Source organism: Colias eurytheme, chromosome 14, assembly GCF_061535395.1.
Source record: "Colias eurytheme isolate Ceu_HAF_F1 chromosome 14, ilColEury1 Martin Lab GWU primary, whole genome shotgun sequence".
Taxonomy (NCBI): Eukaryota; Metazoa; Arthropoda; class Insecta; order Lepidoptera; family Pieridae; genus Colias; species Colias eurytheme.
The window spans coordinates 6,548,677-6,661,960 of NC_142993.1; the positions used below are offsets into that span (position 1 = coordinate 6,548,677).

At 33.2% G+C, this 113,284-nt stretch overlaps 12 protein-coding genes and 1 long non-coding RNA gene across 16 annotated transcripts; 8 read left to right on the forward strand and 5 right to left on the reverse strand.

Moving 5' to 3' along the window:
• Positions 1-11,791: 11,791 nt before the first annotated feature.
• LOC149902946 (uncharacterized) lies at positions 11,792-12,960 on the forward strand. The gene is made up of 3 exons (XR_016457492.1): positions 11,792-12,351; positions 12,481-12,542; positions 12,617-12,960. It is a non-coding gene; the product is annotated as an uncharacterized LOC149902946 (long non-coding RNA).
• Positions 12,961-28,017: 15,057 nt separating this feature from the next.
• Positions 28,018-30,530, forward strand: LOC149902947 (uncharacterized). Of its 2 annotated transcripts, none has more exons than XR_016457438.1 (2): positions 28,018-28,224; positions 29,823-29,958. XR_016457438.1 is itself a non-coding variant. In XM_090109160.1 (2 exons), the coding sequence occupies exons 1-2, from the start codon at positions 29,493-29,495 to the stop codon at positions 30,369-30,371; spliced, it is 561 nt and encodes a 186-aa protein (XP_089965286.1). In that variant the 5' UTR covers positions 29,210-29,492; the 3' UTR covers positions 30,372-30,530. The 2 variants fall into 2 exon arrangements, 1 of the variants encoding a protein (XP_089965286.1); XM_090109160.1 differs by lacking the exon at positions 28,018-28,224 and adding an exon at positions 29,210-29,504 and having other exon boundaries at positions 29,823-30,530.
• A 3,675-nt stretch (positions 30,531-34,205) lies between these two features.
• Positions 34,206-35,294, forward strand: LOC149902948 (uncharacterized). Its single transcript, XM_090109159.1, has 2 exons — positions 34,206-34,282; positions 34,628-35,294. Exons 1-2 carry the CDS (start codon positions 34,271-34,273, stop codon positions 35,210-35,212), a joined length of 597 nt encoding a protein of 198 aa, XP_089965285.1. The 5' UTR covers positions 34,206-34,270; the 3' UTR covers positions 35,213-35,294.
• A 3,434-nt stretch (positions 35,295-38,728) lies between these two features.
• LOC149902949 (uncharacterized) lies at positions 38,729-39,599 on the forward strand. Its single transcript, XM_090109158.1, has 2 exons — positions 38,729-38,758; positions 38,906-39,599. Exons 1-2 carry the CDS (start codon positions 38,747-38,749, stop codon positions 39,500-39,502), a joined length of 609 nt encoding a protein of 202 aa, XP_089965284.1. The 5' UTR covers positions 38,729-38,746; the 3' UTR covers positions 39,503-39,599.
• Positions 39,600-42,400: 2,801 nt separating this feature from the next.
• LOC149902950 (uncharacterized) lies at positions 42,401-43,296 on the forward strand. Its single transcript, XM_090109156.1, has 2 exons — positions 42,401-42,431; positions 42,570-43,296. Exons 1-2 carry the CDS (start codon positions 42,420-42,422, stop codon positions 43,218-43,220), a joined length of 663 nt encoding a protein of 220 aa, XP_089965282.1. The 5' UTR covers positions 42,401-42,419; the 3' UTR covers positions 43,221-43,296.
• Positions 43,297-44,787: 1,491 nt separating this feature from the next.
• On the reverse strand, positions 44,788-45,862 carry LOC149902951 (uncharacterized). Its single transcript, XM_090109155.1, has 2 exons — positions 45,706-45,862; positions 44,788-45,623 (listed from the first exon to the last, which is right to left on the reverse strand). The coding sequence occupies exons 1-2, from the start codon at positions 45,715-45,717 to the stop codon at positions 44,913-44,915; spliced, it is 723 nt and encodes a 240-aa protein (XP_089965281.1). The 5' UTR covers positions 45,718-45,862; the 3' UTR covers positions 44,788-44,912.
• A 3,665-nt stretch (positions 45,863-49,527) lies between these two features.
• Positions 49,528-50,520, forward strand: LOC149902952 (uncharacterized). Its single transcript, XM_090109161.1, has 2 exons — positions 49,528-49,563; positions 49,660-50,520. The coding sequence occupies exons 1-2, from the start codon at positions 49,552-49,554 to the stop codon at positions 50,467-50,469; spliced, it is 822 nt and encodes a 273-aa protein (XP_089965287.1). The 5' UTR covers positions 49,528-49,551; the 3' UTR covers positions 50,470-50,520.
• Positions 50,521-52,106: 1,586 nt separating this feature from the next.
• On the reverse strand, positions 52,107-53,226 carry LOC149902953 (uncharacterized). Its single transcript, XM_090109153.1, has 2 exons — positions 53,175-53,226; positions 52,107-52,965 (listed from the first exon to the last, which is right to left on the reverse strand). The coding sequence occupies exons 1-2, from the start codon at positions 53,184-53,186 to the stop codon at positions 52,174-52,176; spliced, it is 804 nt and encodes a 267-aa protein (XP_089965279.1). The 5' UTR covers positions 53,187-53,226; the 3' UTR covers positions 52,107-52,173.
• A 9,669-nt stretch (positions 53,227-62,895) lies between these two features.
• LOC149902954 (uncharacterized) lies at positions 62,896-74,414 on the reverse strand. Its single transcript, XM_090109149.1, has 8 exons — positions 74,147-74,414; positions 69,782-72,578; positions 69,419-69,677; positions 69,052-69,165; positions 68,667-68,776; positions 67,970-68,102; positions 67,137-67,378; positions 62,896-64,081 (listed from the first exon to the last, which is right to left on the reverse strand). Exons 1-8 carry the CDS (start codon positions 74,262-74,264, stop codon positions 64,006-64,008), a joined length of 3,849 nt encoding a protein of 1,282 aa, XP_089965275.1. The 5' UTR covers positions 74,265-74,414; the 3' UTR covers positions 62,896-64,005.
• Positions 74,415-77,627: 3,213 nt separating this feature from the next.
• Positions 77,628-84,683, forward strand: Cdk8 (cyclin-dependent kinase 8). 2 transcript variants are annotated; one of them, XM_090109589.1, is made up of 9 exons: positions 77,628-77,653; positions 77,828-78,129; positions 78,398-78,649; positions 79,265-79,454; positions 80,129-80,342; positions 81,091-81,259; positions 81,654-81,770; positions 82,178-82,250; positions 84,041-84,683. In XM_090109589.1, exons 2-9 carry the CDS (start codon positions 77,884-77,886, stop codon positions 84,166-84,168), a joined length of 1,389 nt encoding a protein of 462 aa, XP_089965715.1. In that variant the 5' UTR covers positions 77,628-77,653; positions 77,828-77,883; the 3' UTR covers positions 84,169-84,683. The 2 variants fall into 2 exon arrangements, with proteins under 2 accessions (XP_089965715.1, XP_089965714.1); XM_090109588.1 differs by having other exon boundaries at positions 77,643-77,657.
• Positions 84,684-85,001: 318 nt separating this feature from the next.
• On the reverse strand, positions 85,002-91,232 carry LOC149902956 (uncharacterized). Its single transcript, XM_090109590.1, has 3 exons — positions 91,073-91,232; positions 86,278-87,291; positions 85,002-85,918 (listed from the first exon to the last, which is right to left on the reverse strand). The coding sequence occupies exons 1-3, from the start codon at positions 91,104-91,106 to the stop codon at positions 85,755-85,757; spliced, it is 1,212 nt and encodes a 403-aa protein (XP_089965716.1). The 5' UTR covers positions 91,107-91,232; the 3' UTR covers positions 85,002-85,754.
• A 4,457-nt stretch (positions 91,233-95,689) lies between these two features.
• LOC149902957 (uncharacterized) lies at positions 95,690-97,221 on the reverse strand. Its single transcript, XM_090109593.1, has 4 exons — positions 97,082-97,221; positions 96,492-96,688; positions 96,151-96,267; positions 95,690-95,894 (listed from the first exon to the last, which is right to left on the reverse strand). Exons 1-4 carry the CDS (start codon positions 97,186-97,188, stop codon positions 95,836-95,838), a joined length of 480 nt encoding a protein of 159 aa, XP_089965719.1. The 5' UTR covers positions 97,189-97,221; the 3' UTR covers positions 95,690-95,835.
• Positions 97,222-97,658: 437 nt separating this feature from the next.
• On the forward strand, positions 97,659-104,575 carry LOC149902958 (trypsin-like). 2 transcript variants are annotated; one of them, XM_090109591.1, is made up of 7 exons: positions 97,659-97,736; positions 99,058-99,159; positions 99,420-99,532; positions 100,434-100,602; positions 100,779-100,901; positions 103,714-103,848; positions 104,333-104,575. In XM_090109591.1, the coding sequence occupies exons 1-7, from the start codon at positions 97,677-97,679 to the stop codon at positions 104,561-104,563; spliced, it is 933 nt and encodes a 310-aa protein (XP_089965717.1). In that variant the 5' UTR covers positions 97,659-97,676; the 3' UTR covers positions 104,564-104,575. The 2 variants fall into 2 exon arrangements, with proteins under 2 accessions (XP_089965717.1, XP_089965718.1); XM_090109592.1 differs by lacking the exon at positions 103,714-103,848.
• The last annotated feature ends 8,709 nt before the right edge of the window (positions 104,576-113,284 follow it).

Consider the following 113,284-nt stretch of genomic DNA (forward strand, 5'->3'; position numbering starts at 1 on the left):
TAATTAGAATATATCTAATCACATAACAAATTCTTAATTTATTTAAATTAACGAAACATTTTAAACACAGTAGGTACTTAACAATTATTTAGTAATGAAAAAGTCTGTATTTACTCTTATTTCTAAATTCTACACTATTTTTTAACTTTATTTGAAACACACTAAAAGCCTTTTAGTTATCAAACAGTCTTATTTTACTCTTCCTTTGAACTCTTTACTATTTTACCTAGCTTCATTTTAATTAATTAGAATAATTAAATCTCAATCAGAATACCTAATCAAATTTCCCAACAGAAGAACTCCAAGTACTTGTTTACTTACATTCAAATATCTCTACCTTGTAAGGAAAGATTACCATGTCTTCTTCATTTATCACAGCATCGGGTAATCGTGAGATCACATCTTCTTTTTCTATAATGGAAATACTTATACCAATAAGTCACTGAGTAACAATCATCGAAAAATAGCAATCAGGCGTTTTATAATTTAAGTTTAATATCATTGGGTTGTATCGACCTCATCGACATATTTATGTCCACTGTCACATCACTAACATTTTCATACTTCATACAAAAACTGTCAGATAATTGCAACTAACCTAAAAATAAAAAAATAGTTGCATTAATAAGACTTTTCATATTTGGTCTGGTAAATGTAACTGCACAGAAAATTCGGAGTAGAAGCATCGTAGAATAAAACAAGCACGTACAAAACGACTTACCGTGGTTGATTAATACACTCCTTGTAAAAAAACCCGCGAAAAACTACAAAAAACAGTATTTTTGATCAAATTACGCACCGCGTGCATTCAGCGCTGGCAATAACAAAATTCTGGAATGACAAAAAGCCCTGTCACTCACACAATTCTTGACCGATGAGCGCCATATATATTTTTTTATTAATATTTTTACTAGCAGAACAATATCACGCCTGTTGTTGTGCAGAACAGCAATCCTAGAGGGCGTTATTTAAGATAGTTGCATTAACCAGATAGTTGCAATTACAAGACTTGACCTTATATATTATGGTGTATTTTGAAATGTAACTTTTAGGTTCTTGAACGAATTAAATGTTTTATGGATTGTGTTAATTTTTTATACAGACCCACGAATGCAACTCTATATAATACTAGATGTGCTCCGCGGTTTTACTGTTGGTCTTAGCGAGAAGATAGATGATAGCCTATATCCTTCCTCGATATATGGGCTAAGCAAACACCGAAAGAGTTTTTCAAATCGGACCAGTAGTTTCCGAGAATAGCGCGTTCAAACAAACAAACAAACTCTTCAGCTTTATAATATTAGTATAGATTTCTTTGGTTTGTCGCCTCCACGGAAACCAACAAAAATATTGTGACAAAACTAGCAAGTTCCCGGGACAAACTTTCCACTCCATGAAAATTTATCACCGGCAGGAAGCGTCTCTTCATTTTCCTTGTTACCATAGGATAAACTATTTTCCCTGTTTTTATTAAGCGACTGTAGGTAAACGCTGTCAATGAGCACCTGAAAATTAGCCTTGAACTAAATATGTTATTAAAATTAAAAGTGATGTGCAGTAGGGCACTTATTAATATATGATTGATACGAATTTCAGTGCTATACTACCATAATACATATGTACCATGTATAACGCGAATGTCAGTAATGTCACTGATCGCATGTATGTTGGTGTTGGACCATGGACTTCTTACATGATATACTTAATATGAAAAATCCTTGAAGGTAAGATAACATTAGATAGGATTAGGGACATTTGTATGTCGTTCACAACACATTACCACACATTCACGCTACTTCTTGTGAGAATAATGTAAAACTAACTTCATAGTTACACTTATGCCGATAAAATTTACATTGAATCTGATAATGCTGAATATATTTAAATTAGAAATCCACTAGTATGTGCTAGTATGAAGAATTATTTCATACTAGCTTTCCACCCGCGGCATCGCCCGCGCAGTCAAAGAAAAACCCGCATAGTTCCCGTTACCGTGGGATTTCCGGGATAAAATCTATCCTATGTCCCGGGGTAAAAAGTAGCCTATGTCCTTTCTCGGGTATCAAAATATCTCAATACCAAATTTCATACAAATTGGTTCAGTAGTTAAGGCGTGATTGAGTAACAGACAGACAGACAGAGTTACTTTCGCATTTATAATATTAGTATGGATTCTTTGAACATTTTTTAAAAGCATATCGCGTGAATTTTTTCATTATAATAATAGCTTAGATACAATAATATAAGCTCACCCACAATAGTCTCGAGAATGGTCCAACGTTTATCCTCGTGTCTACTTAGTTGCATATTAATAACACGTGTGACCTAAAATACACTTTTCGCAGTCCTTATAACTTTAAATTAATATTAATAACTGGTTTTACACCGAACCTATTGCTATATTTCTGTGCAAAAGAGATCCGGCGTTATTATAAAGTCGTTAGTTATGAAACTTAAATAATTTAAGTATATCTATGGGGATATGTTATTATTTAATATTATTTCGTCGGTAACTATTATATTAGACTTGAGGTCCCTTAACACTTAGCGTTAGAATAATAACGTGTAGGCATTTGTTGTTAAATTGTAGTTTTGATAAATATTCTGTATACAAAATATAATTAACAAAAAAGATCTTCAATAAAGATAGAGCTTGCTAACATATAATTCATCAGTATGAACATTCAATTACATCGATACTTAATATCTTCCATATACACCTCTTCTTTACGAAACCTTTACAATAATTAAATCAAACGAGGAAGCGTTTATGATCGTATTTAATGAACGCGAGCATTAAATTTGACAGCCATTTCAAAGCAATAAATACTAGTTTTGGTCCAAACAGTAAACACATAAACATTATATTTTATAGCACCCTACCTGCCGTTACAGGGAAAAAAGCGAACCATTAAATGACACACTATTTTCGGCTAACAAAAATTGGCCTGAGGCCAGATTAGAGGGTGAAAATGAATGTGCTGAAAATATAGTTACTGTTATACGATTATGAGGGATTTTTCTTTAGATGATGGGTAGCATTTGATACAAGGCATTCCGTATAAATAAGAATCAGAATTACATACATACAATTACTTACATCGAAAACTATAAAAAGGTACATTTTGGTGCCAAAAATATATCCATTTCATTACGACTATTCTTACAGAAGACGAACTGAAGTCATGTACAAATCATCGAACCATTTATATGCCACAGAGCATTAGAAAATATGCCAAGTGCAATATGTTTATTTATATTATGTACCTATCTATTTTACTCGTGAAACTTACACCTCTATGTGGCACACTTGGTGTAAAAAAATGTATTGTGACATTTTTTGTACAAGAAATCTTTACATTTCGAGTACAGTCGTTAAAATAACTTTGGGTCATAAAAATTTTCGCGTTCAAGTACATTTCAAGTTTCAACCTTCTAACCCATTCGTGTCCTTATTTGTTAAGGTTTTATTAAATTCAAGGTCATAATTGAGGTTATGGGAGACGGAACAAATAATATAATTTATAGCCTAAATTAATACGCAAATTCCTACACTTCCTTTTGTACAAACATTTTTTGTTCACTAATAGAACACAGGTTGACGTTTTTAAATTTAACTCTACACAGACAAATTCCATTCACCGACAGAATAAAACGTAGGTTCTTCGATATGAAATAGTTATACTGATAGTTTTAATTATTTAAGTACTAACTGATATCTAATTATTTAACTCCATGTATAACCGTACATTATTGCTACTCAATTAACTTAGTTAAAAATACTCCATAAAGTTCTAAAATTTTACAAAATTTCGAAACAAATGTAATGTAGGTCAACAGTATGAATATACATATTTGCAAATTCCAATTAAGTGCAACACTGGTAATATAAAGCTAATTTGCATTTTGAAACAATAAAAATATAAAACTCCTCTATTATCCTGGTTTGATCGGCAAATACGATTCTTTGCGCGTCCCCTTGTCTCTCCATACGCATACTCTACTCTTATTTAACAAAATCAAGCTACTGAGATATCCGTAATATTTTTTTTAATTGACATGAACAATCATAATGCTGTGACGTGCATGTCTGCAAATAAACGCGGCATCAAAGTAGCTAACGCTAAAAGGATTGCTTTAAACCTTCGATAAGATAATATATTACATACCTAATACAAGCATAATACTATATAGTTGATATATTATATTAAGCAATACAGTGAGTAATGGATCGTCAAAAGTCAACTGGTTAACATTTCGTCGACCTTAACTAGTAGGTAGTAATGTTGCGACACCGCGCAAAATCATACCAACAAAGTCCATTGTTTGTTAGCTCGTTATTGTAATTAATCAAGTATATAGCTATTATAAAGTGACTAACCCGAAAAAAATTGGATAAATCTTGACATGTTTATCGACACTTACAGAATAAAATTGGTTGATTTAACATTCTGAGAAGAAAATATGGTAGTGATTGCAATTAGACCATTTTGTACTTAAATCTGTTACATATTTGCAATACCTTAATTAGCATTTGATATTTTTAAGTAACATGTTCTATTTATTTACATTAAATCTAATTTTAATTGAATCATCCCCTAAAATAAACGTGAAACCGTCTGAATATTTGGGTGTTGTGAAGAATTAAGAATCCCAGCAAAAATTTCACTCTTTCATCGCCAAGCCTGGATTTAATACCTCAAATTAGTTGCATTCGAATACTTCATCGCAGAACTCAAGTCATATCACAATAAAAATAAAATCCACAAGTGAGTTAAGTGTAGAAACTTCTATTCCTGTATTCTAGTGCTTTCTTCGTTTGGCAGCATTTGTTAAAAAGTAGAAAGTTTGAAACAAACGCCCTTCTTACTATCGGACTTTGAAAGCATCAGCAATCGCGAACAGTAGTTTCTTTCACGCAAAATAGCTGACTTATTTGCAGACATTGGTGTCTATTCTGTATTTAAGAGCAATGGAATATAAAAACCAGTAGATAGAAGATTTTCTCTTATATACTTTTTCTATATGTTAAACATGAAATATATATGGTACTAAAGGTTCGCTATAATGAATAATCGTAATTTTTTTACTGCGCCAAAAAATTAAGTAGGTAGGTACCAATTAGGTATTCAGTTTTCTGATACAAAAGCTAAAAAAACAGGAAATGAATTAATTTTAATTTATCAACTTAGAATAGCAGACAGATTATGTAATTATTATTACCCATAAAAAAACCTTATTTCTGGGAAACTGGTCCATTGACCTCAATGCTTATCTACTTCTTAATGTGAATTTATTTCTTATACAATAAAAAGTAGTATACATATAAACGCACATTTATTTTTATATCATCACATAAAATTTCAAAATATTTCAAAACAAACACAATTATTTTCTTCGCATTAACTTTTAAGTTTAAACACTCACCTTGGCATGGAATGTTACAATAGCTAATTAAATGAGCTATCCAAGAGCTCTAGATTACTTGCCAAATATATGTATTTGTACTAACTTTTTGTAAAATGTTACTGGGTCAAGGCGAAAGTCGCATATATGACTTTAAGAAAAAATAATGCGGCTTATCAAATATAAATGCTTACATACCATAAGAACACTTGTATATGTATAGTAGGTTGGTACTGAGATTAATACAATTTAAACAATGTACGAAATGCTTTACTGGCAAAAATGCCTCATAATCGTATAAACAGCAAAACAGATAAAACAAAATTATTAACCATTATATTATTCATAAAGTTATATAACAAAAGGTGAATGACCATTACGCATCAAATTATTAGATTCAAGATGAGCTTCACCTTGAACTAGTGACCGCATCCTGCGTTGTGTGGTTGTATGACGGCATCGCATACAAAATGCATAGATTCATCTGCTTCGAACGTTGATCAATAAACTTGGATGCGCTACTTTTAATTTAAATTATTTTATTGTGTAGAATTAAAGTACCTAGGTTAAATTTGGTTTAGTATAGTCTATATACATACTTATTGAATTACTTAGTCATAGTTGATACCTCTGAGGTTAGAGTAAAACTTGGCTGGCGCTGAATTTACAGAATATTAAGATGATTTATTATTACGGAAAATATGATACAGGGAATATGATAGCCAATAGGTACTTTATACGCCTACCCATTGGCATTAAACTTTTATAGGTGAAACTCGGGTTTACGTATTTACAAAATAATATTATCTAGATCCTATTATCCTATCATGTGTTTATTGGTAAAATAATGACTAAAAACCGCCTTTACATCCTTGTGTGCTCACAAACTTTTGTTGAAGTGAAAACTTCTTTAGCGGCTTTGAGCACTTTTTCTGTAATGGGTATAAAATCTTAAACTCGCGTCAGGACACGTGACCTGATCGAAAAAGCGTAAGACGGATGGATATCAAACATGCTCAACGTTAATAATCAAGTTTTCACTTCTGCCGGCACTCCCGGAGTGCAACCCGTCTTTTTTTTTAATAAGAATAGGTAAGTGGGATGTACATTTTAATGAAATTTAAACTAGCTATCTGGAAAGGCGACTAATGTCTAGGTATATAGTACGATTGATTATAATATTATAAGGTTAAAAAGTGCCACATCCATTTGAAGTCAGTTCTTTATCGATCGTCTCCAATTGTCTATAGAGATGAATACACGTAGATGAGTATACCTTGATCTTGTTTCATGACCGTTATACTAACGTCTGTTACCATTTTTTCTTGTTAAATAAAATTACATCACTATGTTTATCTATTTAAATAATATAACAGTTATGAAATTGTTTGAACACGCTTTGAATAGACGTATATTTTTGAATTAATATTTAAATTAATTCTGTTTAGTAAGCAACAAATTAGCAGTAAAGATAATAATTACAACAATTAAAATATTAATTTATTTCATAAAGATCGTTATAATATTAACTCAGTTTGTATGTAATATAACTTGAACATACTAATTGCCTTATCAGTATTTTGTCATATCTTAGGATAGTGAGGAAAAGTATTTTTTAGTTTTGGATACATATGTGTAGATGGCTTAGATAGGAACTGGGTGCATTACAATATTGGTTTTTAATTCCCTGCCTATTATTGCTTTTCTTCAGTTGTCGTTAATCGGAAAATAAAACATTTATTTCTATAAAAATGTTCTACGTTTTTATGAATAGTAAATAAGTTAGCAACAGCAAAATAAACACTATGCAACAATGTTGAAATTCCCTATTTTCAAATATTGCTCAAGCTGACGCGTTCGTTGACCTTTCACCACAAAAGTCTAGGCTGACCGGTCTAGATTTAAAAGCAGATAAATATATATACATTACGCACGACCATACCCGCTTGCGTAACATAAGTACCGCTTTACAAAAGTATTGCTGAGATAAGACAACGATCGAATGGATTTCGTATCTAATGATTGTATTTTCTTCGTCTGTCAAGCGTATTGCAATTTTGATTTAGTAGTTAAAAAGTTACTTTTGCCGTACAGTGGTTGATGCCTCTGCGTATAAGCGAGATCTGCGTTTGATTCCTAACGACGACCAATATAAAAAAGACAAGGCTAGGTAAAGAAGGCTCAATGTAAATGTATCTGTCCCATGCCCCATGTCCCATTAATCGAACTTTTCATGTAGGTAGGATAGGTATATAGGATGAGGTAAAAACTTGCTCATAAGCAAAATTACTTTGTGAATTATATAATTGCATTGGGTCAAGTTTCAACGGGAGAGGGACTATATACAGTCCCTTTAAATTGCCGATGTTGTATTATTATAATCTAGTACCTACATTTACATTACTCATATTACATACATTTGTACTATTACAAACTGGACACAGGAGCTTTAACGTACCTAATCAGAGCTCATGTATGAATAGGTATGTATGAAATATGCAGCAAATTAAATAATATCTATAAAATACAAATACATTTAACATAGTCCTTTCACCCTACACATTACAAAACAACAAGTCTTTTTAATCTCTCATAATAATTGACGCTGTATTGCAATGACAGTATGCATTAGCCCTTTAGGCATTAGCAAACTCAAACTCAAAAAATTATCCATACTTATATTATAAATGCGAAAGTAACTCTGTCTGTCTGTCTGTTACTCAATCACGCCTAAACTACTCAACCAATTTGCATGAAATTTGGTAGGGAGATATTTTGATACCCGAGAAAGGACATAGGCTACCTTTTATTGCGAAATATGTACCACGGGCGAAGCCGGGGCGGACCTCTAGTAAAATATGTATAAACAAATACAATAAGAAAATATTTGTTTTATATGCCTACGTGAATTCTCTTAAATTAAGCATGTCATAATATAATAAAAATACCTTTTACCGCGAAGGCTGTCATCGTTTATATTATTATCCCTCACGCCCAATTTACCACCTACAAAATAGCGACTATGCTGTATTTCAGACTAAAAGCCAACTTCCTGCCTTTTAAAATGGGAAGGATCCATTGTGATTGACTAATAGGTATACACGCTTCCTCTCACAGCCACAATATTTTTTATAAAAGTAGAGTTACGAGAGTTAAAGAATATCTTTGTTAATAGTTGAGAATCTATCTTTTTTAAACATTATTTTAATACAACTCCATAAAGTAGGCATCAATTAAATTGACATAAATGTATCGTCGGTAGCAGTGGTGTATGGTACGCACATATTATCAAACACTAAAACGCGTATGTATTTTATAGTATGAAGTCCTTACTATTGAGGTCATATATTATACGGTAACCAACACATGATATTTTCTCGTATCACAGATACATAGATGATCAATATCTGACTGTAAACGTCATGTTACTGTCAAACGACAATTTAAGTCTTACGCAAAATCCGCAGTTGTCAATACATATTAAATATATGAATATCATAAATTAAAATCACGTCAAACAAACCATGAGGATTTCCTCAAATAACTTTTGCTACCTATTGTTTTCATGTGCGGTTTAATTTATATGTAATTTATTGACACATTCGATTTCAAATTGATTTAAGCGAATTCATGTTTTATTCATACGTCAAGTATACAGCATTCACAATTAATTAATACTTATTCATATACTAATTCAATTGCTTGGTAAAATACGACACAATCTAGCGTTATAAAAACACGGATCTGAATTCAATAGCTAGTTGTTATTAGCAAAAATAATTAAATTTACACAATATCTACTCTATCCTAAAATTAGACTTAAATTCGACATTTATAAATTAATATAAAATGAGATTTAAATTCGACATTTTAAGATATTTTCGCTATGAAGCAATCTCTTGGTAAATAATAAAATATACATTCATATAAGAACCGAACAATTTTAATCAACACAAGGATGGTACAGGCGCTGCTAGAATCTCATTTTCTTAATATTGTGTCATGTGTGTCACGTCCCGTTGTGTAATAAACGATATACTGGTTTTATCAATACCATATTAATATTAATACCTACAAACAATATAAACTATATTACTTCTATATTATGATCATGAGAAACATATTAGTAATTTACCCAAAATGTATATTTTGAGGAATAGAGTAAAACTAAAGAATTAATAATAATTTAATAACAATGTATTATGGGAAGGGACTGGCTCTCTTAACACAGGCTTGCCTAGAAAGAGAGCCAGAGCCTCATATTTAATATTGTCGGTACAAACAAATGGTGAAACAAAGATTTTTTTTATTTTATTTTTTTTATTCAATAGTCGAGGCGAGTTCTCTCTAATCTATCAAATACCACAAACACTTTTTTATGATACAGAATATCTATATTTCATTAACTTTTGCTTGAACTTCTATCTAATAAATTCACTCCATATTGAAGTATGTGAACTAAATTCAGTTAATATTTGAATTTAATGTACACTAAGTATGTTTATTACGTGAATACGTGAAATTATTGATACAGTAAGTTAATTAACAACATATTGCGACGGTTATATTAAAGTGATACAACGTTTATATCAAATTATTGTATCAATTGTGTACATTGTTTTGGAAAGATTTTATTGGTATTTTAATGTGTTGTTTGATTTGTTTGAGTTTACAGTAGTGAGTTACATACAGATAAGATGTTAGGCTCTATATTTTTTTAAGTAAAATGTAAATATAGGACAGGAAATTCTTATACGTACAACATTTTATTCATAGATGGTACGAACATACATACGCAGTATACACTAGAATTTCTAATAAGCTCTCTATAATGAAAATGTGTTCAGAGCTTAAATATCAATTTCCTCATAAATAGTTTATTACAATCCTAAAACCTACCTCGAACTGTCCTTGTTGTATAAACGTTTCTTTACAAAATATATACTCATTCCTTTTTATATTACAATTATTCTCCGTTCGAAAAATCATAAGTATCTTGATTCCTTCTTCTTACTTCGACCGGGACAGTCTTTGATGTTTCTTTATCCCTTAAGAAAACAAGCTATTTAAAATTAGTGTAGTAGTAATGTTATCAAAGGCAAATTAATTAATAACGAGACGTGATCGACATTCTGTTGCATTGCTACGTTGATTGATTGTTACATTGATTTTCTGTGGCTCTGTGTCCCACATAACTATCAGTGACTGATTGGTATATAGCAATTTTTCAACCTTTCATTATGTCACTCATGTATAATTTTCATTAGTTTTAAAATGTCAGGACGTCCTACAGATGTTTGTGTATTAATATTTTTCTTCTCTAAAAAGTTAAAGAACTTAAGTACTTCGCGCTTTACTTTAGAGTAAGGACATACTAGTAGGTCCTTACTCTAAAGTAAAGCATAGGTCAAATACATAGGTATTACAAACTTGAGAACAAGACTATGTAGTACAAAATTATACGTAAATAACAATTTTATTTTCTTTCAGTTTTAATATAGCCCAAAATCTTCATCATGTTTTAAGGAAAATGTTTTCACCATCATCAAGTGTTTTCAGCTAATCACTGTTTTTTCCAAAATCCTCTTAATATAAAATTTTCTTCAATAAAACGCACCACGTGTAAAAAAGGTTCTATTCTACGCTTGGAACAATTACGTTTTATACGAATGAAACTGAAAAACAATGTTACATTGCATGTAAAAAATATTTATTGTTAGCCCCGGTTTAAACTTTAATCGCTCTCAGTAAGGTAACTAAATACTGCATCATTAACAAACGGTTAACGAGAGATTAAGTCGTTATGAATAGAAGTTACTCCCGTTTCTGTTTAATAAATATTTTAGTTTTTAAAAAGATACAACATGAACTGGTGCAATTAAATCTTACTAAACTCAGGAAGAACATTTAATACTTTATGAGAAGGTCGGAAGATTTATATTTTAGAACATTTCCGATGTTGGATAAGGCTTCATTATCGTTTAAGATATGGAAGGATTACAGTTAAAATAAAATATGTATAATTAACAGTAATATGTTTATTAAACACGTGCATTGTGTATGGACAATGCATCTCGAAATTCTTTAAAATGAATCTCTACATTACAGTCGACTCTTTGATCGTTTTGTAACTAGAAATGTCTGAAGCACATTTTATTTTCTAAACTTCCAGTAAGATTCTGTGCGGAGATTTTTCATGTAAATAAAATCACTAGAATTTATACGATTAATCGAGTTGGAAAACATGTCTTATTGGATCGTAAAATAAATTATTACAATGTTATCAAGCGGCCCACGGACGACACGATAAACTTATCCAAAGTCACATTACAAATAAATGACGCCTTTTAGAAATAGTCTATATCCATTAAGGTGATGAATTAATTTTTCTAACATTTACGGCCCTTTTTAAACCTTCGTAATTTTTATATTATTAAAGTTGTCGTGATGAAAATTCTTGACAAGAAAGTTCAATAGTAACACAATACGTCTACCGTTTTAGAAACATGATTCCATGATATTTTCTCGATAGAAAAAAAATACAAAGTTCTCATTGTTATTTTTTTTTAATCTCTGGCATCTTCAAAATAACAAACGTAAAGTTACGACTTTTTGGATATTAACTATAAAATATACAACCTATACGTCTACCGATTTAGAATTTTGAAATATGCGATGGTTTTGAAATAAACAAGAAATACTTGAAATTAGCGTGCGACCAGCCAATATAGCGAGAGCCGCCCTGTACCTTCCTACCCCGATCGCTGCACGAGTCATTCCCGCTACGGCCGTCACACGGGGAACTTGTGTCGCTCGCGCAATCGTAACATAGGGTGACAACACGATAAGACAAAATGAGACAAATGGGGATAATAAAGAAAATAAGAAGAAGAAACATAAAGGTTGGAGGAAAAAGAATGCTTACAATTGGAACAAATTAATGAAGTAAGTTGGTTTTATTTTAAATTTGATGATAATTGTATTATAGACGATGTTTGATATGTACCCCTGTTTTAAGTACATAACGAATGTGTAAGATTTTTTCATTTATAGCATATATTATAATCTTTTCAGAAATCCGGAATCCAGAAGGAAAATAAACCCACTGATTGTTCACAATGTGAACCCACTCCTTCGTAAGTACCTTTATTCAGTCAAAAATATATGTTATCAATGCTCTACTGGTTTTATCGCATGATTCCATTTTTAGCAAAAAGCAACAAAGTGCAAAGAAATAAAAAATCATGGTGAACTTAGTGGAAGTATGGTGGACGTAATATGGGAACAGGAGCTCATTGGAGTAGTATTATATTAAAAAAAAATACGAAAAAATTTCAAGAATTACATTTCTTAGTAGGTGGTAGATAAGTATGTTGTATAAAGAATTTGATGTTGATATTTATTTCATTTATACTTACTACACCTGTGCGGGAAATTGCTTAGTACTAAAACAGGTTTATATTCATATTTACATAGTAATGTGAGTTTTCATTTCGAAAAATTTTGTGTAAGTATATTAAATTGAGTTCCTAGGTGATCTGGAAACACAATTGGGCCCGGAAGATGGCGCTGCAGTCACTGGAATCACATTAACCGATTTGGATGAATATTTGTGTGCACATTTCATTGTTGTGCGTGGGATGATTGGTTGATTCGTTTTCACATTAGCTAATATTATGTATTTTTGTTGTTAGAAAGTAAACTTAATTTAATGTTTATAATACATTATTATTGGTATAAATAAGCCAGTGTTCGTCTCACATTGCTGTACCTGCCTACCTACCAGGGCCTAACTTTGTTCTGGCTATTTTATTTTGATTAATTGTAATGAATAATTACAATTATAATAGAGTGCAAAAAATAAATACATGCGTCAATATATTTTGTGTTTTTTTTTAAAACAATTTTTTTATTTAAAAAAATATCATTCCGACCGCGGCTTTGCCCGCGTGGAATTAGGTTATATCGTGAATCCTGTTTTATCCCACAGAAGTGTTCAGTTCGGATAAAAAGTATCCTATGTGTAAATCCAGGCAATTAGCTATATTTTATCAAAATTGGTAATGTAGGTAGTCTTGACGTGATTAAGTAACAACTAACAAAAAAATATACAAATTAACATCCAAAGTTTCGCATCAGTTTTACTGTATTAGTGATATCTTCCACTCTTGACTTTGACTGAGAAGAATTAGGGTTTATGACTTCTTTCAGAAATAGTACCTTTCATTTCTGGGCATGATGTAATATCTACGTCGGCATGAAATTCTATCTAAATCAATTCAGTAGTCCGCGTTATTGAGTACCGTTTCATTTTTTCAGAGTAACAATATTTTTTGTTATTTTAAAGATTATTTATAACCTGTATTATTTTGTAATAAAGTAAACATTACGAAATAATAATAATTATTAATAATGTCGAAGTAGTTGTTAAAAAGAAGATTATTTGTTTATACTTAAGCAAGAAAATAAAACCAATAAATCAACAATTAAATAAATGTATAACAATATTATAACTGTATGACGACTCCATACATGTTTGTCCCGAGTCGGCCAGCGGCAGCGCGGCGAGTTTGCAAGAATGACTTCGCGCACACCCGCGTTCGCGATAGCGAGCTATTAGACTCCGCCCGTCAAGCAGTGGATTTTTTTTTTGTGTATCGTCTTAATGGATTAATTCTGACTCAGAAGAGAACGAAATAATTTGGAAAATCCAAAAGTGCACGCCTCATATTTTTTTTTTAATAAATATTTATTAATTATTATTTTTGTTTATTTAATAACAATTAAACCACATCGAATCAGACCCTGAAAAATGAAAGGGTTCTATTCCTGAGCATACTCAAGCGTAAGAGAAAAAAAAAGACTCGATTAGTAAAGTATTTCGGTCGCTATCGTGTTAACAAGAAAAAGGATCCGCACATACAGACACACGGACGTCCAAGACAGAACTTTTTTAAACTGTTTTTTAACTAGTTTAAATAACAAAAATGACATCAAAAATATCATGAACGTTAAAAATAGTGTTTTTTCTTAATATGTGTGTGTATGTATTATCTTACAAGTGCAATGTATGATACATAAAGACATTTTAAGTTTGAAAAATCAGATGTTTTGCGCGAAGTGACAGTAGTACCCACCTCAACGCTTCGCTTATGAGGCGTGCAATATTACCTATATTTAAGATCTCGAACTTTCCACGATACTTCAAAATGAAAATCCTATTTCGAGAAACTTTGATTAAGAATTCGCTCTCATAATTTTGTTTTAATTACTTACCTCATTCTTTTTGAAAGTATGATTTTTTAGCGGAATCAGTAAAATGTATTTTTAAAGCAGGAAAATTTTAAAAGTTGATTACAATTACAAAAAAAAATGCTTTGTGTTTTTACCTGAAGGTTTTACTAACTGAAAGTTTCCTCCACAATTCGATTGTTATTATTTACTTTTCAATGATTCTTCAACAATTAAAATGAATCAAAATATCGTGTTACTGATCCGCTGAAACACTCCAAAATAATAAACAGGAAATTTAGTAATCTATTGAGGAACAATGATAGAAATTTTACAAAGAAGCCCGAGCTCGGATTGTTTATAAATCCAACGGAATTATCTCACCTTAATAAACAATGGCAATAAACTTTATAATCTTTTGATAATCTATTAAATCGTGAGACAATTAGGGCCGGCGCCCACTGCCGGCACGGCACGGCATGGCACGGCAGAGCATCCCGCGGCGTGCAATGGCATCCCGCGGCATGCCGTGGCATCCTGCTAAAAGCCCCACTAATGCTGCATAAGTTTCAACCTTATTTCAACTAGCTAGCAATCATAATTCCTCGACCCCAAAGCAAGACACGTCATGCCGCCGCATCCTGCGGCGTGCCGCGTCATGCAGCATGCTGCAGCATCCTGCGATACGTCGCGGCATCGTGGCATCGAAATAAAGTAACTTGAATTCTAAACTGATTGAAATAAGATTCAAAATAACTTCATTAGTAATAAAATCCTCTGCCCTGCCATGCCACGCCGTGCCGGCAGTGGGCGCCGGCTCTTATTAAGAGCGGTTATCTAGAAAGATATCGTTGCCGGGGGCAAAGTGAACTGGGAATTATTGTTTAATCTAAATAAAAATTATTTATTGTAATTATACAAGGAAATAATAATTTCAGTTATGTAACCTCAAAAGTGTATATTATGTAAAATTATTAATTACGGTCACGCAAAAAATGGCAAATAATCACACAGGCTCTACGATATTTTAACAGTATAATAATAGTAGAATTTTTCAGAGAGTCATTTATTTAAGTTATATTTTCAACCGCTATTTGGATTAATTTTGTTATAAGATACCTAATATGAGAGATAATATAATATGTATAAACAAATACTGAAAAAAATAAGATGTAAATGAACGCGGAGCAGAAGCTAAAAATATTATAAAAGTACTCAAAATTTGCGTTTATTTTCTATCAATTGAGTATAAAAAAAAGACACAAACTATTTATTTCTATTGTATTTAAATAAAATCGATGTCCCTATTCCGTAAAACAGAGGTTATTACTATGAGGCTATTTAAATGCAAGACGTGGCTTTATTTTTACAAAGAAAATTCTATAGACAATCGTAATAAATAAGTGCGTAGAATCTTAAAGGACTAAGTATAAGGCACGCGCCATTTAATACACGATAAAATTTGTTTTCTCATTTGAATAAAATAATAATATTAAGTAATAAACTTAAGTAATAAATTAGTTGCACATTTAAATCGGCTAAGAATTACCAATAAACTTACATTATATTAAAGTATTTCTTCCTCATTGCACACAATTTTAAATCGACAAAAAAGTGTTATATATAAAATTATTGCTTCCAATCAAGACACATGACTTGCATAATTAAAAGTTTACAACACCACCTAAATAATCTAGTAGGTATCCACATTCAATTTGAAATAAGCTTAATTTCCGCTTATAAGGATATTAATTCAAAGCACGTCCAACGAGATCATAATTTTCTTAATTACGAAATAGCTTAAGATGATAAACTGCAATGTATCATAAGTAACATGGAGAAGAGAAGTGTTTTGCCCACCGTACACTGAATATAGTTCAAGGTGAAAGAATGAGACGCTATTACGGTAACAGCATCATTAAAGATCAACAAAACAGGTACAGTCGAGTGGAGAAGTGATTATGGATACGACTATTTAATTATTAATATACAAATGCGTGTAATACTTTTTAATAATTGTGTATACTTGTTAATTGTTGACTAAAGCTGTGTTTTATGAGTCATATCATAAAAAATTGCTTTAATACTTGTACATAATATTTCGACAGTAATGTTCCGTGTTCAGGAGATATAGCTATTAATTCTTTTAGTATAAGTGTTGATTTAAAAAAAATCATAAAGCTATTACAATTTTTTTATGAATCCAAATTATATAAAAATTATATCGCCTAAAAATATATTCATCAAATACGCTAATAAGAAATAGAAAATGTGTCAACTTTGGAAATTCTCTGTTAAAATCTTTCGGGTATTCTAACTAATTGAATTCGGGCGTGAATGTACAACATTACCGGTCTCTATACGGAATAAAAGCCTACTTTGAATTTAATTTGGATTCTTTTCATGCTGTATTTGCTTACTGATTGATATTAGCAATAAAAGCTACTAGCATAATTTAGATAAATTACTTGGCCTACATTAATGTAGAGTGAACTTTAAAGAAGGTTACTCAAGGTTTTTGTTACATTTGTACTGCTTATCGCAAATCTACGCCCATGAATGGTATCCCATGGATACCGCTGACCTTTGTACTTACTTGAGAAGATTAATCAAAGTTCAATACATAAACAATCACACAATTAGTTACAATGAGTAAATGATACAAGCAAGCAATAAGTATGGGAACATGTTTCAATTTTTTTATCGATGTAGGTATAGAAATTTTTAGAATATAATTTTTATTCTATTACTTTTATCAGGTGAAGAATTTTGTCAGTTTGCTTAAGCTTGAATAAAAAAATATGTTGAATTTATACACGTAGTTGATGTAATTTCAAAATCAAGATTAATACCAAGAAGAATCTGGTAAAATTACGGAGAATTTGACAATAAAAGACTAATTTCACAGATTTATAACATTGAGGGATAAAACGGCCAAATAAATTTTCTTTTCTCTCCACAATTGTAAGAAAGATTTGGGATAAATGAACAAAATCGCATAATCCAACCGTGATAGATCTCTTTAAATGGAGAAAGTTATATTGAAAACTGGTATAACGTTTGTTTCAATGTCTATTGCGAATAAGGAAACAAGAATTTTCAACCCAAATTTTTACCGTCTCAACTTCTCTTCGTAATTTTTTAAAATTAAGATTCGTCTTTCATAAATGGATAAAAAAATAAAAACGTAATTGGTGCCGCACTAAATCGATTTTTTAAAATATTTATTTAAATACCACTAACATTTTAAAAAAACAATAAAATCAATTTAATTTGGCACGCTTGCCCGGTCACCGACAAAAAATAAATAAATTTTCAAAATTATAAAATTGATTTATTATTTATTTATTGTTGTCATATAAAAGTATTTATATTTATAAACTTTAGTACCTAGGTATATATGTTTTAAAAATATGCATTTTATAAATCAAAGATTAATTTGGGCAATTACCAACTGTAATAATATGTTTTTAATTAATATGTGTTCCTGTCCGATCTTCCTAGAGATAAATAAAAATGTTTCTAAAGTAGTCGAGTGAGTGTAGTCAAAAAATGTGAGTTCCTCCTTCACTAAACTCGTGCAGTATTTTTATAACAAATATCCTACCATGTTTCCTTTCTATGAAAATGTCGGGATTATCTTTAGAGCATTGGATTATCAGTATCAGTTCCGACATCTTAGTTTCATAATAATAAATTGAATTGAATAAAGATCATAACAATGAAAACAATAGCATTTATACATTGGTAGGTGGTGTAGGAGTATGTCAAAACAAAATTATTCTGGACACAAACAAAATAGGTGGCCTTACAGTAGAAGCTAAATTGACAGCGAACAAGCGACTTACTTGACGGATGTATTTATTACATTAGGCCTCAGGCCACCTTCTGCGTAAATATTGTGAGCGAGGACGTGCGGAATTATATCATTAATATTCTTTATGAACTGGTCCGAAGTGAATTTTCTCATGCGAAATTCTAATGCAATAAAATGTTTCGGGGTTCTATTATTACGTCAGCAAGCTTTTGACATACTGAATTAGGACTATTTCTAGCAGAATAGGTAGGTACTTGTTTAAGTATACAAATAGTTAATTATAATAAATTTTGTAGAAGCTAAAGAAACTTTATTACACCGTAGGTATATAATTTATAATTTGGACCTATATTGCAGTGACACTGAATTGAAAAATTTACCAGGAAAGCGATTCAAAAAACTTCATTATTTAATCAATAAACCGGAAATTCAAAATTATACCACAGTATTACAATATTATTTCCTACAGTAAGGAATCGCCTTTGATGTCGCGCGATGCCGCCGCCAGCGTAGGTACTTACGCTGCCACACGAAAATACGCTAGGGTTGCAACAAATGGGAAATAAAACAATTGTGATTATTAATATTATGATGAAATCATTTATTCATATGTACATTCAAAATAATTGCGATTATTAAATCTGATGTCATTATTTGTTCATAAATATATAATTACAGATATTGCACTGCTAAATATTTACGTGGACACTATTTTTGGATGTTCTTAATTGTATATTATAACATTTAACTAAGTAATGCATTCGCATTGGGATGTACAATCTGATTAGAAAATAATGAGGACAACATATACATAGCTTTGATTTTAATTCAACAGACACAATTAATACAATTTTTCTGAAATATTGTTTCCATCTGGGATTTCAATGTAGATTTACATCCGTAAACGGAACAGTTTTTGCGCGCCATAATAGAATATGTAAGTACCTATGTATAATAAAATAATTACACAAAAAATACGACTGTGTCGTCCTTTCGCGATAGTTAATGCAAACTCAGCGTGATTGCATTAAGCGGCCCGCGTCGCCCGACCCCCCGCCAGTTCCCCTCCGTTTCTCTGCACAAGTACATTCGTCGCCATACTGTAGGAAATATGGTAATACTGTGATTATACCCTGCCTTGTGGTACTTGGAATCGCAAAATAATTTCAATGAATAAAAAGTCATGTCGACGTCATATTGACCGTAAATGTGCGTGAAGGCCTTTCAAATGTCAACAGAACATTCAAGAAAATAAACGACACTTACCATGCTCTGATTCGACCATACATTAATAACCATGAATTTGATACTATCATTAATATATAATTTTCTTTAAACTTTATCGTATAGGAGCTACCAACGTTGACAAGAGAGAATTTTAGTATAGTTGGTTCTTTGATATACTGTTCCTCTTGCTATTTCGGTTAGAGTCCGGGCTGTCTGGTTGGTCGCAGTGGTTGCGTTTTTTTTATTATCTTATCTGCACAGGATAATTTCCTTAATTTTAAGTCATTTTTTAACGCGTAATTTTTAATATTTTGCCTTTAGATAGATCCATCAGACATAATTTTTTTATTGCAAGACGTTATTATCGTTGTTAAATAGGTGCCAGACGCAATGTTTTATTTCTTTTTTATAAATAATTCAAATTATTTTAGAATGTCTGTAAATTTCATATTATGTTCTTCAAACATAATATAATCTAAAATTAATTATCCAGACGCTAATTCGATTGTTAAGTATTAAATAATGTGTATAAATAAAAAAAGGTAATGAAGCATGAACAACGAACAACGAACAACGAACAACGAACAACGAACAACGAACAACGAACAACGAACAACGAACAACGAACAGCGAACAGCGAACAGCGAACAGCGAACAGCGAACAGCGAACAGCGAACAGCGAACAGCGAACAGCGAACAGCGAACAGCGAACAGCGAACAGCGAACAGCGAACAGCGAACAGCGAACAGCGAACAGCGAACAGCGAACAGCGAACAGCGAACAGCGAACAGCGAACAGCGAACAGCGAACAGCGAACAGCGAACAGCGAACAGCGAACAGCGAACAGCGAACAGCGAACAGCGAACAGCGAACAGCGAACAGCGAACAGCGAACAGCGAACAGCGAACAGCGAACAGCGAACAGCGAACAGCGAACAGCGAACAGCGAACAGCGAACAGCGAACAGCGAACAGCGAACAGCGAACAGCGAACAGCGAACAGCGAACAGCGAACAGCGAACAGCGAACAGCGAACAGCGAACAGCGAACAGCGAACAGCGAACAGCGAACAGCGAACAGCGAACAGCGAACAGCGAACAGCGAACAGCGAACAGCGAACAGCGAACAGCGAACAGCGAACAGCGAACAGCGAACAGCGAACAGCGAACAGCGAACAGCGAACAGCGAACAGCGAACAGCGAACAGCGAACAGCGAACAGCGAACAGCGAACAGCGAACAGCGAACAGCGAACAGCGAACAGCGAACAGCGAACAGCGAACAGCGAACAGCGAACAGCGAACAGCGAACAGCGAACAGCGAACAGCGAACAGCGAACAGCGAACAGCGAACAGCGAACAGCGAACAGCGAACAGCGAACAGCGAACAGCGAACAGCGAACAGCGAACAGCGAACAGCGAACAGCGAACAGCGAACAGCGAACAGCGAACAGCGAACAGCGAACAGCGAACAGCGAACAGCGAACAGCGAACAGCGAACAGCGAACAGCGAACAGCGAACAGCGAACAGCGAACAGCGAACAGCGAACAGCGAACAGCGAACAGCGAACAGCGAACAGCGAACAGCGAACAGCGAACAGCGAACAGCGAACAGCGAACAGCGAACAGCGAACAGCGAACAGCGAACAGCGAACAGCGAACAGCGAACAGCGAACAGCGAACAGCGAACAGCGAACAGCGAACAGCGAACAGCGAACAGCGAACAGCGAACAGCGAACAGCGAACAGCGAACAGCGAACAGCGAACAGCGAACAGCGAACAGCGAACAGCGAACAGCGAACAGCGAACAGCGAACAGCGAACAGCGAACAGCGAACAGCGAACAGCGAACAGCGAACAGCGAACAGCGAACAGCGAACAGCGAACAGCGAACAGCGAACAGCGAACAGCGAACAGCGAACAGCGAACAGCGAACAGCGAACAGCGAACAGCGAACAGCGAACAGCGAACAGCGAACAACGAACAACGAACAACGAACAACGAACAACGAACAACGAACAACGAACATCGAACAACGAACAACGAACAACGAACAACGAACACCGAACAACGAACAACGAACATCGAACATCGAACATCGATTGTTTAGTATTAAATAATGTGTATAAATAAAAAAAGGTAATGAAGCATGAACAACGAACAACGAACAACGAACAACGAACAGCGAACAGCGAACAGCGAACAGCGAACAGCGAACAGCGAACAGCGAACAGCGAACAGCGAACAGCGAACAGCGAACAGCGAACAGCGAACAGCGAACAGCGAACAGCGAACAGCGAACAGCGAACAGCGAACAGCGAACAGCGAACAGCGAACAGCGAACAGCGAACAGCGAACAGCGAACAGCGAACAGCGAACAGCGAACAGCGAACAGCGAACAGCGAACAGCGAACAGCGAACAGCGAACAGCGAACAGCGAACAGCGAACAGCGAACAGCGAACAGCGAACAGCGAACAGCGAACAGCGAACAGCGAACAGCGAACAGCGAACAGCGAACAGCGAACAGCGAACAGCGAACAGCGAACAGCGAACAGCGAACAGCGAACAGCGAACAGCGAACAGCGAACAGCGAACAGCGAACAGCGAACAGCGAACAGCGAACAGCGAACAGCGAACAGCGAACAGCGAACAGCGAACAGCGAACAGCGAACAGCGAACAGCGAACAGCGAACAGCGAACAGCGAACAGCGAACAGCGAACAGCGAACAGCGAACAACGAACAACGAACAACGAACAACGAACATCGAACAACGAACAACGAACAACGAACACCGAACAACGAACAACGAACAACGAACATCGAACATCGAACATCGATTGTTTAGTATTAAATAATGTGTATAAATAAAAAAAGGTAATGAAGCATGAACAACGAACAACGAACAACGAACAACGAACAACGAACAACGAACAACGAACAACGAACAACGAACAACGAACAACGAACAAAGAACAACGAACAACGAACAACGAACAACGAACAACGAACAACGAACAACGAACAACGAACAACGAACAACGAACAACGAACAACGAACAACGAACAACGAACAACGAACAACGAACAACGAACAACGAACAACGAACAACTAACAACGAACAACGAACAACGAACAACGAACAACGAACAACGAACAACGAACAACGAACAACGAACAACGAACAACGAACAACGAACAACGAACAACGAACATCGAACAACGAACAACGAAACGAAAACAATCGATGTTCGATGTTCGATGTTCGTTGTTCGTTGTTCGGTGTTCGTTGTTCGTTGTTCGTTGTTCGTTGTTCGTTGTTCATGCTTCATTACCTTTTTTTATTTATACACATTATTTAATACTAAACAATCGATGTTCGATGTTCGATGTTCGTTGTTCGTTGTTCGGTGTTCGTTGTTCGTTGTTCGTTGTTCGTTGTTCGTTGTTCGTTGTTCGTTGTTCGTTGTTCGTTGTACGTTGTTCGTTGTTCGTTTTTCGTTGTTCGTTGTTCGTTGTTCGTTGTTCGTTGTTCGTTGTTCGTTGTTCGTTGTTCGTTGTTCGTTGTTCGTTGTTCGTTGTTCGTTGTTCGTTGTTCGTTGTTCGTTGTTCGTTGTTCGTTGTTCGTTGTTCGTTGTTCGTTGTTCGTTGTTCGTTGTTCGTTGTTCGTTGTTCGTTGTTCGTTGTTCGTTGTTCGTTGTTCGTTGTTCGTTGTTCGTTGTTCGTTGTTCGATGTTCGATGTTCGTTGTTCGATGTTCGATGTTCGATGTTCGATGTTCGATGTTCGATGTTCGATGTTCGATGTTCGATGTTCGATGTTCGATGTTCGATGTTCGATGTTCGTTGTTCGTTGTTCGTTGTTCGTTGTTCGTTGTTCGTTTTTCGTTGTTCGTTGTTCGTTGTTCGTTGTTCGTTGTTCGTTGTTCGTTGTTCGTTGTTCGTTGTTCGTTGTTCGTTGTTCGTTGTTCGTTGTTCGTTGTTCGTTGTTCGTTGTTCGTTGTTCGTTGTTCGTTGTTCGTTGTTCGTTGTTCGTTGTTCGTTGTTCGTTGTTCGTTGTTCGTTGTTCGTTGTTCGTTGTTCGTTGTTCGTTGTTCGTTGTTCGTTGTTCGTTGTTCGTTGTTCGTTGTTCGTTGTTCGTTGTTCGTTGTTCGTTGTTCATGCTTCATTACCTTTTTTTATTTATACACATTATTTAATACTTAACAATCGAATTAGCGTCTGGCTAATTAATTTTAGATTATATTATGTTTGAAGAACATAATATGAAATTTACAGACATTCTAAAATAATTTGAATTTTTTATAAAAAAGAAATAAAACATTGCGTCTGGCACCTATTTAACAACGATAAAAACGTCTTGCAATAAAAAAATTATGTCTGATGGATCTATCTAAAGGCAAAATATTAAAAATTACGCGTTAAAAAATGACTTAAAATTAAGGAAATTATCCTGTGCAGATAAGATTCGCACTAAAAAAGGCAACCACTGCGACCAGCCAGACAGCCCGGACTCTAACTGAAATAGCAAGAGGAACAGTATATCAAAGAACCAACTATACTAAAATTCTCTCTTGTCAACGTTGGTAGCTCCTATACGGGTGTCAAATACTCGAACCTTATCATAAATGCCGATCTAAAGCTGTATTGGCATGGTATAGACGCAGCTTAATCTGATCATGTTGTTTCGTAACAAACTCACATTAACATTAGTGCAAATAAATAGCCTTCAATGTTTATCAGTATAGATTTTATCAGAGATTTACACGATACAAGCATTTTCCATATCGAATCTATCACAGGCAATACTTGGCAGATATACCTTCTTCATAATTACAAATTAATTATGCTACTACATTACAGGTAGGTACATATTTTAGAATCAGATAAACTTGAAAATCAATTAACTTACCTCTCAATTGACTCTTATTTGTTGAAAGCAGATACTTATCATGATAGCAGCAAGCAGATATCAGAAACCATCACTAATGATTTTTATCTCGATACTATATTCTCAATGATTTAAAATTCCTTGCAACAATGAAATCAATGTAAGCCAAAACCAAAACCTCAAATCAATAATACATTTTACATTCATTGATCAATAAAACTAAGGCCGTAAATATAATCAAAGTATCTCCATCGAAAACAAAACAAATTGTATACTTTTGATGACAAACCGAAATATAGATAGGCTCATTTTATTACGTCTTCCTCTAGTTTGAAGCCCATAAACCGCGTTGTCATAAATTTCCAATAAAATTGAGATATTCAACATAGCGCTTCAGCAGTGATAAATGTGGTTCTACCAAGATTTATCACTCTTCCAATAACTTCTGTGCAATTACTTAATATTTTTAACTACCATTATACAATTCTAACTAACGTTATACAATTGTTATTTCAGCTTTAATCAAATGCATTGTTATAAAAGAATATCCAATGATGAAATCTATACGTAAATAGCTCAGAACAAAGTTCTTCCTTGTAATTAATGATAAATAATTATTTTTATTCACGGTCGTTTGCTTTATTATTTAATTGAAAATGAAATACGTATTGAGGGTCGGAAATCATTTTTAATGTTTGATCATTTCGTGATACGCCTTTCGTTACACGCCTATTGTGGTAATTCAGATAAGACAATTATCTATATAAAACCTTCATAGTGTAAGCGGCTCCTTGTAACAAAAATGTATTTGCAACATTTTATTTTTAGAACTTACTGATATCAAATATGATAAATAGGTCTTTTGTAACATTGTTATAGGTTTTTTTTTAATATTCTTCTATGCTGCATGATCTGAAATATTTATTACATAAAATTGTACCCAAATTCTTTTGTATTTAGATTAATATAGGAATTTCCAAATATATGGTATGAGACTACAAATCAGTATTACGTTAGAAGGTAATAATTACGTTATATGTAATAAATAACATGTTCCTTGATGTAATTACCAAGTTTCAAAACACCTTTTATTTCCTGGCAACAATTCAAAGCCTCTAGTGGTTTTAAGTATTGACCAAACTGTTAATCCTTTTTATAGTCCATAAAAATAGTTTCGGTGTTATATCCAAATAGTTGGCGATAGTCCACATTTCGATGAAGGTAGCAATTAGTGTGGCGATTCTGTGATATGGGATTTGATGCTGGCAACAGTAGAAGGTCAGAGTTAAATTGTAATACGTGCCTGTTTTTTAGTTAACCAACTCCTAGTTAAAAGGGGTTCGTCGAGAATTGAGGCATAATCATATTCAAATCAAAAATATAGAGGAAATGCAAATAATAATATGTGTCATCGTTCTAAAAATCAGATTTTCAGCATATTATATGAACTCGACATAGAATTTTAAGATAATTTTCCTCAACACAAATACGCATGCTTTACCGTATTTCAAATTAAAGAATCGGTACGCCATTTGTGAATTATCATAACAAAGGGAGCTTTATTTTTCTACCCAATTGATTTTCGCGGCAAGAGACAAACTAATTGCTGTCGCAATTCAACCATATCGCTCAAAACTTTCGGCTACCAATTGTTTTATAAGATTATTAAGAAATACCATTTAAAAGTTACATCTGTTACAAAATATTTCGATTTATCTGCACTGATTACTGCAACACGTCAGGATTATTAGAGACAAATGCTGCAACAAGGCCGCCTTTTTACGATATGAATTAAGAGCATTAATCTTAATGCTTATGACACTTATTATTACTAAACCAAGCCATTTAATTCGTTAGACAAAGCTGTTTCTGTGTTCAGGATCCAATGTCCCGAGGCATTTCAGGAGGATATTCGGGCTTAGTCGCCTGACTGGAAGTGACTTGGGAGCTTCTATTGTAGCTTAGAGCTTGATCAAGGGTATTGTATTAATTTTATTTATAGGAACTTGATTTTAGACTTCATGTTGATAAATTCCTGTAGTGGACCAACACTGTTCAGTGGTCATATACCGTTGAATGTTGAGCTAAAAGAAACGAAATTTTAATATTTCTTTAAACTTCGAATACGCGGCTTCATCGACATCGACACATGTTAATTAAGACATTTTAATTTATCGATGGCCTACTTAATTCAATAATGTTAACAAGTGATATTTAATTTGGAGCTAGAATACGCTGTTCATTTCAACCTTACCACGTAATAGTAACTGAGCTGATAAACAATTATAGATACGATGTTAAATACTTTTTGTAACGTAACGATTGTATAAAGGGTGTATGGTGTAAAAAATATACTGAAGAATAGCCGTTCGACAGGGTTTGTCGCTTTCATTTCATGTTTTATTGATGTCGTCGAAGGACTGCGTCGCATTAAATTTTCATAGCTTTATTACGACGCTCTTGTATGTATAGACTTATATTTACCTACAATAACTTACTTCCATATGGAAATCGGCTTAAAGGCTGTACCAAAATGTATATTTAAACCGCGTTAAATTACGGTTCTTAGACTTCGGTAGAGATGAAATTGATTGCCAAGATTTCATGTGACTAAGATAGATATTATTGTGATCTTTTTGTGTTTAGATATTATTATTGTGTATTCTCTCTTTATTATAACAGTGTGCCTATATTTTAAATATCAAACGATACTGCAAATTGGTTTAGTTCTGGACATAATTTATTTTTTAATTTACTTGAATAACTTAATATGCTTCTACAAATTATATCATAATATCAAATATGTGTAGTCTCCGTGGATGTCAAAACGATCAGTTTTTCGAGGTACCAAAATATATTTGGTACAAAGTAATTTTCTCAGTCAAGTAAGAACTTACAAAATATGACGTCTCATAAGCTACTAATCTCCATGTAGGAAAAAGGAAAAACGTATCCTAATATATTTGTCCAATTTTTTTCTTCCTCTCGTTTTGGTATATTATTATGACAAAATGCCCTTATATTATATTGCCCTTTACTTGTTAAATATAATGTAAATTATATTTTAATTTATATAATTTCATTTATTTTTAATTAATTTATTGTTAGAAACACCCGAACTTAGACCTCACAAAAATCAGATAAAAAGTAGTAAAAAATTTTTAGTCACAATAAAACTGCAAATACTTCAGTTAAATATGGCTATTAGTGTCATCCACATTCACAACCGTAAAAATCTGTATCTAACCACATCTAACTTAGTCCATTGAAAAGTTACATTTGGGGTTGCGTTTTTTAGAGGACGCAATTTTATTTTTTTGATGTTTGGGGGGGGAAAAATTAAAAAAAATTTCAATGGATTAACTGATTTATCTAATCAACGATATCTCATATATGTATAAGTAAACCGTAAGATACACAGATGCAAATATTACTGACAGTTCATAAGTTACCTATAACGCGCTTGACAGGTTACCATTCTCTTTTGTCAATATTTTCGATAATGTTTGCATCGGCATGGCTAAATTGATACTTCATATAATATTATCTATTCACCATGAATGAATATGCCTATATTTATTAAAGCGCTGACAGATTTTGATTAAAACCTATTGATAACTAACACAAGGTTATAAACCACCTGAGACGCCTATATAATAGGTATGTATATTGATATATGATAAGAAATTATTAACGCAATGTACTTAAGTACTGAAAATTGCATACAAACGTTTATTTTTCTTGTCAATTCTCGTCCAAGCATCGATTGTTTTTCATTCACCATCTCAGAGGATTGCCTTCAAATGTTCTAACACAAACGCAGTATTACAGGTTAAAACCTAGTTTCTTAGACATCGAGCTATCCTAAAATAGGAACTATTACTTACAAATGTACAATTTAGGTTACGCCTACATACGTTTTGTTAACTGATGCTAATAATATAGGCGTTTCATTGGCAGACCAGTTAGTACAAACAGAACATTTGATTTGGTCACTATTTTGCAATACCGGCTATTGTTTCTTGATTCTTAAAACTGGTTATTTTGTTTTTAATGCTTAACATAGCATGCATTACCCATAAGAATGCGTAATAGCTTGCTAATGTCAAATTCTACCAAAACTATTATATAGGATATTTTAGATTTAGAAGGAAAAAATTAATTGTATAGTATTTGCCCGAGTTCATGTTGAAAAATAAATAATTTCCTTAATCAAGGCATAGTGGGTGCGTTTTAAGTCTGCAAAGCCGTGATAAGCCGCAATAAGTGTGGTGCTTTGCCAGAGCGAAACTTTTTTAAAAATCGATCACATTCTGTATCTTGGTTGACCGATTGTGCACTCAAATGTTTATCCTTAAAACTATTAAACAGTTAACTATATAACATAAAAAGATTACCAGTAGATATATTTTTATTTAAATGTGTTATTTAAATGTATTTTATCTAAGTGTTAATTTATTTGAAAATTTTTGCATTGAATGTTTCCACTATATTAAACATAAAAAAGTCGTGTAATACTTATTTTTAAAATCTTAGTCCAATAAAAAATATTTCAAAAACAAAGATAAATTATCTTTTAAATTAAACTTATACGGTCGAGTGCAGGGAAAATTCCGCTGCATTCGTGATTAATACTGAATGAAGTCGAAAGCATACACCACAAGCAAACCAGTAAATTCAGAATGTTAACAGTCAAGGTCACACCCATAATGCATGCCAATATTGACACCATAACCGCTTTTCTTTTTTGGAAATAAACCGAGCCAAAGGTAATAGTTTAAGGACAATACAGGTTTGCCTGTGATGTATCATTGCCTCGTGAAATAATTTAATGACAGGAACGATTAATTCCATATGCTCGTATAAAAAGCCAGTGGAAAGAATATCATTGTCATTCAGTTCTGAATTTTTGGAAACGAAAACGCATAATGATGATTAAGGTAAATTAAAACTATAAATTATTGATAGTACATAGTTTGTGGCGGTACAAAATAATAAGGACAATATTTGTAGAGCTAAAGACAGTTTTATTTATGCAATAGGTACTTACTTTGTTTTCAGTTGTTAAATTTTAGCACGTTGACTATAATTCGTCTATGTTTTAAACAATTCATCAATCTTCTTATGCAAATTTTTAACGAGACGGCAACTAACTTTAACACGTCTTAAAATATAGTAGCATTAAACGATAAAGTATTGATTGATAGTTGAGTGAGTTAACAGCTACTACAGTTTATATATTGAATTTTCTATTCCAGATTGTAACCATATTGTCCTGCATAGCTGCGGCTACAGCAGGAACTATCAACACATCATATTCATCAGCACCAGCTGTATCATCCGTCTATTCATCCATCAACGATCCAGCAAAATCACCAGCTCCCATTTACGAAACCACGAACGAAGTGAAAGAAAATAATCAAGACGGGTCGCAAAGAAGCACTTACTCCAAATCTATAACATCACCGTACACAGTCCACAACTATGACACGCATGTTACCAGTAATGGAGGTCTATTGCACACGTACCCTACCGTATATTCCTCACCTATCCACTCTCCAATCTACTATAATCCTGGCACATATTCGGTTGCTACTCCCCTTGTAACTAAAACTTACTCAACCCCTATTTACACACACAGCAACGGTATTCCAGTTTTGACAAAAACATCCTCATCAGGGCTGGCAACGTACTCCCACGGCCCATTCGTCCAAGATCAACATTTGAAGACAACAATCACTTACTCTGAGGCTCCCCTAGTATCCCATATGACTTTTAGTGGTCTAGGAACGAACTACGCCTGGTAAACAAAATATTAAGACATTAAATTATTATTATGGTACGCGCGACTGACTTCTTAATTAAGGTTAAATTATATTTCTGCTATGTTAAGCTTGTTTATTTATGCTTGTTGCCTTTGAAATAAAACTCTTATAATTATAATTAGTGTTTCCATTTATGCTATAATTACGAACCTAATATGTTTATTAACACCGCTTTTGGTCAAAGATGAATAGGTCTTTAAATGTAATTTTGCTACCGTAATTATCAAATATGAGTTTTCATGTTAGTAACTATGTTCTAAATTTCACAAAATAATTTCTGAGAAAATTTAATTAGATCAATTCAGAGCAAACTGATCCAAGTTAATAAAATGCGTTGTATATAGAATATTATGTTGGCTTCTTTCAAACAATTTGTATTATTGTTGATACTAACAAAAAACATCTGGTATTGTTGACCGGCAACTGGCTTGTAGACCGTTTACCAACATCTACTCGTGTGTCCTCGCGTCCCAACAAAAAGCAAGAATAATTTACAATAAATAATTGAAGAGTTACCGAGCAATACTGACAGGTAGACTATCAATAATCTTACGCCATCTATAAGTAAAAACGTAACAACATAAGCTTCATGACCAGTTTTGGTTGTAATTTACCCACCACTGAGGACTCTTGCCACACATCCTAGCAGTCGTTCAAATTGAGACTTTATAATTATAGACTTAAAGTAGTGTTTAGTTTGCACATGGTATATAGAGCACATCTTTGCGAATTTCAATTGTCAAACATGTTAGAGTAACAAAGGTCGGTGACATAATGGTTCTACCGGTAGGTTGTACTCTATTTAGGTTTGTTGCACGATTGACCCGTTCGACTGAATTGCTAAACAAATTTAGGTACAATGTGACATACCTACTATTTAGAATTGGAGCCACGCGCCTAATTAATCGAACGGGAATTGGCCACTAATTTCCAATGTTGGCAGTGCATAAAGTACTTATTGGAAGGTGTAGGGTAAACTCACCTAATTATGTGACTCACTTAATTCGGAGATACAACGTTTGGACTCTTTTACAGCGTTATAGGAGTAAAATCCAATACATTAAAATTAACCCTATAGTATGGTAATAAAGCTTCTTTTCGTGTACAAATTTTTGTTAAAATCGTGCGGGTGAGATAGTAACAATCACGGGATTTGTCACTGCGCCCGCCATGTTTGACGTTTCACCGGTAGCGTGCAAATGTGCTGTCATTATTTAATTAATTTTAAATAGAAAAGGTGAGTGTAAGTTCATGATACTTTGACAAATAATTGTTAAAAACATATTCTTGTTGATACCGATACAGGTTTTAGTAATTTTTCATTTGTTTTTGCATAATACCTTATTTCCTGGGTTCAAAAAGTTAACGATTTTCAAGATTGCAACTCAAAACAGTGTCACCGAATTAACCAAGCAAATTTTTATTATTTTCAATTCGTGTATAAATAATTGTTTTTAGTACGTATACGTTAGTCGTTTAAGTCAGAAAATATTTATTTTTACTCAGGTTTAAAAGTAGGATCGCTTTCAAGCATTTTAAAAAAGTCCGTTATTTTTTTTATCACATAATTAAGTGAGTTATTTTATTTTATTTTAGACAGCATGGAGGAAGACAAAAATAAAAATAGAAAATATAATGAAACAACGCTGACATCCGCAATTCAAAATATTCTGCAGTCAAAAATGAGTCTGTACACTGTTCACACAAACAATTATAAAGTCCAATATTAATTTTTTATGGTTCCCCTCTTTTGATAATTTCTCATTGATAAATAAATACATAATTATTACTTTAAATATGTTTATATTTTTTATTAATTGTATTTTTTTTTACTTTTGTGTTAAAAAATAATAAATACTCACTTAATTCGGTTATAACAGAATTAGAGAAGTACTATCACCGAATTATGGTGATTGTCACAGAATTAGACAAGTCATCGCGGTTTGATTAAGCTCATTTTACGCTGAGTTAATTCATATGTGTTAAGATTACACTTGCTCCATTTGATAAATAGAAGATTGATTAATGTTCCTATTAAAAATAAAAATAAAATTTATAAAGTTTAACCTGTTTTTTTTTTCATATTCTGTTTTGTCACAGAATTAGATGAGTTGACCCTACAATTAATGTACTATAGATGATTAAGTTTCACAATAGAGGCTTCAGTTTAATCCTTAAAATGACAAAAGAATTAACATTCATTACAATTAACAGATGTCTGCGCAGGTACACTTCGATTTAATTAACTCCAACACATGCTTGAAATAAGTGAATTTATTGTTCAATTCTATTTTTAAAGCATTGTCGATCATGACTAACATAATCTTTGATAAATAATAAGTCTTATTGTTTCAATTTGAAACATACAAAAATATTGACTCAATAATGTTCACAAATGTATCTAGTTCATTGACTAACATTTTTTTTCATATCGATAAAGTCAATAACAATAACAAAATCAACAAAATAATTGAACTATTAGAACCCTAATATCAACTGATAACACTAATACAATTGTGTTTCAACGATGTAGCTTAATCTAGGATTACAGTTCAATAAAAGCACTATCTAGATCTCTAACGATATCTCTTAAAATCTTAAGCTTAAAATTGTTTTTCCTTACAACCAAATGAAACTTAAACCACGCTATAATATCATATCACCTTAATCAATTTAGTTTAAACAAAGTCACCGCAACATATGCAATGATATTTGCTTACAATGTACCTATTATGTTGCATACAATTCAGGGCACATACCAAATAAATTTATCTCGTATAAGGAAATTCTTGAACTTTCAAAATCTGGGCGTGTTTATGGGATACGTTAGGTAGCTATTGTCATTTATCTCGCAATATTTAATGTAGGTAAGGAACATTCGTATGTAATAAATGTGTATTATGTTATATAAACACTAAAGATAAATAAAGAGATAGGTGCATGGAACAATAATTATGAATAAGTATTATTCTTTATGAAAGGCTAATATTATAGAGCTTTTAAAATTTTATCAAGAAGCTTTATAAAATGCGTCTTTCTCTACGTATATGTACGTTTTAATTTGATATTGAATACTTACTAGGCGCTAACTGCATACAAATTTAAACTTATAACATTCACTAATAACATATTTTATAAGCACTTTTAAATACTCAATATAAATATTATTTATGAATCTATTACACCTTTTGCCAATTGGTTTCTTAAATGCTTGAATCTCACCAATTACAACCCATGTTTACCATTCAGGTAAATGAACACCAATAAAGTAATATCATTTCAATTAATTGACTCACTCTATTCATTGTGTTTTAAAACAAAGAGTTTATTATTCCTTTAATTGCTTTGTCGATTACATCAAAGGAGATTCATCATCCAGTCCACTGATTAAGAAAATTTATTTGAAATGAGTGCAAGGATTCTTGAGGATTTATAATACTTTTATGATTGATGAAATTTTAAAGAACTATAAACGATTTATGGCTCTATAAATTTAATAAAAAATCCGAAATTTAATATATTTTGGTATTATCTGAAAATATTAAACTTTTGAATGTTTAATATTAGATTTTAATCCAGAGTATTTTGTCTCATTACTAGCAGTTTTTTTGAGTTAAAATATAATTCCTATAAACCGTTTACCACTATATAAATCATAAAATAAATAAATTTAAGACATTCTATTCGAATAATTACATTTTATTAAGCACACATGTAACGTCCGCTTATAATTGCGAGAAGGCCAATAAAATTTCATACATAACCATGGTCAGGGTTGATGACGTATGCCTAACGCATGGGGATGTCTAACTTCAATACTATATAAGTGAACCACGCAACTTAGAATGTATCACTTGCAGTAGTGGATTTAATATAACAAAATGGCAGCTAAGGTACGGAGCACATTTTAATAGAAGCTCTAATATGATGTTAATTGTGACCAGTGACTAATAAGAAGCTTTTCTGTTTTTTTTTCTAAATAGTTTTACAATAGATTTTTTTTTGTTGAGCACAATTGAATTTTAATTTAATAAAATTATTTAATATTGTTTTTTATTTTATAAAAATATTAAATAAATAAAATTTCCCACTTGACTTTAAGAAAGTTTTCGTGGTCAATTAATACAAAATCATCGATATCAATTATAAGTTTAAAATAATGGTCTTAAGATTTTAAATAATGGTCGATTACTTAACAAATCATAGGGGAAATTTTTAATTGTGTATTTTTTTTACAGTTCATCGTCCTCCTTTGCGCAGTAGCGACAGCTCGCGCCGGTGGCCTGTACGGCGCCTCATACGCCGCTCCAGTAGCCGCGTACGCGTCGGCTCCTCTCTCGTACGCAGCATCCCCCGTGTACAAGAGCTACGCACCAGCTCTGTCCTACGCCGCCCCATCATTGGCGTACTCCGCGCCCGCGTACTCCACATACGCCGCCCCCGCTGTAGTTAAGACCGTCGCACCCGCAGTTTCCTCCGTGTCTTCTTACTCCTCCCACACCTCCCACGGATCTCCACTCATCGCTAAGTCATATGCCCCAGTCGCTTACTCCGCTGCTCCCGTTGCCGCGTACGCCCCATCCGTAGCGTACTCTTCACCTTTGTCTTACGCTGCCCACGCCGCTCCCGTCGCGACTTACGCTGCCCACGCTGCTCCCGTCGCCACTTACGCTGCCCATGCTGCTCCCGTCGCGACTTACGCTGCCCACGCCGCTCCCGTAGCCTACGCCGCTGGCCCAGTATACAAATCCGTCTCATACTCTGCTGCCCCAGCTGTATCTCACGTGTCATACAGCGGCCTGTCCCACAACTACGGCTGGTGATCAATTGAAACTGCACAAAATTAGTTCTTATAATGATTTTGGATATTTATTTTTTACTATGTAAAATAAATCGTAAAATCTACTTGCCACCGTTTTATTTCCGATTCTTACCAATAACTGTAAAATAGTAAAATAATCTGGTTACTATTTTTCAAAGCTCATAAATAAAATAACTTAAGGATAAATTTACACTATCTCACATAGTGTACTTGACATTTTCCACCGTTATGCAATTCATTTATAAGTATTAAATATTATCACGTAACCTTAAACTACTTTATAAGTTATAAGCAAAATTATACACCCTTTATGTTTTGTATGTATTTTAAGAAATTTCTACAACCAGTTGTAGGAAAAAGCTCTAATCTGAAATTAGGTCAGATCAAAAACCAACATTCGTTTATGATATTTAAATACTATTTCATATCGTAAATTTGACTATTATATTATAAAAATTAATTTACATATTTCCCTATTGAAAAATTGATCCAACTTGAATTGAGAAGATTCCTTACATTTTCATACTCTCATTAATATAAGGTTTATATTACGATGTAATATTATCACCGTTACGCTACTTGAGTAACGTTTTATGAGTGATGAATAAAACATTGATTTTAATGTAATAAGCTTTAAGGTCGTTTTGATGAATCATAGTAATTAAATGTTTATTTCACGATAGTAATCACAGTCTGCTCTGATTACTATCTCCGCTTTATAACATGAAAATAATGAGCGATGAAAATCTCAATGTCGATACGTTGGTAAAAATATATGCTATTCTCTAGAAAAAAGTTTTTAATATAAGTTTAATTATTTTAAAGTAAACATACCTATATGATAAATACTAGATGATAAATACAACTAGTTTTTATTATATGATAAATATCAATAATATTTTGAAAAACGTTGTACCTTCATACTTAGTTATTTCGTTTCTTTCTCCTAGACTAATAATTGCAAGAATACCGCAAAGCTCCTATTCATGACAAAAAGCATAATATTATTGTTACGTAGAAAATAAATATTCAAAGTTTTACGTAACTGCATCCTAATTTCTACATCAATTACGCTTTTAATTATTACTTCATGATTAAACTAAATACATTTATCAATTGAAATTTCGTTTCACAAAATCACACAAAATACATAAAAAGAGCCAGAAGTTTATAATATATTATTATTTCAACTTAAATGAAAAAAAAATCATTTATCTAATAGTTAAATTACCAAGTACCCACACTTTGATAAGATTACATAATAATATCTATGTGCATGTGATTACGATATTATGTGATTTTTACTTAATAATTTAATTTTGAGATTTATAGTAATTTAACAAAGAAATGATGTCAGTTACAATAATTGACAATGCCTCATTTATTTTTAATGTCACAAATGCATACTGTAGTAATTAAACCACCAAAGTAATGTTATATAAAACAATTAACAGCAATTGTGAAAGAAACGCAGTAATAAACATTATTGAGTTTATTTATACCAAATTCATGTCATCGTTTTTTATATGATACATAAAAATGTTATCCTTATCATGATCCTTACTTCCTTACTTAGCTACTAATCTTATATAAAAATGAATCGCAAAATGTGTTGCGCATAACTCGAGAACGGCTGAACCGATTTCGATAATTCTTTTTTTATTATATTCCTGGAAGTACGAGGATGGTTCTTATGTAGAGAAAACGTAAACATGTACCACGGGCGAAGCCGGGGCGGACCGCTAGTAATATTATAAATGCAAAAGTGTTTGTTTATCTTTGTTTCACGTTGCAATATAGCGATTTTGTGGTTTTATTTTGTCTATAGAATTGAATCCAGAGTGTGATAGAGACTACTTTTCACAGCGATAAAACAATAATTCCCATGGGAATACTCCTTGATTTTATTTACAACTAGCGGTCCGCCCCGGCTTCGCCCGTGGTACATATTTACGTTTTCTCTACATAAAAACCATCCTCGTACTTCAAGGAATATAATAAAAAAAGAATTATCGAAATCGGTTCAGCCGTTCTCGAGTTATGCGCTTACCAACACATTTTGCGATTCATTTTTATATATAAGAGAAGATTCCAACTTTATTACATAAACTAATTAATAAGAAAGCCTAACCACCTTGACCGCCTTAGTGTGCTAAGCTTGAGACAACTTATTCCTTGCATGGATCCTGGTGGTGTTATAAAAAATCAAAATCAAGATACTCAAGACCTATCTAGTCAGCAACGTGTGTTTATACCGTTACCAAGAAGAGATTTTTGTTCTAGTACCTATTACGTTTGAATATTATATTTAAAGCAAATAATTGAGATTCCTAGAACTCAGGATGTAACTAATATTATAAATAATTATCTCACAATTGTATTGTTGCAAAAGTATCAAAGTAACTTTTATATAATTTTACTGAAATCAACCCTGTACTGTGTAACCTCGATCCTGACTCATTCCGCGATGAGCAATACTTTATTACCACGTAATAAAGATTTCAAACGAAATTTTACTAACAAATTGCACTAATATATAAGATAATTTTGCTAAAACTAAACCATTTCAGCTAGCCTTGTTAGCTCTTACGACATAGGCTGTATTTTGACTGCAATGTTATTAAACCTGTGACATTATTATTTATGTGTTTTATATTTCAACACATTCTACATGTGTAGAATTCCTAAGGAACGTTATTTGCATCGTTTATGTCTCGTTATCATAAGTACCTTTATCAACCATTAATTTTTCCATTAAATAGGTAAGTATTGGGATAATGTATGCACATTATTTTGTATTGATTTTCTCCTTATTTTTTTTATTATAGAGTGCTTAAAAATATTTCGTAGCCATTTTTTATTATTTTATTTGTAAAGACACTACTGTATATTTAAATTGATTGCACAGATTTCAAAAATATATTAGGTATTTGTTATTTCTCGGCTTATCTTTAAAATTAATAATATAGTAAGCATCACCGGAAGCTTATTTCCTAATGCTAAATTACCATACTAGTTGTGTCATGCTGGTTGTCCTTAGTATTAAGGATCATGTTGCATTATGCATAAAATCTGCTTGTTTTTAATTTTGGCATCATTGCTGCCAAAATTAAAAGTCAGGTAAGAATGGGTGAAAATATTTTTAGAAAAATACGCTTATTGTGATAAAAACGATATACTTTTTAAGAAAAAGATACAAATAGATATTATATTGTATTCGTATAGAGGTACAAACTTACGTTGTGTGGTGAATTATTACTATATCACTGAAAACTAATTAAAACCTAGAGCAAAAACTTCCTTATCTATATTTGGAACTCCATATCTAAATATTCATGTTCACTGTTCCTTTATTACTTAAACTTAACAAAGAAGATTTATCACTATAATGGGCGGAGTACAACCTTGGCATTGAAACTGTATCTCGCGGCGATGTTCGTGAAACACATTGCGGCTACCAGTTTTGTTGGGCCATATATAAGCATCAGCTACCGATCAAAAAAACATTCGAACTTCGAGATCGGAACAATCAAACATGTACTCCAAGGTATTATAATTATGTTGCAATTTTGCAGCCTGTATACTTATCCTGTAAAGATTATTACTTTTTCAATAGATCAATTCAGTTTTCATTTTTATAATATTTTATTAATTTAACGTAAGAGATGTTATGTAACAAATTAATCTTTTTTAGGTCATAATCTTCCTGTGCGCTGCGGGCATCGCCTCCGCCGGCAACCTGCTGCACGCCGCTCCACTCGCCTACAGCGCGCCCGTCTCCTCCGTCTCCTACTCGTCCCACGGTAGCCCGGTTGCCACATACGCCGCTGCCCCCGTCGCAACTTACGCCGCTGGCCCAGTCCTCGCCAAAACCGTGGCTTACTCCAGCCCTGTCGTGACTAAGACTTACGCCGCACCCGCCGTAGCATCTTACGCCGCACCTGCATACTCCGCGTACCACGCTGTCCCAGCCTACTCCACCTACCACACCGCTCCCGTCGCCACCATCACCAAGTCCGTGGCTCCCGCCGTCTCCTACTCCTCCGTGTCGAGCTCCAAGACTGTGTCATCTCCCGTTGTCGCGCACTACGCTCATGCCGCGCCCGCTGTGTACGCCGCCGCCGCTCCCGCCGTAGCTTACCACACCTCTCCTGTAGCGACTTACCACTCCGGCCCCGCTGTAGCACATTACGCCGCGGCTCCCGTGGTCAAGTCCGCCATCACTTACTCCGCCGCCCCCGCCGTCTCTCACGTCTCCTACTCCGGATTGGGCGCCAGCTACGGATGGTAATCAACCAAAGATGCATAGAGAAGTCATGTATATAATATAATATAATAATATTAAATTATTAATGTTGTTTTACAAAAATAAAACAATATAAAAATTACTCTATCTTTCATTTAAATATTTTCATTAACAAACAACAACAGAAAAGAGACCCATTAAATCCCAAATTTCTTGAAAAAAATCATATTTTCTCCTAGGTGCAACTAACTAAAATCTTCGAATATAATGGATAGTTGAGAGTTGTGTGAAATAGCTACCTATTTTAAGAAATCAACAACATCCGAGATTTTATAAAAAAAAAACTTTAATTTCTTATGAAACCAAAACTTTTAAGTAGGTATAATAATATTTTAAGTACAATTCGTTTCAGTAGAAGTCATTACCAACCGACTTGAGAACCTATTATTATGAACTAGCGACCCGCCCCGGCTTCGCACGGGTGCAATGCTGATACTAAATACACTACAGAAAAACTTTTAACGTTGTTTAAAAAAACATAGCGGCCCGGCCGGCCGGTACCGCTGCAAACGGTACGTCCCGCAATTTTTAAATCTGTAATATCTTCGAAAATATTCACTTAAATCATACGGTGTAAAGGGCCATATAGATCTATATTAAATGAACAATGTATTCAAGGTATTTAATTGGTTATGGATTAATGCCGTATTGGTTTAAATCGCTTCGAAAATTAGCCATTATTTGACGTAAAAAGTAAATGACAAAAAAAAGTTATTGTGGGTAATCCATAAGAGATAGACATATGCCATCGCGGACTTTTCTGTAGACCTTTTCAATGTGTACAATACTTAGTACATTATTTTGATAAAACTCGTAGGGTTCAGCCTGCGTTTGCAATGTAAGCGGAAAAAATGTAATTATTTACGACATCACATTAGAAACCTCAAAAATAACAGTACTTCTCCACTATTTAATGGATGTTATTATACATATAAACCTTCCTCTTGAATCACTCTATCTATTAAAAAAAACCGCATCAAAATCCGTTGTGTAGTTTCAAAGATTTAAGCGTACAAAGGGACATAGGGACATAGGGAAATAGGGACAGAGAATGCGACTTTGTTTTATACTATGTAGTGATTACTCACACCTTATAATATTTTTATTTTTTAACATATAATTCAAATATTTAGGCCCTTGCTTATCTGAGAATATATTGAAAAGAATAACATTATTACTCTAGAGACGCCAAGAAAATTAGGAAGAATGTACTGAATAGACGAAACAGGGCTTTTTCACGTCTTTAAATAATATGGACACTGACTAAAATATACCTAGACATGCTTATAAAAATAAGTATAATACCACAGCTACATAAGTTGCCAACCTTTTAACAACGACCTGATTGATCCTAGTTAGATCAATCTGCGATCTCTTAAACTGCCTAATCGACGAATTGTTAATACTTTTCAGTTTAATTACAATCCAAGTTAGTTGGCATTAAGAAAATACATTTATTGTACTAGGCACAGTCATTTTAACCAGTTAGTAATATGCAGTGAAATTAAAGATAATATGAACTCCTTTTTTATGTTTCTATGTGCATCCAGCGGTAGCACCGGTAGTCATTTGTCTAGCGAATAAGATACATGTGAACTCGTGACTCCCTGAAGGTATCTGTTACTATAAAGTTTTAAATGCCATTAGGATAACCTATAAGATATCTAGTATTCGTAAATATTTAACACGACACTGTGATTTAATCGTGTGAATAGGATTATGACAGCATTAGGTTCATGAAACAATGTTTTAAATTATAAGCAGTTCACAAATTTGCGACAGTGTTCGATTTCAGGAGATAGGTTTAATAAATAATCCTAAAGGAAAGATTAGTAAATATGTTGAACTACGTTTCTGTGATCTGTGGTTGTTACGCTGTAAACCTATAGGGCCTACGGCGTCTACAAATCATAGTGAGAAACGGCTTTGTAGATTATACAAGTTGCACAAAAATTATGAAAAATAAAATTGTCTGATATTGAAAATAGCTGAAGGAAGTTGAGGTCTAGTTCAGAATTATAATAATACATAAAGGGAGAAGAGAAGAAATAGAAAGAGAGGGATATTGTTCATCTTAAAATTAATGCAATTACATGATACGGACATCAGTTAAAACCTTGCTACATATTATTATGTAAACAAATATTATGCTGTAATCATTTTAACTTAATCACAAGTCACAACTATTGTAGTTTTTATACTAGGGTTGTAAACTATGACTTGTAATTACATAATATAAGACATAGATTTCATCCTAGTTTTAACTTTATAACTAGATTTAAAACAATCTACAAAAAATTAAAAACCACCTCGCTCTTTTAAAACTTATTGTCTGTATTCGTATCGCTTTAAATATAAAAAAAAACCTTTAAAATGCAAGTTCTTTTTGTTAACAGTTACAAGCGTTAAGAATATTTCTCAATTGTTAATTTCTTCATGACTAACAACTTGCCAATATAATAAATAGTCTCTACATATAAGAACTTTTGTTACTGCATTTTGTGATTTAGTCGAATCGAAAATTATCTGAGAACATGAGAATGATCCTTTCACGAAGATACTATCTTTATTTATATATTATTATTATTTTTATATTTTATAAATAACACATTTTGGCCGTACAGAAGAAAAATTTGAAATTCAGTGTTACTTATCAATTTAAATGTAACAACCTTATTAATTAGTTATGTATTACAAACTTTATTGCTATTAATTAATACGAGCAAATATCATGGCTGAATTATTTAACTTGACTTTTAGGCGGTGATCCGCCTTGACATTGACGACGCTGGCGGCGATGAGCGCGAGCCGTGAATGGTGGTAGTTGTTCAGACTTACACTTATAAAAGCACACGCGATCGCTTCCGAAAGTATTCCATTGACAACAGCGGATCAATTAAACATGTACACCAAGGTGTGTTCCTCATATCTTTATTCATAGATTATAGTTTTATAATATATCTACAAAATAATTTTATGAAACAATTATCGTCGCTTTAATTTTAGTATGATGTGTATTCACCATGAAATTAGAACTTATTATTTCTTTCAGGTCTTAATCTTCCTGTGCGCCGCGGGCATCGCCTCCGCCGGCAACCTGCTGCACGCCGCTCCACTCGCCTACAGCGCGCCCGTCTCGTCCGTCTCCTACACGTCCCACGCTGCCCCGGTCGCCGCGTACGCTGCTGCCCCCGTCGCAGCTTACGCCGCTGGCCCAGTGCTCGCCAAGACAGTGGCTTACTCCAGCCCTGTCGTGACTAAGACTTACGCCGCACCCGCCGTAGCATCTTACGCCGCACCCGCGTACTCCGCGTACCACGCTGTCCCAGCTTACTCCACCTACCACACCGCTCCCGTCGCCACCATCACCAAGTCCGTAGCTCCCGCCGTCTCCTACTCCTCCGTGTCGAGCTCCAAGACTGTGTCATCTCCCGTTGTCGCGCACTACGCTCACGCCGCGCCCGCTGTGTACGCCGCCGCCGCTCCCGCTGTGTACGCCGCCTCTGCTCCCGCCGTGGCCAGCTACGCTGCCGCTCCCGTCGTCGCTAAGACGATCGCTGCCCCTGGTATCGCCACTTACCACTCCGCCCCTGCCGTAGCTTACGCCGCCGCTCCAGTTGTCAAGTCTGCCATCACTTACTCTGCGGCTCCAGCTGTTTCCCACGTCTCCTACTCCGGTGTGGGCGTTAACTACGGATGGTAATCGACCAAAGATATAACGACCTACAATAAATTATTAAAATGATAAATACAAAAATAAATTATTTAAATTAAATATATGTACATATATTTTTTTTGTTTCAAAACTATCGCCGTAATAGACGCTAAGTATAGAGAGCTCATTTCAAATTAAACTTAAATTTGTTTTAAGGAGTTCACTCCGATTTTAATCAGTGAGTTATACTGTAATAGATAATATTTTTATGAAAAACCACTAAATACTTCGTCGGTCTTTATTCAAATAATTCATCACACTGGTCGAGACTCGAGACCATTCCTTCAAAAATACTAGGTATTAATGTGAATGGGTCATTAAATAGTTGCAATGTATTGTATATCCTTATTAATTCAAACCATTTTAGGCACACCATGCGGCATGCCATTCATAAACATTATAGTTATTTTATATGTAACAGATTATAACATGTAGCATCATCATAAGACCATATTCCCACTTCTGGGACACGAGCCTCATCACATGCTATAATCCACCACGCTGGCCAAGTGCAGGTTTGCAGATGACATATGTCGTGGATCTTTTGATTCTTCGACATGTCGGTTTCATTACAATGTTTTCCTTCACCTATCAAGCAGTTGTAATGTTAACAAGAAGGGCAGAGAAATTGAAAATTCAATTTATTTCCTGTAGGCTCATCTGTTCTCGAACCCCCGAGTTTTTCTATTCTTCCCTCAATTTATAACACCATTTAAACTCATTAATTTTGAAAAAAATAATTTTGGTATGATCTGTGAAACTCGGTAATGTGTTGATACTGAAATTATATCATATTTATTTTATAGTAGGTAGGGAAACTTGTTTGTTTGCATACGCCTGCAACTTTATGAAAGCAATTAATGGCTCAGTGGTTTTATTTCGATAAATAATTAATCGAAATTATTAATTATTATCGATGCTTATCGAAAACACTGAATTAACTGGTAGACTTCTGGCGCCTTATCTCACTTTGTAAAAAATATGATAAAGAGCACTTCAATTTTCCTTAACATTTATAAAACTGTTTCTAGTTTCCTTAGTCGCTATACACAATATTATAGATATAAGAGTGTGTGTAAAAGTTAAAACAACAATGGATTCGTCGTCATTTGTAGTCTTTTGTTAAGCCAGATCTGTCGGTGCCAAGAGTTTTATTTTCCGCAATTCTGCTTTATTACAAGTTTGCTTTTTATTTTTAGATTCGCCGGGAAGGCGTCAGTTTTGTATAGTATTGTTTCTATCAAAGTTATATTTCTATGACCTAAGTAGGTACCCCATTGCTATACCTATAGATAAAACCAAAAAGATGTATAATATACATAGTTAAACATAACAAACCTATAGTGATAGTTAAAACCTAAGTTACTACATTAGATACTTGTGCAATAGATATGCATAGTGACATTTACTTCATTAATAGCAATGCAAATCGTTTCATAAAAAAAAAATTATAACTTATAGTAAACAATGCTGTACAAAAGTGACTGATGACTTTTGCATGTGAACTAATCTATACGTATGTTGATATAGGTAAAGGAACAAGAAAAAAGTGTGCTTTAATTTCAACTTCGCTTTATTAATAATTTTTTTCTCATTATTATTACAATTACAGTCAATAGTTCTTTATATTACGTTCTAATGATTAGATAGTTATGTACAGAAATAAAATGCTTTGGTTGTTTACCAGCCGTGGCCACCGTAGGCTCCACCGTAGGAGATAGCCGGAGCTGCGTATGAAGCGTAGGCGGGCGCTGCGGCTGCGTAAGTGGCGTAAGCGGGAGCCGCGGCGTAAGTGGCCACGGGGGCAGCGTGGGTCGCCACGGAAGCGTAAGATACGGATGGGGCGACGCGGGCTACGGGAGCGGCATACGCGGCATAGGCGGGAGCAGCGTATGTCCTAGCTACAACGGGTGCGGCGGCGTAAGTCCTGGTGATGACGGGGGCGGCAGCTGCATAAGTCCTGGCGTACACGGGAGCGGCGGCAGCATAAGTTCTGACCACGGGAGCGGCGTACGCTCTTACGGGAGCGGCTACAGCCACGGGGGACGTGTGGGTCGACACTGATTGGTAAGAAACACTAGCGGGCGCGGCGTAAGTGGACACAGCTGGGGCGGCGTAAGACACGGCTGGCGCGGCGTAAGTTCTGGCGTATGTCGCTACTGGGGCAGCAGCGTAAGTGGCAACTGGAGCGGCAGCGTAAGTGGCCACTGGGGCAGCGGCGTATGTGGCAACGGGAGCAGCGGCATAGGTGGCGACTGGTCCACCGTGGGATGTGGTCGTCTGTGTGGTGTACGATACGGATGTGGCTGGAGCGCTGTAAGCGACGGCGGGGGCTCCGTGCAATAAGTTGCCAGCGGACGCGATGCCCACGGCGCAAAGGAAAGTTATCACCTGAAAACATTAGACAAGAGGTTAGAAATTTGACAAGCCACGGTCAAAAAAAAACATATTCAAGTATTCTGTGTAATAATACCTTAGTATACATGTTAGGGTTGAGTTAATGTTACTTAGTGACTTCAAAAGCACATGCATTCACTTATATACTACTGTGAACAAACTGGTACCCAATCCTAAGATAAGTTTTGTGCAATATGTGGTGCAACTTTTGATATCGAAAAATAATAGTTCGCGACATGCAATAAGGATTACTTTGGTAAGAAAATAGTATCAATTCTCTAATAAAATCCTGTACCTACATACAACTGTAACAATGTCAGGGCAAAGCTACACCCAGTCTCCTATTAATATGTGTACTAGATACTACTTTATCGAAATAACGCTTATAATCGTTGGCTACGACACAATCATTTGAATTACAAATAATATGCGTTCCCTTTTTGTGTCTAAATTGTATTTAGCTTGTTAGAAGTTATTGTTATTGATATCCTGTTTAATATTTCTCAAAGAATATTATAGAGAAGCAATGCAATCACACTGCTTAATTGTGTGTATTATATTAAATGTAATTAAATTTTAAATAATCCTAAATAAAGCATTTAAGCTTAGTAAACCAAATAACGAAATTGACATGTTTATTTGTAAATTTTATGCAAATGAATGTTCAGATAGTTATTGCAATTTGTAACTGTATAATTTAAATCCTCATGAATATGTACCTAAGTTTTTTTTTTCAACAAACAACAGAGACCATCGCAAAAACTACTAAAGTTTAACTCAGTAAAAGTTAAAAGAAAAGAAGGGCGAATAGAAAGCAAACAATCCCTTTGCAAATAACCCCAAATCCCTTTTAAGTATGGCAACACGATTCAAGTGTTAGGGATAGTATTGGGAAATCTATCGTATCTACATAGTATTTATACTATGGTATCAACGTATCTACTAGTGCCTAGGTGTGGCGTCTATAAGTTTGCGTTTCTTACTCTATGACATTAAAATACGGGCATTTAAAAAAGCCCTATATCGAACTCGTCTTCAATAATCAATCAATAGTAGATTAAATCAAATATTTATTGATTAAATAAGTTACATGGTAGAAAACAATATGTATTTGAAAATTTATTTGCATAGAGGAAATAAACGTAATTAGTACTGATAGAGATAGAACAAGTATTATTTTTACATTTTATTAGGTATTTTATATAAAATAATAAAACTATTCATACAATTTATTAAAAAAATGAATATGTAAGTAGACCGCATTTAAGGCAAACGCAACATTTTTTATATTATGTATTTTTTATGTTAGCACTATGATTACAATTTCAACTTTGCATTTAAAATTCTCATTTCATTAATGTAACATTTTATTTATTATTTGACCCCGACAAGTTTTGACGATTACACTGTTACCTATGTCTGAATTATTTCAATTTAAACTTCTTAGAACCTTTTTATTTCATCATATAAAATGGCATAATAAAACCTTAACATGGCATAAAATATAAACTCAGCAAGACGTGAAGTTATGACTCGTAAAATATTAGATTCTCTGCAACTAGGCTTTGTCTTATGAAATATTAACGAACTTGTTAGCCCCTGCTCTCTCAATACCATAAAATGTGTTTTAAACATAGCCATTCTTCTAGCATAAGAATATTTAAAAGAATATAAGGTCTGCTTTGTATCATATTTTTTATTTTTCAAGTAAGTAGGTTAGTATGTATTTTTCAACAAAATGTTAGTATTTTTCAATTATAGCGTTTGGAGTTGATTAATTATTGATAACGATTAATTTTTACATTACAATACATATTTTTCTTAAACGTACGAAATAGTCTAATAATGCTAATTCTATACAAAGTTTTATAACTCTAGAATTTAATCAATGCATTTTTTTAAATGTAAAGGGAGAATTCACATAAAAAAAACTTTATTCGTCAAATTTTTAAACGTGTGTTCCTCAGTTACGTACTGTAAGATCTGATTAACATACATTTACTTCAATGCAGGAAACGTATGTAGGTAATTGTTAAGATTGGTTCATTAATTTAAAAGATAAACGCCAAAATATTATACAAGGCTTATGTAATTATATTACATCGACTTGTAATAGTTACAGTTATAATAAACTTAAAGAATCCAATTCAATAAATTATTGCAAACAGCCCGTAAATTCTAGCAATGACTAATTAAAATAATATGCATCAGATATGCCAGCAAAACTTTAAGAAATGTGTTTTTTTGGTAAATATATCTTTTAAATTCAATAAATATTTATATTGGCATTCTTGCTATAACTCCAATTTTGATAGAAATATTATGTACATACTACAATAATTTTACCCATGTCTTCACATAGGTACGTGTGTCGTTAGGTATCTAACGACACACGTATGCAATAGAATTATCGCATAAAATTTCAGTTTTGTAGCTCATGATGATTTTATAAATAAGCAAAAGTTATTCTAAAAGCATCTTTTATAAAATTTATGTTGGCACATCAAATCAAATTATATTTAAGGTTATGAAGAATACTTTCATGATTCATCTATCGCTTCAGGCGTTACAATTAAAAAATAATTTATGTCTCATTTACTTATCTATAAGTTTCTATAGGTAGTTCTTATTTTGTATCGGTCATTCTGAAAAATATTTACATATTGCACGCCTCATAAGCGAAGCGTTGAGGTGGGTACTACTGTCACTTCGCGCAAAACATCTGATTTTTCAAACTTAAAATGTCTTTATGTATCATACATTGCACTTGTAAGATAATACATACACACACATATTAAGAAAAAACACTATTTTTAACGTTCATGATATTTTTGATGTCATTTTTGTTATTTAAACTAGTTAAAAAACAGTTTAAAAAAGTTCTGTCTTGGACGTCCGTGTGTCTTTATGTGCGGATCCTTTTTCTTGTTAACACGATAGCGACCGAAATACTTTACTAATCGAGTCTTTTTTTTCTCTTACGCTTGAGTATGCTCAGGAATAGAACCCTTTCATTTTTCAGGGTCTGATTCGATGTGGTTTAATTGTTATTAAATAAACAAAAATAATAATTAATAAATATTTATTAAAAAAAAATATGAGGCGTGCACTTTTGGATTTTCCAAATTTTTTTAATTTACTCCTAGCTATTGTGAATAATTTACATACCTAAATATTATATATGGCGCGAAAGGATGCGGGTTCGAGTCCCGCCTCGTGATCGATTTTTTTTCTATTCTTTATAAATTTATATAAATATATATAATTTATTTTATTAATAAATTTCAACTGGTGTTCGTAAGTAGAGTTAATACTCTACTTATAAATTAATATTTATTATTAGTATGAAATTCAATTACGTTACATAATATGACCGTCATGTACCCAGCAAAAAAATAAATATCCTACCTATTTTAAAATTTTCATTATTTATATTGATGACTTGTATGTTGTATAAAAAAATCGTAATTCAACAGTACCAATATTTTTTGTTTAACATACGTATTTAAATTCTAACAAATTTTATTAATATTAAAATCAGCGCTCTATGCGCTATTTAAAATATTATGATAGCTTTAGATATGGAAATACATATTACTTTAATAAACAGGTTGCCCACTTAATCCTCTCCCTGTCTCATAAATAGACACTCATTTTATTTTAAATTCAAGTGATATAATAAGATTAAGACTGTGTAGGTAATAATATCTCGTAATACTTATCCAGATAATTATTGTGATGAAATAAACATAAACAAAATGAAAGTAGAATGACAATAAGACAGTACCTATCGTACCCTCTGAAAAGCTGCTAACCTTGGCAATGAAAGTGGTTTCGCCCGATCACTTGTGAATGTTTTCTGTATAAAAACTGTAGCGCTTTTTACAGAAATTATTCCGTTCCGAATTTTAATACAACAAACATGTACGCTAAGGTGTGTATTAAAATAATAAATTTTTAATTAAATGATTTTATGATAATTGATGGGTGAAAAATACTAAAACATTTTTTTTATTTTTTACATTTGCAGTTTATCGTCGCTCTTTGCGCTTTGGGCGTCGCCCACGGCAGCGGCCTGTTGGCAGCCGCCCCAGTGGCCTACAGCAGCCACGCCTACGCGCCCGCCGTGTCCTCTGTGTCGTCCTACTCCACACAGACCGCTCACGCCGCGCCCATCGCCACCTACGCCGCCGCGCCCGCCATCCACACCGCCTACGCCGCCCCAGCGGTCTCCGTGCACGCCGCCCCAGCCGTCGCCGTGCACGCCGCGCCCGCCGTCGCCGTGAGCCGCACCATCGCGCCCGCCGCCACCTCTTACTCTTCCTACTCCTCCACCACCGCGCACGGCTCTCCCGTGGCCACCTACGCCGCTGCCCCCGCCTACTCCACGTACGCCGCCGCCGCTCCCGCCGTCGCTGTGCACGCCGCGCCCGCCGTCGCCGTGAGCCGCACCATAGCCCCCGCCGTGTCGTCCTACTCTTCCTACTCCAGCCAGACCGCGCACGGCGCTAGGGCTATCGTCGCTCCCGCTCCCGTGGCCGCCTACTCCCGCACCTACGCCGCCGCCCCCGTGGCCGCCTACTCCCGCACCTACGCCGCCCCCGCCTACTCCACCTACTCCGCGGCCGCTCCCGCCTACTCCACCTACTCCGCGGCCGCTCCCGCCTACTCCGCGTACTCCACTTACGCCGCTCCCGCGTACTCTGGCTACGCCGCCGCCCCCGCGTACTCCACCTACGCCGCCGCCGCTCCCGTCCTCAGATCATCTGTGGCGTACTCTGCTGCCCCCGCCGTCTCCCACATCTCCTACAACGCTCACGGCGCCAACTACGCTTGGTAATTTAAGTCATGCTGTTGTTAACTTATTATGTAAATAATTGAAAAATAAAAATCGTTCTAAAATCTAAGTTTGACTTTTCTTTTCTCAAATAAATCAACAAAATGGTCGTAAAATAATATATAACATAGAAATATGTTTAGACTTACTATTAAAACAATTACCTTAGTAACTACCATGGACCCAATAAATAACTACTATTGTTTTAATATTTATTACGAATAATTACCTACTTAAAATAAATACTTATCATTTCTCTGTTTAGTTTTGATAAAGTGATAATGATACGAACTAGGTACCTATTCCGTATGTTTAAGGTACATATTTAAACATTTATTTTTATATTAATAACCATAAGTATGTATTGTCCTACTGGAATAAGAACTTGGGACATGCCTATATTTTATAACTTCGACATGATTTTAATTTCATGACATTATTATATTATAACTACGGTATGTTTTGTTCATAAATATTTTATAATTAAAATCTTCACCAAGATCATACAGAGGAAACATGTAGGTACTTATTTGTATTTGGGGTAAAAAAGAGGGACTTAAAACAAACTAATGATGAGATACTATTTTAATAACTTGAGAGGTATGAATTTGAGAAAGTGACAAATTATTAACCAAACACACGACGAATATTGGTTAAAAAAAATACAGAATAAGCGTACTACAAGCACCTAAAAGTGGATTGTGATTAATCAATTTGAGATGTTTAAATTCTAGATACTTAAATTACTAGGTTAGGGACTGAGAGGGCAACTTAAATATTAACATAAAAGGTTTTAGTTAACGCACTACACACTACTAACTTGAAGCAAAGCTTTTGAAGCTTGTATGTGACAAGTAATTAATGATTATTGGTTATTAATATTGATTTTGAGGTCTATTTGATTTTTATTTTAATACGATTAATAATTATGACAACAGCAGATTAATTAGTATTAATAAAAAAATATTTAGGTATTGTAGTTGACTGAAGCGTCTTATTTTATTTGAATTTTAATTTATTTGATTGAAGTTAATTCTGTAATGCTGTCTGTAGTTTAGTAATTTTTGAAAGTCGCTTTTCTGTTGCTTTCTCATCACGCGCAGTAATTTTATAACTCCAATTAATTATTTTGCCATTTCCTATTCGGGGAATATATACGGGAGGCCCGGCCCGTGTCCCAACTCCCAGCAGTGGGAAAATAATAGACTGATGAATGATGATAATGACTCATGAAATGATCATGTAAATGGGAAATAAACTGTTCCATAATATTTTATAATATTTGTTATGATGTTTGTTATTTGTATATGATAACAAGAGTCAAATATGTATGTGTATTTCGATTGCATTTAGAAAAATAAGGTTTGCATGGTAAACATAACTTAGCTGAAAGTTACATCTGGTTGTATCCTGCATTTTAAATAGGTGATATTATTATAATTTCATCTATCTAGTTTTATATATTTTTGTATGAAATCTTTTAATTTATTAGTTTTCAATAAGTTTTGAATGTTTTTTTTTTTTACTGAAATGTGTAATATATAAAGTACATTAATTACTTTAAAATATTATAATAGATTCGATTCTTAATATTGTCAAGTATGTAAAAAAGGTGATAAGGATAAAAAATAGACTATAAATAATTTTAGGAACACATTTTTAATTTTTCATCTATGTACACAACAAGTTGATATAATTTGATTCAGTTTACCAAGCGTAGTTGGCGCCGTGAGCGTTGTAGGAGATGTGGGAGACGGCGGGGGCAGCAGAGTACGCCACAGATGATCTGAGGACGGGAGCGGCGGCGGCGTAGGTGGAGTACGCGGGGGCGGCGGCGTAGCCAGAGTACGCGGGAGCGGCGTAAGTGGAGTACGCGGAGTAGGCGGGAGCGGCCGCGGAGTAGGTGGAGTAGGCGGGGGCGGCGTAGGTGCGGGAGTAGGCGGCTACGGGAGCGGCGGCGTAGGTGCGGGAGTAGGCAGCCACGGGAGCGGCGTATGAGGCGGGAGCGACGATAGCCCTAGCGCCGTGCGCGGTCTGGCTGGAGTAGGAAGAGTAGGATGACACGGCGGGGGCGATGGTGCGGCTCACGGCGACGGCGGGCGCGGCGTGCACAGCGACGGCGGGAGCGGCGGCGGCGTACGTGGAGTAGGCGGGGGCAGCGGCGTAGGTGGCCACGGGAGAGCCGTGCGCGGTGGTGGAGGAGTAGGAAGAGTAAGAGGTGGCGGCGGGCGCGATGGTGCGGCTCACGGCGACGGCGGGCGCGGCGTGCACGGCGACGGCTGGGGCGGCGTGCACGGAGACCGCTGGGGCGGCGTAGGCGGTGTGGATGGCGGGCGCGGCGGCGTAGGTGGCGATGGGCGCGGCGTGAGCGGTCTGTGTGGAGTAGGACGACACAGAGGACACGGCGGGCGCGTAGGCGTGGCTGCTGTAGGCCACTGGGGCGGCTGCCAACAGGCCGCTGCCGTGGGCGACGCCCAAAGCGCAAAGAGCGACGATCAACTGCAAATAAATCATTCTATTTTTATTAACCTTTTATTTTTACACCATAAACAATAAGACGATTTAGAATATCACTTCTCGATGTATCACGAAATCAGATCATCCCACAGGCTAAAAACAATGGTCTGACTTATTTAATTGACTTTCTCGTATTACACATGACTAAATTAAACTAATTAATATCACTTAATAATCCAATGTTCACACACCTTGGCGTACATGTTTCTGTTGTTAAAGTTGGCAACTGAATAATTTCTGCTGGAAGTGCCCTGGTTTTTATACTAAACGTTCGTCCAAAGCGCTCAGTCTACTTTCATTGTCAAGGTAGGCTGCTATTCGGTAGGTGGCACGCAAGGAGTGACTCAGAGATAGACTTTCAATTTTAATCATGTTCCGTTTGTTTTGTTTGTCGGCACTATACCAGGAGCAAGCCTTGAGGTTACATGTGCAAACCTTTAATAGAAAATATTTATCATAATAAGAGCGATTTACTTAAGTATTGATAGAGCTTGAATACTAACAGTAGGTAACACCTACACAACTTTGAAATTGAAATAAAAGCAAGAAAGTGCAAAGCTTTTCAAATTATTTTTTGCAAATTTTTAAAATTTAAAATTTTTTTTTTTGCAATTTGAAAAATGATCAAACAAGTTCGTTAAGAATAAAATAACAATTATACAACTAAAATAAAATATGTGGAGAACGCAATAAAAGCGTACACGCACGGAATATTTACAGTAGTTTGATGTATCATACACATTATTTCATTCCATTTTTGCAACATTCTTCGTTGATGGTCTACTCCTGCTATGGTCGTAGTTAAGATAACAAACGAAGTAATTATATCCAATCCAATCAATCAAACTTACATTAAAAAATGTATTAATACAACTCTACTATGCTTATACCTAAGTTAAACGAAAGAGCTTTTCATAAATACATATTTTCTAAATTAAATTTAAACATTAAGTACCAACCTACCTACTTTAAAATAACGGCAATCGCTTATACTAATAATATAATTAATCAATGAATAATAATTACGTTTATTGTGAGAACTTTTTATCTATTTTTCGTGTAAAGTGTAAGTTTTAATTTCCTATCAAAAATGTTTGTTATTTGTAACAGAGTTGTTTGCTGTTGAAACAAATTTGCATTTATGCAAGTATAAAATTAGGAATTCAGTGTAATACAATATTTCATTTTGTAAGTGAAGTTCTTGGGTATATTTTAATTTCGCTTACCTAACAACCTTAACAGTAACAAGCCTTTCATTTTGTAATTATATATGATAAATATAAATTTGCACCTACATAGGTCAAGCATATCAAGGACATTTTGGTGTTTTTATGTTCAAATTAGTCATATCTCAGGTGTTAACTGTACATACGCGAATATGGTATACATATTTATATTAAAAATTATTCTTAACTAAATTATTATAATACATGCGTACCTTTATTACTTTAATGATATACCTTTACGAAATACCGAATAAACTCAAACTCGAACATTTATTCATTCAATTAGACTTCTTTTAGAAGCACTTTCGAATCGTCATTACATATTTTTAACATTTATCACCGATTCGGAAAGCAGTATCTATGGAGAAGAACCGGCAAGAAACTCCATAGTTGCTCTTTTAAAATAATGTCAAATAGTTTAATAATTATTCAATGTTACAAAAATAATACGAGTAATAACTATAAACATATTTGTTCGAATTACACATAATTTTACGTTTACTACATTGCTGTTGTTTATCATCAAAATCGCAATTATAGGCTCTATAATAGCTTGAGCTAAGGAAATCGTACTGGGTCAACCTACATTAAGTGTTCCATAACTACAAATTTTAACAGCATATTATCATTTATCCTACATCAATTTCATTGCTTTAAAGTTTAAGTGTAGCGTAAAATTATTAAATATTAGGTAACAGTTATTCCATCAAACAACGAGCAAGAATAAATCATAGTGTTACCACAGAAGGGATAATATCAGCTACATAACTACCCTTAGAAACTCCTCCTTTCTTTACCTGCACAATACATAATGCACATGTAATGAAAACCTAGCCTATTCAACTCAGTAATAATGTAGATTCCCGATAAAATAATTTTAAGTTAAGTAGTTTTTGAGTTCATCAGTTTCTTCACCATCACTTTTGTCATGTAACAAAATGCCACGTGCGAATTATCACTCTATACGTATAATATATTATTATAATACGAGCACTTAGAATGTATATACATATTGGACGTGAATTTAAAGTCGTATGTTAAAAAACACTATGTGTGCACTAATTATATTGAAACACGTATAATTGATACGGTCTAGGTCTATCTTATCTAGGTCTATATAAATCTCTTTTTGTTCATTTCACACGCATTATTAAATCCAGTTTTATTTATAGCCAATATATACAATATGCTATAAATAAAATTAGTAATTACATTTCTATTCATAAAATGAAATTAATAGAGAAGTTAAAATTACATTTAAAATAGGTAAACAATTTAATATGTAAGAACAAAATCTATAGTAGCTCATGATAGAGGCAAAATAATTTTATTCTCAATAAATAAACGTCAGCGGAAATTATCGTGAGAAAATGGTTTTTATTTGTGCACATTCAAGCTCTTGGATATTACAACATTGTATTAATAAATTATTTGTTATGTAATGTTATCTAGTAATATTTTTTGAGTTAGTAAAGTAACTATTTTATTCGAAGTCCAATACGAATTAAATTGGATAGGTATACCTATATATATATATATATATCTGTACTTTGATTAGATATTTCATTTATTAAATCAGTGGTTACCTATGGGTTGTGGTTACATATTAGGTACTAGCTGCTCCGCGCGGTTTCACCCCCGTGGCTCTGCTCCTGGTGGTCGTAGCGTGATGATATACAGGGTGTAATCGCTTGTGCACACTTAACGATTACACCCTGTATAGTGTATAGCCTTCCTGGATAAATGAGCTATCTAACACCGAAAGAATTTTTCAAATTGGACTGTAGTTCCGGAGATTAGCGCGTTCAAACAAACCAATAAACAAACTCTTCAGCTTTATAATATTAGTATAGATATGTACCATACAAAAAAATGTACCTAAGCTGAAAATAGGTGAAAAATAGCCTCATATACTTGCACCGATAAATTTGGAGTACCTAGGTATTTCGAAATAGGTTAAATCGGACCAGAATATCGTGTCCATTGCACGTGGACTTTTAATTATGTACTTACAATCACCAGTGCTACATTTACGTAAGTAAAGCGACCATAATGGTATAAAAATATCGTAATACTTATTACTTCGCAGGACGACTGGCTTTGATAAGGTCGTTGACCAAAATCGTACCTATTGTGTATTAACTTACGGAGCGACAGTATTGTCTTTGAGACCATGGTTCTTTGAATCTTTGATGTTATATGTCAAGGTAAGCTGTAATAGTAAAGAGCTAATGGGTAGGCACAGTTATCAGTATCTCCTTTTTTGTTTCTTTGTTCAAAAAGTACCTTTCAGTTAGAGAAAAAATATCCTCTAGCTATTTCATGTTTTGACGAAAAATTATAACGATAAAGGTCCACTATATTGTACAATTTGGTTCTAAGATTCTATTCTATTTCAGCTGTTTGAATTCAGTAATTCGTTAGTTAGGTACAACCTTGATATATTTTTAAAATTAACTAATAATTGATCTAGTCACGTTGCATAACGGATACCTACAGCCAAAGGAACCAACAAAATAAAGTTTAGCAATATTTTTAATGTCACTGGACAGTGGACTGTCTAAAGCTGTTAAAACTTGTCGGTATAAAATACCACTTGTTTATAATCTAGATGTACCCTAATTAACAATGTACTTATAAAATTTAACCAAAATAAATTTGACGCAATAAAAATATTATGTTGGCTGAAGCTTTTATATATTGCTACACAATTATTTATTCGATTGCTTGAAACTGAACGGTTTTGTCACCCTGCTTCGAAATTATAATCGCTACCGGTTTTAGACCCTACAAAAGACAAATCAGTTATGCATTAGTTAAAACACAATAAAAATAATGTATCATCAATACCTAATGCAATAGAAGGTAAAATGCAGTGATCACACACATTACTAACTTGATCATAAAAAAAGATCGATTTGTGTAGATAATAATGTCCTATAATATTAAAAAAAAAATCATATAAAATGATATCTTATAATTAATCAAGCATAATAATTCACATTAGTTTATAATTAAAGCTGTTATATCTATATATGAATGTTGCAATGCTTTGACATTTTCTAGACATTTTAAAAAGTTATACGTAACAAATACATCTAGCTAGATGACTGTAAAGAAATTTATTAGACTTGTAATAGCAGTAATCAACTTCATAAATATCATTACAAATAACACCTTTTTATTATATTGGTATGTGAGGGTAACATTTTTTATCAATGATTTAAAGTTGTCGCTACATTCTTGCACTTATTGCAATTGTAAGTCGTACCTAGCCATAGTTTCTAGCTAGCAGTGGGTCAATAGAGCTAATATGTAGGTTATTCTCGTTTAATAAAAAATAGAGCCAGTTTATTATATGTAGGCTCTATAATATAATATTGTCTACTCTGTGGAAGGAGTACCTACCACTCATGAAAGAAATGGAATGTCATCCTTTTCGTGGTCATCATTATGGCCATGGCGTATCCATTGAAGGCATTTTCTTCCCTATATTAATAAACTTTCTTTCGATATATTCAAAGAAAAAATAACTTTCTAACGGTGTGATATAATTTTTGAAACTAATTATCTTATTTAAACATCTCATGCACCTGGAGAAACTTATACATAATTAGGTCTTTCCTGTATCATGTTACAGCCACAAACCTTGACACTAAAGGTCTTTCCTTTCTTTCTTTTGGTCGTTTTGTGGATATTATAATGTTTGTGGTCTGTAAATTGTATTTAGGGTAATTTTTTACAAGCAGGATTCTGGTTAAAAAGTAGTAAAAATATATCGCTATTCGGTAGCATAATTCTTAATTTGATTATGTAGGAATATAATAAAATAAAAAAACAAATCATTCACATCAAGAATGTATACTTTATTTGTCTTTTAATTGACACTACTGACAATACATCAATAAGACCCGTTTTAAAGTAAAATTAATAATAAAATAAAAAAAAAACAAAAACAATCTTATGTCTAGGAACGAAATCTTCAATGAAAGAAACATACTAATTTTAATCAACAATAAAACTTCGCAAACAATATCAAGCTTAGAATAACTTAGGCAAATCTTACTAATTAATACCTATTACGACATGACTTATGCAATAAAAAGCACCAAATTTTCATAAGCGAGAATTATTTTATTGAAGGCATGAGTTGGGTTTTAATTATTCAAGCGAGTCAACATATTATAGGCTGTTAAATAATACCTCCGTGCTTAAACAAAAATGTAATTGTATTGTATATGTAATTGTACCTTTGTGAATGAAGTGAGACATCATTCACAAAGTGGAGTAAGTATAACAAAATGTAGGTACTTCATAAAGTAAAATATGTAATATTACAAAATATGATAGTTGTCCAAATATGTATCCATCTCATATCATCTAAACCCAACTTTTGCAAAAAATAATTTTAGTGTACCCGAATTTTTGACAGCACAGCATAGCTCAAAATTTCAATGGAGCGAAAATTTTTACATATCAACCGAAATAGTGATTCCAAGACCATAAAAAAATATTGCGATCATTGTATGCAACTTATTTAATATGTACTTTCGCTCCACTTTTGTTTTTGTGTTCATAATCAACCTTCACTAGGTAGCAATATCATTATTCAAAATTTTATTCGCAATACATTTTGGTGAAACAACTGGTGACCGTTGAGCTTTAGTTAATTTTAAAAGGTGCCAAACACAAGGCCGAAATATCACAATGACTCAATTTAATACAACGTAGTACTTATTAATATGGCTTTTGTTGAATATGTAACTTTGTTCAAAACTAAAATTAAAAATACTAACAATTATAATTGAAATACAGCCAAGCAAATAATCTAAATCGAATTCGGTCTTCTAAGTACCTACTACTACAGATACAATATGTAGACATCCAAAATACGAATATAACAAATCTGTAAACCACATTTAGTACTTACTTACTAATTAGATATATATAATGCATTCACGAGCATTCTTACTCGTCAAGGATGGATAAAACACTTTAATTATAAAGAGAGTAGAAAGATACGTCAAAGATTTTCTTTAAAAATATATGATAAGGATGCGCGTGAGATGCATATAATGAAAATACGTTTATAGCTACATGACCCCAGTATACCATCAGCTTTTCTACAAACTTGATCCCTTTCATTTTATTCGACACTTTGATTAGAGAAAAAGTGCTTGTGTTAAAATTATAAGTTTATACAAACTATATATAATTATGGTTCTTATTTATATAATTATATACCTACTAAAGGCAATGAAAGAACATATACAAATGCATAGCATAAGAACAGTAATAAAATACCCAAACTTATCCCCTTCATAAGAAGACTTTCCCTCTAATCAAAGTCCGAAAACACACGCTCAATCAAAAAAGTTAACAAATAAACCAGAACTTAATCTATATTTTACGCTCAACACTAGTTGTTCGTAATTCGTAAATGAATTAATGTTGAAGGAAAAATTCAATGCGGAAACTACAAAATCTTAAAAAGGTGACAAGCAATGACAAGTTAAATTTTAAGTATAGAGGGTATAACCGAACTTACGTAGAGGCGGAATTGATTATTGTACGAATTTCCGTATGCCATAGTTAAGAGTTAAGACTTATAAAATAATTCATATTTGTATTGACACTGTAATATTTATAACGAACGTAAACTCTTTATTCTTACGCATTTGATAATAATTATTTTATTACGTATGATAGTTATTTTTGAGCTTAGAAGTTTATTTTTTGAATACAGGTGTAAAATTGTTCGAGTCTAATTGACTTCTGAGTTTAAAAGCAAAATATTACGTGCTTAATTACTTGTATGTTAATTCGTTTTATTTTATTTAATTCATGCAATATGTTAAGCTCAGTTACACTGATACGATTACATATTATATAACAATTTTAGGAATATTTGAAGCGGTTGTATGTGTATGTACATTAGATTTCATGTGCTAGTCGCGCCACCCAAGATACATTTTACGCTTGTATACTTCGAAAAAGTTTTACGTCTAAATGTGCGTGCTTAATTTTTTTTTATTGTTTATTTTTATTAATTTAAATATAAGGCGGGTACAATTTTTTTCTTAAATGACGCGACTTATTTTCAGAGACAGAGTATATTATGTACATAGTTTACGTATTTAGGAGAACGCAGTTTGCACTTGTTTCACTGTTTATAAGGATTTACTAAAACATTTACGTACTCTTAGTTTAAATCATTTAAAATTATATCCCTGTAACGAACGTTATTTCAAGTGAAACCCGTATAAAAGTACTAGAGTTTTAAAGCACAACTTCAGTTTAATTTTATAATGCACAAACATTATCGCGTCTTGGACCCGGCAATCTAATAAGCAACGTCACACGTTAAGCAGGTGTTCATAGAACTAGGTTGTCCTTGAAAATATAGCATTACTTACAAAGAAAAATATCAAAGGTCGTATCCCTACTTACTACCCGTGAACAGTAATATGAGATCCTAATCATCGAGACGATGACGCAAAAAATGACCGTAGACGCCCACTAAAATCGCAGAGCAATCCGTGTCTTATCTTTCGATGGAATACCTAGTAACTAGCTGACCATATCGTCTTCTAAGATTATGTTTTGTTTTACGAATTGATCGCTGAATCGTCATTTTGTTTATATACATTTTGCATAGGTATATGAAGAAACACTAGTATGTGAACATTAGGAATAAAATTGATTTAAAAATCGAACTCTTAGGCATTTAAATTGATAATAATATTTAATGGGTTATTTTAAACACGTAAAAACTGCGACGAAAGCAAAGTGTAATACAAACTTAAGGTGCGCCATACACGGTATTTGAATTAGATCTCATCATATTATTTCCCATTGATGCTTCATTTACATGCTTCATTTACATGCGTGCGTTACAAATTTAATCTTTCAATCGCGGTATTGACACAAAAGTCCGTTACTAACCTAAAAGTATTACCAGGGTATTATATTTTCTGGATCCTCAAAAAATCCTACTCATTATCCTTAACCTATATCACTATCTTTTTAACATTTATTAGGTGTAACAAATAGAGGTAAAAAGCTTTCGAATGTAAAAAGATATTAATGAAAACTATTATGAAAATAAATTCGCAGACACCAACGCAAATCCAAAATATGTTGAATGTCAAATTTATAATAATCAATGTTAACAAGTCAGAACATAGAAAGACAATAATAGAAATTACGTTATATCTAAAAAAATATTAGTTAAAATGATCATTACCGATATTTAATCATTTTAACTAATTCTTGTAGACGACATTTACTTGTGTATTAAATTCTTAATTCTAACACACCGAGATGACACATTTATTAATCGTAACATGTAAAACATTTAAGATTATACAAGGTAAAGATTAAGTTGTGACAACGATAATAACATAGAATTACACAAATATACTGTATTAAAGATACAATTGTAAATTCTCAAAAATTTCCTAAAGCCATCTGTTTTTCAAGTTAATAAAAAAATAATAATCAACTCGATCACGCATTTGTACTTTGTGAATATAAAAATATGAATCTACGCCTAAAATGGGGCTTAGAAATATTCTATCGGAATAATGTTTGTTTGTAGACAAAATTTGATATAGTATTCAAAATAAATATGTGTAATAAAATAAAGTATTAAATTTGGACAGGATTGGTTTTGTACGATAGAGGTGGTAAATAGAATTCTTAATGATAACATCTACGACACGAACTATTGTATATAGAAGATAAAACTACGATTATATTAGACGACAATAAAAGGGATTAACTACTAAAACTTCAGACTAATACAAGGTTCGTCTGCGTGGCGAAAACATGTCAGTTGCCTTGAGATCGGCAAACGAATGCTCAATTATAAATTTGCTTTACAGTACGTAGGTACGTAAAGGTCACAAAAAGTCAACTTTCCCAAGATTTAATTGGGTGTTTATAATATATGTAATGTCCATGGTTGTCGTTGTCTTATCCGTCAAGTATACCTACTTATCTCTCTTTTACGAATACTTCTATTTATATTGAAGATATTCATTCCAATATTTTAAGACTTTAGTTAGTCATCTTATCAATGTAATAATGCGTCTAATACTATATTTTCCGTAGATTTGTCTTGTCTGGTGGCTCATAAAATATAACCTAGTTTCTTATATCTATATTAAATTACTACAAGGAATAATATGTTTGATATTTGAATGTAAATCTTGACAAACTAGTATTCTATTAATAATACTTAAATTGTATTAAACCTTACTTATATTAGATTAAAATATAATTCTGTTTAGTATTTAAGACGGACAGTATTCAAAGCTTAAATAAATTGGACAGAGCGTATAGGAAAATAATGTATGTAGTTATACTTTGTAATAATTAATAATTCCAACATCTTAAAACATAAATCGTAACGATTATTTAGTTATAGATGCAAACTAATACCATTTAATATTATACAAATGAGCATGCAGCATAAAAATTAAAAAAAAATCACAGATGTTCGTCTATAGAACTCTTAAGTCTAAACATTACTATATACACGACTTATTATGTATCTACAGGGGCCGACCTCTTATTTCCAGACAATTTACGCCGTGACTTGAACTGACTGGCCAATTCATATTTTCAGGGCTATTGCGTTCATCATATGAATTTGCCAGTCCCTTCAATTCACGGCGAGGTCATAATACGGCCTCAGAAGCTAGAAAGAAATTTTGCCTATGATTAAAAATATGAAATAAAAAGAAACAAGTTTTTGAATCTTTTAAAGTCTTCAAATGGTATTGTCACATTGATATGTTTTTTGCGTGCATTAAAAGCGTCGCAACAAAAAATTATTGAGGTAAGGAATGATATATCAATTTCCTACTTCAATTTTTTGCAAATTTTCTGATTGATATTCTAAGAAATAAGTAACTTGATGAAAGAAATGGTAACCTACTCTACATTTATAAAATTCAATTGAAATTCGTCTTTTAGTAATATCATAGCTTAATTTCTTCTTAATTAAATAATATCATTTCAAAATATCTGCGACTTACATACTAATTCTTCTTATATTACCTTAAAATACTATAATACATCATTGAAGACAATTCAAATTGAGCAAAACATACTTAATTATAAACAAATTTAAAATAATATATAACAATTTTGCATTTCAAGTTCCAATTACGTTCAACAAAGAAGCATTTATAATCACAAGCATACCAAATCATATTCATTTGTAAGTATTTAAATGTAATAGCTAGGGGTTTCCCCAAGGTCATTATGACACTCATACTAAGTATGAATCTTCAGTCAACGATACCCTACCCTATACTCCACAAATCTTTCCAAAAATATCTCTCCAATCCCATATGTATCACACGCAATCTCATTAAACTATAATTTCGTTCGCTAGCAAAGAAATAAAAACAATATCATACAAAATGAACTTAAGCTTAAAAGTAGAGATATTTACAATTTTTACAACTTGCTTACTAAAGTATAATCTATCGATACATAGATATAACATCTTGACAAAGTGAGCTACGAATCGGCTAAATCAAGTAGAGTTTTCATTAAACTATACGTCATTCCAAAAGATGCACTAAGAATTTTAACGTCACACAGCTACAATTTTCATACAATGATATTTATGACACCATAGATTAACACTGCTTACTATAATAACACTACACAGTATATATAGTCAAAAGAACGAAGCGAAAACACCCGCATCAACCCAAACATATTCCCCGATGTATATGTCTATGGGAAGGGCTGAGCAACGGTATATAGCTCGGTTGCGCTAAGCAATCTCGTCAGACAATAGGTTATGAGGAGTCACTCTAGCAGCAAGCAGACCTGGGTTCAGTTCGTAATAGCTGAAAAGAAAGGGCAGTGTGAAAAGCAACCACGCCTTATGGAACTACCCCTTACCATGATATCATAAAGCAGTATTATTTCCAGTATGGAATGTGACAACACTATATCCAGCAGCATCCTATCTCTCTTCGTGGACAGATGGGAAAGCAATGTCTTGAGACAATGGGTTAAAATCCATGTCTCAAGCACATTGTGATTTAAAATAGTATTGTTAATAATTTTGTGTAATTTTAATATTAACATAGTTTTAAGGTAACAAGATATGGATATTGCAATTATCTGAAATAAATCAAAATAAATAAATAAATATATAGTTCGTCAAGCGCCATCACTTTTCCACACTGTCAATAATACTGCTATAAAACATAATGGTAATCCCCAGAATAAAAGTGAGGCCATTGAAAAGCGATAATTTATTTATTTAGGGCCGATTTTTCAACGCTTGGATAAAACTTATTCGTCGAATAATGTATGAAACTACCATTTTAAAAACGTATTCTAATTGAGTATTTGAATTAAATTTTTTTTTGTGATAAATGGAAAGATTATATATTAGTTTTATAACAAAACTGTTTTTATTTTTATTTTTTTTGCAATAATTCAAAAGTTATTTCAAAATAAAAATTAGTCTTTGAATCCAGTACCGAAGACACGCCGACAACTCCCGAAGCGTCACCCGAGCGCGTGTGACGTCATAATGTTAGTTTTCACTCATTGCAGTTGATAGAAAATTAAATATAGTTTGAAAAACTAAACAGGATAAAAAGATAAATTCATGAGATTATTGTATTGTTACCGGGTTTTTATAAGTATACAAAATTTAAATTAAATCCGTCGGTTTATAGTGGGTCTAAATCGAATCGAAAGGAGAATTGGTTACATACAAACATATGTTTTAAGCTGATCCTGGCGATCCTTATCAGGATAAATTTATGATATTATTGTATTGTCATCGGACCTTGATAAGTGTTCAAAATTTGAACAAAATCCGTCGGTTTTAAGTGGGTCAAAATCGAGTCGAAACTTCGAAAGGAGTCGGTTACATACAAACATACAGGTGAAGCTAATAAAAGCGTGTTAATAATAAATACAGTGTTTTGATCTATGTAATTTTGTTGTCATTATTAAATTACATATTAATTATATTAATTGTTAATTATATTATTTAAATTTATATTAAAAATGGCGAACCTCAAAAGTTATCGTTTTGTACCATTATGTACGAATACTACAAAGGCAACTCCTGACAAAAATCGGTGATCATAAATATATCAACTTCAAGAATATTATTCGTAACTAACTAACTAATTCGGAACCAACTAACAAATCGTATGTAAACGCTATGTACTGCAGTTAATAATAGCTATAACATTATGACGTCACAACTGTGGTGACCAGTCATGGCGCGTTTTTAGTCACGTGATTCTAACTTAAATTTCATCAATTTTTAATTGCTTATAATTAACGGAAAAAATTTTTTTTGTAAGTTATTTGCATTAAATATCAATATTATTAATAATAAAGTTTCCAAATACATAAAAAAAATCAATAATTTTTTTTTATTCAAATACTCAATTGCCCGTATTTGACAGTTTACGTGACATTTTAATATTATCGTGTAATACTTTATTGGACGGATAAGTTTTATCCGAGCATTGAAAAATCGGCCCTTAAAATTAAAAATCGTGTATTATACACATGCGCAGATACACGAGTGGCAAAAAAAATCGTGAATGTTTATTTTTGCCTTTTTATTAAATTGAAGATTAGGCAAAATAACAAGTAACACATTTTAGCAGTTTTATCAATATGAATGAAACTCTTTTCAAATAATTGTATTCAAACTGCCAAAATTCAGCGAATTATAATATCGATTTTCATTAGCCTTAAAAGTTAAACGCAATGCATTATAATATGCAAATACCTTATTAATAGAGCATTTGGACAAGTATTATATGGTAATAATGCGGGCATTGGATAATATTACTGGATTAAAAAGTTAAGAGACTTATAAATATTATTTAAAACGATGCACTGATGAGGCAAGCCAATATATTACTAATATAACAATCTATGTGCATAAAATTATGTATAGCTATAGTACTGCAATACTAAACTACGGTTAAATATGATCGCTAAAGTACTATCGCTATATTTGCAAGTTCGCATTTTAACATTAACTTAAGTTACTCAATAAAACTTAGATATATTTATTTGTATGAGTCGGTTATTATTGATGTTTTGTTGTAAGTTATCAATCTATTTACATACACTATTTAAGAAGGGGAGCATTTCATAGGACAGGCATAAGCGCTCGCAAAGTCATAAAAAATATAAACATACGCCAGCATTTTTGACAGAAAAATTGAAAAGTTCTAAAAAACGTACGTACCAATACAAGAGGCAAGGGACAAAAGAAATATTATTAAAGCATATTTGCATTCAAATTCAGATAATTAAAGGGAGTCTAGAAAAAAATAGTAGGTATAAACTGCTTTGTTATATTTATCTCGCTTTAAACGACAATGTTTATCAATATTTGTATAAACAAACTTGAATCTCTCCTAAAATAGATCGAGTATTTAAACGCGCAATTAACTTATCAAGTAATACAATACATAAATATTATATAAGTAAATAAATAACACAAATTCTTATCACCTGCTATTCAACTCATATACAGATAGTAAAAAACGCAAAATCAGGTTGGTAAAAAAGACTATCCTGCGTCATCATTTTTTTTTTCAAATATTATTAAATTCGATTACTTAACCATCATTCAAATCGTATAAAAGTTTTATAAAAAACTAGCGGTCCGCCCCGGCTTCGCCCGTGGTACATATTTACGTTTTCTCTACATAAGAACCATCCTCGTACTTCAAGGAATATAATAAAAAAATAATTATCGAAATCGGTACAGCCGTTCTCAAGTTATGCGCTTACCAACACATTTTGGGATTCATTTTTATATTATAGAAGATAGTAAAAAACGCAAAAAACATCTGATATCTTTTTTTTTATTTTCATAAATTGCATTTAATAAAATATACTTACGACAATCCTCTCTCCTTCAGGCGTTTCCTACAAGCCGGTTTCACTCTCGGGCCACTCGGGCTATGCAGCCCTCTACCGGTGATAAAATACAACGTGTACGATCTGACGCCATTTTTGCCTTTGATCTGCCGCAATTTCTGTATGTGAATATCAAGGAACAAATCCAATGATTCCATCGACTCACGCACATGGAAACTGTGCAAATCCAACGTCGCATTGCTCTTGCAGTGTTGGGCGTTCACCTGAAACAAGTAATGAATTATTATGGATTTTTATCGAACGACATTTATCACGTCACATTTTAAAGAAAAGCAATGGAAACGGTGTAAAAAGAATTTATATCTATACAGCGAATAAGTTGATCAGCAAGGTATATTTTCACAGGAAAAGCAATGGAGTCGTTTTAAATAGAATTTCTGAATATTGACTAGTTTTACTTTGAGTTTGTTTTATTTTTCAAAAAGGCATAATTGCACAAAAAAATCAAATCAAATCAGGTTAATATTAATAAAAAGGAAAAGCAAGGAAAAAAACTCAAGAAAATTACCTATCAAATATAACGAATTGCCAAAAAAATAAACAGATGTTTTTTTTTAGATAAGAATATAGGAAAAACAAGCTAAAATGAAGCTTATGTTTATAAAAAATAAAAAAAGACGGGTTGCACTCCGGGAGTGCCGGCAGAAGTGAAAACTTGATTATTAACGTTGAGCATGTTTGATATCCATCCGTCTTACGCTTTTTCGATCAGGTCACGTGTCCTGACGCGTTAAGATTTTATACCCAACGCCGCTAAAGAAGTTTTCACTTCAAAAATCAACAAATGTACATACTGCAGCCAGCGCCACGGCAGCTTTACTATTGGCCTGTTCGTACATCTTTGTATGATACGCTCCAGCCCTTGAGAAAAACGAGGCCGCCGGGAATAAACCTTTTTGCATGTAATCTTGCGCTTTCTGGTAACTCCTGAAACAATAAAATTAAAATCGTATTTACATTGAAGCATCCTTCCTTAACGATGACGAAAAACATCGAAAGTAAACCGGCATGTAGAATCGAACGTTCGATGTCATGACAAATTTAACATACATATTTCAACCTGCACTTGGCCAGCGTGGTGGATTATGGCCTATACCCTCATTGGAGGCCCTTGTCCCTACAGTGATCAATCCCTACAGGGAATGTATATGGGCTCAATATCAATATATTTTTATTATTACACGCTTTATATATTATGCTTCACCTGTATGTTTGTAACCGACTTCTTCGGGCGCGATTTGACCCACTTTAAACGGCCAAATTTCGTTCAAACTTTGTAGATTTATTTAGGACCGATGATAATACACTAATTTGATAAAATAAATAATAGTTAAAAAAAATAAAAAACACGCGTTTTATAGAAAACCGAACTAAAAGCGTGTTTTTTAGTTTTTTTTAAATATTATTATTATTATAATATTAAAAATGTATGAATGAATTTTTTTTTACAGTTTTCAAAGTAATTTGATAATAACAATTAAGATTACTTACTTCTGCCTCAATTTTAACTGGTGTGCAGCTTCGTCTCTGTACTGCTGCACTTCTTCCATAGTAATTAACCCATCCCTTGGTAACAATGGCCATTCTTCTGCAGAAAGCGCCTGTAATACAATCAATTTATACTTATGTATTTCATATTAAAATAAAATAAAACACAAAAGTTTAATAGTATTAGTGAAATGTAAAAATATCGACTTGTCTCGCTGATCCGAGATGAAAACATGATAAAATGTAGCTTGATGCTGGTCATAGAATTTTTTCAAACTTGTTCAGTAGTTATTCAGTTAAAACTTTACGAACTAACAATCAAATCTTTACTCTTTTTAATATTATTATTGTTAACTTGAGGCTATGATATAAAGTTTTTAATTCTTACGGTACGCTGCTCTTCAATTCTTTTTTTGTCCTCCAATGCTTTGTCCCGAAGAAATTTTTCGATCCCATTGGTCTCGTTGAGAATGTCTCCTTTACCTATTGATAAGAGCACTTCCTGCAAACATTATTAATATTAATTAATACAATACAAGCTAAAAAGAGCACTTATAGTATGATTCGTCATTTTATTTATAATTTAAGTAACTGAATATTGTAATATTATGTAAGATTTTAATTTTCTTAAATCTATCATTTAAATTTCATTACAAAAAATAAGGACACATAATAAGATAAATGTTAATGAAAATTCAAAATACATGAAATATTTATATCTTACAGTTAAATATATAATATTTTGTTCCACATACCGCAACAGTGACGTTGAATCTGTTATGATTAGACACCAGTGCATTTAACAAGAAATCCGTGGGCAGATCAGGGAATAAATCAAACAATTTATCTCTACTTAATTTATCCGCTAGAGTACGAGGTTCGCTGTTGAGCCATTCTTCAACTTCATTTTGATACAACGAAAGAGCATAATCTAGATCCATAATTTCACTAAAATATGGTAATTGTGATTCTTTTCCCGCAAGCAACATCTCCTCCTCTTTATCTGCCAGTTCCCTGTTAACGAAAAATCCTAAAGAAAACCGTTTAGTATGGATATAGCAAGTTTAAGAAATTTTGTTATTTAAATAAAGCACAATATTTGTGAATAATATAATAACCTGGCAAATTCAGCATCCTGTTGAATCATAGCTTCGGTTTGTTTGTTCTCCTGATCTAGTTGGTGTGTCAAGGATTCCATCCAAAGTGCATTTATTTTATTTAACAATGATATAGGAGCATTGATCTTTGGTAAAACACTGTCTGGATACTGCATATCTTCACGTCCAAAAAGTCTATCTAATTGTCTGACAAATTCTTTTCCAATAGTAATATTAACAGTTTTTTCAACCTCATCGAAACAATCATCGTCGTCAAAATCACTATCACAATCATTGGTTTTTGATGTGCTTGGAACAGTTATATCCTCAAGTACCTCTGTGCTCTTTGAAGTACCTGGTTGATCACTATATTCCAAATAATAAGATTTATCTTGATTATCATTTGTATTTCTATACTCATCTTTATTTAGACTACTTTCCATGTCTTCAGCTGGGTTTGAATCACCTCGGAGAGAGATTCCTTTTTTAAATTTATATTTACCTTCCTTAATATCAGGAAAATTTTCACTGTTGAATAATTTTTCATTATTATCATTTATAACTGCTTGATCTTGTCCCATAAATTGGGAATTTTCAATTTTCACTGTATCTTCATTATTCTCATCACCATTTCCTGCTTCATCATTTTCTCCCCGACGCGACTTCCTTATTTTCAAACAGTGTTGCGAATAGTGATTATCAGAAATAACAACGTTCTTTTCAATTTGGCGTTTAATTTGAATAGACGCATCAGATACTGGAATATCTTTACGAATTTTTTTGGGTGATGAACTCGGTGCACTGCTTTCAGCAATTACCTTATCAACTAAAGCATTTTCCTTCTCGGTTAAAATCGACGGACGATTATCAGGTATAAGATTATAAGCTGCGAGACATTGACAAGACTCGATATTTATGGCGTCATCTTCATCATCAGAGATTTTCTCCTCATTTGAAAATGGATATTGTCTATTTTCCATGCCGTCAATAACGATTTCAACAGCCCAATTGACATCCCCACAGCAATTTTCAAATATATCTCTCAATTCAGCAGATGGAATGTGGCTAAACATCCTCCTGAAAGCTTTAAAATGTTGTTCTTCGTTTTGACATCTAATTGGTTTCATCAATATGAGTTCATTATTAGTAGAAGTGCTTTTATCAAACATTCGTTGGTCTGGAATTTTTTCAATTTTGTCTGGAACAAAAATATTGATATCTCTAGGTACAGCATTTATCACTTTAAAGTGATTGTTTTTACTATTGATATCAGTATCTCCAATTTCAAAACCAGTTGAGCTGGATGTCTTTTTAACTACTGGTGTGGTAGTTTCCACAATTTTTGGAGAGCTGTTACTCGACGAAGGAAGCCGTGACAACTGACTCCAATCATTAGTTGGATTTAAAGATATTATTGGTCTCTCGATATCTCTTTTTTCTCTATTTCTTGGTGGCTTTGAGAGTTTTGACACAGAAGGTAGACTTGCTTGTGAAGATGACGCCTCTTGAATATTTTCTTCCCATTGTTCTCCATTATCCCAAGCTTTCTCAACTTGTTCAAATTTTTCTAATTGTTGTTTAAACTCAGCATATGTCTTAGTCTTCACGTTAGCTTGCTTATCATCTGTATATTGGGCAACCATTTCAACATCTGTTGATAATTTATCAGTTTGCAATTCTGAATTACAATTAGATGCAACATTTCCAATTGCACTTTCTGAAATACCGTCCTCAATATTTTCATTTTGAATTGAGCTGGCATTTTTCAAAGCACCTTCCAATGCATTGCTACTTACTGCATCATTTTGAATTGGTGTACTACTGGGAGAACTTGCATCTGTTTCTGTTCCTGAAATATTGTTTTGCAATTCTATTGGAAGTGGCGGAAATCGTCGCATAACAGGGGGTGTGAGGTTTGCTGGATATTTAATTCCGCAAATGGAAACAAGCATATCACCAGTAATACCATTCTGATAATTATCTAACATCCTTTGTATACTTGAAAAGGGAACATTATGTACATTCTTCTTAACAAGTTGATGCACTTTTTTAGACCACGGAGTTTGTGGTTCTACAACAGTCACAATGTAACCATTGTTTACAGCTGCCTTAACATATGGATCCATCTCCCATATCTCTATATTTGTGTTGTCAATGATAACAGGACTGATGCCTTGTGTCATAGCTTTTTGAGCTCTAATTTGATTCCATAGATGTGCATCATGTAATCTATTTCTATCATGTCTATATGTTCCACGATGCATAAAATAGTCATCAGTACTCATTATATGTGTTTGATCATTTTTGACTATGCCAACAGTCATTTGAAGAATCTCACGAGATAAGAAAGTCTTTCCGCTTCCAGATGCTCCTCTCATAAGAACGAGTATTCTCCAGCCATTGTTGTAATTCAATATGACTTCACGAATTGTGTCATTCCATTGGGTACTGCTGAAAATTTTTTTCGGCGCAGGTTGTGGAGTTGGCTGTGGAACAGGTTTTGCAGGTGGTGTTGCAATAGATGATGCAACAGGTGCTCTAGTTGTTGTTGCAGTAGATGTTGCAGTTGATGTAGATGCTGCGGTAGGTGTTGCAGGAGATGCTGCAGCTGCTGCAGTAGGCGGTGGTTGATTACTCTGTCTGGCTGTTTGTGAGGCATGAGCATACGACACAGCATTTTGTAGAGGATGGTTGTAATTTGGAGTGAAATTTGTGAATGCATGAGGTATATTACTGTTGAAACCAGGCCTTTGTTGACCAAAATTTGCTGGATTTAAATCGCCAGCAATATTCATCAATGCATTTGCTGATTGATCCACTGGAAGAAAGAGTATTATTTTAATGAGCCATTTTAGCTCTCAGTTTCTAAATGTATGGAGTATGTTTCTCACTAACACATAATTTAAAATATTGAAAAAATAGTTCTAGTTATATCAAGAAAAATATAAGTAATTATCATACATAAACAATGGCCAAGGTTATTTTTATATTTTAAAAATCAACCCTCAACTCAATGAAAAATATAAAAATATATGTATAAAATAATAATAATCATGTTAAAAAAATTAAGAATCTAGTTAGGACTTAGGGCATAGAAACTCCTTATACTAGTTGTAGATGTTTAAATGAATTACCTATATTTTTTTTATATATGCACAGTATTACAAGTTAAATCTACCTATTCCATTTAAGCATGTATATTTTACATGTTTCTAGTACTGATTTTACTATGAAACACCTAGATGTAACCATATAAAGGAGTGAGTGCATACTCACAACAACAACATTCCTAACTTCTGCACTACCCACTTTTCTATATCTCAAAACATGTAACAAGAGCTGTTAAGCCATAGACGACATTGAGATATAGATCCGCTATGTGAAATTTATTGACAGGGATAATAACCACTTGCTATCATAGTATATCTCGTTTTAAACAAATTGTTTCTTTTTTTATTGACTCATTAGTACTGCTTATATCTAAGATTTTTAAACAGGAGATTGTACAGTTAATTCCTTTTTGAGTCCATTTGTAAGTACATAATATTAGTTTCAACGTTTATGTTCTTTCTCCATGGGAATAGACTGATTATAATATGATTTTAATCCATTCAAGTCAATATAACTAAGGGCCCGATAATCAGGTCTCCATTGTATTTAGTTATCAAAAAACTAAAATACTAATAGCTGTTTCAAGTGTGTTCAATAAAAAAGTTTAAATGTTAAAGAGCCCTAAGTATATAGAATATGTACTTATATCACATAATATGTAACTAGATATTTATTAAACCTTACACCATTTGAACAATAACCAAAAAATTACTTATTTGAAGAAATTCATTGAAAAAGGTTAAAAGAACCTTATTCTATATGCATATAAACCAAGCTTTCCAAAAAAACATCTATATTTATACAAAAATATCTACCCATTTGAATTATTGCAGGATATAAGTTACATTGCATTAAGTATTTACAATTTAATCAACAAACTTACCAGGTATATAATGTGGAATAAAAATATGATGATAAGTTGTTGTTCTAATGTTAAACAAAAACATTGTGATAGATATTTACTAAACAAAGCGAAACGACATGTTGCACCGCCCGCCCTACGCCCGTCGCATCTCATAAATCAATACTGTGCATAGCTGGAATCAATCAATGCAGCAAACCTAGGTTCCGGGCAAACACTAGGGTTTATCGTTAATGCAGACGAAATTCAACCTTGTCATCACTATATAAAACACATTTCCGAAAACTGTTACAGAATGGATATATAATATCTATGAAGATAGATAGGTATTGTGACGCGCAGTATTTAATAGATGACAGCTCTGAGAGTGGGTAAAAGCTAATTTTTGAATAATAAATTCAGAAAACACTTACGATCGCCTTCGTAGCTTTCAACAACTGTAGCAACCACATTTCTTTCTAAACTTCCGTTAAATGTTTCGAAAAGTCTATCGATAACATCAGTGTAAAGACTGTTCTCTTGGTCTTCCATGGTCGACGAATAATAACAGAACTATCTAGCTACATAAACAAAGAAGAGGGCTTCATTAATTTTTTACCGTCTTTTTACTAATGAACCAATAATTAAAAAGGATTAAAAAGTAATTAATAAACGTGTTTATTACGAAACCCATATTTCTATCATCTATCTTATAGATAATATTATACTGATAGATTCTGAAGTCTGAAGTCAGTGTATGTTTGAAAAGTTGACAAATGACAACTGTTCACTGTTGAACTGTCAAGTGTCAACAGCTGCCAGCTGCTTGGCCGAGGCTTGGCCGTTGTCACTTTGGCCACATGAGTAGAATTTGGCCGTGGTTCCACGCCAAACAACCACAGACATAATATATTAAGTCGACAACGCGTAAAGTCCGGTCGCGGAGCAGGAAGAATTTCGTACATTAACCTGTTATTACCTGTCACTGTCACTCCCTTGTAAAAATAATGTGTCTTGCTCGCACAGGTGCAATGACCGCCGTCTTAAGGGATTGTAAACCTGCGTAAGGTTTGTGTTTGCTTGATTGGTGTCAGGTGTTCAATTATGATTTTGTGAATTCAACATTTATAAGAATAAACCTCAAACTCTTTATGTCCAATCAAAATCCGCCTAAGTCGAAATCGCGTGTTAGACGTACGTATACTGTAATATTGTACCTACATAGTAAATTATTTTTTGAAAAATAAGGTCATAAAGAAGTTTCACTTCTTATGTGTGTACACGCACACTTTTTTTATATAATATATCGTGGTTATTGAAAAAGTTAAAATGTAACTAACTAATAAGTATTGTAAATGAATAAAGGACATTTATTTAATAAATTAGTAAAAACATTTTCTCCTCCAAATATTTCATGTAAACTGCACTTCATTCAAAAATGTTTGTGACCACTGTCAGTAGGTAAAGAGGTCATTGTACGAAATTCTTTCTGCTCCGCGACCGGACTTTAGACAGATTCTCTGTCTACGGGACAACGCAAGTACTTACCGCGATCTAATCTGTATGAAAACCAAGCGTGTCATATTTTTTGTACTGACCTTGACGCGTTATGACGTCACGAGCGCTTTTTAGTGATGGTAATTTCATTATACGCTAAATCGATTAAGACGCCGCGCCACTCGCGCGGCGATTCTAGTATCGTCCTATCCCATCGAAGTAAATCGAAAGAAATCAGATCAAACTAGATCTATGTCTAAGAGGTAGTCAAATAAATGAATCGTAATCGATTACTAAATCGATTCAAGACAGAAAAATGATAATTACCATAGACAGAGGAATGATAAAATAAATATATAAATCTTTTAATATTCTAACAAGTAAACTAATGTGTTTTAGCTTTTTCTTACCCATTGAGTTACCATGTACTACGTACTAGAGAGGCCATCGAAAGAAAGTAATGAAACTGTCAATCAATCAACATTTATGTCCCGTTGCATCGATCCATTTTTCTTTTATGTTCGGGTTACTTGGAAAACTGAAAAAATAAAACATAGTCTAAGCAATAAGGAGTTTTCTTAAAAAACTCCCAATATGAAATTTTAACTAATGGCGTCCTTGTTATAATATTTATTTTTAGTACCTTTGTATTAAAATACTTGAAAGTTCTAAGTCAAGTCGTATTAAATGACAAAAAAAATCTATGCCTTTTTTCTGAAAAATTGCTCTTTCAAATTATCATTTTTCTGTTCGATTATAAAATCGATTAGAATCGAGAACTGTTGCATCAAAATATGAACATCACTAACCACAAAATTGGACAGAAAAATGAGAAGACGCTATTCATTGCTTATTATCATACGACGCTATCTTTACCGTGCCAAGTAAAAGCCGCAATGTATTCCGAATCATTCCGTATGGTTTGGTACGATCGTTTTCCACAAATATTCTTTATTTGATTTTAAAATAAATAGTGCATATTCTGATTAGAAAATTACTTACCGGTGGAAGGAAACATCTCCGATTTAACTCGGCCACTCACAGCTGTGGAGTTTCTACAGTTTATAACGGCGCAATTCGGCATTTTACTTTATTCAGCTTCACGTCTTTCCTTGGCGAACTGCAAGCGCGGACTGAGTGTAGGCCAGCGTCAAGTAAGTTTCATAAACTTAGTTTGGACACGGGAAGTACATACACTCGCTTAGTCTATCTTGATACATGTCTGTATCAAGACAACAAACAACCAACCAACAAGGCTTCTTTTGGTACTAAACAGGCCGTGTTTTCCAATTACAGCACTAGAGCGCATTATGCGGCATAATGCTTAACGTTGAATGTTCCAACTACAGCTGCAACGCTTCGCACAATCGAGCACTCTTAAAAAATTATTAATAATTGTTGGAAAAAAATTTAAAGCTTTCGTTTCATTGTAGTTTTTTCGAAATAATCAAAGTTAATTCAAATTGTGTTAAAAAAATAAATATAAGTACATGGATGAAGGTACAAACATTGACTTTTTTTTAATATTTCACATTTAAAATGTGAATACAATTTCATTTTAGAATTCGAATCTACAAACAAATTTGTTTACAGGAATATACCTACTTGCATGGACGTATAAAAAAAGACGGGAGCTGTGTTGATGACAATGGCGGCTGTATTTTTTTCTATAAATTTTGCCGTAATAATTTTGTCATTAAAACATAAAAGAAATAACTTGCTTCCCTGTGGAATGTAATCCCTTGTGATTTGTTATTTAAAATTGTACTGTTGCGACACCATTTAACCACGCAAGACGGCATTTTAATCCATCAGTCCTCGGAATCACAGACACAATAGAAAATCTATTGTGTCGCGCCCCGATCGGGCCTTACGGTGGTCAATGGGTTAAATATTTTTTGTGAAACAGTGACGCAGTTAATCAGTCGGTAGTTCACGACGTAATGGCGGCCGACTAGCTTACTATGGTGAGAGTGTGTGCGTGTTTATTGTCTTTACATGATCGCTAGCTTACTATGGTGGCTTCACGTTGTTTGTTCGTAATACGGCGTCCGTCTTTTTTTATACGTCCATGCCTACTTGCATTTTATTTTAAACTTGGTGCATTTGAAAACTAATTCACGTTCCAATTAAGCATCAGCATAATTCGGCATTGTGCGCCACTGAGTCGCAATATTACATGCTCTGTGATTGCCCCCAAACTGAGAAGACCATTAATTTAAAATACATTAAACATGTTCACATACATGTTCATGTTTTATATGGTTTTAAACATGTTTTAAATTAATTTTCGAAAGTGTATCGAACACCAAAATCGACTAAAATGCTAATTGCTGTCAATTGTCAAATTTGAAGTTTGCTGTTTGAACAATAATCGTCAGACATCAGTATTCAGTCATCATCACTTCAATCAATTCAACAATCAAGTAATCAACAAAAAAGCCGTATGTATGTCAAAATAAAATCAATTTTTAATAATTTTCATACGTAAAGAATAAAACAAGTTTATATTATTTAAAATGTATAAATAATTGAATGAAAACTAATCACATAAAATATTAATAATAATCATTTATGTTCAATACCTATTCCATATCCTTATTCCTTTTGATATTCAGAAGAATTGAAAGATCGATATATTATAATTAAAACTTGGGATAAACAATAGTGGAAGATGGGTGATAATTTTCAAAATAAAACCATGGCGCCGGTAATGATGGATTATGAGTTTAAAATGAAAACGCAGAATGAACGATCTAAAGTTGAGGACCTGTTTGATTTCGAAGGGTGTAAGGTCGGTCGTGGTACTTATGGTCACGTATACAAGGCTAGACGTAAAGATGGATCGGATACAAAAGATTATGCTTTAAAACAAATAGAAGGCACAGGACTTTCTATGTCAGCTTGCAGAGAAATTGCTGTGAGTATAATTATTTCGACTAATTCAAATTTTACAGCTGATAAAATAATGCTGATAGTATTTTCTCACAACCACACACTTTTTGTTGTTTTAAGAGATGCACACATTAAAAGTTAAATGTAATATAATATTCTATGCTCAAATAATTGTGTTGCAAATTATAAATGAAGCAGCAGCTTCATTAATAACAAAGCTTCTGGATTTTGTTAATTATTCTGTGAACAGATGGAAGAATTGTCATCAATATTATTATAATATTTCTTTACAGTTGCTCCGTGAACTCAAACATCCAAATGTTATAAATTTAATAAGGGTATTTCTTTCGCACACAGACAGGAAAGTGTGGTTATTATTTGATTATGCTGAACATGATCTGTGGCACATCATTAAGTTCCACAGAGCTGCTAAAGCTAATAAGAAATCAGTTATGGTTCCAAAAGGCATGGTTAAAAGTTTGTTGTACCAAATTTTGGATGGAATACATTATTTACATTCAAATTGGGTGCTACATAGAGATTTGGTAAGTGTTTTTATTAATTAGTCTAATGACTTAAGCATTTAAAAACTCAACAAATAATTATCTCTAATTACACTATTTGTGAGGTAATTTTGTGTAGTTAAAAAAGTTTTTGTATGAATGTCTTTTTATTGACTAATTAGTATTTTTTAAATAAGCCTGAAGTGGGGTTACAAAATACAAAATATAAATATATCACTCTATTGAATGTGATTTTTATATAGTATGATTCAGTATAATCACTTACAAGTTACAACTGATGACCTAAAATTATCTTCATGTAAATATAGAGCTGTGCCATATTGGGTTACCATATATTATTTTTCAATACATTTAAGTTTCTCTAAGAGTGTATTTAAACATTTGCAATTTCTACTCCTATCTGATATCTACTTCTCTTCTGTTTTATTTTGAATAATTTTCTGTTATAATTTTTTTCAATGTTGTTCAGTAGTTATCTAAAAGAAGACAAATCAAGCAGTCTTTTCATGTATTATTTTCAATGTTAATTAAAAGACAGACTGAATTGTAATGTAGAAAAATGTCTGTTATAAAGTTTTTAAGAAAGTTAATACTTCTATAATCATAACCATATAACCATAGAATTGTATATTTTAGAAACCAGCAAACATATTGGTGATGGGCGAAGGTCCAGAGAGAGGTCGTGTTAAAATTGCCGATATGGGATTTGCGAGATTGTTTAACGCTCCATTAAAACCACTAGCTGACTTGGACCCTGTCGTAGTAACATTTTGGTACAGAGCACCAGAACTGTTGTTAGGTGCTAGGCATTATACCAAGGCGATTGGTAAGTAAATAAATAAATAAAATAAATAAATATTATAGGACATTATTACACAAATCGACCTAGTCCCACAGTAAGCTCAATTAAGGCTTGTGTTGTGGGTACTAGGCGACGATAAATATAATATTTAATAAATACATATATAGATAATAACACCCAGACCCAAGAACAAATAATTGAGTTCATCACACAAATATTTGCCCTGACCGGGGATCGAACCCGGGACCGTCGGCTCAGTAGGCAGTTACTTTACCACTGCGCCAACCGCGTCGTCAAAAAAGTGTTGCTTAAAGTCATTGAGAGACTTGTTTATTCATAGTTTTTATAGTAAACTGATTATGTCCGGGCTTAACTTTGTCTTGTGACACATTAACTAATAATATTATGTATAGATTGATCAATCAATGAGTGAATAATAATACAAATAGCTTATATGAGCTTATTGGTAGCTATTTTGCTTGACAAAACCTGCTTCTACCTACCTGCTCTATATAAATCTGAAGTAAATATTTTTTCAGCATCTACATATTTTTGTGAGTCATTTATGTCTAAAATAATTAACATCTCATTATACAGTATTTTCATATTATAAGTTACATTGTGTTGCTGTTAAAAAAGTAGAAGAGTAACAATAAATTTATGAATAAAAATTCATTAAAATATCTTTTTATTTTCAGACATATGGGCAATAGGATGTATATTTGCCGAACTGTTAACATCAGAGCCTATATTCCACTGTCGTCAAGAAGACATAAAAACAAGTAATCCATACCATCATGACCAACTAGATAGGATATTCAATGTGATGGGTTTCCCTCAAGAAAAAGATTGGGAAGACATTAGGAAAATGCCGGAACATGCCACCTTAGTTAAGGACTTTAAAAGATCTAAGTGAGTATTGAACTTAAGAATAGGGTATGAATTATGATCTTATGTATGATACATATTATGTATTCGATTTTATATTAAACTAGGTGTCCGCCCGCGGCTTCACCCGCGCAGTCAAAGAAAAACCCACATAGTTCCCGTTCCCGTGGGATTTCCGGGATTACGTCATTTTCCCGGGATAAAAAGTAGCCTATGTCTTTTCTCGGGTATCAAAATTTCTCCATACCAAATTTCATGAAAATTGGTATGAAGAAATTGTATTAAAAATTATGGTATTGGTACTTTAGGCGTGATTGAGTAACAGACAGACAGACAGAGTTACTTTCGCATTTATAATATTAGTATGGATGAGCTATATTTTGTTCATGTTCCTAAGTTAGATTAATTCAGCATTTATGTTGTAACTAAAATCTGTTTAGTTAAATCATATTCTAATAAATTCAAGGAATCAGTTGAAAGGTTTAGGTTTAGGTATATTTTAAGGGATTTAAGATGTCTTTTATGATGATAATGCTAGATGATAATGAAATTTATTTAATATTCATTATATCTGTCTAAGCTAATTCCTATTTCTAAGTCTATTAATTGTGTTTTAACACAACCTCTTAATTGTGTTTTAAACTTGAAAAACTTGAATGAGCTTATGATTGCATCAATGTAAATTATATCATCTAAGAATTAATATTGTGTTAAATAAATAAACCAAAACTATACTATTGCTGTTAATACTAAACATTTTAATAAATTTCAGCTACCAAAATTGCTCTCTAAGCAAATATATGGATAGACACAAAATAAAACCAGACAGCAAAGCGTTCAGTCTACTTCAGAGGCTACTGTTAATGGACCCTAATAGACGAATAACATCGGAACAAGCTATGCAGGATCCATACTTTTCCGAAGATCCGTTACCTACACAGGTGAGTTTATTATTTGAGTGTGGCTTAATTTTGAATATTACCCATAAAGTCATTCAAATTATGCATGTAAGAAAAAAGTAAATTGTGTGCTCTTGTATTTGTAATTAATAAAGAATTTTCATTCATTCAGTCATTTAAATATTGTTGTTTGCTAGTATATAAAATTAATCATTGAAACTGCAGCTTCCTCAAATAGAATTAGATATATACTTTGCGTTCATTTTATTTCTTAAACAATAATTACTTAAATCAAAGTTAAAAACTAGGTAATAAATATCATTTTATTTACCCACCTTTTTTGTCCCCCCATGTCTTCGTTATAATACAGGTAGGTACATATAAATATTTCAATTTATGAAAACTTATTCTAAGCTATATTGTTTTTTATTTACAGGATGTCTTTGCTGGATGTCAAATACCATATCCAAAACGTGAATTCTTGACAGACGATGATCAAGATGATAAAAGTGATTCTAAAGCGAGGCAGAATCAGCAACAACAACAACCTAATGTGAGTTTATTGTTTCTTTAGTTGCTCAATTATTTATGAAATATAATTTCATAGTTCAGTCATATTGGGATGAAATATAATTTCATAGTTCAGTCATATTGGGATGAAATATAATTTCATAGTTCAGTCATATTGGGATGAAGTATAATTTCTAGTTTAGTCATATTGGGATGAAGTATAATTTCATAGTTCAGTCATATTGGGATGAAATATAATTTCATAGTTCAGTCATATTATTATCTATCTACTATAGATTATCTGATATTTTTGCGTATTTGAATATGTTTATGAGATTAAATAGGGGTTTTTTAAACCTATAACTTTATACAACCGGATAAATTTTACAGCAGTATTTCTATTTTAATATTGAATGTGTAAAATCTTTAAATATAAATGTATGGTTACAGACTCAACAGAACCAAGTACAAGCTAACAGCCACGACCACGCAGCAAATAACGCGAAAAGGATGAGAATGTCAGGTAAGAAATATTATTGGTTTTGAATTTAAAGAAATGTTTAGAGTTTAGACTCTCATAAAACAGGCTATACCGGGTGCAATCGTTAAGTGTGCACAGGCGATTATTCCGTAACTATTGCAGATATCAAAAAACTTTAAATTGATATCGAAATTACTAAACCTAATGAGTTATAAGTTTTTAAAAATAAAACAAGAAATATCTAAAAATTTTACTTTAAACACTGGATCCATGTCCTTGTTGACTCTTAAGTATTAATCTGTCTACATTTTTATCATAAACTAGCTGTCCGCCCCGGCTTCGCCCGTGGTACATATTTACGTTTTCTCTACATAAAAACTAGGGTTGTAACGGAGGCCTACTTAGCGGAGGCGGAGGCGGATGCGGAGGTGAAGAGGTTCGCCTCCGCGGATGCGGAGGTTAACGGAGGCGGAGGCGGAGGTGTAATTTGTTCGGAAAATTTATAATTATCGTCTACTTCTACAAAGTACTGCCAAATTTCACTAGTTTTCGGCTTCATCACGTTATTTAAATAACATCTATACTAATACTAATAATATTATAAAGCTGAAGAGTTTGTTTGTTTGTTTGTTTGTTTGAACGCGCTAATCTCGGGAACTACTGGTCCGATTTGAAAAATTCTTTTGGTGTTAGATAGCCCATTTATCGAGGAAGGTTATAGGCTATATAACATCACGCGACGGCCAACAGGGGTGGAGCCACGGGGGTGAAACCGCGCGGAGCAGCTAGTAACTAATAATTACGCACAGAATTACTTAAAAGTTAAAACAATCACGGCTCAATCGCGGTACCGAACGCTTTGACAAGTTGATTCCTGTTATTCATTCACTCACACTCCCACCACCCGCTTGGCCGTGTTCCCGTGGCTTAAGCAAACTCGACCATTTCACTTGAAAACACGCAGCCGAGCGGCCGCGTCGCCTAGTGTCGCTCCTTGCGCGTTGTTTGTGATCGTAAATGAACTTCCGATATGGCTCCGCATAAATTTTGCGGAGGCGGATGCGGAGGCGGAGGTTAAATTCTTTGCGGAAGTTCCGCAGTAACGGAGGCGGAGGCGGAGTTCCGTTACAACCCTAATAAAAACCATCCTCGTACTTCAAGGAATATAATAAAAAAAGAATTATCGAAATCGGTTCAGCCGTTCTCGAGTTGTGCGCTTACCAACACATTTTGCGATTCATTTTTATATATAAGAAGATTAAACTATACTAATATTATTAAGCTGTTTGTTTGTTTCTATGAACGCGCTTATTTCAAGAACTACTGGTCCGATTTGAAAAATTCACACATATCATCACGCTAAGACCAACAGGAGCGGAGCAACGCGGGTAAAACCGCGAGGCACAGTTAGTAAAATATAGAGTACAATAATATCAGTCGGTTTTATTTGTTACAGCTTACACTTACTGTTGTGCTGATATGATGTTGAATTTTGTTTTATTTGCGTTGTTTGTTGCACAATAAAATTTATAATTAACTAGAGGTCCGCCCCGGCTTCGTCCGTGGTACATATTTCGCAATAAAAGGTAGCATATGTCCTTTCTCGGGTATCAAAATATCTCTATACCAAATTTCATGCAAATTGGTTCAGTAGTTAAGGCGTGATTGAGTAACAGACAGACAGACAGCGCATTTATAATATTAGTATGGATTATATTTATCGTCGCCTAGTACCCACAACACAAGCCTTAATTGAGCTTACTGTGGGACTAGGTCGATTTGTGTAATAATGTCCTATAATATTTATTTATTATTTATTTATTAATTTCCAGGGCCGAATCAAGGCAACAACAACCAGGGCAACCAACAGGAATTCCATCAGCAACAACAGATGATGTTCGGCGCGCAACAACAGGGCGGCGGCTCGCAACAACAGGGCAACTTTCAACAGCGGTTTTGAGGCTAATTTTTTAACTATTTTTGAAGTGAAAACTTCTTTAGCGGCTTTGAGCACTTTTTCTGTAATGGGTATAAAATCTTAAACTCGCGTCAGGACACGTGAACTGATCGAAAAAGCGTAAGACGGATACCATTCCCAAAATATCAAACATGCTCAACGTTAATAATCAAGTTTTCACTTCTGCCGGCACTCCCGGAGTGCAACCCGTCTTTATTTTATATGAAAACTTGTAAATATTATCGAATCATAGTTTCAGATGTAAGGAATATAGCTGTAATTGTAATACACTTTTTTGGTTAAGAATTTTTTTAAGAAATCAAATTTGAAATATTAGCTGATATTTCGAATAAAATCAATTTTGCAGTGATCTAAGTAGCTATTAAGATATGAAAATATTTTAAAGGAAAGAAAAATGAAAAATTGAATGCCGTTTCGCGTAAGGACAAACAAAATATAACATTGTCTCTTTACGTGTTCATTGATATTAAATAAATGTACCGTAAAAATTAATTTTTTTATATGCTGCTGGCTGGCTGGCTGGCTGGCTGGCTGCTGGCTGGCTGGCTGGTTTCCATTGATTTCGCCCGCAAAAATGATGTTTTCCTTATGCTTATAAGGAAAATATCATTTTTGGTGCAGGTTTAATTTGAATACTCTGTTATACATTCATCACTTGTATATATTTTTATAGACAGTTTTTTTGTATAAAAGATAATAAATATCCAATAGACACTATTATGATTAAAAATTAAAATACTAGACTGAATATACATATTCGTGTTTCCATATACAATAGACATAGTATAAATAATAATTAAGTGCAAATAAAACTATTTGTATGTATGTAATTTTTTATTTAACATTTTTATATTATAAATGTTACAAAATACCTTAAAAATGGACGGATTAGACATCACGATTTAATTTTAGCCTACGTTAAATATATTTTATTGCATTTATACAAATTTCGACATACTTGAAGACTGAGATGTTCAATTTTATACTATGTTTTTATAAAATTGTGCCTATCAAAGTGGGTAGAAATTTAGAACTTAACATGGCGTATCATCAGGTATTATAAGTATATATAAAAACTTTATGAGAATTATATTACTACTACTACAATAAGGTCAGCCTTTTGTTGAAGGAATTATAATTTATATCGGTTTACAAGAGAAAATGAGTTAAAGTGACTTAAAGCATCGTTGGCCCTAACCGTCGTCGTTTGTACGTATACACTGGCACTAATCTAACATGTGTTAAGGGCCTTATGTTCTTAACTTCGAATATTTAACATACAATAAACAACTAAACTTACATTAGTACTCAAAAATTGTCCGAAACAAAAGTCTGCCTACGCGTCTATTACGCAGTTTTGTAATGAGCGATACAATAAATTTTGAACATTACTGCCACGAAATAAGGTGCAAATTTCAATGTTTACAACGCCATTCGGATATTGTTTGACGGCCTGATGGACGATAGTGAGTCTAGTTGTGTATAGTACGTCGCTTCGAATTAAATCTCGTACAACTTAACTAAAATGTACATAACTTTTACCTTATACTACACTAAATATAAAATACTTAACGTTTCAAAGAAGAGAATTCCACTACAGTTTCGGGTCCGGAATGTGATACCGTGTACTGGGCTTTGTTTAAGTCTTCTCTCTTTATTTTGTTCTTTTCAACGGTGCGGATGCGTGTTCGTAATCTTCCGCAACGACCATCTGCTACTTTGTCATATGATGCTGTAATAAATAAATAATAAATAAATAAATTATTAGCATAAAAATGTATTTTAATAAAACTTATATTAGTTTGTCTTATTTTATTAAAACGCGTCGTGTTATACTAATGATATTTACTATCAGAGTATTCGTCATGACGCATATACTACTTAAAAATTAGCTGAAATGTAGTACTCACATAGATAATAGATTAGTATTGTCTGAATTTATAAGTAGGGTTTGGTTTGTTTGGTTACCACACAAGATAAGATTAAGCAAACATACAGAGGCTTTTAGCCAACATTCATAGTAATGCAAGGTTTTATAGTTGGGTCAACCTAATATCCTAGGTAAGTAATAGTTAAATAAATTGTACTTACGTTGTTTTCTAAAAGAATTGTGGCAGGCCATGTGACATAGAGACGGGAATCCTTTTAGGGTATTAGAATCGATGGGAAACACTCCTAACGGACTGGCACAAATAGGATCCTTTCTGCCTTTGCATGAATCCAAGCATATCTCATAGTCATTTCTGCCCTTCGGCGACTTCCTTCTTCTAGTCGTTGTAGGCCTTTTAGTAGTGGTTGTCGTACTTGGGTTGATGTGCAGGTTTGTGATAGAACCTCTCGGAGCCTTCAAACGTATTGTTAGAACTGGTTTTGGTATAGGGCTCAATAGAGTGGGAGACGATGCATTGTAAATTGGCTTAGGCTTCACTCCATTCAAGTCGCAAGGTCTCGCTCTTCCAATTGCTTGTCCTTGTTGTTGATTAAAAGGAATGTTCGATCTTATGGTAGGTACATACGGCGGCAATGTACTGTATGTTTGTCTATCCAGTAATGGTATAGGCGGTGGAGTTGTAGATAGAGTAGTAAAGTCACCAGTAGGTAACGGAGGTGGAGTGGTCGATTGAGTAGGGAGCCATGTTTGTACTGTAGATGGCGTTACAGCCACTGTTGGTGGAGTCGTTTGGAACGGCGAGTAGCTCTGACTTTGACTTGTTTGATAATTTCCCAAAATACTCGTTAGATCTGCACGTAAATTTGTTGTTTGATACGGGATTGTTGACTGATTTAGTTGCGTAGATGGATCTTGCGTTGAACTTTGGATATTTTGATCCGAAAATATTCTAGGGAATTGGGTTTGCGTGTACGACGTGCTCTGAGTATTTGCTGGTCCCGTACTCCATGTGGTGGGCGGAGTTGTTCCCAATATATCTTGTGTTATTGGCGATTGCGTTGACTGCAAGACGATCACTTGGTTGTCCGGAGGAAATGTGTTTTGGGAGAATATTTCAGTGATTGGCTTCGGTGAATAGTTGGAGTCGTTGATGAGGTTGACTGCGTACCATCTCGGCGCGGCGTTTGGTATTTCTGCTAGGCATAGTTGTAACACTGGAAAAAATTAAAATTTACTCGTTACTTCCTATAGTTTAACAAATAATTATAAAGGAATTAGATAAGTTTTTAATTGTTTTTCAAAACAATATGGAATGATGTGCATTTCTCCATAAAATATTGGGCTTTTACATTGAAACAAACGCAGTACATTATTGTCATAAGCAGGTGATATGATTTATTTTTATTTCGAAGGAGCATCGTCACATACCTACTGATACAGCGGAACCGAAACTGGTTTTCAAGGCCCGCTTTTTGCAAATATCTCCCTAAGGTCAAGTCCCTGAGCCAGGTATTTTTCCATTTCATTCATAAAGTATAGGAGCTCTGGATTTTCCAATGCAATAAAAAGATACATAAGGTATTCCAATCACATTGGATAGGAATCATGGCCTCAGTCCTTGCAATTTATATTCTCCGCGTTATCTACTCATAAAATACTTGTTATACCTACAGGTAGTGAAATATTTTCACGCATAGAAACGTAAAAAATAGTTTCAAATTTATTTGATTCAGAAATAACCGTGTCATAGATTGAACTAAAATTAAAATTGCCTTTAATGTATACGATAACATAGTGCCTACTTAATATTATAAATCAAGAATCAATCCCACATGCGACATTCCTCATTAACCGAGTTAGATTGTATACCGTTTGATTCACACAGAATTTCGCGAATACGCACGTCAGACAGTTATTACATGATGCAGAAATGTGTACCTATACATATTTATAAAGCTAGGTGCTTATGATTCGATGCAAGCAGGCATTACATATACGTAACAACGGGTTTTGTATAAGCGGTTAAATCATGTTAATTTTGACAATGAAACCCTGTATTTTATAGAATAGGTAATCCGTGTAATACTCGTTAAATCAACAAAATTTTCCTTTGATTATGCTAGCGAAAAGTCGTTACTGCATTATGAAAAAATGCGGTAAATATGTGCGTCAATTATTAAAAGCCTGATAGGATAGCCAATTGTATAACTGAAACGGTTAAAATTCCTAAGAAATAAAAATTACTCAGTAATTCGATAAATTATATGAAAATTGATATTACATAAAAATCATTTATTACATTTTGGGAAACCAAGTAATCAATTTGTGTTAGGTAATGTTATGTTAGATTCTTATTAGAACTGCGAAGGAAGTGAGGGATTAGTTATATTTTATCGATTGCTGGATCTTGCATGTTGTCCGCGTTTTTATTGACAAAAGTTTTAATTTGGCAAATTTCCTCTCGTCTTCTATTAAAATAAGGAAACAAAACTTACTAGTTATATGACAAGAATTTCATAGAGGGATTCAATTATAATCATTTTAACTAAGTATACATATTTTTAGTTATTAAGAATTTTGTGAATGAGCATAAAACGATATAGGATATTCTCATCGATAACAATGAATGTTAGTAACAATTATTTATCATAATATATATCGCTATTATAAAATTTAAGTTATAATGTTACCCTGTAATTTTATAAAGACAGAACGATTGCTCTATAATAGAGCTTTTCTTTATGGACTCTATATTAACATGGCTCTATACACAAAACTCCAATGCAATACAAATCTACAATTACAACACAGAGTAATCATAAAACACTCACTATTTAAACTTGCACACTCGTTAAGATCTCATTTGGTGTGAAAGTGCCGGCATCTATAATGAGTCACAAATGTTATAATTATGTCACACAAGTATCGTACAATTATTATACGTACACTGGCTTAGATACTATGCTGTCTTAAACTACCACATTACCAATAAAAAAAAATATTATAAATGCCCTATCTACGCGATTTATTATTTTTATAGAATTTATGTAGCAAATTTGGGGTATCTGTCTCATTTCAATAATTTTTAAAATCATCTCTAGATGAAAGCTCCTTTACTTTTGTTATAACAAATTGTAGAGTAATTGATAGAGCGCAGTAATGTTCCCGTATTATTATAAATTATTGAGGATGAAAATCGGAAAGTATGCAATGCTGTCGAGAAAATAAAGTACTATTTCTTGAGCTGCATCACGCTTTGAATTAATATACCGTTAGGTACTTGACAGAAAAGTGATGATTGATGTTCAAGAGATTCTGTTTTTTGCATATTTTAAGTTTTTGTACGTAAAATTTCAAAGTAGGATAATAATATATTTGTATTTAGCAGACATTAAAACAACATTGCTCAATGTTGTTATTGTATGTAATAATAAGTTTATCCGATCTATATCTGATTCCATTTAAGTACTAGACAGCTGGGTTTGTAGTGAGTCATTTCGTAATTATTTAACAACTAGACTAGGTTTTCTAAGAGTCAATTACTCATTGACCCAAAGCTTTCTCTATTAAAATTCAGTAACGGTTCAGTCCTCATTGCTTATGATTAGTTAGATAATAATAACTGTTAATTGTTATGGTACCTATCAATAATTTAGAAGTAATAATAGATTATGAGTTTATAAAAACTTGATATTGATATTTTGATTATTTGCAATAAGCGAGGTATAAATGTAAATATATTCTGTGCTTTGCGTTTATTTAATTCAGTTTTATTTATGTTTGATGACTCTTCAATAACTACATAATATTTTGTATTATAAGTACCACAATCGTGAGGGGGGTGGAATATTCAAAGGAAACGTATTACATTATGTTCTATAGCCAGCTAATAAGATAATAAGTAATTAATAAGTTTTATGTAAGTGATACCCATGTACTAATTAATATAATAGGTGCGTGTATATGGATTGTTATACTAATTTCTAAACCAATTAAGTAACATGCAACATTAATTTAGGATATTTCATGTAAATTTAATTTTTACGCACAAACTCTCATCTGTACTTTGATACACAAAAAAATCTAATAAGGTTACAATAAATATGAATATCATTTAAGTAGGAGTCGTGTTGTAAGCATTACATAGTAAATGTTTCGTTTGTAGCTAAACAAAATGTTACCTAGCAATAGGTATATTTGGTATATCTATATAAGAAACTAGTGGTCCGCCCCGGCTTCGCCCGTGGTACCTACATGTTTAAACTATCCTATCTCTCAAGTTGGATCGAACTGCACATGGTGTGCGAATTTTATTATAATCGGTTAAGTGGTTTAGGAGTCCATTGAGGAAAAACATTGTGACACGAGATTTATATATATGTATTAAGATATTATAATAGGACATGATACATGTAACACATATTACATATTCCCAACAGAAACCTGTATATATTTTACTGTTAGTTTGTTTATAAATATTAGTAGAGACCGAGTTTGTAGAGTCTTATTCGTATTATATTTATGACACATATAATATTCAGAATATAGACAATAACAGGAAATCGGCTGTATCTAATGTATCATAAATTTATAATGATGACGGTAAAAATGGTACAAAAAATATCCAGACAGATTTATAAGCCCGTCGCCGGTCGCGTATTGCGATTAAAACAGTCACGAATAAAGTGGCTAGCGAAATCAAGTTAAAAGTAAAGTTGAAATAAATTCTAGAGGAATTTATATGTTTTTTTTTTTTATAACCAAGTACCAGAAATGTCACAAGTAACTGTTGAAAAGCGTCTTTCCATAACTTTTCTTAGTACACACCAAGGACGTCAAGTTATTATTTACCTAACACCTGCATTCCACTAATGTTTATCAACAAAACGGAATTACTTACAAAACGAGGTGAAAGTTTTGTATAGGACATTGTTGTATCGAGGTTGTCACAGTTCACTGGTCGCTAGGCTAAATTGTTTACGTGTTTGTACTCACATGTTATAACGATGAGCGAATATGCGTGCTCCATGCCGGTTGGTCAGGTAACGACTGACTTAGTATGGGAATTGGAAATGCGTTCGCAGTAACTGTAGTTCGTGTCTGTTACGAGCTGACTGTATGCTATGTATATTGTACATGCTAATAGTGAATTATATGAACACGTGTTGATGATAGTTTACTGTGATGAACGGTGTGAAATGCATGATGTATTGATAGGCAGACTAGTTTATGTAGAGACGCTAGTCGAGATGAAGACTTTGGTTGACAGTATTTTCATCACAATTTTCATTCAATTCGGCTTTGAAGTTATAATTTGTATAGTAGAGCCATTTTAATAGGCAACATTTGACAGTTCAACAAAATTCAAGAACGTAACCTAGTAACGACGACATAGAATAACATGATATTTCGTTTTGTTAGAACTGCACATTTGCTGAACTTTTTTCAATTACGACTACATATTTATAATAATAATGACCGATACAAGTAATTTTAAGATTTCATTTTACTGATAAACCATTCTAAACATAATAAACAATTTCTGAATTGAAGAACTGACGTCACTACAATTTTGTGTCAATAAGGGTGCACTCACACACATCAGTCACCGTCAAGTCACCGATGACTGATCGGTGACGGTTTGTGTACGTATCCACAAACACCAGTCACCGTCATGTTGTCCGTCAGTCACGTCGCCGGTTTGACTGAATCATTGAACACATACATCAGGTTAGTCAGTGATTAGACGTGTGTCACGCTAGAGAACATGTAGCAATTATTGACGGTATCACGACGCTGACTGAACTGAGACGTGACGGCACCGGGTGAGTGGGGATAAAAGTATGATACATGTATGGAAAGATTATTTGACGTGCCTGACCGGTGACGTCACTGATAGATTTCGTGCCGGCGACTGTCGTGTGGGAACAGAGTCATACTAGAACTATTGATACATATTTTTTTTTAATCCTGTCCGGTGACGTGCCGTGACGGTGACTGATGTGTGTGAGTGCACCCTAAACCTTTTTTCTTTTTAAATACCAGAGACGTTACTCTAAAAATCGAAATCTGACATCTTGAATCGAATGCATTGATTACTTGTGAATAAAAATCATCATAAATTAATAAATTCGATTGACAAATGTTTCAAATCCATATCGATTAATTCACTTTAATCGATGTTTTTAAGCAGGTTACCTCTCTTCGAAGATAAAATTGATAGACGTCAAATGTTGCCTATTAAATTGGCTCGACAATAATGATTTCAATATTATTGTTTCAAAAATATCATAGGTAATAATGCTTTTTCCTTGTATCCATTTTTTAATTAAAAGTAATGCAGTTTGGAAGAACTAGCTTGTATTTTATCTTAGATATTGTTCTTTGAAAAAATACTTTTTATCTTCAACGTAAAGTATGGACAATGTAAGAAAAGAAAGAAGTTTTAATAAAATCTAGTCAAAATTGTCAATTATTCTGTCATGAAAATTACAGAAACAACATAGAAATATTTATAAACAATTCATTCAGTTACGAATATCCAATGTTACAATTCTAAAGTGTTGTTACGAGTGATTGTAATTTTCCTAGTGATTAATTTATCACGGCTAGTAGAAAGTGAATTGAATGGATCTTTACGGAAGGTACCTAAGTAAACAATTTATCAATTCATACAAAGTAAATAAAACTATAGAAAAACAACTAACCTTAAGAACTTTAGAACACCTGCCAGGGTCTTTAATTATTATAATATAAACATGTTAAGGTTAACGACGAGAGTTACATTAGTGCTAGTTTCTATAACGGTTTCTTTTTACGAATCAAAAAATTCTCTTTGGTTGAAGAAAGCATACCAAATACTTAACTTCTATTATTATTAATTTTCAGAAACATTTGGCCAATGTAACTTTAACAAGTTTTGACACAAATAGAGCATCTCTTGGCACTTTGAAACACCATGTAAGCACTTGACCATTTCTTTATTTGCATTTACCGTTGTGCATTTAATTTAACTAGGTACATATAGGTACATATTTCCATTGGGACTAATTTGAGCAAAGCATAATAAGCCTATCATTAAGCTGATCTAACTTTCATTCCTACTTTATTTTGTATTGTTAAATTGACCAGAAAAATACAATGCTCATCAGACAATACTTTTCCTGTAGCGAGGTTCCAATACACGCCTCTGAAGCGAGATTTAGGAGAGTTTATAACTGGGTCAAATTAAGTATAATAAATTTCAAAATCACGTTTGCAGGTATTTATATACCGACTGTACGATAAGTGGAATTTGCTCTACCGATCATTTTGTACTGGGAGCATCATAACTGAAGAAAGGGTTTTATCATCGGCCCATTGTTTTCTTACAAATCGGAAAAGGTAACTTTTGCTATCTATAGCACATTTTTCATGTACATAAAGGTAATTGATAGCCATTAATGATAGATATTTAATGTTGATTGTTTATAAACTACATGTACCTAGATCAGATACTGAAATTTTAATTCGTTAATTAGATTTTAAGCCGTTTGTTTCGGTAAAAAGTCTTATTATCGACTTACTTTTTCTGCGTCTTTTTTACACTTATTTAAATCAAACCATAGTACTTTGCCTACCTAGGGGCCTTAGGATATTAAGTAAGAAATCAAACCATAGGTTAAAACGAGGTCTACACGAAGTACGTGTAGTTGGCGGCATCCTGCATACATTGACTCAACAGCCTCTCTCCCACGATATCCAACAGTGGAGGAACGTGAAACGAATACATTCGCAGAGGTTTTTCCGATTTCCTGCATATAACCTGGCTATTATTGTAAGTGATTTAATGTAATGAACAACATGAAAAAAAAACTGTAATGTAATCTTAGTATGGAATCTTAACCATATACCTATATTTATAGATATGGAGGTAGTAGGTACTATGAATAAAGGAAAGTACCTATATCACACCAGGGTATTGATCAAACATAGGTTTCAATTTCTGGGGTTCCTTGTAGGTCATTAGCAAATTGATTTTCGATTAAGTTTTCCTTCTGGCAACTTTATATTTTGGTACCACAGTTATATTGGTATGTATGTTTCAGGTCGTTTCTAAAAAATGGGATTTCAATCAGTTTGTGAATAAAATACCTTATGCTTTGAAAAATCAGGACTTCGATGGAATATGTATGGGTGTAGTACTAAAACCTACTAGGGTAAGTATATTCTATTGCTATTCCGAGTAGGTGCCATTCATGCCAATTTCAAATAAGATTAAACTTTCTTTCTTTTGTTAACAGAGTTGGTCAACGGATAAAAGTCTTTATACAACTGATCTGAAAATACATAAACAATCGTCTTGTGAGCAAAAATTACTGCGATGCTGTTGGCAGTACTATTGTACTGAATATGACTCCAGGCTGTCTTCTACTGTAAGTACAAATACAAGAACATTTTTGTAAGAATATGTCCCTAAAATTCAACTTTTATTCTCTAAAATTGTCTGGCCGTTTCCTTTTCTTATGGGCCCTTTTCACAATGGGCAGCGTTGAGCGAGTAGAGGCAATGACGATGTTTACACTGTTTATAATGTATTCGTAATAGCTGTATTGGTGGCAGACATCGATGATAATTTGTTTGGCCAACGCTCCCGATTGTGAAGTGCGCCCATTATATAAAATTGAATCATGAAGTATGTATGAAGTAGCGTTGCAATATTAATTCTTTAATATTTTTTAAACAAGGAAGCAGAAGGTGCTGGTCTCATTTGCTTCGGCACCGGTGATCCTGCTGAAGACGAGAAACAGGGACTCCTAGTTGGTGTGACGTCAGTCATGTATCGAGGCTTGCCCAGTTTGCATGTCAAAGTTGGCTTGTTCAATAAATGGGTTACCGATGCAGCTAGCAAATTTAGCTTTAATTTGTATTTTTGTATTGTTCTTTTAGTGATGGGAAATAAATTGATTAATTTTTATATGGGTTTTCATTTAATTCAAAACTAAATATATCAGTTGAAAGAACTAAGCTACTAATAAATAAAACAAAGTCAAAATAATAATAAAGTGTATATTAAAATAACAAAATAAGTCGCTTCTCTAGAAAGAAAAATTTGACATGATTTGTTTTTTTCGATATATCTATAGAAGTAGGAAACGCGCGTAAAAAAAGACCCAGTGTGGTATCTGTGACCACTTACTATGCCGACAAGGACTCCTTGACCAGCTTTCTCGTTAGGGTCTCCTGTGTTCATACAGACGAGAGGCCCTCCGGAATCCCCCTGAAATAATGCAATAGGTAGTTATTAACAAGTAAGATGTCAAATGAGGAGTCTTAGTGGCCAAATAAGAGTGATGACCAATAGCACTCATGCTTTTTTATATTATTTGGGAAAGGAATAAGTCTAATACCACAATGGGTATAAGTTTTGATCTGGACGGAGTTTTTTGTTGGTAAGCAACCATTTTTTATAATGGTTTCCAACCATTTAGTATATTATATATTCGTGTGATAAATTTCATACAGTGGGAATGTCCATAGAAGTTTATGTTACTAAAATTAATTATAATTTGAATTGATTAATATTTTTACACGGATCTGAACTTCCGCAATTTAACGTATTTACTCTTTGAAATATTTTTTGTTTTACCTGTATTAAACTATGAATAAAATTATCGTAAAGCATTGATAATTGTGTACAAAATCTGCATACCTTGCCAACATCGGTTAGTCTACTTGATGTACAAACGAACTTTCTCATATTTTTTCTAAACATCCTGTTACAGGTCCTTATTGGAATGAGGTCCAGGTGAGCTAATAGTAACTTGCTTGAAGTGGACTGGAACATTTTTTTGATTTACAGTAGAAATTTATTTGGATATAAGTATCCTCCATAATGAGGATATTTTGTTTCAATTTAAAAAGGAACATCGAGAATAAACTCACTTTCAAAACAGATTTAATAAAGAGCTTGTAAACCTAATATTAGATATTACTATATTCATAAAAATGTTAAATCCATATTTTTATGAACTACAAGGACTACTAAGATACATACCACACACATATTATAATATGGACTACCTAAAACTTACTGATTTCGAAATTCGGCCATAACCGGACACCAAACATTTCCCGTGGTAGTCCGCGAATCGAGAAGCGAATGGTATAGCGTTCACATGCGTATTGTAAATAAATGGCGTAGTTGTAAACTGAAAATTATAATGTCCCTTTAATTATTAAGTAGTAAATTTGGATAAGGATATTTGAAGTTTAGCTGTTTAGCACAATTCGGTGCTGAAAATCGACTCGAATCGAATCTCATTCTCGACTTTCTCCTACGTTTTCCACCAAAGAATCAAGAACTAAGATGGTTTTCTAACCCTTCTTCATACCGATCCCTTTAAACTATGTCGGGAATAAATTATGTACTTACTTGTTAGCTGATGAAAGAAACAGGAACTTTGACTTACTAATACAGCGATATCATCCTTCGGAAACTTGTAAGTTTTAGGATACGTGACAGTTTTGACCATCCTCCATTGACCAGATTCAGGCGAATCCGCGCCGTAGTAATCGCGATTTCTCAGATTACCCGCAACTGCGTATACGTGTGACACTGTCCGTTTAGATCTAGGAAATAAGAATTAAAATCAAGTTATTTAACTTATTTTATACCTAATTGAGGATAGAAAATGATACGGTCTACACGCTTTGTCGACATACTTTTACAAATGCTATAAGAGGAAGTTAAAATTTAAGTAGAGCTGGAGATGTCAAAGAGTATTCTTTGACATCTCCAGTCAAAGAAATTGACCAACTGTATTTCAGGCTTAAACTAGGTTTCTGAACTACACATTTCTTGGTAATCGTGATTTGTGAAAAGACAGACAATGGCGAAACTCTATGGTATCTTTAGATATTATGTACCGCGAGCTGCGAGCCCCGAATGTTCAATATCTCAGAAAATTTTGATAAATGTTTCGGATATTTGAATTCATTTTCCCATTTTTTATACATTCTTACCCCTGAGATCCACAAAGTCTTTGGCAGAAATTCGGGTCATTCGCAAAGCAGTGCGCTGCGGACAGTAACTTGGTGTGTGCGATGATCACACCACCACAGAAGGTCATGTAAATTTTTTGACGAGGTATCTCCTTTTTAAATCCCACCTAAAACGTTAAGAACGAGTTGTCTTATGATTTGATAGCATTGCTGCTATATGCTACTTTTGAGTAGGTAGATATAAACTTGATTTTTTATTTATAACGAGTTTATATTAAAATAGATTAGGTAGATTATTATCTAAAACATATGGGGCTTTCAGTTTAATGCATTAATTATACGACATAAAAAGACTTCAAATAAGTAATATAGGTTCGTGATCTCGTAGTCGTACCTACATTGTATTTGTAATTTGTAAATCGTTACCTACACAAGCTCTAGATTTTAATCGTGTGGGAGTCGATATGTTACGGTATACAGTTTTTTCCGGATAATTTGCAACATTTTTATTGATGTTCCGATCTATTGATCGCTATGTTATGTATCTATCCAATGCAAGCAAATTATTAATTAGAACTTGATAGTTACACGTAGAAGACACGAATGAAAGTGTGAGATGGCTGTAGCGCTGCCTATATTTTATGTTAAATACATGAAACTGTTCTTAATGATCAAGGTATGACGTTCTACTAAACAGACATAGAGTAAGAAGCTTTATGATAATGTTATGTAGGTAATAAGTATATAGTATACAGACAGTAACGAAGTCGCCTTGTGCTTGCTGTCCCTGTGCATATAGACGCTAGTCATTCAATCAAATAGCAAATTCAACCAGATGACTGCGACAAAATATACACATTACACACACAGCTAAGCTCTTTTAAATTACGCAACGAATTTTTGTGCGGTTTTTTAATAGCTATAGTGTAGCAGTATGATATAATTTGTTAAATTTTATACAAAGCAAACGAAGCCACGGGCCGAGTATAGTTATAGGTACCTGATAAGGAACATCGCCAAGTTTAGCAGGCCAACCGTTGACCACTCGTGGTACAAATTCGTTGTCATCGAAATAAGGGGCTCTCGTTGTTATCTTACTCTCTTCAAAGTTACATAAAAAACTCAAAATTAAAATAATAACTCTTAAAAACATTGAGATGGATGGAGATCAAATCAATGATAGATGATTTTTGATTGATTGTTGTCTCCTTGCTGTCTCGTGTAATTTTTACAAATGAGAGAAAAATGTCGTTGATCTTTGTAATAGAGTCTATATTTTAGAGCTAATAATATCTGGATTAAGTATTATTGTCGTAAATCTCTACTAATTATATAGGATATATTTTAAAATTAAACATGCTTTTTCTTATCTAATGATCTAGTAGAAAAACACACAATATCGATACCTGTGATCGATTCAATATAGGTATGTATGCGGTGAATTTTTATTTTCTGTGTAAATTCCATCAAAAATCCGATGTCAAAATTGTTATGTTATTAACCTTGTTATTAACACAAGGTATTGTTATAAATAACTATAATGATTATGTATAAAACACATGTAATTCCATGCAATCAAATTTTATAATTTTAATAAATCTATGGATTTTTAACTGTAGCTTTGGTGGATTGCCGAAGTTCAGGGATTCTTCGGAAGGCAATGAACAAAATGAAAAGGAATTGAATTTCAAAGTAAGATTTCTAGACCATCACAGGCTGTTAGCTGAAGTGCATCGTTTAGTAAATGGGCTATTAGATAGATTGTTGATTAAGCTACTTAGTTGAGACATGAATAATGAAACAATTAAAAATATTTGCAACCCTTCGAACCCTAGACTATTAATTTAACTATCCTTTGCACTGAACCATCACTGCTCTGCATTCAGTGCTCTACATTAGATGGAACAGTCGTATGAAAAGAGGAAAGATTTTATTTGTTGTAAATGAATACCTAAGCCACATTTATTTTTCATTTTTATCAACTTATACTTTTACAGGCAGTATTAAAAGAAAACGAAGAATACAGTCCATATGTTGATCAGTGTCCGTTGAAAATACTCGGAGGGCAAGAAGCAGCGATTACCCAAGTTCCTTATCAAGTAATTCGCATTTGTTTTTCATTTCCACATTTGCATTGTTATTATTGGAATTATATGAATATGTATTGTGCGTACACGTAATTAATATTACTGCATGTTACGTAGCTTATTTTTTTAATGTTAAAAATGTTTTACTTCAGAGTTCAGCGCTAATTAGGAATCTATAGAGATGAAAATATAATTACATAATTTTTTAAGTAATATTATAAATACTTAGTTAGTAATTAGTTAGTAATTATTAATTAATAATCTTTTTGTAGGTATCAATCCGGAAAAAGAATTGGTTTGGAATTTATTGGTCTTCGTTTTGTGGTGGATCTTTAATAACTTTGAAATATGTCTTGACTGCTGCACATTGTTTTATCAATGAAGAGTAACGTATATATATTCATTCATTTACCAAATAACTTTTTTTTAATATAGGAAAAATCACATAAAATTAAAGGCATATATTATATACTGTATGGTAGTGTCGAAATGGTCACTTATCCGATTGTAACTTTTTATGGGATAATTCGATAACAATTATTACTTTGTTAATTTTACTTTCATTCGAATTCCATTCACCATTGAAAATTTATTCTGTACGGTAAGTATTTATGAATGGATTCCACATTCCTCTTTATATTATAGACATGAATAAATGTTCAAGCTAGATTAGAATTGAAGAAACAAAACAATGAATAATCAGTTTCAAATCTCAGTAAAATAAAACATAATCTGTATGTACATTGTACAGTATCTTCTTAAACCGCCCGTTGGCCGCAACATTTTGCAGTTAGTAACTGTTTTTGAAAGAGTAAAGAAAAAGTAGAGAAGTAGAGTTATATCGAAAAAGTGAAAAGAGAAATGAAGAGAAGGAAACAGAGCACGTCTGGATTTTTTTACTCATAGCGTTTAGCTACTATTATTTATTCTGTGCTCATAGTTAATATGCGCCTACTACATCTATAAGGCTGGTTTCACATGCCGCTGTGCTAACATTTCCAACACGAGTTTGTTCCTCTTGGTGCTATAATGTGAACTCTCATTTACATCAATAATTTTATATAATATCGTTAGAGCTAGCGCGCACGAGCAACTTTGTCTCCGCAACTATTTTGTCTCCGCAACTATTTTGTCTCCGCAACTATTTTGTCTCTCCCACCTATGGGCTAGTATGAAAGTGCGCGCACGTAGCGACGCAACTCCCCATACAAAATGATGGGAGAGACAAAATAGTTGCGGAGACAAAGTTGCTCGTGCGCGCTCGCTCTTAATCTTCGTATTTTCAGTACATATTCAATAAGGAATCTTAAAAACGTTCGTGTGGTAGGAGGCACGACTGTAACGGCTGTGACAATATTCGACGCAGTGCCGGAACAGTGGAGGAAAATCAAACACTTTTATAAACACTTGAATTATAATTTCACTATATTGAAACATGATCTTGCGATAGTTGAGGTATGGTCGTTTTTTATTTGATGTAAATTGTAAAATTAATACATTTGCAGTAGTGCTATTTGAATAAAAGTTAAACTCCAAAAAAATATAGGTAGAGTTCTTCAATTTCATATTTTAGTAATAATATTAAATATAATTATTTATTTATTTTATGAAATACTAAAAATATCTTATAGGTGAACAAGAAATTCGTCGAATGTGATTCTGTGAAACCCATTCGTCTTTTGTCACTGAAATCTCATGAAAATGTAAAAGTGAGGCAGCAATGTTTAGTATCGGGATTCGGGTTAAAAGAAAAGGTAAGATTTTGAAATAGTGTGATAATTATCATAGTGGCCTAGTGTGCCTGATATATTGCCGACTACATATTGAAAAATAGGATACTGATATTCCAAGCCAAGAAATATAATATAATAATTATATAATTGAATATTTCTATAGTTACTTAGAATGTGTATAGATTGAAATGTTGAATTGATAAGCGTGTAGTGTAGGTGGTATTCTAATATCAAGACCGGTTGCAAGCGCGGATCCAGGGGGGGGGTCACGGGGTCATGACCCCCCCCCCTGGGCTAGGTCCACGACCTAAGTGGACCACTAATTTAATATTAACTTTTTTAAATTAACAAATTAATACTGTATAAATTTGTAAAGAATAGAAAAAATTCGATCACGAGGCGGGACTCGAACCCGCATCCTTTCGCGCCATTCCGCTTTATATTTATAAAGCCTTTGAATACCATAAAACCAAAAATATAAATTCAAATTAATACTGTTCAACATGATGTTTTTATTGAATTTTGAGACATAAAAGTAATATAAAAACAATGAAATCCTAACTCATGAAATCGTAATGAAATTACAAACAGTAACGGAAGAGAATATAACAAAAATTATAGAAAAAGTTTATTAGGGTCGACCTGTGGTCGTAATTTAAGGACAAAAAACAGGTTTTTCGATTTGTCAAAAAATCTTTAACTGCGGAATAAAGTGTAATGGTAAAGTTGTATGTAATTATTTTTTTTTCTACAACTTTTGCTGTTACACTTTTCACACAAAACCTCAAATATCGAAATATCCCAGTTCGTGGATAAGACATAAAATAGCAATTTTTTTTAAAATGTGCAATAGAAAATACAGTCAAATTACAACAAAAAATGGGCCAAATGCGCGCACCGAGGACTCCGAGCAAACATATTTTTTCATTATGTTGTATCTTACAATTTTGTTTAAAGGATTTTTTTCTTTATCTGTGCTTGTAAGTGCTTAAGTCGTTGCTTTTAACCAAATTTCAAGACTGTGTTCACGGAAAGTACCTTGTAGGATTTGATTGATGATTCCCTTGCAAGTATAGTTGCGAATTACACAATATGCGGCTCTAATTGCTTTTTCTTCAGATTGCGTTGACATAGAATTTGAATTAAATAACAGGTTTAAGTTATTATAGACCTGAGTTCTGATGTGAATATCAATTAAATACAAGTATATTTTTATTTTTTATTAAATAATTAGGGTTTTCGCAGTTATTACTACATCTGTGCTATAACACGATACTTTTTACTCAATTTCAAGACTGTGTTTACGGGACAGGGTGCTCCCTGCAGGTATTGATTCCCTTGCTAATGTCGAAATCCTACGGTCTACGGTCCCTTGATGCTGTAAAAAATTTAAACGCTTTAGCCAACGCAATCAAAAGATGCAGCTGTAAATGCTGAAATTTTTCGCAAAATTCGACACTCCCTAAGAAATCAAAACCTACAGGGTAATTCCCGAGTACACAGAGTCATGAAATTTAGTACAATCAAACGTGTTATAACGCAGACTAGCTTACCGCCCGCGGCTTCGTCCGCTTTCTCTAAAACCTTATAAATTATATACTATTCCTCTTGAATCACTCTATCTTTAAAAAAACTGCATCGAAATTCGTTGCGTAGTTTTAAAGATTTAATCATACATAGGGACATAGGCACAGAGACAACGACTTTGTTTACTAATTGCGAAAAGCAGGAATTTTTCCTTAGATTATAATATAAAAAAAAATATTTAAAAATAATTTTAACTTACAACCCTGCTACTCATGAACGCTGACATGTATTAACTTGATATTCATACCAAAAACTCAAGTCTAAAATACCTTTACGCTATAATAAAATCAAACTTCTATGTCAACGAATCAGAAGATACAGCCGTAAATGCCGAAAAATTTCGCAAATTTCGACATTCGCAAGGGAATCAAAACTCAAAACCTACAGGGTACTTTCCGTAAACTCAGAATCTTGAAATTCGGTACAAAGCAACATCTTATACTTAGTACAGATACAGGAAAAATTGCAAAAAATATATATATTTTTCAAGTTTGTCTGTCTGCCTGTCCTGTCAAGACAGAGATGAAATTCATACCGAATACTCAAATCTACGGTTCCTTAAAGCTGTGAAAAAATCAAACTTATAAGCCAACGCAATCAAAAGATACAGACGTTTATGCTGTAAATTATCGCAAATTTCGACATTATCGCGATGGAATCAAAATCTATAGGTATTGTACTACTTCCCGTGAACACAGAGTTCTGAAATTTGGTTAAAAGCAATGTCAGCACAGATGGAGGAAAAATTGCTAAAAACATACATTTCATGCTTATCAACATTCGCAAGTGTTGCCAGGAATCAAAACCTACAGGGTACTTCCCGTGAACACAGAATCTTGAAATTTAATCTTTATTTAATAGAAACTTACGTCTTATAGCACAGATAAAGGAAAAATTGCAAAAAGCATAAATTTAATATTAAAACATATAAAAATGTTTGTACGGAACTCTTGGTTCGCGAATCCGACTCGCACTTGACCAATTTTTTTTAAATCTACGTATCAATTAAATTACCAAAATATAGCTTTTGAAAATTGCCCACGTCTATGTGACCCCCTCCTGGCACTAAGGCTGGATCCGCCCTTGACCGGTTGTCGTTACTCTTTATTATGTGTCTCTATAGTCTTTGTTCATATATTATTATGCATGGTAGGTACTAGCAACTATGCGACTTTTAAAGAAAATAAGTGAAATTTAAATAAGAAATGAAAATTTATAGTATTTTTTACCAGCAATATCTTTGTAGAATAAATATGCTCACAAGTTGGCTATGGTCTGTGTTCCCATAATTTCGGAGACAGTTTGTGAATATTACTACAGCTCATATTATTTACATTCCTCTGTTTTATGTGCAGGGGATAATGGAAAAGATTCTTGCCAAGTTAGTATGAGATTCCATGCCTTTGTATTTTAATATTCCCTCCACATTTCGCGATGAAACATAAAACATAGTTTATACCATATAGGTACATAATATTATATCGTGAACAGGTTGTATAATATATTTCTTATGTAGTGAAACACAATCTGTAGAATGAGGTTGAATTCCGACCACTGGGTGATCTTGGTGAAATAGTCCTATTGAGCTATATTATCACGGTCAAGGATGCAGTGAAACTAATCAGGAAATGTGTGAATAACTAGTCAGAACTGTGTGTGAATAAACAATAGCTTCTTTAAGATCAGAGTCGCCTCACGGTGAGGTCTCTCTTCTGTCGCCCTTGCTAGCGTATATACATCTAATCAAATTATCTTTTTCGAAAGCAGTAGAGTCGATAAAGAGTCGTTAATTATCATTACAAATGCATATATGTAAAATGTAAGATAGGTATAGTTATGGAAATGTATTAAATACTATGTTTTAGGGTGATTCAGGAGGACCATTAGTATGTCATGGCGTTTTAGCTGGTATCGTGGCGTGGGGAGGGGTTTGTGGAGTACATCCAGGTGTTTACACTAAAATATCATATTATACTTCACAAAACAATGTGCCGTTTATGAAGAAAGCTACGAATGTTCGACCTAGCTTGTTATTGGTGGTATTGACAACAGTATGTGCGCTGTTTTTGTGTAACTTTTATATTAAGGTTGTATAAAATAAAGATTGTTTAAATAATAATTGTGTGTTTATTTTTCATCTCATTTTAAAATAAAAAGGATACATTTCTAGGAGCAAGGAGAGTCTCTCTATAAGTAAATATGAATTGCGCCATCTCTGGAATATTCTATGAAACTGATTAATGTTAAAAGATTTGTATTTAGTACCTAAAGCATTCGATAGATGACGCTATTATATAAAATGTAATAATTTCTCTACATTTTCAATTTTTATTACGAAGTGTAGTTATTATGAATACATGCTGTAATATTTAGGTAGGTAGGTACCACATATTAAAGAAAAATGTATCCTTATCAGCGATGACAGAGTGATGATAATATTCTATTCCTATTTCCTATATTACCTACATATAGAGCTAAGAATACCTAATATTAATACTGCATTATATGTAATATTATTTTAGGCTCTACTTTGTAGAGTGAGGTCAAAAAGAAATAGCTCGAGCAGGGAGGTACTGCTGCTGCGTTTCTGTTTTGTGGTAGGTCTCAAACAATTTATAATGTAATTAATAGGTAACTTAAAATCTTTTTTATTTATACAATTTAACAAAAGCATTTAAATTATTAATTAGTTTTTTCCATAAAGGTCATTATAAACTCAACTAAGTATATATTATGTAATATCTATAACAACTGTATATTAGATAATAAATGTATCTTAAATACTAGCTTAGAAACTAGGAAGTTCGAGATTTATTTAAATTTACTAAAAAGTTATCACCTATATGAAAAACAGCATACTATATAATAAATAAATTTTCTTGTCTGACATGTTTTCTCCAAATTAGTTTAGACTTCCAGAAAAAAAATCTTTAATGTTGGATGGTTTATAGTTTATGTACACTACTTCTCTACTTTTTACCCGACTGCCAAAGAAGGAGGGTAATGTTTTTCGAGTGTATGTAAGTATGTATGTATGTCTTTTCCTTTGTGACCACCTGTAGCCTAAACGGCTTGATGGGTTTTGATGTATGAGGTATCGTTAGATTTGTCTTGATTACGGGAGTGTCATAGGATACATTTTATCCTAAAAGTCCCACGGGATAAAGACATAATAATATTTTTTCTAAATTTCCCTTTATTTAGTGTGCAGTCGGGTATTTTGTTTTTTTAATAATAATCTTGTTAACTACATACGAAGTTTACGGTCTATCAATTTTTGTTCGTCTTTTACTATATTACTCTTTTACATGCTTGTATCTTTAGTGGAATAGTAGTATAAATGATTAAGTAAATATTTAATTTATTTACATAGAATTGTTCATATTATTAACAATTCGGGCGTATGCCCAAAAGATATTATGAAACCTTTGACTTATACGACTTAAACTAAGCCCTTCTTCGCCTTCTCGATAATTCTTAATCTTAAATTGAATCGTAACTAGTTAACTAGTTACTTATTAAGGCGATCGTAGTGTACATTAAACATCACATGCCTCGCTGCCGTCTCACGGGCGCCCTCTCGAGGCGGCCTCCGGAACTCCGTACATAAATTATAACTTCCGCTAGTTTACACTAAGATGGATGGAGCGGGTCACACTGGGTGATTTAAGGCAAGTATATTTTAATTATGGGTAGATAAGACTTTTATTATATTTAGGTGTTTGAAAAAGGAGTAATTCCAGATTCTCAATTTTTTTTTATTTATTTAGGGATATTTGTGCAAAAGGACGCTGTTCTCATAATTTTATAATTACATTACTGAATGAAGATTTAAATTTTAAATATAAAATCTTATAGTTACGTACTTTCTGTCATATATTTTATTTTGTTGTTTGTTCGTATTCTTGAGTTATTTTCCCACTTCAATACCATCATGTTTCATTCATTTAATGCTCTATGAATAAATACCCACTTCTATTATAGGTAATTAATTATTTACTTACCTGCTATTGCTTCTACTAGTATTAGTTACATTTATATTTAAGTCCAATCATTGTTCAGTTTTTTTTTTGTTTTATTTTATAGAAACATTGAAGTGACAGGTAGTAAAAAAATTATAAACGAGATTATAGCATCTCATAGATATGAAAATTTACGAAAAGGAAACACCCCGTGTGCGCGCGCTCTACCGAAATCTCGGCAGGTATTGTCTTGAGATTCGTATTTAATTAGCACAACCTCAGGCTGATGCACTGCCCGGATATTAAGACACGCATTGCTAATTACTTCGCTAACTGACGTATTACTCACATTGTTATTTATTCAACGAATATTATTAATTTGGACCTGGATTAAATTGAGAGATAGTCCTGATGTTTTTTAATCTAAATAAGAAGTACGATACGATATGAGTACTCTTTAGAAACTGCTTTCTTGAACTTTTTAGAATAGAACGGATGAAGGCTCTATGTGGCTCTACATGGACAAATTACCTCGATAACTGACGTATTACTCAGATCGTTATCTATTCAACGAATATTATTAATTTGGAGATTTAATTGGGAAAAGCACAATCAATCAATCTTGATGCTTTTTTGAAACAATAAAGAGTACATTGTTACTGCGATGGTCGATGAGTATAAAAATACTTAACTGCTTTCTTGAACGTTTTAGAATAGAAAGGAGGAAGGCTCTACACAGGCCTATCTACATGACTTCAGCAGTCTTTATAATCTTTGTGACTTTTTCTTATTCTTTTGCTGGAAAGTTGTATATTTTCACCTTTCTATTCATGAAAACTGATGGACGGGGTGGAAGTTCACTAAGTGCTCTCATTCCAATAACTGTTGTATTTAATTACAATGTAGCTATGACGGGTTGCACTCCGGGAGTGCCGGCAGAAGTGAAAACTTGATTGGTATCCATCTGAATCGTCTTACGCTTTTTCGATCAGGTCACGTGTCCTGACGCGAGTTTAAGATTTTATACCCATTACAGAAAAAGTGCTCAACGCCGCTAAAGAAGTTTTCACTTCAAAAAATCCGGATTTAAAATCTCGATGTCTTCAGCATTGTCCCTATGTACCTACATCATTGCTTACATCTTATAACATGTAACAATTACAAGAGATAAGACGGTTAATTAGTTCTGTCAAGTTAACTAGCAAGTACGAACTACTGATTAAACGATGCAATTGCACTTAGCGCTTGTACATGCAACTTAAACAAGTTGTGTTTAAGTTAATTTGTTAAGTTAGATTGATTTTGTTTGCTAATACAATTACTTAAGTGGAGTTCATATAAGATTCCAGACATAGGTAGTTAGTTTATTTACTTTTTATATACGACATAGGAGTTTATATATTGTGTTAATGTTTTCTATTTTGTAAATAAATATAGATATTTTACACTTTTTTTTAATACTCATTGACAGAATGGACTAACATAGAGAAAATATATAAAAATGTTAATTTTTTATACACAATAAAGAAATAAAGTCATTTTTATGTGTTTTAAACACTGATCGACATCGACAAAGATCTTAGAAGAATAACTGAGATGATGACAACAAAATTATTGTAAGTATTGCACTACTTTTCTTTTAAAATATCAATGACTAAAGATGTTTCTGTAACCTTAAAAAATAATGCCCTAAAAGCTAAAATCTAACAATATAAGAAATCATAATCTCATATATACTTAGGTACATAAAAAAGTAGGTATATAGGGGTTATCAATTAGACACCAAAATAATAATAATATATTGAGATAATATTGGTGAGCCAATATACATCTTCTCTATATAAAAATGAATCCTTATTTCCCTTGGTCGCGGCATCACGCGTGAACGGGTGGACTGATCTGATTTTTTTTTATAATATTCCTTGAAGTACGAGGATGGTTCTTATGGAGAGAAAACGTAAACACGTACGTGTTTACGTTTTCTCTACGTCTTCTACGTCTTTCTCGGGCGAAGCCGGGTCGGACTGCTAGTACACAAATAAAAACTATAAACAAAACATCAACGTCAAAGAACACAAAAAGCCACTACAGTGACTGGTGATACGAACAGATGTGTTACAATACTTCGTTATAGCTATAATGGATCCCGCTTCATAAAATATGCACCTAAATATTAGATGCACTGTATGAAATGTCAAATAAGTGCATTATGTTGGAATAAACTTTATAATAGTGTGCTGTTTTAAAAATTGGTTAAGTCGATGTTCACTTTCAAACGTGTAGAGAATGGAGTTTTTCTGATAAAGTTGGAAAATGTGATTGTTATATTGTAAAATCGATAATTGCAAAAAAAGGAATAGTAACCACTGTGCAGATTTACCTAGATACAAAATTATCTTAATAGATAAAGTCATAAGAAATGACTTAAAAGCAATGCTTTTAAAATACATACTTACTCTACTTGCCAAATACTTTGAAGTTTGCTCAATAGAAGTTGTTGCTTCAACTTAACCTACTAATATTAACTATGATAATTATATTATTTAATCCGAAAGTTTGAAGGAATTTTTAAATTCGTAGACGGCATTTGGTAAACAACTTTAATAAAAAACTTCATTTGCCTAACTGATAAACTTGTTGTTACGTATAAACAACTTTTGTTCACCAATAAATCTCATGTCGCCCTAAATAAAAGTGACCATCTGAATCGTCTAAAAGCTATAAAGGGTGGGCCACTGCAGCCATTACCAGCGCTTATTAAAAATGTGGCTGGAATATCAAATTGCCATCTTCCTATTGTCCTGCACCCCTGGTACGGAGATAGCTCCCCTCGTATGCTAGAATACTAGGCTTACTGTACAGAGTAATTGTGTACAGAGTGTTAAAATAATGCTGAATTGTTGAGTGATCAAATTGTTATATTAAAATATTTAAAATAAAGCAAAGTATGATAAAAAATTAATGTTTTATTTTTTGATCACATAAATGAGGCGAGGATGAAGCATATTAAAAAACTTTCAAATTATTTATAAAGGCAAATATTATTTTAAACATAAAGCTTAGCTATAATGATAAATTAATGATGATTAACATATAAATATTAAATAAATAAATTTAACGATTTTTACTAAGCTCTTTTTTATTAAACTAGACTACTACAAAATATAAAAGTGAACTAGAACAACAATACGAAAGCATTTTCACAGTTCACTCTACCAATATCTACTCTACATTTAAAACGTTAAACGAAGAGCTAAATTGTTATCCTGCACTAGCATTGGCCCTGCCTTTGTTTGTTTTTTATATATAAATTCAGTTGTCACATCTCCCATGATAAATAGCAACACTGACATGCTAGTCATATGGCGAATTGGGCCCACTTGCCGATGGAGGGTTTTGAAATATGGCAACGATTTTTATACGACAGTGTAAATTATTTCTATTGTGATATACAAGTGGATGCGTAATGCACTTGTTGGTTTGATTTTTGTTTCTTTTTTAGGAAGTGTGGTTTAGATGTGTCATATGTTCAGACCTAGAGAGAACTTTTATATTTAAGGTCAAAGAGAGGTTTTTAATTTATTAGTACTTTATTATGTATTTTATGTTTTGTACTCTACCCTACTTTGATAACATGGGAATTGGTATCTAAAGTAAAATTAATACAGTAAATACAAAAGATAAAAATATTGAGAACCCTTTTTATAAATAACTCATCAGTTAATTTACCGAACAAAAAACGAACATTTTATATCAAGTTTACAATCAAATATTTCGCTGCCATAACCCATTATCTTTATTTTTAAGTCTCTCAGACTTAGGAAGTAGACAGAGGATATTAAATAAATAATAAGCAAATCCATTCGCTTCGAGTTTGCGTTTTTTTCGGCTCCATTACAGCGTTGCGCGCCCAATTTGGAAATATTGAATAAGTAAAACCTTCCCGAAATATGAATACAGATAACCTAGAAAACAGAACTGGCACAGTAGATTTTGTTCATGATAGATATAGATTTTTTTATAGACTGGTAATACCTTGTTACTTCAATTATATTATTTCATAATGAAAAAGAGAGTTTTATTTTTGAGTTTTTTTTAGGAGCAAGTGGCGCTATTGTCAAAAGTGATGGTATGGGAATAATTCTAACCAACCGGGTCATTGAAAAACTTATTTCTGAGTAGGTATTTTATAATTAGGTAACTAGGTACCTACTAGTTGTACATTAAAGCCTTTAAATTATTATCAAATTACTCGTAAATAAATTCACTCATAATTACCTTTTTCTGTTGCACTTTCAGGTATGGTAATTGGTAACAGATGTTATGCTATTCAGTCCGGATTCAAAGAAAAAAAATCTGACTATCCACGTAACGTATTTTTTCCCTGTCGTATCTGTCTGTTTTTGATATGAGTTGTAAATGATTTAGATAACTGAAACTAACTCGACTTTTTTATATATGTACTGATGTATCTACAAATGTATTCTTTGATGAGCGGCAAAAAACAAGCCGGTAAACGCATTATGACGAGTTACCTCACATTACTTACCTCAAAATATCACCTGAAAATGTGGGAAAATGCATCATGAAAATATAAAATTCTTACGCTTGTATTACTGATGAAAATTGCTCTTTCCATACGTTTCGTTTTTGTTACGGAAATTGGAGAACTCTCGTACGTTTTGCCGTCATAAAGCGTTTTGCAGCTTTGAAATAACTTCTTGTTTTATTGCAAGCTTGAAGCTATAGCAAATAAACTTTACTGGAGTAGGTATATAACAATGGAATACACTGAATTATGTATATTTCTGTAAATGAAATGTTTCGCACACTTTGTTATTACATCGAATAGAATTGCATTTCTATAAAATTGTTTCTGGTTTCAAATTATATACAATTTTAGGTTCATTCTCAACACATTGAAATAATCAGTATTGCAAGTCATCAACTCTTTAAGCATTACAATTGACAATCTTTACCGTTACAAGTCGATTCCTCGAACGTCGGCATTACAGTAGTATTTGAGTGACATGCTAAATCGGTGATTATAATGCCATTGTTGATTCTAGCGGTTTATTTGTTTTCTCAAACGACACTACAGAAGGCGTTTAGAATAATCCATTTGGGTATTGTGTCAAAATGTTTGTCAAATTTGTTCTCACAGCGGGCGATTGTTTTTTGTTAACGATTTTAGGAACGCATCATTTGCTTTGCGGGATTGTGGTGTGCTGCTGAAATTTTAACCAAGTTAACCGGTTGTATTTTACCAATTATTATGGGAACAATGTGTCGTTATTATTTTGGTGTAGCTTTATTAATTTAAAAAGTGTGGTTAGTTATTTTAATACGATACAGGGGTAGTATTTGAAACGTGATTAACGTAAATTATTGCGTTACCGATACGAATGATGTAATACTAATGTTTATTCGGTAGGTACGCGTACGATCGGAAATCGGAAATGTTAGGTTCTACAAATATATTATAAGAAACCGTTATCCTTATCATTGCATCTCTTCAATCATAGTTTTGAAATGAAATTATAATATGAGAAGTTATATCTCAAAATTTATACATATATTTTGACACCAAATTAATTACATTCACACACCCACTTGAATCTCACATAAATATCTGCCATTCTGAAATTCGCTAACAAGGCGCTTCGCACGTTATCAGGAAGCACTTACGCGTTGACAAGCAAATTTGACCACTTAAGCTGAACATGAAATCAGCGGGCACTTCCTCGGCTCACATCTGTCTGTTTTTGTCAGGACCGTTTCCAGTCCCTTCATAGAAAAGCAATCGGGTAGTCGTAAACGTTAAGGGTCTGGAAGCACCCCCCGGGGGCTCTCTAAAGGTACTACGTTTCTTGACACTGGAAAAAGAACGTCGGTAGCCCTTACAGCTACGGTCACCGAGGGTGTTATAAGGCAAAAAGTGTAATTTAAAGCAGACTTAAGGTTTCGAATTAAAATGAAGTAGGAAGGGTGTCGTTTGGATGGCGTATCGAAGCGTGATATTACTTGTTAATATTAAACTGGATACTTATCTTGGCTTGTTATTTTTTTGGTACGACTTTCGAAAATGTAGAGAACCGAGATTTTCCATCGAAATCACGAAGGATTATGAAATAGTTATTTTAGGATATAGGTATTTATGGATGTACCTAATCAGAATAATTAGGTATAGGTACTTTAAATTTTGATTAGTGAACAAAAGTATAAAAATATACCTACCTAATTATTCATTGGATATTCATATTATCGTCCCGTATAACGTCCAGTCAAACTAAACATTTTAATACCTAGGTATTTTAATGTAATTTTGGTGATTTCATTTTAGTATTTTGAAGAAAGAGATGATTACAAATTATTTGATGACGGATAATTTCTTTATGTACCTACTACAGTATATGCTATAAAACTAATTACTACAAATTACCTACTTATTGCATGTGAGAGTGGCTTTCCTCAATGGTTGGTCGGTTGTATGAATATCCTTTGTGGATTCATGAATGCAGGCTTACTAGGTTACAACCAAATCAAGTCATCAAAGAATTGAAAGGTAAAAGTTGGTCAATTCATGAATGGCCAGGGAGTAATGTCACTAGAAACATGCATCCTTTCACATTTTGTGATCTAGTTATCATTCATAGTGGACGTTCATTCATTTATAATTCCCCATAGATTGATCTAGTTAGGCATTGGCACAATAGTAACCTAATTGTAATGCCTGCATCTCAATCTATTGTTCTCTTTAAGGCTTCAGGAAACGAAGTTGAATGAAGCTTGTATGCAAATAGGTAAACGTGGTGTGAAAATATTGTAATTATACGATGGATTATAAATTAATGA

Excerpts from the sequence above, each read along its gene's own strand:
- Cdk8 (XM_090109589.1), top strand. The coding sequence starts at position 77,884 with ATGGGTGATAATTTTCAAAATAAAACCATGGCGCCGGTAATGATGGAT. Across the intron at positions 81,260-81,653 it reads AAGATCCGTTACCTACACAG|GATGTCTTTGCTGGATGTCA; the intron begins GTGAGTTTATTA and ends TTTTATTTACAG. Across the intron at positions 82,251-84,040 it reads GAAAAGGATGAGAATGTCAG|GGCCGAATCAAGGCAACAAC; the intron begins GTAAGAAATATT and ends ATTAATTTCCAG.
- LOC149902958 (XM_090109591.1), top strand. The coding sequence starts at position 97,677 with ATGGCTGTAGCGCTGCCTATATTTTATGTTAAATACATGAAACTGTTC. Across the intron at positions 100,902-103,713 it reads GATTCGGGTTAAAAGAAAAG|AATAAATATGCTCACAAGTT; the intron begins GTAAGATTTTGA and ends ATATCTTTGTAG. Across the intron at positions 103,849-104,332 it reads ATGGAAAAGATTCTTGCCAA|GGTGATTCAGGAGGACCATT; the intron begins GTTAGTATGAGA and ends ACTATGTTTTAG.
- LOC149902957 (XM_090109593.1), bottom strand. The coding sequence starts at position 97,188 with ATGACCTTCTGTGGTGGTGTGATCATCGCACACACCAAGTTACTGTCC. Across the intron at positions 96,268-96,491 it reads TTTCTTTCATCAGCTAACAA|TTTACAACTACGCCATTTAT; the intron begins GTAAGTACATAA and ends TATAATTTTCAG. Across the intron at positions 95,895-96,150 it reads ATGGCCGAATTTCGAAATCA|TCCACTTCAAGCAAGTTACT; the intron begins GTAAGTTTTAGG and ends AAAATGTTCCAG.
- LOC149902954 (XM_090109149.1), bottom strand. The coding sequence starts at position 74,264 with ATGGAAGACCAAGAGAACAGTCTTTACACTGATGTTATCGATAGACTT. Across the intron at positions 69,166-69,418 it reads GATTCAACGTCACTGTTGCG|GAAGTGCTCTTATCAATAGG; the intron begins GTATGTGGAACA and ends TAATGTTTGCAG. Across the intron at positions 68,103-68,666 it reads CAGTTAAAATTGAGGCAGAA|GAGTTACCAGAAAGCGCAAG; the intron begins GTAAGTAATCTT and ends TTATTGTTTCAG.
- LOC149902956 (XM_090109590.1), bottom strand. The coding sequence starts at position 91,106 with ATGGAGCACGCATATTCGCTCATCGTTATAACAT. Across the intron at positions 87,292-91,072 it reads TTCGCTCATCGTTATAACAT|TGTTACAACTATGCCTAGCA; the intron begins GTGAGTACAAAC and ends AATTTTTTCCAG. Across the intron at positions 85,919-86,277 it reads CAATTCTTTTAGAAAACAAC|CATCATATGACAAAGTAGCA; the intron begins GTAAGTACAATT and ends TATTTATTACAG.